Source organism: Dromaius novaehollandiae, chromosome 4 (assembly GCF_036370855.1).
Source record: "Dromaius novaehollandiae isolate bDroNov1 chromosome 4, bDroNov1.hap1, whole genome shotgun sequence".
Lineage (NCBI taxonomy): Eukaryota > Metazoa > Chordata > Aves > Casuariiformes > Dromaiidae > Dromaius > Dromaius novaehollandiae.
Window position 1 is genome coordinate 63,654,712 of NC_088101.1, and position 144,179 is coordinate 63,798,890.

At 39.0% G+C, this 144,179-nt stretch overlaps 1 protein-coding gene and 1 long non-coding RNA gene across 3 annotated transcripts; one reads left to right on the forward strand and one right to left on the reverse strand.

Annotated features, from left to right (window-relative positions):
* Positions 1 to 1,914: 1,914 nt before the first annotated feature.
* On the reverse strand, positions 1,915 to 57,737 carry NWD2 (NACHT and WD repeat domain containing 2). 2 transcript variants are annotated; one of them, XM_064511324.1, is made up of 7 exons: positions 57,587 to 57,737; positions 34,477 to 34,565; positions 29,452 to 29,568; positions 11,923 to 12,126; positions 9,997 to 10,141; positions 9,210 to 9,799; positions 1,915 to 7,569 (listed from the first exon to the last, which is right to left on the reverse strand). In XM_064511324.1, exons 1-7 carry the CDS (start codon positions 57,735 to 57,737, stop codon positions 3,634 to 3,636), a joined length of 5,232 nt encoding a protein of 1,743 aa, XP_064367394.1. In that variant the 3' UTR covers positions 1,915 to 3,633. The 2 variants fall into 2 exon arrangements, with proteins under 2 accessions (XP_064367394.1, XP_064367395.1); XM_064511325.1 differs by lacking the exons at positions 34,477 to 34,565; positions 57,587 to 57,737 and having other exon boundaries at positions 29,466 to 29,529.
* On the forward strand, positions 57,440 to 69,122 carry LOC135328283 (uncharacterized). The gene is made up of 2 exons (XR_010389098.1): positions 57,440 to 57,638; positions 68,716 to 69,122. It is a non-coding gene; the product is annotated as an uncharacterized LOC135328283 (long non-coding RNA).
* Positions 69,123 to 144,179: the final 75,057 nt, after the last annotated feature.

Here is a 144,179-nt window from a genome sequence, read left to right on the forward strand (position 1 = left end):
TAGAGGATCTGCGTACATGCTATGTAGCAATTAATTAGGGCTGGGGCCCTGCACAGACCTTCTGAATGCCTTTTCTAGGCTACATGTTAACTCACATTTTGATGTTATCTGATAATAATGTGAAAAAAGTCAAATGGCCACAGGCTGTATGAAATGAAGTCATGGGCTGTGCATTCCCCAGCTGTGGTGCAAAGGAAATGACTGATAAAAATATTTTTTTCTAGCTGACCTGCGGCTTACCTTTGTCTACCAAGGAATTTCCGGCTAATTCCACTCTGAAGCTTTCTTCCAGCTATAGCCTTTTTCTAGCATCTTCTATGTTATAAAACATGGACTCCATGTGAGCATGTTTATTGATATGCTTTAGATAGGGAATAAATGAATGCTTTGCTCTAAATATGCAAATAATGCTCCTGGAAAGCAAGTAAATTGCTCTATTCCTATGTAGAGATAGCATAGCATTTGGCATTTTGGTGGATCAATGTTAAAGAAACTATTTTGCCTCTGTACAACACAACAGAGGTACTTGGGGACAGATTCATGAGGGGTCCATGCAATGTTCAGTTTTGCAGCAGCAATATTTCGATACTAATGGCATTCAGAGCTGAGGCGCAGTGCATACGAGGAGTTTGACACCTAAGAAATAGATTCAGGAAGCTGGAAAGCTGAAAGAGGTACAACTATGTTAAGACATAGATAAATTATGAAGAGGGATGGGATCTAAACAGCTTTGTTAAGCAAGAATTATGAGCCCAACGCTAGGCTGAAGGGATTAGAGGTCATGGATTATGGGTCATATTCATGTTAGTCATGTTAGTCTTTCTGTCTGATAACAAAGAAGAAAAAGTGGTGCTGCCTCATTCTTGCTGTCCTTGGCTAGAACATGAGACACCAAGGGTCAAAACAGGAGGAAAACATCCATGCCTTCTTATGTACCGCATCACTGCTTTTATGTTTTAGTCTATTGCTTTGACTAACTAGTGAAGGGCCTGGAATCAGTTCCTGCTTCGGCCTGAGATCCAGGGAAGACGGCTCTGGCTGGTAGGCTGATGCTCTGTTCTGCTGGGGACTATTTCCTACCCCAAGAAGCTGTGCCACTGTGCAAAAAGACCACAAAGTTCACTGAGGCAGAAAACTAGAGGAGTAAGCCTGAGTACTCTCTTGAGAAGACCCTCTGCTGGAAGTGGCCACAGGTGGCTTCTGGTACTGCTTCCCAGAAACAAAGAATTTCTCTGCATCTATGTTTTACTTTGCTTCTGTGTCATGCTCGGTTACTGTCCGATGTTAGCCACTTTCCTAGCAGATAAATGTATTTCTTACTCTTCCAGGATAATGAAGGAATTAACTCTCCAGCATTATGCAGTTGTTCGTAAGGAGGTCACGTCACCAAACCGTTTAGGTTGAAATGTGTGAGTCATGCCCAGTTTTGGAAAGAAGCTGAAGTTGCTTACCTTCAGGACAGGATCCTGGAATGAGCAGATCTCAGAGCCACTTCCTTGCAACTCCAAAGCTCTAAATAGGAGTGGGGTTTTCTCTGCTTTCTAGTGGGTAGGTTGCACAAGCCTTTGCCCAGCTGGTTGACTTGCACACTGGCAGTGTTGAATCTAGTCATAAGCAGCATCTAAGCACCTTTTTTGTGAATTTCAGTGGCTTTTGAATGTTTTATTTAGGTATCTGAAGTGGGAAAAATATTGGAATTTTCCTTATGAATATAGTCCTTTAAAAATTATTTAAATACAGGCTAATGGAAGCTGGAAATGCCTTGTGTCCATCTGACAGAGCGAAATTTGCTGTTGTGGAGATAGCCAGTATAAATTTGGCATGTCATTCACTTCTCAAGAAGTAGCATCAGCTGAGATGTTAGTCTCCTACTGGAGCTTTCCCTAAAGTTAAAACTCTACACGCACACGCAAGTCTGTTTCCTTAATTTATTAGTACAAACAATGCATACACAAGACCGTATATTGTTTGAAGACTGCAATAGATTTCTAATTTAACAACTCTGTAACAAAATTTAACTAAATTTAACATTTATGAAAATATAAATCTCTGATTGGGTAGGTTTTCCCAACAATACAAAGTTTACATAAAAACATTCAATATGATCTATTAGTTGCAAACAAGTTAGGAAAAATCATTCAAGTCACTTAATATACTATATTGGCTTGTACAGAGAACATTCACACACTACATTAAATCCTAGCTTAGCATTCATTTCTTGGAAATTTGTGGCATGGAGTTCTGACTTTAAAAATAAAATTGTTTCATTTAAATCCTTTGAAAAATTTTTCACAGATGTGCCGTCTTTAAAGATAAGTAAGGAGGGAAAAATCTTCTCACCCTTTCAGATACTGTCAGCCTGGGTGAAATGGTTTTTTTTTTAAGCATTTGTTAATAGTTCACAATTTCTGCCTTAAAACTGATAAAACTGTACAAAAGGCTCAGAGCAGTTTTAAAGCAGAAAGTGAAACTTGTAAATATGTGGAAGTAAGAAAAACCCATTACAAACTGGAACAGTAAAGAACCTTTGGATAGCCTTTATATTTAGTGGAACAGAACATATACAAGCATATTCTGTTAGTCCCAGAGTGTTTGGTCATCTGATCTGCATTTATCATGGGAAAGAATAGAAATGATAGTAAGGCAAATGTTATCAAGATTAATACATGGCATGTCTGAAAGCTTTCTATTAAGATTACTTTGGAGACATAGGAGTTACTTTAGACTTTCCTACAACAAAAAAAATAGTAACCTTTTAACATAAAGAAGTTAACAGGTGTTTAACTGTGTGTCTGTAATGCCCTTTCTTTTTGAAAAAGTTTCCATTACACCCTGTACTAATACACACTGTGAAGACAAAAAAATTCCCCAAACCAAAAAGAAGAACCCTATATTCCTGTTACGACCTAGGTTTTTATCATTTTGTCACAATACAGAAACCAGAAATTCCTGCATGCAATTAAAAAAAGATCTTTCAGTCCCTTCATTGAGGTAAATGAGTACTTACCACCTCAAATGTTGACATGTTTGCAGCTGACTGGTGCCTACTCTGTTCAACCCAAAGACTAATCCTAATTAAAAAAAAGTAGCTATTTTTTATATGATGATGGAATGTATCAAGTGTTCCAGGTTGGCAGGTGACATCTTGTCATTGCACCATCAAGCAGAAAAACATATTTTTGCAAGTGGGTATAAAGTTGGCTGTTAGCAATAGACCCAGCTCTGACCACATCTAGGCGACTTGGTTTAGAAAACAGTGGTCCGCCTCTTCTCACAGGTCATGTGGAGCTTTAGTTCTAGTTAAAACAGTTTGCCAACCCCAAATAAGATCTCCCAACTTCTGTAATAGTATAACAATTTTGATAGTATTGCTAGAAATTTTCTATCAAGGCCCTGGATGGAATCTTGGACTGAACCTTGTATTCCGAAATTTAAAAAACCCTGCAGCCCATTGGTTAAATACTTGCTTTCTTTGTTTACATAAATGTAAGAATATTTGTCAAGGAAAAAACAGCTGGTCTGCCCTCTGCTGTTTCTGTCTGTCTTCCAAGAAATGCACTGATTTTTACTTGAATTCAGAAGGCAATCTATGCACGTATACTATTACTCAGGTAAACTAGTCCAGACGGACACTCAGTTGTCAGCAGCAAAACTGTGTCCTCTGCAATCTATGGCTGAGCACACTTTCTCATAGCAATAGTTGTGTTTTTTGGTTGGTGTTGCTTCACTTACCTCAGGCTCTGCAACTGTAATGGGGCTATCCCTTGCAAATACTTCAGTTGATTCCCTCCAAATGCAGTCTGCAGTCACTTTGAAGCTATAATTGTGACATTTTGGCCTAATCACTTGTGTTGTGTTGTTGAAAATTTGACGGCTGTTTGAAGTGGCAATTTTGATTTTCAGTGCGGCATCTACTCGATCAACCACTGTGTAAGTACCTATACTTCCGTCATCAAATCCAATAATAATATTCAAATGCCTCTGTGAGAGTGCAAGGAAAGTGGGAGTTTTATAAAGAGAACAGGCACCTATGTTTTTGCCATCTGCTAGCCTCATGACTATTAAACTAGAGACTGCACCATTGTCATCATCATCTTCATTGCGGAAACAGATGTACACAAGGTAGCGGCCATCACGAGACAGCCTTTGCCGCCAGATGACACCTGGAGCATGAACCACACGAAGTTTCCCACTGTGTAAATCAAGTACATTGATGTTCTCATCTCCACGGGATATAATTCCTAGCTTCCCATTTGGGGATATTTCAAAGTCTTCCAAATTTTTTAAGAAATTGTTGGGCAATTGTACACGTCTGCAGATGACTTCCTCTGTCAGGCTCCAGATGTTCACAGTTTCAGTAGATGTTATAAATACAACAATATCTGGGCAATCTGGTATCAGCTTAATATCCACAATGCTTGCACCGTCGTCGCAGGAAAACTTCTTGGTTATACTGCCTGTCCAGAGACTCACTGCCAACACTTTATTCTTTGCCATTCCAACTACAAAGGTATTTGCAGTAGTTATAAATGCATTCTGTAAGGCAACTAGAATATTGCAAACTCTGTGTCCTGTAGCCAGCCGCCAAACTCTGGATGCATTCTGCTCACAGAGGGAGACTACAAATTGGTCATTATGTGTAATCATCAGCTCTGAGATTTTCTGTCCATTAATGCGAAAGATATTTTCACCACTAACAGTGTGCCATACGTACTGGCCGCATTTATCATCTGATGTAACCATTATTTCTCCAGAAGAGGTCAGCACACAGTTTTCAACGATACCTTCATGCTTGAACACAGCTTCAATAAATCCAGTACTGAAGTTCCACTTATGGACAGAATCTGATCCATCCAATGTATAAATTAATTCGCCTCTGGCTGGCAACACCAGTCTTTGGATAGGTTTGCCAGATTTGTCAATATTGGACATAGCTGTTATGATATCTATATCCCAAATAGAAAGGACACCACTGGTGGATAAGGATAGCAGCATGTTGTGATGATTTGATTTAATTAGCCTGACTATAGTTCCTGAGATTTCCTGTAAGCTTGCCATACACTGTCCTGTATCTCTTCTCCAAACAAAAATGGCTGAGGTATTTTCTATTGAAGCAATTATACAGTTGCCATTTTTGGACAGCACGGCAGATATAAAGCGCTCATTGTGTTTGGCTCTGAACTTTTCAGCCACCTTCCACACACGAGTGTCAAGAAGTTCGATGCTGACAGCCTTACAAATTAAAATTGCACTTTGGTCTTCAGAAAGTTCTACGCTGACAACTTCACTGTCTTCTCTCCTGCAGTCAAAGTCATCTGTAAGCTGGGGATTTGCGATTTCCTCAGTATTCCACACCGAGAGGCTCCCCTCGTTGTCCACCATCACCATTTCTTGGGCTGTGTCCAGAATGAGAAGGAATTTCACAAATCCACTAGAAAATTCGGAGGTCACGGTGGCCAGCTTCTCTCCACTGCCTAAGTGAAAAATGGTTGTGGTATTCAAATACTGTCCGCAGAATGCATAAACTCCATCTGGAGAACACTGCACACAGGTCACTTCGTACCAGCAGTGGAAGTGATAGAGAGGCCAACCATAAAGCAGATCTATTACTGTAACATCTTTGCTGGCCTCCAGCCAAGCAAGTGCATGGTTGAGTGATAATGTAAATCCATTTATAAAATTTGAGTCCCCCCCGATTCCACAATGTTTTGACCCCTTAATTTCTACCTCAGACAAAAGACAGGAATTTATGTTATCGTATATCAAGAGCGTGTTCTTTGTTGTAGCCACTACAAGATATTTTTCATCACTAGTAAGTTTCATCCCTAAGATAACAGATGGAGCTGTTGTAATTTGCCTTAATAGCTGGCGAGTCTCTACATCCCAAGTGCTGATGGAGCCATTTTCTAAAGCAGCAATAATTGTGCTGGGATTGAAAGTAGGAAGAATTTCAGTGACGTGCATGCAGCTGGAGGACAGGGGCAGGCGCTCGGGGCTGTAAGTCACATCCATGGAGGAATGCAAAGGAACAATGGAGCAGTATTTGGGTCCATCTTTGTCACACTCTAAAAGGAGATGTCTCAGTTTAGGCAATGAACTTACTACCGGGAGGAGCCTCTGTTGCAGCTCAGCAGAGAGCGAACCTGGATATTTTACTACTTTGAACTTTATGCTACGGAGGGTACTAGCCAGAAATTTCAGCTCCTTTTCTTGTGAGTAGGTGTAAGCCAACTCTATGTCAGAAAGTGCTTTATCAAACTGCCCTATTCTAATCATGGTGTACAGCCAGCTGAAGTTCATAATGACTCCATACAGGAGATCATCTGTTCTCCCACATCGTGTCAAGTGATGTATAAGCTCCGTCATTTTTCTGTGATTGATAAAAAAGATATCAGGCTCCAATGGGTTACACTGAAAGACCCATGGCTGATCAGGTGCCTGCCTGTCAAAAGCAGTCTGATCCATACCGTGCTTTTCTTCCTCATTCATGCCCCTACTGTCATGGTCAGGACAACCATTCAAATATTGGTCACTGCTGTAAAAAGGTTTTCTTCGCCCACCTGACCAAACACCAAGGAAATATTCTGCCATGACTGTGTGCATTTCATGCAAATCTTCTTCATTGTGCAAGTACAATTTCTGGGCAATTAGCTGCAAGTGCCTATTTGCCCAAAGAAGAAGTGTCACGTTTTTCACTTGCCGTTCTATTAAGTATCCCTGTAAGCCCTCCTTAAGCCTTGCAATGTATATATATGGAATTCTCAAAGGGTTACTTTCTTTGACACTCTCACTTAGTTCATATAAAACACTGTTGTCAAGGGCTAAAATATCTTCTAATTCCATTTCACTGAGGCCAGATTTGGACATAGTGATGTAGCCAAGTGCTCTTGACAACAGTCTTGATCCGCACTTGCTTTCCAGTGACCAAAACAACTGCTCTATGCTTTCATGTACGGTGACACAAAGGGAGGACTCATCGACATCTTTATGAGATCTCCAGTTCCTGACCTCTTTGAAGGTTAAGTTCACAAACATAGGCAGCGTGCACTTGGAGAATGCTTCATTGACATAAATTTGTTGCCCTGATGTTACTTTTCTTTTAACTCGCAGCAGCTGATGTTTCAGTACTTGGCTACACATCTTTCTGTCCCTTGCAGTCAGTTCAATGTAGTTGTCTTCTTCATGAATAAGGCACCTCAGTTTTTGCAAGATCCCATGTTTGTTTGGCAGTGTTGACAAAATTATCCGTACTGAACGGGGAAGGTGAATGGGAAGCCACCAGAGCTTCCTAGCATCATCACTATCTGTTAGCTGTTCTAGGGCATCAAATATTATGACCAGTGGCCTGTGGAATGAAGACTCATTCAAGAGATTTATGAACAAGTCCCGAAGATCATGAATCTTTTTTGGGTAACTTTGTACGAGGCAACGATAGTTGACTGCTAATTGTTCACAAGTACTTTGAAGAATATTCTTCAACTCTGTACTTGTTTCGGTCGATCCCAAAAACCTTATAACTACCACAGGGTCGGAGTCTGGTCCCATCTCTTCTTGCAGCCAAGAATATGCCTATAGAATGTAGAGCATAATTTAGTTAATCTCTAAAGGTAGCACAATAACAGTGTTTATAAATAGCGATTATGAAAAGCAACTATACAGAAATTAAGCTTATTTTTTAAGTGTTATCGATTGAATGGAAATGCTCTCACTAGCAGAACTCTAGGATGGTTTACTTTATGTGCACTGAAAAAAATTTATATCGTATGTCATCTTTACTTAGCCCAGGTAATACTCCAAAGCACTAAGACCCAGATCTACAAAGAGCTTTGGACTTGAGTAGAATTTAGTCCATAAATCCAAGGGTACTCTTTGCAAAATGTATGCCTCATTTCCCAAAGTCAGTAGGTAGACGTTTTTAGTAATAAACTTCTTTGGACACAAAGTGTTCTGCTATTGCAGATGTCTGAAGTTTGACATCCTTGCCATGGCAGAGCAGCATGGTACTTAAGCTTGTTCCCAGTTGAATATAAAGTCAGGTGGTGGTTTTGGGGGACAGGGATGGGACTGCAGGATTGCCCTTTCCTAACTGGTTACCTTATTCCTGGACCACAGAAGTATGCTCTTATCTTTGTGTGCCTGAGACTCTTGCACTCCTACGCATTGCTGCAAGGGGTAAAAACTCTTTCTTGTCCATTCTTTTGGATGGAGTACTCTCTAGGCAAGAGAGGAATGTGGCTTTAAATCCTCTTGGTCTGTGGAGGTCTGTCCATTCGCTCACTTGCCAAGTCTTTTCACCTTACTTGAAGTTATTACAGAAATTTTTAAAAGAAAAGCACAACCAGAGCCTCCAGGTTAACTTACGTACTGAGATCTGAAATGAGATCTTGAGCTGCAAATCCCAGTTTCACACAGTCAACTAACATGAGTCTATAGAATGTCACTTACATTTGGTAAAGAGACAGGATTTTAAACATTATTATTCTCTTTCTATTTCCTTCTGGCTGATACGGCTGTTTCCTGGCCTACTGTGCCAAATTCTCTGAGCAGCCTGCAGGGAACTCAAAGTTGTGACTTCCAGCTACAGACTTAGGCTTAGAGATGCCAGCTGGGTCATCGCTGGCATCTGCTCCTGTGTTGCACAAAGTGTTTCTCTCACCTCCCTGTAGTACTCAGCTCAATGACTGAAATGGCCTATCTCAGATAAATAAGTACAGGTATTTTTACAGATAGATAGATTTGTAATAAGTTTAAATCAGACTAATTCTGGAATAATTTCTGAAGAGAACATAAAACAAGATAGCATGACTTGGAAAGACATGTTTTATTTGTGAGTAAGACTAAAACTGGCATACGATGTTTAAATGGTTCCACATTCATAGGATCTCAGTGGAACAGAAAGGAAAGAGATCATTCTAAAATATGGGTTCGTAGTTCAAAAATATATTAATTCCTACTAGTGGAGTAGGACCAGTTTTAAAAGCTCTGCTAAAACTATTTTTGTTTTGATTAAGCATACGATACAGAGATGTTGTTATTAAAAGGTTCTTTCTGGATATGTGTGCAACAATATGCAGAATATTAGTTTTAGTATTTTTATTTTATTGAAGGCTGATATCAGAATCTATTGGCAAAAGGAAGAATGAAAACTAAGTTGGCCTTCACACACCAGTGCTCGTGAGATCACCATATTACGTAAGTTATTTATTTACCTTCTTTGCCACTTCAGCCAACAGAAGAGTTTTCCCCGTGCATGGTCCTCCGTATATGATAAGAGGGTTAATGTGTCCCATTTTGCTGGGTAGAATGTACCTGTGAACTATGTTTAATGCCTCACATCTATATTCATAAAAAGTGGAGTATGTTTTACATAGTGATGAATGTTGAAGAACTTCATCATAGAGCAAGTCTGTCTCAGTGTCAAAATTCTGTTGCACTGTAGCTTGGATTATGTCAATCATGTCTTCGTAGAATTGTTTACCCAGTCCTTCAATGTAATGATTCTCCACTTCCTGCGAGTACCCCAGTTTCATGTCACAGTGAGTGATGGAAGTGTACACTCTCAGGTTGGATGATGCAACTATGGTAGGAATGAACTCATCCCTGAGCTTCATCAGCTTCTCATGGGCCTCGGGATCCCGTAGAAACTTCCCAGCTGTATGTACTACATCCATGTATTTTCCCATCTCTGGAATTTTAACGAAACGCTCAATGTTGGCAATTTTCCGAATATAGCAAACACACTTCTTTAGGAAAGCTGGTGTTTGTTTACCCAAGGCAAAATCAAGTTCATCTTCAATTGCTGGGGATGAAAAGAGAACACTGAGATTCTATTATTTTTTCTCATTAAACAAGAGTCCCCCCGCCCCCAAACATGCAGACTCTGAAATGATTGCATCTATAAGATGCTGACAGAAATATATTCTCATGATTGTGGAAAGGCTGATTGATAGAAAAGATAATGAATGAATATATTGAAATAGTTAGTCTAAACTTTACCTGAGGAAAGATATCTCTTTGCTTGGCTGTGTTTCATTTTTCCTTTCTCATACAGCAATTTCACAGCAGTCTTAAAAATCTTCTTAATCTCTTCTGATATATCTTGCCATTTGTTCTCATTCATAGGATTTGAAGCAGATTCCATCTTTTAAAAATATCCATAGTTAAACAGTAGCTGTAATACACATATCTACAACTTCAGAAAGTACAGGTCTAATATTCAAGGTGATAAGTAAAAAGGAGACAGAGAAATACATACACTATAAATAAATAAATGGGAGTTCAACTTTTTGTGTTGCAGATAATCATGATTCTATTCTAGAATGATAAACTATATTCTAGTATTCTATTCTAGAGTTATGAAAGTTAGCTATTTTGAATATTTGCTGAATTCCTAAAAATTCCTAAAACTGCTAAAGCAATATTCTTCAAGAATAGGACTGCGAAAACTTTATAGAAAGAGGGTTTTGAGACCCAAGTCTGAAATAATGGTAGTAGAGTAACAATAATATTTCTAAAAATTATCATCACTTCTATTACTGAGAATTTGAAAAATATGGGATTTTATCTGTCAGTATCTTAGGTCATTGCTATGGCAGCAGTAATTCTATCAGTGAGGGACTGTAATATAAACACGAATCCTGTGAGAGGGCAACTGACAGATGCCATGATGGAGGTTTCTTTAAGCCAGCTGGTAGTCACTGCTGCATTACTTACTGCAGGCAAAGTGTTCAAGGGGTCTCCTGTTCTCCTGGCAGTTGAAGGGTATAATAGAAAGAACAGCCTCAAGGATAAATTCCTTACTGACTCTTTCTTGACATATGTTCAGAGCTGTGCATCTTAATTACTTTCTGTAAGATTATGAGGTATAACTCTGTTAGTTTTTAGTTACGAACATCTTTTTGCTTACTCCTTTGTGTCAGTAGCTTGAGACAGGTACAAAGACTTAGTAAGAAAAAAAGTCAAGCTTTATTCAAAGGGATACTGTGGGCATTAGCAAAACAATGCATAAAGTTACAAAACTTGCTTTGGTTCTTCTGAAAAATATTTCAGAATCAGCCACATTATACTGTCTTCAACTCATTAAAACTCTCTGCCAATGTTTTTCATGTTTTAATTTTTTTTTCATGCCACAGAGCAAATACTGTATTTTGCTACATGATTAATGAATGTAGTATAATGCTTTAATTCCATTTTCTTTATAATACAGCATGCACTCAAAATGAAATGTTTGTCCCCTATATTAAATACTTTATTTTTTGTACACTAGAATTCTGTCCTTGGATACATAGGATGTATAGGAAGGTAAAACTAAGGTCCAGGTAATACACAGTTTTTATTACAATCCGTTAAAGGCAAATGCATGTTTTAAAAGTGAAAGTTAATGGTATTCAAAAATCTTCCATTACAATACATTTAATAAGTTAAAAGCATAGGATCTGACTCAGGACAGCGCTTAAGCATTTGACTGTTAAGAGCTTTGCTAATATGGTGATAAGAGGGAAAATGCGCATTTCTTCTGCGAATCCTGTTCATTGAATTCTAATGAAAGCACAATATAATGGCCAGGAAAGACTGAGCTCTCCCTATTCCAGCATGAAAGGAGAAAAGAGGTATCTGTGTAATTATGTCCCTGTAGCCCCAACAGTCCACAAAGCACTACTGACTACAGTGCCCTTGCCAGGGCCGATGGCCAGTGCATCAACACAATAGCCATGACCCATCATGTTCTTCGGTGTTTCACAGCTGCTCCTGTCACCATGTATCAGAGGGGAACATCACAGAGCCAGTTGCTCGTGTGTGGACTGGGCTGTAGAAGTTAAATCTGTCGGCGGCAAAGTCAGTAGGTGCCTGGCCCTGGTGACTGCCCTCCGCTGTAACTGATGGAGAGGAATTTTTTAGAGGAGATGAGTATGTATGACTTACCGTATTCTGGTAGTTCTTCAGCATTTCAGATTTTGGTCTGAGGTAATATGCTGGTGGCACTGCATTCTCATCCCTGCAGTACCAGTCTTCCAAAATCCTTGTCTCCAGCTTAGCCTCTACTGCAGCATCTAGGATCATTTCAAATTCTGATGACTCAACTTCTCCTGGTATTCGGATGTTCCCATATTTCTCTCCCAGTAGGCCCTGTGTAATTGCAGGAAAGTAGGGGTTAAATTTCTCTTTCTAGTGATGCTAAAACTCTCCTCAGGATCTGACTTTCATAAGAATCAGGTTGGTAACAATTTCATGACTTCGAAATTGATAGGAAGGGAAACAGATACAGCACAAGATGAATTACTATTGACAGTACTGTACTGAGCTACATCCTGCTGCCACGACTTGGCAGAATTTCAAGTAGATCCACTATCTTTCTCAATATTAACTGCTAACAAAAAGACGAAGGCATTCAAAAAGTATAATTAAAGAATCCCAACTTATTTTACAAGCACAGTATTGTATTGATTCATGTATTATTGATACAGAGCAGTCGCAGGCTGGCATGAATCTCAGGTGCGAAAGTGAATGTGGAACTCTTCTTCTCTGGAATACAGAGTATGGAGATGATCAAGCTTACAAGCCTTCCTAGAACCTCTTTTTTGTTAAACACAAAGTAGTCTGGCCGCTAAAAGTGGTAAAGACCAAGACTTTCTACAGTATTAGTCAAAATCAGTATTTCACAAATGGTTCTATGCCACAAGACCCATACCACCAGCATTAGGTGTGCTATACCAAATTTATGTGTACAGTGTATCACCGTGACTGAGCACCTTACCACTAGGGCTTCCAGTGGCATCCAACCATAAAAAAAAAAAACAAGCTCAGTTTTGGTCCTAAGTGTGCATCTCTGGATTCCTGATTTCTTGACTTTATTCTTACTTTCCATCATAACGGACCTTATGGATTTTATATTCTGTTTGATGAAAATTCTCGTAATGTTATGTACAGCCTCATACTAGTATTATTAAAAATGTGGCTTTATGGCTTACACCAGCAATACCAAGATCAATACTGCAGAACCACAAGCTGCTTGGCTGTCTCATGTTCACTTGTTGGCAAGAAATGTTGAATCGCTTGCCCCAGGAGCTGCCCAATAAATGAACAGTGGGACAAGGGAAAGCATTTCTGAACAAATACCAAAAAGAAATGGATCAAACCCCATTTTAATACTTAAGTGCGTATATTTAGTATAAAGGTAAAGGTTTGTGGAAGTCAGTCCTTAAACTGTGGCACATCAGATTTTTCACCTTCAAAATTAAGGATTAAAGTATTGGTTATGATACTATAAATATAACAGCATATATCAGGGGATAGTTGCCTCCCTTGGCTGCCCCTTCCCCCTTCACTCATTTGGTGTGGCTGCAATTAGATTTATATCTGGCTGTATAAGCATACTCTATCAGGGTACCACAAAAACGCTCAGACTTGTAGAGGTCTATATTTGAATGGCACACCTTCCTCCAGGGGCTTCAGTTCTGAATTGCATCTCTGCCAGAGGCTTGCAGCAGCCTCTGGAAATATCTGCCCCTCTTGCCATATTCCCTGTACATGCAAGCAGGAAAAATAAAGCCACAGAATTTAAACAAGATATTATTTCTCACAGTTTTTGTGCTCCTCCATACCAAGTCTGCAAGTAAGAATATTGCCATTTCAGACCTTTATGAAAAATATCACAGTGCTCTACAGTAATAACCTAAAACTTCAATTTGCAATAGCAACATTGCAGCATTTTGATGATTATTATATGAAATTATTTTTAAAGGGAACAGCAATGTTTACACTATGTTTAGTACCAAGAGACAGCTTTATATGCAGACTTGTGAATCAAAATCTCCCACCTGATGAGTCATTATCCCTTAATAGTAAAACAACAAATTAAAGATTCATTAGATTGAAGGTGATTAACTGTTTAAATCTACTAGGCTGGCAAACGTGTATAAAACCCTCAGCAACCAATTGTATCTAACAAAGTTTTGCAGAATTAACACAGAGCAACCTCAGCAGTAGTCCTGTTAGTGTTGTTGAGCCTGTGGCTGAAGTTACTATTAAAGAAGATTAAAAAATTACTGTTTAGATTCAGATGGGAAATATTTTTCCTTCTTGTCTTCTTGGTGTGGAAAGATATTAAAATCACAAGCACACTCATCATAATGACCAAAAGGAGGAGACTAGACAGATTTGGATTTATCCTGAGACATGACAGATTCATAGTGCATGTCATGTAATTATTTCAGACATCATCACTAAAATGTTCATGAACCTAAATACGACAGCTTTTATTAATACAGCACGAGTTGAAATTTCAGACATATTTTAGTTCCAACTAAGCAGTCCTCTGAGATATTTAGTGGTAGATTTTAATAAAAACAAACTGTCAAATTACAGCAAGTTATAGTCACTAGTAATTTGTTTCATTCATCCATTTTTAAAGAAATTACATGTTAACATCAAAAATTCATTAAAGAAGTTACATTTTCAGTGTTTTGTCAAGTGATTTCAGATACTTTTCACTGTAGGGGCAGCAATTTTTATGCTGCTTTGCCAATGCAGAAAGCTGAGATTCACTGAAATCCTTTTTTGTATCTGGTGAATGATCTGATATGGTGATCTTTTGCTGGGCTTCGTAGCATTAATCTTGCTATTTTTACTTCTTACTCCTTGTGAAGTTCCACGTATAACACTGAAATGGATATACTTTTTAATATGTTCTCTATGTCTCTTTTAAGAGAAGTCCTTGATTACCACATTTTTGAAGAAAAAACATTAATGAAATCATCTTTGAAGGAATTACATCTAAGCAATTAATTTTTTAACCTATGCTCCTTCTAAGTATCTTAGGTTATCTGAGCAACCCTTAAAGTATTTGTTTTCACAACAGGCATGGGAGGTTAGGAGGTATTAGGCAGGGATTCGGGGCTCTGACCAGTATGCAGTGGTTAGTTATAGCTGGGTGATGGAAGCTGCTGTTGCTAGTTGTCAGCCCCATCATTCTTACAGAAACTGCTTGCTGCTGAAGTAGGAAAGCCTTGCCCACTTGTGAGTTAGCTCCCCAGTGACTCAGCTTTCAGCCTGCTAAATTTATGTAAGCTAAAACTGAAATCACTTACACAAAGTGGAACAGCTCCACTAGGGAGAGTGAGAATATCTGACCTTACTGAAGATGTGGTGAATGCTTCATGCTCCAGGCTGAAAACTGCCTGTAGGCACCTAACTCAGGTGACACCAGGAGGGACTAAGTGGTTCTTCAGCTGCTGCCTGACTCATAGGCACCTAAGTTTCAGCTGTTACAATGCCTTAGGATTTTAAATTGTTCACCAGTCACCACAGGTTTGGAAATGGTGCTCCCATGGATGTCACAGAGGTATCCTTCCACTGGTGCCCAAGGCAATTGTAGCTTGCAGTCTGACAGAAACTCTCAGTGTGCCCCACAGGGCAGCCTCAGGGAGAAAACAGGGGGGAGCAGACTGCAGCTAGTGGGGAAAGATCTAGAGAAAGGCTGGTGCTGAGGGAGCCCACCTGTGGAGCAAGAGACCTCTTTCAAAATCTCCTCTGAACTGTCCTTCTGAGGAAGGACAAGGCTGCGGTCACCTGGCATATGCCCTCATCATCAGGCCTCTAGGTGTGAACGATGGGGGTAATGACAGGGTGTCAAGGCTCCTGCTAGAGCTGCTCTCCTCTGTATAACAAACTGAGTAGCTTTGTATCAGTAACTGAATGCTAACCAGAGCAGGGCCATGAACCTTATCCTTCCGCCCACTGCATGAGGGCCCTAACCAAGGGCTTCCAAGTCAACGCTCTGACTCACTCTCTCTCCTGGGGTCACTTGCTCTCTGCTGCCTTCTGCGAGTCCCAGGGCTAGGCTTCTCAGACAAAAGGATTTAGAATAAATTTGTGGTCTTCTAAAAGATCTTTTTAAAAATTCATGTACCTGAATTGAAGATAGAATCACCTCAGCATAAATAGCAAGAAATGTTCTATTGTATTCCAACCTTCCTTTTTATATTTAGACTGTCTAAATTCTGTGTTCTTTGCCCTTCATACTGAATTTGGATGTGCTAGAACAGCGTATTTGCAAACCTGCCTAGATGGCATGTTCAAGTCAGGGAAGAAATGCAAAATTTCTGACATGTCAAATGTAGTTACCCTCCTGGTCTGCAGAAATGTGGGCTTAACTGACATAAGCAGAAACACAGGTAAATCATGTCTTGAAAATCTGCAATGTAGTGGTCAAGATACCAATTTTTAAGGGTGATTTATACAAAATTTCTTTAAATAGGATGTTAGATACCTGTAGAGTTTTTGTTTGTTTGTTTCTGGTATACTGTAACTATCGTAAATGTATGCTACAGAAAGTACTTATGCTATATGACATACTCAGCTGCAGCTAAGAATATTTGGAGGAAAAAAACCCAAATATGCCAGGCTTAGCTGGAACGTTGTTTCTGAGAAATAAATATGACGTGAATTGAACTGAGAATTTAATACCAGAAACAAACAGAACGTCCTATTTCTTTTTATTCCTTGAGGGAACAATAGCCAGTTCCTCTCAATCTCAAAACAAAAATGCTAATGGCTAAAAACAGTGAATCCTTTGAATTGAAACAAAAAATATATTTACTTAAATTGATTTTTCAATGCACTCATGATTTCAAGAAGAAGAAGAAAAACAAATATGTGAATTCATTGAAAATCTCAGTGGAGTATATGTTTCAACTACTTGTTAGGGTAAACTAAGCAATTAAACAAAAATGAGCTGAATTGAAGTGAACAACTGAAACCAAGATGCAGAAAGGTTTACTAAGTCACTTAATCTAAACCATGTTTTAGAAAGCTGGAATTCCAGAGTAGCTGGTGGCTAAGAGATGTCCTGAAAATTGCTTCCTCTACCCATTGTGTCCCTGCTAGCTGTAATTCTTCAATTAAATATATTTAACTGTTTTTTTGCCTGTTCATGGTAGAGAAATAGAGATTTAGAGAAACAGAGAGAGAAGTAGATTTTTTTCATCCCCCGCTTGGATATGCATTTACATTCCCTGGCTTGAGAAGTGTTACTGTATGGTGTTCCACAAAGGCATGTCTTTTTTCCTTGGAGGCAGTGCAGAGGTACACTAGGGGAAGCTATAGGCATTTCAAAAACTTCAGAGCTGGTGACTTATCAAATGGGTATTGGTCTCAGTTCCACAAAAAGCAAGACAGGGCTGCTGAGCTACTTTGTAAGAAAGTTAATTGGAGTAGGGACTGGAAGTATGAGGTGCAAGTACCTAAATTTTTACTGTAAGTAAGTGAGTAATGTTCCTGGCATGAAGTATAAGAAGCAAATGATGGTGGAGTTATTTGACCCTTAACCTGTCTTTCAGAAAATTAAAGAGAGCAACCAAACCCAGCTGCAGGCAAACCAACTTCCTCAACTCCTAACTTAACCCACAGTGCAACATTTTTAAATCTCAAAGCTTGCCCCTAGTGGTAGAGAGACTTGAGATGATGATGGATAACTTCTCAGGACACACTGGGTAGGAAGTAACAGTCCGTCATGCAGAATGAATGTACTTCCTCAGAAGAAATTCATGACACATGTGTGATTACTTCCCTGACATATTTTGCTTTATCAGAACTCTCCTTCCTCCTGGATGTGGAAATATCAGTGGTCTCTTTCCCCACCCCACTTCTCCCATCTTATACGTGATCATGGAGCACCAGTTTAGTTTATTTTGTCGCCTTTCCCCTTACTGCTTGTTACTGCTGGGTCTTTGACCTCCCTGAGCAGGGGCGATAGGTGAGAAGATCAGTCAGAAGAATAAATAAGGAAAGAGGGCTGTGAGTAAAGGTACGGTAGAGGAAGCATTAGAGAAGATTTTATCTGTCTCTGCAGGTAACTGCAGCAACGGATGAGGGATCTTCAGGACTGCAAATCCCATGCAAATCCCACATACACTTTTGGAACTAGACTACATTTTTATACTATGCAGTACCATAATTAAGGCTGTGCTTCTCAGTAACATATATAGATACTATAAAGGTATCAGAAAGTGTTAATTAATGGGCATTATCAGAGGCAGAGATCACTGATGATATAATGGAGAGATATACATTTACAAAAGCCATTGTAACTAAGCAATTTTTAACAAAATGACCTGACTTTGGGAAAACTGAAGCTAGTTGTAACATGATATGTCATTTTGCTGCAAATTTCTTTTTGCTGCTTTTCTTTGCCTTCTTATTACAGCTAAACAGACTGGAATTCATCGAGTCTGTAAATGGAAACCTAATTTTGTAATTAAATGTCAAGAAAACGATGTCACCACTTGCATGGAGTAATACAGTCCCCATGAGCCTGATATGACCCAGGTCTGTGTAGTGTGTACTAAGGCAGCTAAACACCATTAATAAACTTGTTTCTCAGGGTTGTAAAATAAATGAAGGCTCAAAGGCAATTTTTTACTGTAAGGGACATTAGCTCTGGTAGACAATAATGCCACCACCTGACACCGCCCAAAACTCAGTGTTTACCACAGTATGCAGAACAGGATACTATAGTTAAATGGTGAGGGTGATTTTTTAAAAAAATCTTTCTTCTCCAACAATAGAAGGAAATTATGCATTTAAAAATATAGCTCCATTAGTATCTTTTAGCTTTCTTGTCATGGGCAAGGAGGTGTATTGTGCCCTAGGACGAAAGTCAAGCAGGGATTTCTAGTAACTGGAAGTCCCAACTTCTACTCAGTTCATCTTTTGTCAGGTAATTGCAAACAGTCCAGATAATGTGCTGTTGCAAAGCTTTCAATACCATGAATAGTAGCTCAGTAAATAGTTTTAATAAAGTTCATTTCTATTTTATCTCATTTTTTGTCCCTTATGCATGTCAGGCTTATCTCCACAAAAACAAAAGGAGTGAGGGGAAGCAAAGACAAGGAGTGAGACTATTTCTGGACAGGGCTGAGGGGGAGGCCAGGAAAAGGAATCTCTTCTTTTTGATGTGAAACAGGCAACAGTGGTAAAAATCTGGATGTTCATTCATGGGAGAATAGGACCATGAAGAGAATGATCTGCCCTTGACTTGAGGATGCTGAACCACAGTTTAAACAATAAATCATACGGATTTGAGAAAAGGAAGTAAATCAAAGTAGCAAGGCTAAATGGTTACTTTTATGTACTCCATCCTATACATTGCATATTTTATGTGACTTGCAGACACAGGAAATCATCTTCTAATTTGGATTTAGAATAACAAAAAGAAGAAAGACTAAAGAGCTTGCACTATGTTAGGGAGATAATATAACTTCTGAGAAAGCATTTAATGCAAAGAACTCTGGGGAAGCCACAGAGGCCGAAGCCTTTTTTCGAAAGGAGCACTATTCTCCCTCAAACAAGAGCAACTGGAAGTTTTGTCACTGATTTGTTGGAGCCTCAGTAAATGCAGAAGAACAACTGTCAGCCTCCCTTTTAGGTAAAGGTGCAGGTGCAGCCCATTTCACAGCAGTACTCTGTTGTTAATGCAGAGATGTACCCCCACATTAAAGATGAGAGAGAGTGGAGTTTGCAGCACTGCAATGCACTTTTATTATTCTTGAAATGGATATATTTTATGGGCAAGCGGTAAACAGGAAAAAAATATTTCAAATGTAATGTTTTACAGTTATAGTGTCAGCTACGTAAGACTCCAACAGATGCTTTCACCAACAGAAAAAAGCCCTAGAAACGCTGGCTTTAGAAAGTTAAGCTTCTTATGATTTTGCTAAAGGAAGAGCTATGACTGATGGCTGAATAAGAACTTTTCATTGGTGATTACATTATTGATATTTGAAGTAAGAGGATGATGGATATTAGGAATGATGGTAACAACCTTGCTTAGAGCTAATTTGACCTATAAGTTTTTGTTTGGTTGGTTGGGTTTTTTTTTTTTGATGACTTTGGCCATGCTTACAGACAAATTCTGCTCAGTAATGGTTTGAGGTTATGCTTCTCCCTGATACATATTGTCAGCTGAAGAGAAATAGAGCTCAGAGGGATAGACTTCTTTTGGAAGACTGAATATTAGTCCATGCAGGGAAACAGACTGGCTATTTTCTATTCCAAAACATAACAGGAATCCTAGAATAGACAAGGCAGTGCAAACCAGAAGCCCTACTATGGGCAAAACAGTGCAAGCCTTAGCCAAACCTCTGTAGTTGCAAAGGATGGTGCCATATAAGCACTATTTGATCAGGTTTCCTCCAGAATTAGCCTTGCTATCAGTCAGGCCTAAGACACATCCTGGGAGGGGGAGCACTTTCATTTGTATGTGCTTTTCTGATGTAACATCAGATCAACATTAAGTACATGTGGAATATTATTTATTTTGCCTTGTTTCTGGATTTGGATGACTTTTATTTATAATTTTTGTATGCCTATTTGCCAATTGTAACAAAACATTCTTTTCAAGCTGACTAGCATTGGTTTCAGGGCTTATTATTTGGGAAAACTGATGGCTGGTATTCTCCGAAGAGATAATTGATACCTAATCCTTCAAAGGCGAAAAGAAATGATTAGATAACTCCTTGGGCAAGAGGAGACACATGCAGTAAGACTATAATTTTCCTTCCTAAACAACACCAGCAGTGTTTAGGCAAAGGTGCAGGTGCAGCCTCTTCCTTAGCAATCGCTCAGAAAACACTGACTGATGTAAAAGTATCAAGCACTTCTGTATGTTCATAAATGATTTGTATGCATATTTCTTACCTTTCACATGGCAGAAGGGGAGGAACCATTTTCATGGCTTATTAAATTACCATTAATTTGGAGGAAGCTAGAAAGTGCAGCAACACAGTTGCAGGATCTATGAGAGGAACTAATAACCTAAACTGCAATAACGGTTGAGGAGAGAAAGTAAAACATTTGGAAAGGAGCTCCAGAGAAACTGAACTGAAGCAAAAAGAGGTCTAAAGGCTTTGTCAGTTCACGGTTGGAGGAAGAAACCACTGAGCAAATATGATGAGTGGAAAACTACTGAGGAACTGTGGGAACTAGTGTTTCGGATAGGGGCACTGGCTCCTGGTCTGAAACCTGAAGTCAACCACCATTCCCTGAACAGGCTGGTGAAGGGCTGGACTCAGGTCTGGTGTCAAGGCACCAGTTGGGGACCAGGAACAATCAACGCAGGATCCTCTTTGTAGAGGCTTCCCCACAGAAACACACCCCATTCACCTCTGCACAGAGTTAGCACGTTTTCTCCGGCACAATGTGATCTTTAAATACTCGTACTCTGCTCATGCTAACTAATCATATTCACGCTGGACTCTGAACTACACCCCAAAAGAGACTGGTAGCTGATTTTCCAGGTACTTACGAGTTTGGGATGACTTGCAATCCAATCCTGGACTAAAGTCTCATCTTTTTCTTTTTAAAAAAAAAAAAAAAAAAAAAAAAAAAAAGGAGGGCCAGAGAATCTTTTCTAAATAATGTAAAATTGCCATTGGTCATGGACCAAGCATGGAGAATGTTAATTACTTAGAATATTATTTAGTGAAAGAAAATGAGATTACTGTAAATTAAAGCGTTTTATAACTTTGGTTGCCATAATTTGGCAACTTCTGAAGGGCATAATTAGGAATTCCAGCTGATGAAACCATTTCATCCAGTCTGAAGAATCACAAAGAACATCTAAAGAGAACTCAAAATGGCAGTGGAACAGAAAAATGCTATATAAAGAAAAAAACAAGAGGAGCAAAAGTTAAGACCACTTGATACAATAAAACTAGTGGATGAAATTTATAGCAGCATTCTAGGCTGCACAGTGATGACAATGTGCTAAATTAAAATTCAAAATAATGATCTCCTCTTTTCAGCTATATTTGAATTAGGTTATTTATGCAAGAATTGAATGTTTCCTTCCTTGGAACTTTAGGTATTATTTTCAAAACTGACTGAAGTACTGACTTAGATTTTGGCTTTGTAGCCATTCAGTTGGCTTGGAACATTTTGCTCATAAACCAACAAAAAAGGTAAAGTGGTTTTGTATTGTTTCTTTGTCAAAATCTCCACTGCAACACTCTTTGGATTTTTTATTTTTTCAATATATTTTTTTCTCAACATTCCCAATATGTGGAATTATGCTCAGAAAGGCAAGCATTTTATCTGTAGTTAAAAAAACTCCATGACATACATAACGAGTCAGGTACCTTAAAATATTAGTTTTATTATTTCCACTCTTATTCCTTTATTTAGTGATGTCTATCAAGAGGAGACAGACTAAAGCAAGCACTGTGATAACAGAGATTAAAGCTTTCCTTGGCTTCATAAACCACATCCTCTATACGCTTGATAAAGGTTGTGGCTTATGAAAAAATCAACATTATTTCAATTATTCAGAGTACCAACAGCCTTATAGTCAATACATATCACCAAATAATGCATTGAGAATGCTAACCCTAATCAGAATGGATATAAATCCACCCTTTCATAAAGCCACATTCACAACTGCCATATTTCAAAAACTATTGTTCTTCAATACTAACCATTATTAGTTTTCAATTTAAAATACAGATTTAAAAAAATCACCTTTACAAGTCCTTTTACCTTTCATTTGCTATACCTCTTCAAAAGTGAAATGGATCAAAATAAAACCTTAGATGTAGCAGCTTTTTATTAGGCATCTTCATGTCTTTTCTACCACTTATTTTTAACTAAAAGGTAATCTGACTTAAACTTCACGGTCAGTGTACAGGCAAATCTATGAATACTGCCTGTGGATAACAGGTCAAGTCATCAGCCAAATGTCTGAAAATTCTGTAGCAAGTCTCCCGGAAATGAATGAAAGATAGTAAAGAACAGCAGGTCATGACATTAATCTCAATAAAAACACTGTACATGCCACGCGATGGTGCAACTGCCATGACTGAGAGGCAGCGTATACGCTCTGCAATAGGTCTTTGCCAAGTGATGAACCGTTCTTTCAGCTAATGAGTAGCACCAGTATTCTGTATGTTTTTTAAACAGTTTCTACGCTACGGAAAATACTTGAACAAGGAAAGAACACAGAGCTTAATTCATGATAATTGTAGTCCCTATAGCGTTCCAAGCACAGATTCTCTGCTTTATTTTTTCCAGGTTGAACGGAATAAAAAAATTATTGTGTGAGGTTTTCCAGCTATGAAAGGCAGTAGCATACCATACTAAGCTGCTACACGGCATACTAACAGAACAGTAACTCTGAAAAAAGCACCTTGCACTGCAGCAAATGCTTTAAGAGAGGCAATACCTTAGGGATGCAGAGCAGCAGCCCAAGAAAGAACACGCATACTTTCTCCTACTTTACTTTGTAAGTTAGTATCTTTTCTTGAAGAAAAAAATCCTGTAAAACTATACACTAATTATTTTTTTTTTTAAAAAAAAAACCCAGCTACTATCAGCTGGATTTACCAATACTCAGACTGGAAAGTGAACTAGTTACTCTGTGGATAGGTGTTTGCGTCCAGTCTCTTTCTGGAGAACCAAAGGGGTCCAGTAGTCACACTGGCTATGTGGGAAAGGGAAGGTTTATGTGCTAGGGGCAAGCATTAAGAGCTTCCTTCAAACATATCAACGGCCTGCTAAATACATTAAGGTATGGTGTTGCTTTACAGAGTAAAGTTTTAGGATTACTATTTTTTCCTCAGATGAACAGTATAGCTGATGTTGGTTTTCTGATCTACTGTTTCATTTGTAGAGCAGATCATTACATCTAGCTGACTACAATACTATCTCAGAAGACGGTTTGGAAAAGCTATTCTGAGGGTCAAGAGAAAATAAATCTCAAATCTCAGGCAGCCTATTTCTTCTTCCGCATATTAGACATAGAATGATACAAATTTGAGTATCATTCTGTGTATGGTTATTTGTTTTAAATATAATAATTAACCTTTTTAGGTTATTTGTTTTAAGGTTATTTGTTTTAAATATAATACTTAACCTTTTTAGAAGACAGCACCAAGAACTCTGTTTATGCCAAGAAACAGAAATGCAGTGACTTATAAGAAAATCGTCATCTTGCATAGGTTGAAAATGCAAGCTATTTTAAGACTAAATCAAGGAACAATTGAAAAACATGCAGTTTTTATGTTCATGCAGAAACTGCTTAATAAATTTTTTAGATATTTTCAGTGGATATGTTTTAAAAATGGGTAAGTGTTTTTAGACCCAAATATCATCCACGGAAAAATACCTTCCCAGCCTTAAGGCAGATCAAGGGACAAGCTTACAATAGCGTAACCGCATAATAGCATTCTGTGCTTTGATCCCACCCCGTGTGCGGTGTGCGCGTGTTGTCCCAGAGACAAATAACACAGAAAGGGAAAATACACACCCTTTGCCTGTTACTCTGGAGACTGTGCAAGAGAAAAACCCAAGTCTGCTGAGGGGAAAGTCGCATACTATGTCTTTAAGGTTTAATCACATTTTTTCTGGTTTTGAAGGGTTTCAAAAATATGCAAAGCTTTTCTTAAACACTCGCAGAAAAGTCATTCGAAAACAGGATTAGTGTCCTCAGACATCTACTGTACTTCGGATGAATGCCAACAAGTCCTATGGAGCCATTCCTGACATGCTGTATGAACTCAAACCCACTTACGTTAGTGGAAGTTCTTATTTGGGTGGGTTTTGAATCAGACACTAAGTTAGAAGAAAATTTAATTTCAGACTTACGTAGTTTATGATATTTGTTTCTTGGACTATACTTCATTGGGAATGGTGGGTTATTGTGCATTCTGGGTCTGGTTCCATCACTTAAAAACGATAATCTAAATCTGTTTTCTTAAGAAAATTAAATTCTGAAATGTACCTATCTCTCGTACCGTCTCCTTGCTTTTACCATATCTCATCTTTAATTGCAGGGTCATTTAAGGACATGCCAAATATTGTAAATTGCTAATATACTTTTAAATTACTACTAGGATCCTAATTTTATAATGCTTGGGTTTGTCTAATAACTCATTAATGCTCATATTAACAACAAACTGTCAATAATTTCAGAGTGATAATGTGAATTGCAATGTCTGTTTGAGCAGAGTAGAAAAAGCTTCTACTATTCTTTGGATCAGCTGATTTCAATTTTGGTTGGCAAAAATCTCTTAGGTTTATACCTGTCACAGATGGAAACTCAGTTTGGATTCATAGATGTATTTGGGTGCTTAATTTCTAGATAGTTGCCCAATCTACTCAGTGATTTCTGTTATTTGATTCAGTTGCTTTGCTTCAGAATTAGCCGTCAATTCTGCTTTATAAATCAGTCCCTCATCCTTACTGTTGGTCAACTCCAAACTGCATTAAAGTTGTCAATTTTTGGGGGGTATAAATATATCTGAATGGAATGCACTGGTTCCAGACAGATTCTCATTACAATTTTATGCATGTAATCTATCATCTCTCTGGGCGGTATTCCTCCTTATACTATTAAAACTATGTTGACCTTAATAAGAGAAAGTTAAGGAAAGCCGAACATATACAGTATTAATATAGGATAAAACAAAAAAAATAATCTCGGGATAAATAAATTCAACCTGCTATTTTTTTTCACCCAGGATTTTGTTTTACCTGTATGATTTTGCTGAATTGCGAAGAGCTGGCCTCCCATTCTTTACCATGTTTTTTTTTTTTTTTTTGATTTTTTTTTTTTGCCCCCAGAGACAGAGAACTTTTTTGCACAAACACCTGCCAAAGGTTGCACTCTCATAATTATACACACAAAATGTACTTGGGTAACTTCAAAGTTCATGTTAAGGGTGGCTAAAATATGGTAGTCTTTCCTCTGTATTGATGATAATTCCATTACGATAGTCTCCTCTGCTCTGCATCTTGATATGAATAAGAAAATGACTTCAACTTTTTGCCATGTTTTGGGAGACTATCATTAGTAATACAAAACAGAGATTGTAAGCAAAGATTACAGGCTAATTAAGTATTCTCTTCAGACACTGAAAGGGAACACCTGATGAACTTCTTAATCTAACTAATTTTTATAAAAAGAAAATTTGTTACCTATATCTAAGACCATCAAAAAGTGCATCTAAGACCCTCTACATGCATCAAGTGGAGAGAAATATGAACTTCAGTGCTATCTCTAGCTACACTACATTAAAGTTTAAAAGATAGAATTAGCACCTTTATTAGTATTTTATTCTGTCAGTGCTATAATTCAGTGCTGCATTTTCCATTGCATTTTGAAATGCAAGGCTTATAGAATTTGATATGCAATTATAGCAATGAGCTATAATTCAATTTGGAAGTGTTGGCATAGCTAACATTTAAGTACAAGTCTAAACACATTTAATACAGCAAATTGCTACAAGTGACAACCTAGCATTTCATTTTCATTTCTCCCTTTCAGTTTAAAACATACAGGGCCCAGGCATGCAAGGACATGAGCTCAGGCAGAGAGCGCGTGGAGCTGCACAGATGGCAGAGCGCGCCCACGTTATAATTTGCAAGGTAAATTCTAAATGAACATGTAGAGAAGCTGGCCAGTATTTTCAGCTGTCCAGAAGCATGTTCAGTTGTTTAAACCAGAGTATTAGTTAGGCAATACCAATAAAAGGACAGTAAAGTAATTCTACAAATAACCACTATATATTAACGATACTTTAAATAGCTAAAGGCCTCAGTTAATATCAAGCGGCGTACTTAGGTTCCTAAATCAGTAGTCTAATTGGCTAGTTTTTACTTGCTGTCAAAGGAAAAGCAGCTCCAGGAGGTGGCTCAGATACGAGTGGAGGTCCCTGTACCTCTCCACTGGTTGTTAAGGGTGTCTAGTCCAGACTGAGACTCGATTCATAACGAATGAATCCTGGCCATGATCAGTGCTGATCTTGGGATGATAACGTAACCTGCATTGTCACCCTGACATCTGACCAGCCTAGGAGCAAGGACAGTCTGTGCCAGGTGGCTCTGAACCAAAATGACGGGCTCATGTAAGCAGGTGAATGAAACATGGGGAGAGAGAGACGGTTGTATGGGCATGATAAAAATACAACTTTCACAGAACAATGCATGCTACAGCTTGCTCTCTGCCTAGTCCTTGCCGTGGAGAGAAACAATCTGCAGCCTTCGCAGCAGATGGAGCGCTTTATACCCTTTCAGTACCTTCTCTGTACCTGCAGAATTCCAGGTTTTTACTTCAATCTTTAAACCTGTTTGCTTAAAAAAGAAAACAAACAAAAAACCCCTAGGACTTGCAGTTTTTTCTTTTCTTTCCCTCATTATGACAAGCCTAAGAATTATAGTTCAGTTAGTTTTCCCTTTTATTTAAATATAGCTACCTTTTCCAAATTATTTTTTTAGTAAATACAAGAAAGGAAAATTTGGAGTAGCAAAGGTGTGGTCTTAACACTTTTCATTAAAATCAAACATCTAAAGACTCAGGTCAAAAAGTTAGATTCTTACATATGATGAAAGACATTGGTGTCCTTGCAGTCTATGCTAGAGCCCATTTTAGAAACTTATCCTTAAGATGCTTTATGCTATAAATATTATGCTGATGGTATAAGCAATGTGACATTTAAGTTCAAAAAAATAAATCCTAGATCTCCAAATATTCTCACATTTTCTATTTTCAGACTGCGAATCCTAGGATTTACTACTTTTTTGCAACTTGCAATAGCTCTAGTTTGGCTTTATGACTTCAGTAATTTTCTCCCAGTAGTTCTCAGTGACTTGCAGAGCTATCAACTTTAAACTATTCTAAGTACTCTTCTTCTTATAGCTGTCTTTCAGCACTTTGTACTAAACTTAGGAAAGTGGTTCCTTAGTATGGTCTTTCATGCTTAACAGATAGAATATACTTTGCATCTGATTGGGGCATGATGGGAAAGATTAATTTATGGAATTAAGTCTGTCAGAGGAGAGTTACTGATGTCCTTCAAAGTTTTTACTGAAGTTTATTTAGCTGAACACTTTTCCTAACATCTTTGCAGTCCTACAATTACGCATAGAGAAATTATTGTTGTATATCCCCCATTTACTACTTAAAATGATGGATACTCAGGACAGCTGATAAAGAGTTAAATACATCTTAGAATAGTAGTCAGAAATATGCATCTTCAAGAGAAGCATCCTTGATCATAGCAAATCTTACTCATTGTGGCCATTTTTGTACTTTCATTGAAGTCCCTCTTTCACATAATTCCTCTCATGTACAAAATAAATCCAAATTCTTCCCAAATCTCTTGGTCTTTTGTTTTGGTGCTTTAACAGAAGCTATTAAATATGCAGCTTATAACACTAAATAGCCAGTCTCATTAGATTTATATCTAGATCTACTCACAAAGTTAAAAGAAAAAAAAAGCCTTACTCTTTGTAGACTAAAAGGTTATGCTTCTCTAAAAAGTTGGGAAAGGTATTCCATTTATCAAAAATCAGTATATTTCTGTCTATGCATCAAAAATTCATACAGTCAATATGCCATGCACTAAACTGCCCTTAAATTTTTTTTTTAGTTACCTATGTTCACCTTAAAAGATGGCATGAATCTTTCCAAGCACCACAGTGAAATACAATTTTGTACTATTCTGAATCATATGGTTAATGCAAAATCAGTGACAACAAAATCTATTGTATATGATTCATTGGAAAGAGTGAAAGCATACCTGGCAGGATTTAATATATGCAGCCTATTCCCAGTCTCTTTTCAGTTATTGAGCCCTACACAATGTTTGGCATGACTTCATAAATTCATATTACTTCAGCTGAAAAGGCTATGAGGAATGGCTGGACACTGTCTATTGAGCTTGGTGTAAAACATCAGGTTTGTCCATGGAAAAATATCTCCACCATTCAAAGCAATACACTAAGCTTTATAAACCACTTCTCTAAAGGTGTTTAAGTCTCTCTTTTAGACCAAATAGGAAAAGCCAGTGAAGATGAACCCTTTTTGTCAGCTTTACCGACTCTAGAAGAACCCTAAAAGCAACACCTTTTCTGGCAACAGTCAAGAGAAGGTGGAAAGTAGGGGAAAAAAAAAGAAAATCACAGCCTCCCCAGGATGCCACTGACCTCCAGTCTTTTGACCCTCTAATACCTGCCATCCTAATTTCTCCCAGATTTACCATACCCCACAGCAAAGGGTAGTTCACAGCAGATAGCCCTTGCCTGCTGCTGTGCTTTTATAAGCAAGCCCTTCCAGGCCATTGCGAGAAGTGCCGAGAATTAATTAATGATGGTCTCCTTGCACAAGCAGTCTCTCCTTGCCCTGCTGCGATGGCAGTAAGTCACACCTGGTGGTTCCTGAACACCTCTCCCTCCTGGGCACTGGCCTTATAAGGCCCTTCCTTCCTCCCCACTATTGCTGCATAAGCACTGATAATCTGCAGCGCTGTGTGGGAAAACCTTTAGCAGCAGTGTAAGTGTGCAGCAAAGAATATCAAATATTTTAGAAAGAAAAACAGAATACATTTGTTACACATGTCATTCATGTTAGGATGGCTAATAACATATTTTTGTTTTAAAGTAGAACATTATTTTTATACCCACAACAAAACATGGACCTGCAGAAGTTTTCAAGCAATCTTCCAGCAGCTTCATACGAGTCTTTTGCAGCTCAGGACTGTCCCATTCGTCTGCTTCAACTCCCCAGTACAAGTCTATAACCTGAAAATCAATATGCAGTATTGTTAATTTATCCTATGCCTTTTCTACCTATCAAATTATAAATTAACTTCGCCACCACGGTGTGTATTGCTCAGCAGTGGTCTGCCATCCTGTAAAAGGCTGCGAGTCCTATGTCCCGTCCTTATGCAGCCTGGCAGGGGTGTCTTAGGTGAACAGCAGTTCAAGACCCTTTTCCCTCCTAGATTTTTTTCTGTTTAGACTACAGATACTTTTGGATAGGGACAGTATCTCATTTTGTATTCATACTTTTGTACAGAGATTAACATTACAAGATCCTGATCTGAGGTAGTCTTTATGAGCTACTAAAATTGCAAATAATGGATAGACAGCAATAATAGCAAGCACATGGATAAAATCCTGGCTTCACAGAAATTAATAGGAGTTTTGCTGGGGATCAGTCAGGACCGGGACTCAGCACCCCGTGTCTTTTCTATCCACAGGATATAAAATCATCCTGTGCACATGGCCCAAAAGAAAGAGTATGTACTCTCCTGTAATAGCGTATTTCCTCTGTGCATTGCTCTTCGTTATTTTGGAAGCACAGATCGTAGAGATACGCAGTGGCAGAGAGCTTGCTCTTCAGGCCTTTCAATTGTAGCTAAAGACTCAGTTTTGTGATGGTAATAAGTCTGCAAACAAATTCCTAGAAGAAACTGGAATATGGCTGTTAAACTTATTTAAAGAAATTGAGCAATGCAGTTTGGTTCCACTACACATTTAAATTGCAAAGACTAAAAAGTTATTATTGTAGGAAATTGAATTTAAAAGAATAGGGATCATATGTATGCATTTCTTAATTTTGGAATAAAACTTCTGGTACATGCTAATGCTCTCTAATTTAAGCTACTACTGATTGTTAATAACATATGTAACTGGTACAAAAAAGTCCAAATGGATAGTTTTAAAATAAAATCAAGCTGCATTGAGACACAGCTACATTACAATATTATTTATTATAGTATTATTTGTACCGTGGGAGCACTTTGATGTTGCAGTGAGGAACTGAACCACAACACTGGATGTTGTCTAAACTGATCGTAAAATCAATCTGAAGATCTAATGTAAGAACTAATAAGGGGTTCATATAAAAGTTAAATTCACCATTTTACAGCAGGTTAATCTCCTTTGGAAATTTCTCGTAACAATAAATGACAAGGCCTAAGACCTAATTCTACAAGTATTTATGCCCACATTTAATTTTATTACCAACAATCGCATTGGATAATTCTGTCAGAAAAGTTAAGGACCCATGTCAGTGTTTGCTGGATTAGAAACAAAACACGACAGGTAACGTGCCATCTGACTGATGCTGTGTTCAATAGCCCATGGTATGAAATGCATTGTTGATCATACTGCCAAGCAAATACACTTCATATCTTCATTTTTATACAGAAATTTGTTCCAAAATGTTGCTGGAACAGAAGGCTTCTGCCTTATAACAATTTCATCTCAAGTAGCTTTCCCATCTCCCTCAATTTCATGGAATTTTTTTCTCCTTTTACAAAAAAAAAAAAAAAAACCTTGTTCCCTTTTTCCCCCTCTCTCCCTTCTGTTATGTATCTTTATGACTTTATTACTGAACCTTGTATTGTATTCAACTGCCTGATTATCTGAATGACATATACAGCATAAGTATTGTAGTCATAAAGTTAGAACATCTTAGCATAAAGTCAGACGTTTGAATTAGTAGTTGAATGAATTTATTGTGCTGCTCAATTTTTTCCTCAACAAGAATTTCTATTTTGATTACTGCTCAGAAATCAGATAACTGTAAATGTGAAGATGAAATTCTCTGGAATAGCAAATATGGGGGCAGGGGTTCAGCTCCTGCCTTCTATGTGTCACAAGGTTATAGATTATTTTTATTGTAACATGATTTTGGCGCACAGTATCTTAATGTGTTATAATTTTGTCCTGCATGATAAAATATTTTAGCCATCAAACCTCTGAAGGCACCAAGAATTTCAAAGGCTTATCAGTTATTCTTTATGCTGACTAAAATAGATTTTTTTTTTGAAAAATGGAAATGGAACAAGACGATAATTGTGCCTGATGTTAAAGTATACTTTTATTTATAATTGGAAACACTGCTTGACAAACATGCACCCTAACTTTCAATAATGTTGTCAAGGTGAGGTGATGTGTTCTGCTCAAGAGCTAGTTACACAAGGTGGACTGACACTAGTCTAGTTTAATTCCACACTTGCCACTAAAAACAGACATTTCATTCATGATTCAGTGTTTTCTTTTGCTTACTTAAGCTTTTGTCCTACCAAGCTTAGCGTTTAATAGGTTGCTCATTTATTTCTTATTAAAGGGAAGAATTTTATCTTTCTTTATATTATTTCTTTGACCTGCTTAAAAACAAAACACTACCAGTTTCATTGTCATGTGAAAATACCACTTTCTTTCTGGCATATATCATATAGTGGAAAATGCTATTAATTAACTACTGTTAGTTATCCTCCATAATTTTTCCATTACTACTACTTTCTTTAGCCTCTCTGTCTTCCCCTACAAATACAGAATTTCAGGTATGAAATACCAAATATTCTGGAAGAACTTTTCCCACCTTAGTTTGTCTCTGTCTTAACCAACACCTGCTTTTCAGAAATATTTTCTGACTGAATGGAAAATGAAGTCCATTGAGGAAACAAATCCAGAGATGGAATTAATGCACTGCGTTCGGTTTCCACACACATGCTATTTATGTTCCGTAACAGCACCCACCAACGACAGGGTGCCTGACAGATCTCACGCTTTGCAACAACTGAAACACATACCAGTGGAGCTGGATGATTCAGCAAAAACTGGAGCACGGGATGTAATTAGAATGAATTTCATTTAGGTCATGATTTATCAAAAAGAGGCAGTCTTACAGATACCCTATATTATAATGCCTGTGTAGTAGTCAGACAAAAGGTAGTCCACGCTTGGGCAATATGAGATTATTTAGCAGGATGAAAAGTTAAGTGTTCTGCTCTGTATAGCGATATATAAATTCATCCTTGTATCTGAAAAGTACATACTACTTTCTGGACACCATTGCACTAAAATTATAATATCCTTGATTTTGCATGCTAACATAAAAAACATAATACATCAGGAATGGAAGAGGCAAAAAAAAGATGTTTTGATGAAGTCTACCTCAGAGCCTTCTCCAAAATGCTTTGCTACTCTTCCTTGGCAAATTTTTGTACAGTTTTTCCTACTTTGGCTTCCGCGTTACTGTGATAACTTCCCAGTCATTTTTGGAAATGTATCAGTGGAGCTGTCTCTCAGACCTCATCCCACATAAGGATTCTCCTGGTGTTGAAACTATATAATAACATAATTTTGTTCCATGAATATCAACTAGGGTAAACTTAATTATTCCTCCCTTAGAGACTACATTATGGTCCATTTGAAAAAAATATGTTTTCTCCCACAAAGAATGTAGTGGATTATGCGCTATTTAGAGGAGGCATTTCTCTCCTGTCACTGAGATGTCTCCTCAAAGACAGTTGAGAAATAAAGATACTGAGAGAACTTATATCAGCATTTCCCATGAACATTACATGGTAGTAAAAGGAGAAAAGTGTGTTATTATTTAAATCTCTTTGATATTCCTCTCATATAGCACTGCAGCTGAGACTCCTCAATCAGCTGATCAGCCAGGACCTTCTGATGAAGTTCCTGTATAGCCATAATCTAAAATCATGCTGGATTTTACCACCATGCAGATTCAGCAATTCCGCTGTGACTCAGGGAATTAAGACCAAATATCCAAGAACTTGCTCTTTTGATTAAAAAATAGCTGCATGTACATTAAGAATAATCTACTGTGAGGAACAGGATGTTGTCTAATAGGCATTAGCTGTTTTCAAGTAAGAACAATGTTTTTATACTCTGAAGAATTAGGTTTTTGGGAGCAGTGATCCGGCATGTAATATTAGCATGCTAGGAAGGGTTGGAGATTTAGAAGTAGAATTTTGGGGAAAACTGAACAACATTGTTACAACACTTCATAATGCATTCGTTCCTCTTATCAGAGAGCCAGTTCCAGGCCTACTGACATAAATGGGACTATTTTAATTGACTTTATCAGACTATGAATCAGGATACACCTGACAAAGTATTGCTGATTTTAACTGTAATTATTTATTATGTAATTATTTATTACTAACTGGCTCTTACCAAAGATGTGGACGAGTCACTGTTTTCTGTAAAACAAGGGAAAACCTGAATCCACTGAATGCAACAGGGAATTTTAGTGACAGTGAAGGAGGCAAATTCTATATTACACAATCACAGTAGAAATTTTAATGGAATGTTCCACATTCAATTAATTTTGGTAATGAAAGTTTCAATATTCTCCTGATTAAATTAATTTCCACATTACAGTAGAAAACAAACCCGTACATAGAGCAGTGACTATTCTGTGAATACAGAAATGTTGTGACTTAAATGCTGAGTCCATTAAATCAAAAATAGGCTGCAGGGCTGACGTTAACCTGAGCACGGTTTCTAGAAGTGAAGCACAGTAATTCAGATGTAACATTACTTCTTCTTAAATACTTGGAATATTTAAAATAAGGATGGTTTGATTAAGTTTCAAAAATGAAAGTTGTCAGTTCGTTGCTATATTGCTCTTACTACCAGTGAAATATTGTATGGTAGAACTGTATAGAATTTTCTCATCTACTTAGATTTTACCTCAAATCTTCCTGAAAGATAGTTTAAGTACATCAATTCAGTGCAATTCACATATGAAATACTTTTTTGTAATCTTCTATTTTACCAATGATATGACAGTTACAATATTTAAAAATATTATCTGTTCTAAACAGAGTTAATTTCAAGAAATAGTATTTATCACAACAGAAGATTCAATGCAATAAAACCTACCTGAAATTCCAGCCCATAGTTTTCCCTGCAGAATTCTCTCAGCTTAGGATACACATGTTCTCTTAGGGCACTCCTTTCTGCTATTGTATCTGTGTAGGGAAAAAGATATCACTAACAATATTTACACAAACTCTGTTCTTTTAATCAGAGATACAGATTTATCACATAAAAATAGCCTTTAAAACACACACCCCCTAATGAAAATCTAATTCTGGGATTTACATTTCCAAACCATATGTTGTACTTTGTCATACTTCTCATAAATATGTTTATATGTGCAACATTACGTTTAATACACATCTTAGTATTGCAGTGTATTTCAGTAAAACTCAGCCAAATTAATTTTGTAAGTCTGCAGTCATAATTTCTTTATCAGCTTGACTTTTATTTAATTTTCAGGAAGCTGAATTTTACAGATCAGAAACACGACAGAAAAAAGAGATACACCAAAGATGGGATTGATCACTATATTTAGTGTAATAAAAGATTAATTTATTTCTAAGTGTCAAATGCTAGCACATTCTTCACCATCTTTAATCTCACAGTATCTTAAAAGGAAAAAAAAAGCAGCTGATAACAGCATCGTATTTATTGGTCCAGGTGATTCCTGCTATCATACTAAATGCACAGTTCAGACACCTTCATGTTATTCTCACTATGCAAAATGATATGTGTGTTGATAACAGTACATTATGGCAACAAGAGGCCCAAATTATTATTTTAAGTTCTGTATGTTCAAGAAACATACTAACAAATCTGAAGTAAATTTGATTGTTTAGTAACAAGATCTTGTATAGATAATAAATTTTATTGTCTCTCCAAATAAGATTAAGACGTGATGAATTTTGCTAGGTCTACATTGTGGTCCGGGTTGACTGAGTTAAGACATGAAGAGATGATGCCATTGCTAAGTTATTTTCGAAAATAAAATATAACTGTTGTAAAAAACTAGATCCAAGTACCACATCATGAAAAATAAATGGGGTTAACTTATGAATGATGGAGAACATCAACTGCAGTTAGAGCAATATTTGTCAAACCGTGTTGAAATGAAAGAGTAGGTTAGAATTGATTTAACAATCCTCTTGCTGTAAGCCAGCGATGTCCATGCAAATCTAACAATGTTTTGTTTACCAGTGCCACGGTTGATACATTTAACTGAGTCCGTGGTTCGCTTATAGAATCATGGTCACAGATTTATGTATTTTTTTATTCTGATAATTCTAGAAGAGTGTAAAATCTGTAATTTAATTCATTAGACTAAATTCTTAATAGCCTTAATATTCTTAGTATCCTACTTTAAAATAGCTTTGAAACATTACATAAATGTGTGGTGTAATTACCATTTCGTTTTACAAACGGAAAACATTAATTCATTTAATCCATGGCAATACAATTAACAAATAAGAAACAATTCTTTCCTGTGAAAATGCCTCATGAGGCAAAAGGTAAAGTGTACTGATAGAGATACTTAGATCAGAGACACTTGGACAAACAGTTGTGATTTGACTGAAATGAGGGTAGGTATATCTGCTGCAGACTTCCTCCATCTCCCTTTACTCCAACACAATGTTTCCTTTACTCCAACACAATGTTTTCATTAAAAACAAACAACAACCCAAAACACCCCCAGAAAAGTTACTTCATGTGAAATCTGCAGCAAGATAAAAAGGCCGTACCACAAAGGCTCGAAAGTACAGCCACTAGCCTAATCTCACTTACTGAATTACCACAGCTCTTCCTTCACACACCTTTGGTGGGGAAAAAAAATTGAAAGCATAGTAATTTTCATAAAATATTATTTCTGAGGGTAACAATTTTAGGTATTTATGATTTCATATTTTAAAGCATGCTAAATATGTTATGGTGTTCTAAAGACAAAGGACGGCCCAGAAGTTTTGGTCAACTCCTTGCTCTGGTGCAAGCTTCCTATCTGAGTGTGAGCATGCCACTCAAGACACGATCCTCAAACTGTAGTACACAGCCTTATATATCCAAAACATGTATTTATCAGTGCGCTCTCTTCGCAGTTAAGGAAAAATCAGTCCTGGGCTGCAGTAGGAGGAGCATGGCCTCGCTCCCTCGCTCCTCACCTCCTTCTTAGGAAGTTTTGCTCTCCTCTCCTCGGCACTAGGGTCCTGGGCACCCCAAATCAAGAGGCTGTGGGGGAAACCGGAGCAGCCACTGAGATGGCCAGGGCCAAGGGCTCATGGTCTGCAAGGGGAGGTTGAGGGAGCTACGCTTGTTAAATTCAGCAAAGGAGTCTAGTCTAAGGGAGGATCAACTGCAGTCTGCAACTACTTCTAGGGCCGCTACCAAGATGATGGAGCCAAACTCTTTCTGACAGTGATAGGCGGTGTAAGGAAAGCCCTTAAGCATTACAGCTTGGGAGGTCTGGGCTGGACATTGGGAAAAGCTTTTTCACTAGGAGGTGGGTGCAGCTCTGGTGCAGGCTGCCCAGAGAGGCTGTGAACCTCTGTCCTTGAAGATTTTCAAGACCTGACAAGTCCATGGCTGACCAGCTTACTGTTGGCACTGCTTCAAGAGGGCAGTTAGCCCAGACAACCGCTGGAGCCTCCCCCCAGCAGCAGTGATTGATCGTGTCTCTCAGCAGGACGCACAGGTTTGACTTGTGCAGTCCTGGGGAGACTTTCGCTGCTGCACGTGCCTGTAAGAGCAAAACTGCAGGGCAAAACAGCTGGTGCCAAGGACCCAGTGCCCATACCATACGTGTTTCGGGTTATTTTACTCTGGACTTGTTCTATCCCAAACCCCCACAACCACCTGGGGTGCATCAGGTGAGATCCAGGGTTTTTTTCACAGAAGGAAACCTGCTCATGCACACCAAGACCACTCTGTGATGTGACACAGAGTGTATTCAGTGGTGACAATCAAGAGATCCACCTCAGAAAAGTACTCCAGATCCAGACGAAGACAGAAGCATCTTTTAAACATTTCGGCATGGAACACAAAACCCAACGCTCGCAGCCCACAGCTGCCCCAGTTAGTACTTAAGGACCAGAGGGATGGACGAGCTGCTCCCTCCTCAGCATCCACAGCCGTTAATTTTCTCTGATACTGAAGTGCCTTCATCAATCCTTCCTCACAGCACGTCCTACACAGCCAGCAAGGCCAATTAGCTGGAGGGTGGCACCATGCTGGTGCAGCAACGTACTTTGGCTCCAAAGCAAAGCTCTCAGTGCTAGCTTGAGGTCACTGTACTGCACTGTACTGTGCAGTGTTGCCATACCTGATGAAAAGATACCTGCGCACTCTGCTTCATTTGAAATACTTGATATTTGTTCTTTCTACCCTCACAGCCACTGAGTTTTAGGCCCTCAGATCAGTCACTGATGCAGGACTACATCTTCTACATTATCTGCCTTGATACTGGTTAATTTTGGCATGCAAGTCTACCAAAACACAGAGCGTACTATCATCCTCCGCAGTTGTGAAGAACTGTTAAAAACAACTTATTACTCAGTTACTGACCTAAAACAAAATGATTCTTGCCTCTCTGTAAACTGAAATTAAGCATGACTATAGCTTTGTTATTAAGCAAGGAACAATTGACAGGTGCTATGTGCAGTTACTTAAATCATCAACGTGACAGCAGACAAAATAGTCTTACTAGTAAACTAAAACAAGCTATGTTGCAAGAACAACAAAAATAAGTAACTGGAAAAGTGCAGTAGTAAAAGTAAAAAGAGTAAACATGATTAAATAAGTGGTCTGAGGTATATAATGTGTAAAACCACATTCTGGTGCTTTGCATTTATCCCCATAAGACTCACCCTGCAGAACCCCACTGGATCTAATTTTAGAACAAGACACTGTTCCCTGTGGCATAACTTGTAGAGTCTTGTTCAGAAAAGGAAAAAAAAGAAAACACACTCCCAGAACAGTGCTACATTTTAAATTCCTTATAAATCAAATAGAAGTAAAACGTTCCTCCAACTACAATTCTGTTCAGGATAAAGACACACAGCATACCCATCCCATACTTCTATTCCCACCTACAAATCTAATGGAACATGTTTAATTGGAATTTGATGCTGGTGCTTACACTAATGAAGTTTAAGAATTTCTGTATTTGTAATAATTTGTGAAACTCTAAGGAAACAGAATTGCACATAGTTAAGACGAACAACAGTAATTAATATGGATGGCAGATAAGCTGGTTTAATTAAATAAAATCTAACCTGATTTCTACTGACAGCAAATCTGTGAAGCTGGCAGTTCCTAACAACAAGAACGTCACACAGGCACATGCCACCTTGCAGGCTGCCACCGCAGATGAATGGATTAACTCAGTGACATTCTTCTAGCAGCCAAAATGAGCCAGTTTTGTACACGTTCTAATGTTAATTCTGATATTCTGAAATCCAAATGATAGCCCACAATAAACTGTGGGAATGAAACTGTATCTGCAAAACCAGAAGACAAGATAAGACTTAAAAGAAAAAAAACCTCAATATTTAAGTCAAACCAAAAAAATGAGTCTTGAGTAAGGCAGTGCCTTGCTGAACGCACAGCTTTCTTACAAGTGATACCTCTTCCTGACTGCAGTGTCGTAAGCCAGCCCATGACCACGTTACCACCAGAAGCAGGTCCTGCCCCCCAGACCCTCTGCCTCAGCTACTGTCACCTCCAACTTGTGTCAGTACTTGCGATTACAGAGATGGTCTGAAAACCATTTTTTTTTCTTGATTAGTTTCAGCTAGAAGACAGGCTCATCTGACCTGCTGCACAGCCCCGGGGTCCTGGTGTCACCACAAGGAAGGCAACGCAAATGCGTGTTATCCGGGGCTTCGCGGAAGGAAGGAAAGTGCATAACCATCAGCTTTGGTGGTTGTGTGGTTTTAGATCAGCTCCAGCTGTGCACAGCACTGTGCAGCCTTGAAAACTGCCTGGCTTCCATCACAGCCTGATCCAAAGTCCACTACAGGCAACGAGAAACCACAGCTGACAGCAGCAGGCTGTGGATCAGGCTAGGAGACACTAGGTACTTCTCTTTGAAAAGGCATATTGAATTGATTGAAAATGCCATCAGAGCCCTCCCGCCTGCTGTGCAAGTCCAGGATGAAGCTGGGGACGGAATCAAATTAGCCACATGTGCACATGGGGCCAATCTTCCCACCACGGAGTAGGCAAACACTGCTTCAACATCATTGCTGCTGTAAGGGGTGATTTCTTAAGGCTTGCAGCTCAGTCAAATCACTGCCAGGTTTCCTGCAATCGCTCCAGGGTAGGGCTTCTCAGTGTGAGCTACTTCATGCCAAAGGCTGACCTTCAAACACAAGCAGTTTTGTTATTAAAGTTCCCTCTTCTATTTTTAATAGGGAAAGTGATTTTACATTCTTGTGTTAGTAAACAGATGATGTGTATTTACTCACAGTTTCCAAAACATTAATCTCTGGGATAAAAAAAGTCATGGAAAACATCCTAATTGAAGAAAATTTCAAAAGGTATATGCAAATGAACAGCAAGAGTTAATGCGGAAACCTTATGGCGTTACTTGTGTTCAAGCACCAGCTTTTCTGCCCTAGGGTCGCAGACGGCACAGTGTCTCCTCTCGCCAGCAGTCAGACCGGCCCGAGGTCCGCAGCAGTGCTGGGATCGGCTGTTTCCCGCGCAGGGACCGCAGACACGCCACAGCTCGCGGGTGTTCGACCATGGCTGCGGACGGAGAGGCTGCTCAGCCCCCATGGTGCCAACGTGCGGATGGGGAGCCCCGCACGAGCACCTCACCCCAGCGCGACCCAAGCTTGGGCCCCGCGGCAGGGAAGGTCCGAAGCGTGGAGGGTGTCCGCGCTGCCACAGGCTGCCTGGCAGGGGAATTTCGCATTACTCAGCTCGCAGGAGGCAGCAGGAAGACTGATGCTTGACATAACAGGATGAGGCAGGCAGCTCAGCCTGGGAGAACCAAGGCAGAGAAAGAAGAAGGAAAAAGAAAAACAACCCAAAATTGCCCTTGTGGCCACTCAAGCCACCACAGAAACAAACCTTGCCCAGGCTCACAGAGCTGCCTGCAGATCTGAACTCCAACCAACCACCCAGGAAAGAGCTGCTCCTTCTCAACACAGAAGAAACAATTTATATATCACTCTTCTGTGCTTGGTTTTCCACAGCTCTGCAGTGGATGAGCACAGAAGCTTGCTGGGGTCCTGGCCTCACCCCTTTCACAGCCTACCCCTTCTTTGCTGGCTTAGTCTCCTCTTAAATACCCCTAAGCTGTAACTACATTCGTTATAGCACAGCATGGAGCAGCCTCCTGTGCAACTACAGAGGTCTGTGGCCCTGGATGAGCAGAGAACATCTAACCCAGTCCTAAATGCATCTGCACTAAGATGCCTATCTATTTGCTTCCTCTAAACACTCTGAACGCTTAGCTTTGCTGGATGGGCAGGACAGGTTCTTGTCACAGGAAATTTTTAAAGCACTACAATATTTAAAAAAGTGGGTATTCAACCATTGTCTATTAATTGCAGTGAGAGCTTCTATGCTTGAGTTACATAAGAATATGATGCAAATAAGGTTAAAAATTACTTAGCAGCAATACCAAGCAAGAAAATGGCTGCCAAACCTCTTAATGCTAATAGGTTCTTGTCACATAAGACTATTCAGCGACAAAATTATTCCTTTTGAGCTGCATTTTTTAGACTAATACTGCACAACAGCATTGTGTATCACCTCTGCTACCAAGAGCTTTGAATATCAATAGGAAATTAATGTCCTTAAATATTAGGGAAACCTTGTCTTTGCAAATAATACTGTAATAATAAGTCATTTGCATTTCTATAGTGCCTTTCATCTGAGAATCTTGGAGCACTCTGCAAACCTGAAGTTTGAATCAGGTAACTAGTAAGAGAGGGAAAAATGACTTGTGCTGCCTAGTACCCTTGAGTTCCTAGAAAATTAACTCTAAAGAGGGCCACTGTGTTGTCATTTTATTCCCTTGGGACTCCTGTGAGTAGAGAGCATTAGAAAGAGCAGAAGGTCCCCAAGGTTCTTTCTTGGGTTGACTGGGAAGGGAACAGATTGGTCTAGGTTATTTCTTCCATATCCTTTTCCCAACCATACTGCCAACTTTCAAGTCTCTACTGACCCTCCAAGCAGGCACATGAGAAGCTGGACAGCCTAGGGGCCATTCATTAAACTAAAAAAAACCCCACAACTGATTTGTGACTCTCCAAATAAATCTCGACTGGGAAAACACGCCGGCACTACTGTGATGCTGCACACAGCTGCTTGTCCTGCTCCAGCCTACAAGTTGGCCTTGCCTCCCGGGACGTGCACAACACGTGCGTGCCGCTGCACTAAGGAGGGCCGCGATCACCAGGCTTTTGGCTTCCATGCTCTAGCCACTGGGCTTTTATATGGTAACGTTGGTGGCACCTCCCTCTCCTCAACCTCATCAGTTCTTAGAAGAAACCCCTGGGCTGAGCATCTGAGCCCAAAGGAACAGCTGCCTGGCATGAAAGTCAGTAAAAGTAATGGGAAATATCATTAAAATAGCAAGTAACCCTGAAAAGTGTTTCTCAACTGTGGGGAAATGATAGGATGTGACTGCAAATGTCTAAGCTACTTCAGAACATTTAAACAAAACATTTTCAAAACAAAAAAACATAACTACCCGAGGCAGGATTCAAAGCATAGTGCATAATTATAAGCCTAACACTTCTAGTTGCAGTAATTAGCTTCTCTTTTTTGCCCAAGAGCAAACAATACTCTATCTAAAATAAGGCACAATTTTAAAAACATAAATATTTCTTTCTCTGAAATGTTCCCCACTGTCAGTTCTGTAAGATGGCAAATTTAAAACAAAATACATAGAATATGTACCTATAAAAATGTTTAATTATGATTTTTAATAGCTGGGTGCATTTCACAGTGACAGTTTATAAAATACTACTCTGTATCTTGGCTGTTAATATGATTAACGGGTGCCACCTATTGGCTTAACAGTAACACCTGGCTGTCCATTTACATACATAAAAAAATGAGGCAACTAAAAAATACAGAGGGGTCAAGACTGTCATTAAAATACAGAATTTAGCAGAAATCTCAAAATAAAACTGACATGGCGGAAAGGAAAATAAATTCCCATATCCAAATATCAATAGATGTTCAACAAATATATTCATTTTCTTGTACACAGAATCATGTTCCCAATTTAAAACAAATGTTGGCTTCTGAAAGTTCTAAGTTTTATTACGCAAATAATATGTTTACAAGGAACAAATCTGGAGTCTGATCCAAAGCTCAGTGAAGTTAACAGAAAGCTACATTAACTTTGGTGGATCTTAAATGAAGTCTGACATTCGTGGCGTGAATTGAAATCCAGTACCTTGTGATGTCTTACTGACTTCCACAGGGTTTGGATTAAATCCTTCAATCCATAAAGAATGAACACTTGAACACTAAATACTCATTAAATCTAATGGGTATGGCACTGGTGAGTACTCTGAAGCAGAATTTTCTCTTATAAAGTATAGTTATAACTATGACCTGACATTGCCCCTCAGGGACATAGCTGCCCTCATATATAGGTGTTCTTAAAGAAAAAAAGAGCTAGGTTGGCTTGGAACACTTTCCCAATCCTGCAAATGGTCCCTAGATTGCAGCTTGGCAGCCAAAGCGCCCTTGCGTTCCTAGGCCATGATTTGCGGCCAACAGTCATGCAAATGCGCAGTGGGTGCTTTGGCGGCATCATGGGTTGAAGGCAGAAGCCCTACAGGAGGGGGAATTTTGCATTCTGCAAACTGCACAAGTGGAAGAATTCACTAAAATGTAATTCTTTCATTTAAGAAAGCAAACTGGGAAAGGCTCTTGAAAACATGACAATTTATAAACAATTATTGTCATACAATTAAATGATGTGACAGGAGAAACTGAAGACACAGCACATTTAGAGACACCAAAATTAAGTCTGAAAATTACCTCTGCAGAACACCAAAGCTTATTACAACTAAGCGCTGGTGAACAGCAAAGCCTGCAAGGACAAGAATTTGCAACTATAATCAAAATTAATGTGAAAGAAAAAGTTCTTGTGAGATATATAAGAGGAATTATGGGTGAGCTGTGAAACAATGCTTAACATAAGACATAGAAAGTACTAATGTAATAAAAAAGATATGTGCAAAAATCCTACTAATTCATTTAGAAGTGTCAATTCACATTTCAGAAAAGGTATGTAATTACCTAGAAAACAAAAAAACGCTGTACAAAAAAGGAAAAACTTTTTAATAATTAAGCTGTGTGTACTGCAGTAGTTTTACCATTTTTCTGATAATACAAGAAGAAAGAGAACTACCAGGGTACGTTACTAAAGCGCTCAAGGCAATGAGTCAGTGACAATCAATAAAACAACAGGATGTCACAGACATTTTGTCTCCTAACTAAGCTGCAGATTCAAGTGTTGGAGGCAAACAAAACAGTATGCTATAGGCTTTGAGAAGACATAAAACGGAGGAGAGCCATAAAAAATAAGTGAAAAGCAAGTAAGGGTCATAAAATGGCACATGTATTTCATTGCGCATCATAGTTAATGATGAAAGAAAAGTAATTATTGAATCTGTCAACATACGGGTTGCTGAAATAAGTCATATGAAAAAAGTACTATAAATGAACTGTAGCTCAGTATAGGTCCATTAAATACAACTAATTCTGAAGAAACTCCAATAAATAATCCTGTGTGGCTTTAAATCTGGCAGCGCTGCAAAGCTACGCAAGAGTTTTGCAAACATGATTTGCTCTACTGCAAAGGTGCCCTTCTGTTCTCTGAACTGTCTATTTAAGTTCTTTAGTCATAAAATTCTTATTTTTCCCTAATCTTGGAGGAAACTGGTCATGTTTTGGGACACTACAGAATTGCTGAAGTCAGTGGGACCTGCTGGAAAGGTCTGACTGATAAACAGAATTAGTATAGCCTAGTGCATGGGCAGGAGATGAAATGGCCTTAGGCCAGACACATGTGGGTGCACAGAGACACACCAAGAAGCAGCAAGAGGTGCTTATTGGTGAGTACGTCTGCATCAATAAAGGAGGAGTCTTCTTTGTAGTACTCTTTTTCTTAATCCTAAATTGAGAGGACTATTAAATTACATCACTGAACGTTAAGAGTAGTACTTGGCTGCTGTAGAAACAGCTTCCAAAGATGCAGAAACGCAATGACACTCCCTGCACTGGAGAGCAGCTGCAACAGGGCATTAAGCCCAGGACAACAGGATTGTGCGAGGGAGGGATGCCAGAGATCCAGCCATGCCTTCTCTAAATAAGAGACTCACAACTGATTACTTATACAATTATTGCATACACCTACAGTCAAGTTCTAGTTAGCTATAACCACCCACTCTCAGGTACTGCAGTACAACAGGTTTTAAAACACAAAAGAGAATTCTGGATGGGGTCTGAGCTAAAAAGCATTAAGCAAGACCAAATAATTGACAAAATTGGCTTGCTTTGATGGATTATGTAATGTCTGAGAGGAAAACAGCGATTGACACATAAAAGAGTGATCCTACCTCCTTTCTCCCTAACCCTTTCTAATTCTAACCATTCACATAACAGTTATTTTTTGTGAAGATAATACGATCCAGCTGAAAAGGCTATTTTTTAAAATAAATTTTCTAATGTCTTTTTATGAGTAAAATATTTCTGTGATAACTTGATTTTTCTAGATTTGTTTTGTTTTCTTGTTCCTGACTTTTATTAATTTCTTCTGCTTGCTAACCACACTTAGTTGATTATATATAGCATATTACATACCAAGGGAATAGTAAGTTTGCAGTTTATCCCTCTTGAGGACTTAGAAATTGAAAAAAGGCAACGCATACACTAACTACTTGCTCCTTCTGAAAAGCAGGTGGATTTGAAACAACTAAGTATTTTTCACAAATAAATATCTTTCACAAGTGCTATGTAACAAATATTTGCAGATTTTCCAGAATTGGCATACCAATTTGATTAAGCAGTGACTGAATTACAGAATGTCTTCCAAGCTACTACTTTCAAATGACTTTAGCTATTCTACCCAACTCTTTCCTTTTATTTTCATAATAATAATACAAATATTAACTATTATTCTTACAGAGTGGATTTAGAAGTACCCAAAGCGTGGATTTTTCACTACGTTCTTCTTTACAGTAAGTAAATGGGATGTTAAAAAGGCACATTGACAGTCCCGTCTAACTATCATGCTGGCTCTGTGCCTATAGTAAAACATCCTCATAGTAGTGTGGCACAAATGTCATACAGTACATTCTGTATATCATAGAAAGCAAATTCAAGTTCTCTGTTAAGCCCCTTTGTGTCAAAATTATGTGAACATAAATTTTATATTCTCCATGCAGAAAGCAATCCCATAAACTACTGATCCCAATAGAAGCACGTAGAAAGACAAAATAATAGCATACTAATCCAAAGCTCCTTTAAAGCAGACAGGAAAACTATTATAAGTACAATGATTTTTGAATGGAGCCCAGCAGTTAGTCTTCAGAAGCACACCAGCTTATTCAAATGGAATTTCTCTGGCCAGGGAATTCCGATGGATGCTATCCAATGAGCTACAATGACTTTTAGAAAAGGATAAAGATCTTTTATGATGCTATGCCCTCTACAGCAGTGCAAAGATGGTAGAAAGGATGAACTTAATTTCCATTTCTAGCACTGCCAGACACTATCAGTCCTCTAAAAGCCTGTGACTGCCTCTATGCCTTGACCACAGAATAGATAAAGACATGTGCAAGTCATCTTGTACCTTCCATACCTACCTACGTAGGGTTAAACAGATTTGGGCCCACAACTGGGAATCTCACTTGCTTTATTGAAAATAATTTTGAATTTACATAATGACTATGAGGAGCTGACAGTGGTACTAACACTAGAATAATACAGCAGCAATGGGGAAAGGACCTCAATAGAATTATATAATATTATACATGGTTGATTATAGAAAGTATGGAGATAAAATTCATAATTAAAATGAGTGGACTGTAAGGAAAATGTTATGGATACTGACGCATTTTTAGCTGTTTTCTAAAGGATGGAGGAATATATGGTGATCTGTGTGCATGAGTCTACATGTGCTTTGTTGTCTCTTGAAAAATATGTTGTAACTCATTGACTGATGCTAAACAAATCTGGCAGAATTATACTGATGTCACATATAATGAATATCCTACACGAGAATAGATTGATGGCGAAATGAAAGAAATACTGTAAATGAGTGTCCCCCTTCCTTTCCTAAATGAAGGCATCAAAGGAAAAGCTGTAACATGAGCCTATGTTATCAGATGCTAAAGAAACCAGAGATTTCATAAATGTCCCAGTTGCAGGAAAGCTTTACCTGAAACATGCAGTCCACTGCAGGACATAACATCTGTAGTAAAATAATCTTTACAAGAGTTTATTGCTTTATATTATCCATGTTTTGTTTGGCTGCACAGATTGGCTTCCTGACATGGTAAAATGAAGAGCCAAAAACTGAGTTTGAGAAATTTATGAATAATGACATTAACAAGTGAAAGTTACTGAAACTCATTCTCAGCAAGGAAATTCTCACTCACAATTTTTGTTTGTTTTTTATTGACCAGTGAGTTTATTTTGCATCTGTATGGGTTACTGCAAGCTGCAGTAGTGCTGTGGAAGCCAGTTGAGGGCAGTATGTTGTACAAGCTATTTTCCTGTGGTTTTTAAATTTTTTTATTTTTATTTATTTTATTTACTGAGAGAGTTAGATTAAGAGTTAGAGAAGCTTCTGTCAGGAATGGCACAAGAGTATCTGATCCTGCTTCAGGCAGGAGGACAGATTACAAGGCCTCAGGAGGTCCCTTCTGGCCCACTGCTTGCAAAACAGTAAATAACAGCCTAGTGAAATATCCCTTGGACCTCTGCTTTGGCCAGATATGCCTGGTTTAAATTGCATGTTATTTAATTCAATTTGAACTCATTTTGCTCACTACAGATTGCTTAATTCTCTATATTCCCATGGTACCAAATGACATGTATTTCAAAGTAAATCATCATACAAACTTTGCTAGTGTCTTGATAGGCCAAATTAGGGATAACAAACAGGAATGCTTCAGTAACTTGCTTCAACAGCATTGCATAAATCTTCATCACATTTAAATATAATCCAATATGTATGCAAGTAAATCAACACCATTATCAAACAATATTATTTTATCATTGTCCTAATATTTAGCAGTAACTACTCATGGAAAGAAATCTGAGAACTAAAAAGTGAATCAACACTTACTGCTCACTGGTTTTGGTATCTCAGATACTGGATATACTATGGGGTGGAGAATGAAGAAGAGAACAAATAACTTAGTCTTGCCAGAACAGTATAGACTCTTTCTCTGTGTGAGTAAGAACCTAGCCACCTTGATTACTATCAAAAGATGTTTTTACTTTGATCTCCTTTTTTAGAATTCATGGCACCTTGGTTAAGTAACAGTAGGAATGAAAAGAAAAAAAGATGAGGTCCTTCCTTTTAAGGAAAGCACTCGTAATGCAATCACACATCTGATTTAAGTTACATTTGGTTTTTGACAGCAAGGCTTAGTTGTTTGTCAAGACCCTCTAGTTATGCGATGCTGGCACAGGCGGGAGTGGAATAGTCCCCCCCCCGCCCCTTTCCCCAGTTACTGAAGACTGTCTTTGACTGTCTTTTCCTTGGTTATGTCTTAGGATCGCTCCATTTTAACAATCCCCTGGAAATAAGAACATTCAGATAACTAGGCCTTCACGTTAACCTCCCAAATACAGACGGACTAAAATGGATTGCTGCATTGACTTTTTTTGGATATAATTATTCTGTTAGGAGGATTTGCTTTTAGGTACCCCTCCTCTACGGGTATTTCCACTTCTGCGTTTGGAGATCTCTTCTTGGCTGAACCTGCTTGGTCTTGTTCATACAAAATACCCACTGAAGTCAGTAGGATTTAAATTTGAATAAATGAACAGAATTAGACACTTCACTGAGCAACAGTCTATTTCAAAATTTGAAAGGTTGTTACAAATACCAAAACCACTGACTGATCAGTGAAGCAATTAGACCAATTCATGGAAGAAAAGTACCTCACAGATTACTAAATGCAGATACAACCTTTGGCCAAGGAAGGCCCTAACCCACAAACTGCTGGAAGCTGGGAGATAGGCTGTAGGAAGTTATCATTTTGTGCTTGTCCTGATCTCATGTTCTCTTCCTGATGCACCTGAAACTGCCAGTATCAGAGTAAACATTGGGCTGAGTGCTCCTTCAGCCTGGCTCACTATGGCCGATCTTACCACGCTTGCTTCTTATTTACCTTACCTATAACAACTGGTGTGCATAACTCTACAAATAAGAGTAACCTCTCTCATCTAAAAGTATTAAACCCATACTTGAGGGCTCTCAATCATTTAAAAGAACTCTTCAATCTAATCAAATCTAGCCAGTGAGACCATTTGTGAATGAATGTGAAACGAAATGTAAGCTCAGGCAGCATCAGGCCTTCAGTTATAGACACTCTAAACTGCCAACCATTTCCTCCTACCCTGCATGGCCAAGCATCGATCTTGTACCACAATATAAACAAACAGATAATATACATTTAAAACACTGTACTCAAAAGGGTTTTGTAGGGTATGTTTACAGCTCCTGCTAGCCATTTATTTCAGCAATAACATTTAAATTTGCACTTTTGTATGCTTCTGGATGTCTATTTCTGTACTTACAAAAAATAATGCTGTAGCTTGTTAAGTGCAAGTGCTTTTTAATAACATGAACACATCAAGGGGTCCAGGCTTCAGAATTGTTCAGCTAATACAAAACACTACCGGTTGGAGAGTTATGTGGAACTAAGGCTGCCCAAATAGGGCTCTTAGCCATTAATTCTCATTTGATCTTAACATCTTGTAAAATGCAACTAGTTAGAGAGACTCCAAATAATAATTTTACAAGTGGTATTGCTAAGTATCATTCACACACTCTAGTAACTCCATGTCTTAGCAAGGATATCTGATTCAGCAAGGATAACAGAATTGGAAGGCAAAGGTGGAGATTTATAAAAGCACAGCTGAGACTGTGAAAGTGGGCAATTGCTAGTATAGCGAACTGGACTCTATTCACATTTTAGAGTGTTTAATCATAGCACAGACAGGCGTTACCAAGCTGAAGACAGCAGCTGTACGACCTCAAATGCGAAGTTTGTAGAATAATATTCTTAAGCCTCCGACAATTTGAAATCTGATGTGTTTACCTATTTGATCGGTCTCCATGACTGATACTTAGCAACAGCATGGCTCTGGATAAAGTCCAATATGGAAGTCCTGCCATTGCCTATAGTCTTTCCAGCTTCTGGCACCAGGTATATTTTGAACAGCCTGATAAACCTGGCCTGTAGAGATGACTTCATCCTCCATATGCAGCTTCCACACAAGACTGACTATAGGTGGTCAGACCTACAGTCTCTCAGGCACTGTATCTTGTCTCCAGTAATGGGCATCAGCAGACGCTCATAGAGGGGGTTTGAGAACAGGCCAGGTACAGAGGCAGACATATAATGATGAGGGTGATGGGGTGGCTTACAGGAGTGGCACATGGTGTATCTCCTGCTGGCATGCTGCAGTGGCACACACACAGTGCTCTGCACTGGCTCACAGCCACCTCATCTCTACCTTGCTACACTCCCTGGTTTCAGCGACCAGGGATTTAGGCCTGCTCCCCTTCTGACTCAATGTTTTGATGGTAAAGACATCTCTGTGATATAAAACCTAAATTAATGAAAGTAGAATCAGGCCAATGGAGTTATTCTAGAGTTGCACTGGTATAACTATAATTAAACTGGGTCCTCTAATTCTATCTATTATTATCCTCCTTTAATTAAAATTGCAGCAAGGGGATAAAGTAGTTGCCTTGAACAGCACTGCCTGTATTAAAAAATTGTCAGATTTCTCTGTATTCCTTACACATGACTACCTACAACTACATTATATCTACTACCTTCAGTTTATCAAAACCTTCCATTACTGGTGGCTAAATATTGCTAATATATTAAGGCAGCCTGAAAGTATATCACCTCAAAATACTATTTCAGCAGCTGAAAACTCAAAGAAATTGCCATTCTGGTATTACTCACATATCTAGAAACAGAAGTGCAGTAGCCCCTTGATCTAAAGATCTCTTTCCACGATAAACATTTTAAAATTCTTCAAACAAGACTTAAAAGCTAATATAGGATTTTGTCTTGTACGTTTACACACCTGTGAACACACACACACCTCCACATAGACATATGTGTAAAGTTATTAAAAGGAGTTGTTTCACTGCATAAGCTTTAGGCAGGACACCAAGTTACACACCCTTTGCTATTCACTGATTTTATGCAAGTACTATGACAAACGAAATTTGTTTGAGCGATTCAAGCAGTAGGCTCTGCTACTCTACCACAGAATACATGCTGTCTCCTTGAAACGCAGCCTAGACATCTGTGTTAGTCTGCTGCACAGCAACTGTTGCTCAGCTGAGAGGTCACCCCGCCGCCCCGACCACGTGGGGAAAGCAGCTCCTCCACGCTGAACAGGGAAAGGCACCGCAATGCTCCCTGTACACGGCTGCTTCGTATTTCAAGCTAGGTCTCATACCTTGCTGAAGGAATGATTTACAATACAAACTCGATTCAACACTGCTCTTGTACATCATCTAGCATATCACTTGAGGTATTAATATCACATGGAATTTGCATGTTTTTCATACTCCCTCACTGTACTTAGAAATTGTGCCAGGCAAACAGGAGCCTCAAACTCCTCTTCATGTGTCATTAAAAGGGTAAGCTTTTTGCACAAGAACAGGGCAGACTCCAGTGCCCTATGTGCATCCTGACACATATTTCTGCACTGTATTTCTCATGTAATAGAGATGCATGCACATATATGTTACATAAAGACAGCCCAAAATATATGGAATCAGTCAAGTATGCAAATACACCTGAAAAGATAAAGCAATACTTGCAAAATTACAATGGTAACCAAGAGAAGAAAGTACAGATTCTGCTCCATTGTATTACTCTTTCTTCAGAACTGTCAAAATGGGTATGAACTGCTGCAGATCCATACAATCCTGAACAATTACAAGTTACTACTGAATAAAAATCCGAACTCCTCTGTAAGGGCTTACTTTTACAATAGTGCTAAACAGAGCCTAGAACTTGAACATCTCTACATTTAGCAAAAGTTTGAACTTCTACTACAATTTTATGGGCGTAGACTGTTTTTCAGCAATGCTACAAGTACAACTTTGAATAATGCTCTCTGAACATAAACACTCAGTTCTCACAAGAAACCCTAACAGCAGGTTTGAAAATTGTCTACAGAAGTGTGACTTGAGTTTTATACATATGTAAATAATACATAAAATGCAAGTGCGTTTGTGTGTGTGTATATACAGATGTGTGTGTATACACATACGTCTTTTTTAATATATGTGTATACATATATACACATGCACATATATTATATATACAAAAATAAAAAATATGTGTCTTCAGGATTATATCTGAGTACAGGTTTTTAAGTAGACAGGGTAAATACTTGATCCAAACTTTCAGAGCTGATAATTCTGGATGCTGCTTAATAGGAAAATGACTGGCTTTCAGGTAATTTTGCTTATTTCTAAAAATGAAGAAGGGAGAACAAAACCAACAAACTAAACAGTTTGCTGTTTTATCAAAAAACCTCTTGATTTTACTGCTTGTTCACCAAGCGCACATCCTGCCCTGTGAGCACATGAATGAAAAATCTGCTGAGCCATTTTGTGTATGAATTAAACAAAAGCTTCCAAGCTTCTTCATGATTCCCCTCACACAGTCGGTGCGTGCAGTGCAAATCCGGAGCCCTAGCCCCAAGCTGCACAAGCCAAGGACCCAGGAAGAGCACAGCAGGTCATGAAGCAGCTCTTTTCATGCAGTAGATTCACTGCTGTTCTGTAGAACAAACTTCAATCCAACTCAGTGTCCTTCCTGGCCTGAGTGATCAGTTCTTCTAAAGGGAACAAATGCTTGAGGATTTGCTCAGCAAAAAACACTCTGTACTGGTTGTGGTTTACATCTACCTGCCCTGCCTTATAGCAGAGGTAAAGCCTATGTGAGACTTGGTGCTACAGTGGCAAGGAGGTCTGCACAGCATTCAGGTCTTGCTTCACATCATCATTCAGATCTCGCCTCCTTCTTCCCCACACTGACAGGAAAGCTGCATTGGTGCTGCGGCCCAAGAGAAAACTTCACACCAAGGCACTGAAAATGGCAAGCTTCTTTCCAAAGCCGAATAAGCTGCAAGTATCTTTGACATCTGGCCTTTGTGAAACAGCAGTATTTCAAATTAAGGACCACACCAAAGGGGAAAAAAAAAAAAAAAAAAAAAAAAAAAAAAAAAAAAAAGATATTTGAACCATGTTGCTCTCTCAAACTCAGCTGACATACTCAACTTTGTCTCTGAAACTACTGAGTTGTTCTTTTTCAAGTATAGCTTGTTTTGTACCTTTTAAACACTACAGTGATGAGTGTCATGTAAAAACATAAATAGGTACAAAGTTAGGTAACCACAGCTAACACTTAGCATAAAAAAAGTTCTGAAGTTATTTGTCTCCACATCTCCGCAACACCTCCCTTGCAATTTCGTACACTTGAACATCTGTGTTTTCCTTTAGCTAAGGAATAAATTCCACCCAGATTACATAAAATTGTCTTTATAAAGACCTTCAAGCAATGTATCTAAGTAGAGACACCATATGGTATTTTGGGGCAGGACAAAACGGACCATAGTTAACTAAGCCTTATTCCAGCTTTTTATTATTTATTCTTCCAAATTAGCATTGCCTCAATGCTATTTTCCTTAAGAGAAACAACAAGTAAAATACATACACCCCAAATCTGCTACAGAATGTAAAGTTATACCTTTCTCTCACCACATACAGCAATTACACAATTCAAGCAAGTATAATTCTTCATCTGAGTTACCCACCCTTATGTTCAGTAGCAATAAACTACAAATGCATATACAAATGCATATCATTTTACTTTTTCCTTTCACATGTACATGAACAGGCATAAAAATAAATACATGTAACTTCTGCATAGCAGCCTAGAAAAATAACTCCAAACACATACACTAAGACCCACCTCTACTTTTATAGGAATAATCCTTATCTAATCAAGAAAACTAAACGCATGTATGAATTTGGCTTTATGTATCATCAGCATATATGTAAACTGGGCACCAAACATTTGTACTGTATTAGAACTGAATGTTTTACAAATCAATGTAACGTTCTAGATTATGTATGTCAATGAAAGATAAGAAGTTGAAAAGCTGTAGAATAATTAAAGAAAACCCAAGCCCACTCAATAGTTTACACAAGGAAATCTCACTTGAGCAGTCTAAAGTGACATTGATAAAGTTTCAACTGTACAGTTTAGATTCATACTGTGTTTGCAAAACGGAGGCACTGAAGTGGTGGTATAATCAGTAGTATCTTCTATTAGATCTTTGTATTATACTCCCCCATGCACACATAGGGTTTCTTAATTAAGATTATTAATCACGCCAAAACTAGTATTATATAGATTTTAAAATAAGTTGGATTTCAGTATCCTTGTTAGTGATTATAACAATCCTAACAAAAGTATGCAATTTACTGTTATCATCCCATTTTAGCAGAGAACTTATTTTCTAGACAAAGTAACCAAGTTCAGTAGGTATCTATCTAGCAAAGCTTGTCAGCAAACAGGTAAACATTGGAGGACTTTTTTGGATCATGGGCTAGTTTTGGGAGCACAAAACAGCTACGGCAATCTCTGATTATCCTTGCAATTTTACAAATAGTTTTAATATTTGGAACTTTAAGTCACTATTGGAGGAACAAAACTCAAAGAAGATAGCTTTTCTGCTTTAAAAAGGGCTTTTAAAACAAAGGTTGCTCATGATTTCATCATAATTGTTCCTGTTTATACAACAGAAATGTTCTGAATGTCCAAAAACCTGCCTTCTAAGTATTTACTATCAAGATCCAGTAAAAAGGAAATCGTGTTGGAACTCAGGAAGTTTTCAGAGGTGATGCACTGAGAAGAAAGAGCAGTATTTAGCTCATATAATGGACGGAAAAATGAGCATCTTTATCCTGTGAAGAAGCTCAGAGAAGTGCTAAATGGAATCTAAGCCTTGCTTACACTTTCAGGTAACACTGGCTCATGCCACCCATGTCAGAACCCACTCGACTGCTATATAAAGGTATAATAAAGGTATTATCATCCTGTCTTCAGTGGAACCACCTGTGTAGGGCTTCATTTTACAGACATCCCTCTTCAGTGCATTCATTTGGCTCTGCTAAATTACAGCCTTGCCAGACACGAAAGGCACCTGTAAAAATGATCAATGTCTTCAGTGATGGAAACAATAATACCACTGTAACTAGACCTAGCCAAGGGTAACTTCCCTGCTTTCAGAAGAGCCAAGAGAATTTTACATTGTCACAATTTTGAACGTATGTTCCAATTCACAGGGTTTCATTTTCAAAAGACAAATTACCAACTCTTACTAAAGCATCAGTTTCAACTCGGACTTGTAATACCACCTTATAACATCATGTAGTTTCTTGAAATAGCAGACTTTGAAACTCAAATAATTTTCTGCTTAAAGTAGTGCCAAGAATCATCCGAGTCTTCTTAATCTATAAAACACTAATGTCATAGATCAGTATGACAGTTTATACCTGTTATATTTAATATGAAGAGCATGTTAATGGAAGAAATCTAAATAGGTGCTATTGATTGACATATATCGGTAGACATTTAGAGAAACTGTTATTATTTATACTATTATAGTCCACAGATTTCTGCTTGAAGCAGTAAAGGCACTTACTAAAATCAGCAGAATATAACATACTTTACTTATCACTTGCAGCAACAAAAATATCTTGAGAAAACTGATAATTTATCTAAAGCAAAATTTTCCATCTCTCTTAGCTAAAATGCATTAAAGATGCCTCATTACTTACACCTACTGAAACTGGAAAACAGTTATATTCAAATAAAAAAGCAACTTTAATGTTTCCAAAGCTCCAGTCATCTTCAGCTATCTGAATATGTTTGATCTCATGTACTTTATGTTGCAGACATAACTAAAAACCCTGAACTTCTTTGACAGTGTAGTCCTGAAGCACACGCAATACAGCGCCTTGGTACTCAGTTCTGCCAAAGCAAGTTGGAGGACCCACAGCCCCTTTCAGTAACACTCAGCACCAAAAACAGGTATCAGTTGTATTAGTATGCTGAAGATTAGTAACAAAGGCCCAGATCATGCAAATACAAACTGTGGTTGAGGGCTTAAACACACTAAATAGTTTAAGTAGGAAGAATACACATTTTTTTCCAGAATTCTTGCCCCTTTAACTCGTCTAGATGCTTTGCACAGATTGTTTTTTATTTCTAAGTAGCTTTCTAGATGATATCTAAATCCCAGCGTAGGCTAGTTTTCTCATCAGTACATTTTTAATACATATATATGCATATATGTATTTAATGCCACATGCAGTTATTACTACTGTGCCAATGATGTCACTGATAAATACAGTCGTAACTGTTTATCAGGATAATTTAGAGCCTCTAAATGTTCAGTAGCCACCAGTGATTTTTAGGTAGCTCATTCTGATACTCAAAATCTGTAGCCAGTTTGAAGTTTTGGTCTGACACTAAAAGTAGGAGTATGTTGCAAATAAAATCTTGGAAGTAAGAAGCAAGTGTTAATCATTGTGGTCTTCTGATCCTACAAAGAAACTAAAGTAAACAATTCTAAGAGGACCAAATTATTTGCTTCATTGTAGTGTGTTTTTAAGACTGAAATTTTGAAATAACAATGTAAGGTGAAAGCCTGCAAATGGATATATATGGCTTTAAAGCCCAACTTCTAGAATGAGTTCAGTGTTCTTTATTTGAGTAAATATCTATCAACATACCAAATTAACCTGATGGCATTCATGTGGAGGCATAAGTAGCTCCACAGTTCAGGTGATACTGATAGAAATCTATTTCCAAGGAAGAGCTTTATCTCCTAAAAATTCACATTAATTTGCTTCCAGGGCAAAGTAAACATCTTTCAGATTATCACTATTTATGCATTTGCTTAGCTTGGAGCAATAAGCCAGGAACATTTTAAATGCCTGCTTCTAAAGAAAATATATATATATATTTTTTTCAAGTGAAGTGGCAGACCTGAGAGCTGAAAGCCGGCTCGTGCTCAGAACGGCTGGGAAGACCTGGCCATGTGAGAGCTCTCCAGGCTCGTGCTACGCCTGCCTTTTTGCCTGTGAGTGCTATTACTCATAGTCATGTACGTATCTGGGCGAAGACAGTTTTAAGACTCAACCTATTCTGTCATTTTAAGCATGATTTTCAGATCTCTGATGTTTGCACAAAAAGGTGACAGCATTGTTGAGGTGGGAGCGCTGGGGGGAAGGCGGCAGTGCAAGCGAGACCTGTGAATACGGTGGGCTCCTTCTTACAGACTAGAAATGACACAAGTGCGAACGCCTAGTTTATTATTTCCTTGCTCCAAGTGAGAACACGCTTAAACGACTTAAATAAATCTTACGGGTGGGAGTGACACCTCCTGCGTGTATGCCAATTCCTCGGATCGAAAGGCAAATTTAAAAATAGTTTGTAAGCAGCGGGTTGCTTAATTATCTCAAGCACAGAGTCTGCGATCCCGACCTGACCGAACTAAAACTCCCGGCTTTAGCGAACGCTTCCCTCAAAGTGCAGTATGATGGGGGGTGGGGGTCACATTTGTTTTAGCCCGCAGCACCCCAAAACGGCTCCCCGCAAACACACCGCCGGCGAGCGCAGCGCAGCGCCGCTCCCACCGCGCCGCCAGGTCCGCGGGCACCGGCGCCAGGCAGCGCCTCGGGAGGCCGCGCGGCGCCTCTCCTCCGGCGGGCGGCAGCTGCCGGGCCCCGCACCGCCCCGCCCCGCCCGGCGGCGGGCGGCACCCGGCGGGGCCCCGGGCGCGGCGCGGCCGCTGCGGGCGACGCGAGGCCGGGCCGAGGGGCGCGGGGAGGGAAGGGGCCGGTTACCTTCGGGGTTGGCGCTGATGAAGACGCGGACGCTCCTGCCGCTCGGCACCAGGTGAGACGGCAGCGCCGGGAGGTTGCCGGAGAAAGCCGCCCGCCGCAGCGCCGCGTCCCGCGGGCAGGGCGGCCGCCCGCCCGCCCCGGCCGGCCACATGCCGCACGGCGATGCCCGCGGCCGGCCGCCGCGCCGCGCCGCCCCTCAGGGCAGCCGCCGGCCCGCCGCCGCCGCGCCGCTCGCCGCCGCGCCCATGCGGACCCGCCGCCCGGCTGCCGCGCGCGCTGCGCCCTCGGCGGCGCGGCTGGGGCCGGGGCTGCGTCCGCGCCCGGCGGCGGCGGAGGGCGCGGGAAGAAAGTTTGCGGCGGGGCTGCGCCAGGCGCGGAGGCGTCGCGGCGCCCGCGGAGCCCTTCCCGCCGCGGCCGGGGCTGGAGCCGCGAGGCTTCGCTTAGCGCCGCGCTCCCTCCGCGCACGGAGCTGCCGAGGGCCAAGCAGGGACGTCTGCGGCGGCGATGACGGCGCCTTCCTCCGCCAAGGGCTTCACGGCGCCGGGACCGGATTTTTATAGGAAAGCGGCTCCCGGCTCATCCTGCGGGCTCGGAAGAGTTCAGAGACCTTTCGCGTGTTTTGTTCTGCAGTCGCCACCTGCTCAGATACAAAGGAGAGATGCGCCTGCTGCTTCTCTTCCCCTTTCCTTCTTTTTTAATCAGTTATTTATTTATCGGAATAAATGCAAAGCTCCGGGTTGAAGAGTGCGGGAGGACGGAAGCGAGCAGAGCCGCTGTCGGGAAGCAGCCCCTTGCAGCCGGCATTTGCGGGCATCCCGTCGGGCAGCGCCTATGAAATATTCAGGAGGGCGGCGGGGCCGGGCGGCGCCTCCGCCGTGCGCCGGGGCGGGCGGGGGCGGCGGGCGGCCCCCCGCGGGCGGCCCCGGCGCCAGCGGGCCCTGCGCGAGCAGCGGAGGCTGCAAACCTCGCGGGGGGGCACAGGGACAGGCGGGGACCCGGCGGCGCAGCGGGGGAGGGACCGGGGGGGCGCGGGGCGTCAGGGCCGCTCGGCCCGGGAATGCCTTCGGGGAGGGCGCCGCCGACTTCGCCGGAGGGGTTTGAAGGTGTTCCTGCGTTTTGGAAAGGCTGGCGATGCCGGCAGTGCTTGCAGAGGCCGTTTCGTACACGAAATGTCATACAAACCTAGTCTGTGTGTTATAGTCACATATCGAATATCTAATACACTATATGCAATGTATATAAAACAAGCCGATTGTGCACACGAGTAAATGCTGGACAGTATTTAAGAGCTTTCCTTTCCCCGGTCCTTCGAGCAGCCTGTCCTGGTGTGGTCCCTGCTGGAAGCTCCCCACCGTAGCGGGCAGGTCAGCAAGAGGGGCGGCTGAGCTGGCTGTCAGGGTGCTTAAGCTACTGGAGTAGGCAAAAGCAGACTGCTCAGCTCTGTTTCAGGAACAAAGGTGACAGCCAGATGGGTTGCTGAAGCGTTGCTGAGCAGGATTTTTTTTTGGTGTCCTGAAGAAATAAGGCATATGCAAAATTGCATCCCATGTGTATTTGCATGTGGGTATAAGAGAGGAATTTTGTTGTTGTTTGCCTCCTATCACTTTGTCAGTCCTGTACCCTGTAAATTTTGAGCCAATTTCAACCAAACGTAACAGCGGGGCAGATTTTAAAATAGCAGTTCTCAAAGATGTTACATTCCTATAAGCTCTGTGAAAATAGCTGGGCGGGGGAGAGGGAGCTTATCTGCAAGGAGGAAAAGTATGCAGCGTACATTCAACCATTAATATTGAAATGTCAACACTGGACAGAGAAGTTGTGCCACTGTCATGGGAAAAATTTCAGGGCCTAGAATGCCTAGAAATTGGAAAATACCCATTTCAATCAAAATTTCTCTTCCTGTAGTATTCTCTAGTGTCCAATAAGGGGCAGATCTCACCGGAAACCTTTCATGATAGGCATGCATATTTCTCTTCTCCATGGGTTCTCCACTGTGTTATATAAGGCAAGCTTGTATGGAAGCTTTGATATAATTCAGTTTGAAAGTCCAGCAGTGGTGATATGCGATTCCCTAGGAAATGAGGCTGCATGTATATCACTGTTTACAAAACTATTGGTCTCCTGTGGACTTTACTTACCTGCGGGAGATAAACGGACAGCACGCCAATCAATATGATTAAATGCTGACACTTTATTAAGCCCGAATAGCGTCTTTTATATGCCTTAACAGTGCTCCCGTGAATCAAACTATACAGTGATTGGTACATGTTCATTTAGCACGTGCATCTAAACAGTATATGATTGGATAGCATGTACTGTCCACAAGGAGGCAAAGAAACTCCCCTAAGCCGGTAAGTTTCTCACTGAACATCTGGGAGTTGTTTTTCTCGTTCCAAGGACAGTTTCTCACCACATTGCATGCCCTCTAGTAACCTTACCGGTAGGCCACAAAACCTACTTTAACACTCTTGCTATTAGCATTAGGGCTGGATTGCTCACATGTCCGTTTTCCTCCAGATAATCCTCCACACTTACCCTTTGTATACTCAGTGTTTAGCAGTGGCTCAGATGCACCTTTTTCTGCCTTGTGTCACTAGCAGGTCATTTCTCTAATACAGAGCTGCAAAGCAGCTCCTTGAGGTTGCAGACAGCTAATGAATGCATGAAGGAAATGATTTATAGTGTAGGCTGGACTGCATGTTATATACTTTCCTGGGACTAACTCTCAGCTGGACTGTCTCATTTTCTCCTCCAGCATAAAGTACTAGGCAGTGCTTACATATGAATTCAGCTGTGGAAGCAGCTCCTGATGAGGATGCAGAGATTCTCGCTTTATATTACTGCTGCCTAAGAACTCTGATCAACAAATTTCTCAGACAGCTTCTTCGGAAAATTAGGCTCATTGATCTACCCCTTTGCCACTCCAGCCATAATAGAGGGTGCTTTATGACTCTTTTTGGCAGTCATTTTTACTAGATTCAAAACCTGCATTTGAATTCTTTTGGAATTTTGTCTTTGACAGCGTTGACAATAACATCAGCTTTTAACTGAATATATTGTCTCAAGAACCCAGGCTGAATAAAATGGGGCCAGGCTTATCATTTCCAACTGTACACCCTGTCTGTTGCCTGGATGTTAGTGCTCTTGTGACAGGGATAGTTGCATTGCATATGAAGCAGCTAGTTCTTGCAGTTTGCAGACTACCGTTATGCAATGCAGAATCTGTGCTGATCTATATTACCATTTTGGTCTGTAAACTGGCTTGCCTTTATGCATGACTCAGCCTTTCCTGTCATGGTAGCTGCCACCTCTGTGAAAACTGAGGTGGAGTGATGCCATGGAGTGGTAGGCTTCAATCTGCCTGCATTTGGGAGTCAACATCTTTAGATTAAGCTCCTGTGAATATATTACATGGGGAATGAAGTGAAAGGAGGCTGAAGTGAAGAGGATAAAGAAATGATTACAGAGAAACTAATTTATGGCTTTACCTGAGACTTTATCAGTATGAAAGCACTCTGGGTTAACTCAGTTTGGAGATTATTTGGTAGCTTTCCTTAAATAATACAATTTTTCATTTGTTAATTCAACAAAAGGAAAAACAATATCAAAGAATGTCGTGTAAATTCAAATACGAATTATAAAGAGGATACTGCTGTGTTCATTATGGAGCATAAATTTCACATTGAATGAATAACAGATTTTGTAAATTTTGTCACGTAGCAAAGCATACCTGGTTACAAAGCAGGTTTGAGAGTCAGTCTCTATATTTGAGTCCCAAACTACTTGTGTGGAAGCTGCCTGTCTGAGCACGGCTTCCCACTCAATAGAAACGATTGCAAAGTATTGCCTAAAGGCCTGACCCCAAACTTTCCCACTGACTCTGCTGGATTTTGGAGCACATTTTTAGTGTCTGTCATTAAAGTTAATGAAAAATACACTATTGTGCTGGACAGAAATAAAAACAGATCTGTAGTTCTGCAAGAGATTTCATGTAAAGATCTATGACTAGTAGCTTGATCCTGAAAAAACACAATCAGCAAGTTAGCAGAGTTGTTAGACGTGCATTCGGTATGCCTTTTTTCCCCACCTACCCAAATGTTTCTTGGTTATCATTCTGGCCTTAATTGCTTCAAGTACAAATACATTTAAATAAAGATACAGACTGCATCCCTTGGTAAAACACTTGAGTATACTCAAGTTATTCTGTTTCCTGATGGCTTGATCCTGCTGTAATTCATACTTAATAGTGCTTTACTTCTTGAGCAGACCCAAAGGAGATGGTAAGACTACTGTAGGTGTAAAGTATAGCTCAGTAGTCCTGATCCAAATCCATGGAGATCAATAAAAAATGCACAAAATTGTTTGGCTTAAAACCAGCATGAATAAGGGTTTGGAGTTTACAAACAGCTTACTGAGATACTCATTCTGAGTTCAGTTTTGTATAAAAATGAAGACTGTAGATCAGCTATAATAGTCTGAAGATCTTGGGAAATAACCTGAGTGATACATTACAGGCAGTGTTATGAGACAAATTTACCTAGGCAAAACATTTATTCCAACTGCAAGCTAAACTCATGTTCCTGTGCATATGTGCTTCAATACAGAGATATGTTATGTGGTTTTCAAAAGTGTTCAGCAATGGTCTAATTCAATCTCACTGAAATCAGTGGAGGTGTTTTCGTTGATTTTGCTGAAGTGAGGGCTGAAGTGAGACACTTTTTAGTTAAGTTAACATTTTTGGAAATCCTATCCCATATATATGTAATAGGCTAATAATGTCTGAGTTTTTTATGATATCTTTCAAGTAAAGTGTTTTGTCCTACATGAAAATACAGACACCGAGGTAAAACCAAGCTACTTAAAAAACCAGTCAGTTCTCCTAAGGTATTTAGGGCCTGATTCTGTAAGGGGCTGCATGTTTAGCCTTCCTGTTATCTTTTTTTCCAAAATGCTAGCTATTTGCAGCAGTTGGGAAGGCAAAATTGAAGATCCAGTCAAAGATCAAACTGGCTGGCGCTTCCCTTTCACGGAGAAGCCAAAAGTCTCTTATGTGGAGTTAGATTTCTTTATTGAATACTACCTTAAAGTACTGTGATTTTTGCAGCTGCATAGCAGGCTGGCCCAGTTTTAGGAGCAGGTGAAGCAGGCAGTTGCCTAGAGTGACAGACTAAAATCATGTTTCAAGCAAGAGAGAGACCCTATGACTCTGTGCCTGTTTCTGCCAGTTTAATGAAGGCTAGGTGTGTGCCCCAGGCATCATTCTCCCCGAGCTGCTGAGATGGAGCAAGTTCCTTACCACAGGAACCATGAAAGGGTCCTGTTGTTTGAATATCCCATCCATTTGTTCTTGTCTCTGCCCCAATTTCTGCAGCTGAAACTGAGGGGAAAAACTTTCTGTATTTCTTCTCAGCTCCTTTTCCTTGAGAGCACTGTATTATTTTTGCAAGGGTGGTTGCACTGGCAGGAGAGCAGGGGCAGATGTGCTGGGACTGGAGAGCTCATAGAATTCGTGCTTCACTAAAAAAAACCCTTCTATTATTATCCTTGCAAATGAGGAATGACAAGCTGCCTAGTCTTACTGGGCTTATATTTATATCAAGAAACCAAATGCAAGAAATAAGACATGTTGCTGCAAATCTTATACAGGTACTGGCCCTGGGTCCTATAAGAATCTGTATCTTTTATAGCCATTTCAGGGCTCTGAGTTACTCCTACCTGATTTAGACTTCCATTCTCCACCCAGTCTTGAATGCTAAAAATTTTTTTTCCTTCCCTTTCTTCTCTCAGTTCTTGTGCTCTGAGACCTCTAGGCTTTTGGGGTGTATCTCTTCCATGCTGGTGAATAGGTTGCTGATTAAAGGAATTGACACCAGCCTTGTCAGCCTCACTGACAACAGGGTTATGAATAGGAACAGTGAAGATGTCCAGGGTAATGTAACTTTGCTCTGCTGCTCTTCAGGAGAGAGATTGGGAGTAGCAAAATTTTGTGAGCAGACTGCAAGGTTTGTTAAATGACACTGTCTTTGTTCACATTAGGTTCACAGTTAGAAGATTTATCATATCATCCATGAGCATACACTGAAAGCATCGGTGGGTCAGTCACCACCGATCACGATCCTTAGTAACAAGATGGGAAACGTATATGGATTTTTAAAAAAAGAATCCAGAATAATCATAAGTAGTAATATGAATTTGCAAGGCATACTCGATTTTATTAGACTTTGCAACTTCATTCAATCACAGATCGAGAGGAGATGTATGGGAGGGAGATTATCCTGCATCGGCCTAGTGGAATTACACTTGTTACACTTTCTCTGAAACACCTGGTTTAATACATCCAAAAGAGGGTGCTAAACTAGATAGGCTTTGGGTTTTGTAAAATAAGGACAAGTCTGAGTTTATGCGTTTCTTAATCTAGCAATAATTTTTTCCTGTATTGTGAGTCTGTAATGAATTCCTGGTAACATCTCCATTTAAAAAAAGGTCTATTTTTTTCTATTTTGATATTTTACTTTCAAATATACAGTATGAACTGCATGTTATAAATGATTTTCTGCTCAAAAGCAGATGGATTTTATAGATGATGTAGCTCCAATGATATTTCCTCTGGGCTTATTTTTCTGTGAATAAATTTGGATTTTGGGAGTGTTTGTGGAAGGTCATCTACTTGTAGCTCTAAGGATACAAAACTTCATGTCAGTGGTGACTACTCAAATAAGCATATGGCATATGTAATACAAGAAGCTTTTGATTTCGTTGTGAAAGTCTCTATATACCTACCTATCTAGGTACAAAAGTAGCTATCCTGAACTTCAGTAGAAACTAGGAGCTCCTGATTTTTTGAATGCAGTGGGAGTTTTGTCATTGACTGGACTGAAGGAGTATAGAGAGTCTCAGAACCTGCAGGCTTCAGGGTGGATATTTTCTTCCTATCTTTCTTAAAACAGACTTACTTTTATTGGAGTAGAAGAAGCCATTTTGGAAAACATTATAGATGGTGGATTTAAGTTTCCTGCAAGAAAGTGAGTGTTAAAAAAGGAATTAGGAGCAGGTCAGAGACTGGCAGCTCTGGGAATAGAAAATGTGTGGAGTCAAGTCCAATAGGAAGTCACTTACAGAAGTGAGATTTGCACCAGAAGTGGGGTTTGCCAGTGGAAATCCTTGGGAATTCCAGCAACAGATTAAATTCTGCCTGTGGGACAGAGGAGGCTGTGTATCCCATAGTTATCCCATAGTTGAAGAGACGGAGAGCCCTCTTATTTTTTCTAAAGCACAGTTTCCTGTATATTTCCTTGGATGCCATCGTTATGCTGTTAGTAAAGCTCTCTGTGTTCTTACCATAGTTAAGCCTCCAAACCACATTGCTTTCAAGGGAGCTAAGGAAGGCACTCTTACTTGAAATGAGATTCCGAAATATAGAGGCAGAAGAGCACTCATTGTTTTCAGGAGCTGTCAAGCAATACAATTATACATATAATATACAGGTTAATTTATATTTCAAGTAAAACAGGGTGGATAATACCTCCAAGCTGGCTAGTTTGGTGGCTATGTAGGCATGGAGTACCTTGTTGTCACCTCCAAGTCCCAGTCTTGTTTGCCAGCTGGCATTGGCACAAGGTATGCTACTGTGTCTTCAGAAAACTACACCACCAAGGATCTGCCTTAACTCCCGTAAAGACAGTGGTCTGGAAAGACTTGAAATGAAAGGGGTTTGGGTTTTTTTTTTTTGGGGGGGGGGGGAGATTCTTTAGAAGTTCTCTGTTTCCTTTGCATTCTAGAAAAGCAAATACAGCCTTTTCTCTTAAAATATTATGGGAAGTAGCTACATCACATCTTTATTTTTTATCTGTCATACTTCATTGAAAGGTTCTTTGCAGCTAAAATAACATGATGAAGGCATGGAAATTATTCTTGTCTTTCTGCTGGAAGCCTGAAGTGAAACTTGTTCCCTCATACAGAATTAGCATTCTCTTTCTGTCTGTCTCTTGCACATACATAGAGTTACCCTCCCCATGCACACGTACACATACACACGTGCACACACACGCAAGGATATATGGATTGCTAATTTCATGCAGGGAATACCTAACATTAAGATTGCAAAGTCAGTCATTTGACTTTGCCCATATAGCTTTAAAATTTACCCTGTTGCACATATACATTATAGTAATCTTTAATTAACTGACCCAATACTCTATTTCATCATCCTTTGATATAACTCAATGCATCAAAGAGAGGTGCTCACTTAATGCACAGTATTCAATGTCATTCAGTGTGTGTTCAATGACACAGTTGCTAGTTCAGACCCTGTTTGAAGACAGAAGCAGTCTTTTTCTCCTCAGTGCTTCTTTATCATTTCCGGAGACAGTATCTAAGCACTTCCAAAATCTGTGTTTATTTTCATAACACCCAGGCCAGAGAAAGTTTCATTCCTGAAGCACGCATTCTGCTGAAGCACAGGAAAATTAAAACCAAAGTATCTGTTAATTTTGGATGCCCTCTCTGAGATACCAAGGACTACTTTTTCTGAAGTAACTGGTACTATATAGCAAGTACAAGAAGCAATGTTTATCAGCTTCACTTGTAGCTGAGTGTTCAGTATATGTGCATTTTACACTCTAGACTTTCAAGGCATCGGGCCAGAAAACAAAGAACCCACAATTAATAACCATCCATGAAACATTCAGATGACTTGATTAGCATCTTAGGAAATCTATAGTGGAAGCAAGGATAGAAACCAGTTCCCTTCCCTCCTCCCCTAGCAGCACGCCCTTTTCTAGCCATGAGATGATCTGTTTTTCTCCTGTAATTCCTTGCCTCATTCTTACACCTCCTAACCTCAGCTAAGAATAAATCAGGGTCCTCTGACAGTAGTCTGCTTTGTTTTACATTCCTGCATCATCTATAAAGGTTATCTGTAGTTACAACAATATAGATAGGAGCTTGTTGAGGAGGTAAGGAGAGAAAGCATATTATCATGTTACTAAATTCTTATCACTATGCTTTTGCACATGTGGATCAAATTAAGCCTGCAGTGGTAACCTTAATCCTGGCATATCCTAACTTCTGCATATGTCACTTAGCAACGTAGATAATAGTCAATAAATGCAGTTAGGAAGTGTGAGTTCCTTGGTTCTGGGAAGTCAGAAATGCCCTTTTATGAAGTCACCTGAATCGCACAGCATTTATCAGCAGAGTCACAGCACCAATCTCTGCCACTTGAGCTGGTGCATTAATTGTTGTAAGCTGCAGCTAGTCATTAGCTGGTTGAGAGCTTGAAAGTTTGTGAGATGGTGCTGGGTAGTTTCACAGATTTTCTGATTTCACAGAAATGGAGAGTAAGGAAACTTGGCATTGTGCTCTGCTGAGCACTTTCTTTTTCTGTACATTCTTCCCAAGTTTGATCTCTTTAGTCTCCTGCCTTTAAATCTGCTCTTGCGCTCACTCTTGCTTCCCCATGGCTCTCCATCATGTATGCTCCCATGTATTTTTAACACCCTATTCAATAAGCTATAGTTTCCCTTCCCAGCACCCATCACAGTCTTTCCACTTATTTTCCTTCCCTAGGGACTTTCCTACTCCACTCTCTATTTCTTTATTCCATACAGCTTGTCTTATCCAGTCCTTTTATCCCTTTCCCAGGTTCTTATCCAATATGTTTGTCTTTTCACCTCTGTTTTCCAGCTGACCACCACCTTTTTTGTTCTGGTCTCTTTTATCTGCCAGGCCTAGTGTCCCCTTATGTGCTTTTTGTCCTATCTCAATGTCTCTCAGGTTTTTCTGCCTTGTCCTCATCTCTTTGGCCACCCCGTCCCTTGTAGCTCTTCTGTCCTGCAGCTTCCTAGCAGTCGTCACTGCTTAGCTCATCCTCTCCCCTGTTCTCCCTCTGCCTTCAGCCCTTCCCCTCCTGATGGCACTCCTTCCTCTGCCCTCTTTGCTTTTCTGTCTTTCACTCTGAGCCTTTTTGGTGCAATATCCCCTGTTCCTCCCCGTTCCAGTTTCTGTACCTGTCCTCAAATTTCAGTTTTGTCTTTGCCTCTTCTTCCTGCCCCCTTATGTGTGCCCGCTCTCCACTTGGCTCTTGCCTCTTCTCGTTCAAACCGTGCAGTTTCTGTGTCCAGCCAACATGGAGCCCTTTGAGGTGGATATTCCTAATTCAGGAAAAAGTGAGAACAGTGTAGTGAGGACACTCCAGAGCCATCATCAGCTCAGCTAGCTCTGGTAGTGGAAGCACCGTGTTTTCATGTTGATGCACCTCATTTCCTCAGCACAGGAGCCTGTGCGCCCCGAGTCAGCCGGGCTGTTGGAGTGCAGAGGCTCCCGGGCGCCCCGCGGGGGGAGGCCGCGACCGGGGCCCAGCCCTGCCCGGGAGCTGCTGCCTGCCGAGGCGCCGGCGCTTGGCCCTGCCACGCTGCAGCCCAGCCTGGCCCGGCCTGGCCAAGAGCACACACGTTACACCCTCCGAGGAGATTAAACCCCAAGAAAAACCAGCACGTAGGAGAGGAGGAGGGCCAGAAGGCTGAGATGCTCCTCCGTGAGCCCCTTCTGCAGAGATTGCTATGGCGAGTAACCGCGGGGCTGTGCTGGCAGCAGCGGTGAGGGAGAGGCTGAAGCGGGGTGCACCACCGCCCGCAGCGGGCCTGGGAGGGCCCTCCGCCTGCACGGTCCGGCACGTTTCCCTCCTCCCCGTGAACCACCCCCGCTGCACATGGGGTAGTTAAACTTTAAACAGAAAAGTCAAAATATCCTCGCTGCAAGTTTGCTGGTGAATAAAGCCTAGCAATCTAATTATGTACAACTATATATATTTATTTGTGCACGTTACATGGAAATTAAAATTACCACTCTCTGATTTGTCTGTGCTAATAGAAAGTGGATGCATTTACACCCCACTGTTAATGCGATTTTGTAGGATTTATTGGCATGGCAAGTTTATTTTAGACATAAGAAGACCCAGGGGAGTGGGATTATAATAGCAACACTGATTTGTCTATTCACTGCTAGGGAAGGAAAAAAAAAAAAAGACTTGCAAAGCTTTGTTTTACCTGCAGGTGCTCTACAAAAGCAGCTGTCATTTTTTTTTGTCTTATTTGGTATGTGTCATTATTTTTCATTCTGATCTTGAACAGATACTGCAGGAGGAAAAGTTCTCCATCTGTTCCGAATCCAGAAAAAGTCCTTAATCTGGGAGACAAGCACGGAGAGAAAAAGGGAGTTTCTCTGCATGAGTCCAGTTGTTCTACTGCAGAAATGATGGCCGTGGATTTCTGTCTCTAGTCTACTGTATCTAATGCCGATTTCTGTAAGCTGATGGAGCATGCAGTACGCTATCACCAAATGCTGTCGTGGACATGTTTTGCAACCATCGCTGTGCCACAGTTGTACAGTGCTGTGCTCTGAAGTGTTATGAAGGCCCTGAGGCAGCCTGAATGTAAGAGCATTCGCTGAAGAATCGTGAAGACAACTATCATCATCTGAGGGTTAACTTTACTTTGAAGTAATCACTATTCCCAAATAAAATCTGTCATGTGGGTCATTGCTTTTGTTGAGTGAATGTTTTTTCTACAGAAGCAAGAATAATTTAGACTCATTCTTGGCAGTCAACCATATTTGGTAAGCCATTTAAATAATTCAGTAAGTCTCTTTGCTGAGTTAGGTATTACTTGTTGTGAAGAATGGCATTAGAATCTGGCCTTTCATCAACGTGGGTGCGTTTAAACCAGCAGATCCAAAAATGCTTTTTCGCTCCCATGTATATATGCTCATGGTTGTATCAAAAGCCCTATCACGGTGAGATGATGTACCAGCCTCTCTTGCACATTGTTTTTCTTGTGAAGAAAATCCACACGTTTGGGCTGCATGGGAGCAGTAGCAGATACTGGCCAGGGAGACAAGTGCTCTGACATTCACTGTCTGCTTACTCTAGGCACAACCTCTAACTCTCTTTCTCAAGTATTCTGCTAGCAGATAAGAGTGCAAAATCTGAGATGTGTGATTTATTAATAGCATTTTATATTGGCTGAGCTGTCTGATGGGTGCAGTCACTCCTTTTTTAGTTTCCCTGCACGAGACATTTGGCTGGTGGTCTTCAAAGAAATGCTGTTTCTTTCTGTTTGTCCGGCTGCCAGCTTGAACCAGTTGGACAGCTTTAAATCTTTTATAAAGGTGATTCTGTGAATAAAAGCCTTGCTTTAAAGTGTCAAACAACTTGCAAAAAACCAAAAATAGTAAATTCCCTTCTTTTCAGAAATACAGCTGTTCTGCCACTAGGAGTGCAAGAACTGGTTATTTATTGGCTTTTTTGCAGCACTCTTCTCTTGACAGAAGTGAAGCCTGGAAATGCCAAGTGATCGTTCAGGCATGTTTGGGGGACACCTGGGAACTTCACCCCAAACTCCTGAATCTTAATAGAAGTGATTGAAACTCAAGTTCAGTTCTTACTTTTTCTCTGATTAAAAAAAAAAGAAAGAAATGACAGCATTTTATCACTCCCCCCAAAGTTCCTTTATTCATGAAAAGACATAAAAATCATGCAGGGTTAGGAAAAGTGCCTTCTGCTGATGACATGAGAAATCCTGTTGATTTCAGCAGGAGACTGAGCACTGCTAAAGCTGGGTTGAAGCCCTCAGCTTCCTTCTTGACTGTATCTTGCTCATGGACAAGGAGTTAAACAAATTGCTCGGGTTGGCTAGGATTGTTGGCTATTTTTGCTACTTAGCGTAAAGTGTGGCATGGTCTGCTCTGAGCAGTCGTTGAGTATAGTCACGTTACAGATTCTCACACCTGCAGTAATTTTTGTGGCTTCGTACTTTTGTACTATTCAGGTTTCAGTTTGTTACTGCATGTTGAAAAGTGTTATGGTGTGTAAGAATGTGTAACTAATTAAAATAGATTTCTTTTTAAAAATTTACTTTGGCCCAAATATATATTACATATTTTCTTCAGCTCACTGAGAGAATAGTTTCCTGAATGAAGGGTGGTCAGGGTGAAAGGAGACTTCCATTAAATTTCCAGGCCCATCAAAATTTTCCTGTGCGATGACTAAGCAAGTCATTTAGTGCCAGACTGACAGAGATATTTAGGGACATAATGCCAGGTGATCATGATCCTTCTTTGGCTATTGCTTAATCCTTAATTTCATATTTGCTAATTTAGGTCACATACTACTCAGCCTTATGGCTTCTGTGAGTCCCCTACCTAAGAAAATAGTTCTCCCCCTGGATGTTCAGGAGCCAGGGAGTCAAGGCTGTGGCTGAGGATTTAACAGTAGCTTTAGCAGTAAGTCCCTACACCTCATTTCTTTATTTGTAAGCTATGAGACAAGCTGTAGTACCTCTTTACCTTGCAGGGATAATGAAAACATTAGAGACCACGAGGAAAATGTGAGCATGAGTCCCTGGATAGGCAGAACTGGGTTACCTCCAGGTACTGCTATATCTCCTTACAGATTTCAATGGCTCTGATTCTCAAGAAAGAATTTAATTAAAGAAACTGAAACAATCTAATCTACCACGTTAGAGTTTGACCAGGACAGCGGACTTAAATCTGCTCTTGAGGTGATTGCTTTTGGTACTCTCGTAACACAAGTGCCTAAAACATCATTTAGCTTTTCACCTGGAAAATAGCATTTCGATCCACATACAGTGCTAAGTTCATCCTGTGGTATTGAATCAGTGAGAGCAGACAGGCATTACAAGTTACCATGGCACCTCCTAGGCGATTTCCACTTTATGGTTCCCTTGAGGAGCAGAGTCTCTTATACAAGTACTGATTTTTTCACAGACCTGCTTCCCGGGACGGTGTGTTTCCATTAAGAGTGTTCTTTTTTCTACTTTTTGTTTTCTGGTATGAAATCGAAACTGAACTTTTCAGATTGAACATTTTTCTTTGAAGACACAAACTTCAGGTGTTAAAACATTATGTGCCTAAATGTGCTGAGCTTATTTGCATTGCTAATTTTATCAGCCTCTATGGACCTATTTGGCAAGTGATCACAGGTTGGCAGCATTTTGAGAAGCCAATAGCAAAGAGGCTTCTTGACGTGTGGGTGGCCTGTATTTAGGAATGAATTAAAGTTTTGCTCTTTGTATTAAGGATGTCACAGAGGTTGCTTGTTGATGTCCAGAGGAGGTGGCCAGCTGAACCGTTCAGAAATTAAAAGCTCACTGCCAAATGATCCATTGAGCAAATAACTGGCTGTGCTCAGCCTGCAAGGTAATGATACTATGACTGTTAAGAGAAAATATTGCTGGAAATGTCTGGCAATGGTAAAATCCAAATATTACTCAGAAACCTAATTAGGTATCACAGTCAAATGCGTGAAGCTATCTACTTCTGAACGTTTTACTTAAGAGCTCCGGTAACATTTTGCAGTAATACAGAAATAAGTGGCACATTACAGCTATTAAATTTCAGGGTCTTGCTGTGTTTTCAGGAAGCACTGGGCTGATTAATGGAGATATTTTTTTTCTTAGTCATAGAAATTTAATTGTGTATATATTCAGATAAATAGGTTTAGGTTTAATTAACTGTAATTTTCTTAGATGTGAATTAATTTGCCATCATGCCTATGCTATAATTTAGTTAGTGTCTTAATGGATATTTACATGCCTATTTTTTGGTCCCGTCTCCCCTGCTTTCCCATGCAAATAAGCAGTCATGTTATAGTTAACGAATTAGTGGATACTGAGGAACAGACTTGCCTTTTCCTCTGTGGTGCAGATTGATTTTGTAACCCAGAAGTGTCAGCAACAAAAGGGCGGCCACCAGTATGTGACAATGGGTGCATCCACATTAGTGTTTTTCTTTGGATTGAAGTGAACTTTTGAGGCAACTGTCCCAGTTGTCCCAACGTACTGCATTTTGGCTTGCATCATACAGTAGTCTTGGAGTGCAGTAACTGGATTCCTTTCAGGTGATACTAAACAGACAAACAAGCTTTGGGAGTACACCTGAGTGCTCCAGCTGTGGCAATCAGTCCATGGGGCCAGACCGGAGATAGTCTGAGGTGAAATACCAAATCCTAATATGTGTGTACTGTTGATATCAAGTCCTCCATATCAATAGTTTTTACTGTATAGACCCACTTCTTTTGGTTCTCACTACTTGCCAGTGTAGACCTAACTAAAAGCGCAGAACAGAGTCTGCTACTAGAACCTTTTTCAGTTTTAATTTCCAGAAAACAGGGGACAAGAAAATATCCTGAATCAGCAGAAAGGCACAAAGACCATGAGATTCATATATTTTCAGTAGTCAGAAAAGAAATAATATTAGTTTGAGTTATTGCTGATTATTTAAATTGCAACATTTGAATTCCTGTGCAATTGAAAGATCAGAAATAAAGTTACCAGGAAATAGTTTAATCTGCTGCTCCAATTTCTCTGTACTGCTAGATAATCAATTTTTGATGGAATGTATTTTCTTCCGTATGCTCAGCACCTTTTACTTGTTTAATGTTAGTTTCCCCCGTTACACTCTTCATGATAATGAAGTCACTTGTAATGAAGACTTATGTAAAGATACTTCCATTCAACCCAGGTATGTGCATTCTCATCTTATTCTTTTTCTCTGCTTACAGTTGTGATGATAAACCTACTAAGTGATGAGCACTATGTAAATGTCCACAGTTAAACAGACATGCCTACGTATAGTGCCTACATATAATATCTCTATTTAGTAATATTTATCCGTAGCTATACAGTCTACATATCACAGAAACACACATACACCAGCAATCGTATACACACACACATTTATGACATACACATAGGCACACAGATATACACACAGGGCCAGTCCAAACTGATTGACAACATCCATTCCAGTGCTGAAAGTATATTTAAAGCCATGAGTGCCAAGACTTTTCTCAGGTCATTTATTCATACTGCAATGAATAAAGTCAATATTTGGCCTTATTAATAGCAAGTGTTTTTCCCTGCAAAGTTTTTCACAAAACTATTTGTTCTTACACTCTGTGTGTGACACAGTGTCCATAGTAGAAATGTAGAGCATGCATAGCCTGTCTTCATGAAACAAGGGAAACAAAGTTCCTCAGGTGAGCTTGGTGCAAAACCAGTCAACTTTTCATTGACTTCAAAGAGCTTTGCCCATATAAATACTGCTCCTGTAAGTCCTTGCGTCTGCTTCATTTCCATCAACAGGGGCTGGCTTTTGTGTCTGACAGGATGCACTGAAACTCAAGGAAAATTTTCATTATGCACACTCAAATGCCCATTTCTTCATACAACATGTTCTTTTCTCTGAAATCCTCTTTTCTTGGAGCATTCAGGAAAACATCAGGGTGAGAAATACTGTGAATTATTTATTGCAATGGCTGGATCAGGCATATGGCAGCAGTTTATTTCAAGTGCAAAATAGTGTGTAGTGAATAGAAGCAGTTTGATAAGATTTTCTCCTTATGGCTTTTTGGTCTCTAAGCACCAAAATTCAGAGTATCTATTGAAGTGTTTTCCTGTTTTTTGAGTTGGTATGAGGCATGCCTGTCTTTAAAGCTTAGCAAACACTCTTATTATGAGGTGTTTGTCTCAGTATGGCCAAGCACTTACCTGTGCCTGTGGTTTGAGAAAGAGTACATGACTGAGAAAGAGGAAGACCTGCTAGGAAAACAAACTGTGGGAAGCCCAAGTGTTCAGGGAAAGAGGCTCTGGATCTGGAACCCCCTTGGGGACTCCTCAGAGAGAAGGCCTCCCCATGGGAAGACTTGCAGAGGAAATTAGATGCTCAGGACGATCCTGGCTGTGCTCGAAAAGAGGTCTGTCTGGGAAAGAGTAAAAGAGAAGGCCTAGGAATAGTGCTGCTGGGAGGATCCCTGGGAAATGGTAAAGCAGACCAGGCTTACCACTAGGAGAGATGGCTTCCCATTGATGTAGGAGCCTGTCTCCACCATCTGCAGTGAACATGGTGAACATAATCCTGTTCCCCGACACTCCCCTGGAGGTGGTGGTAGAGACCAACTGCTAAGCTTTAGCAAAGACTACCAAACCTTGATATAATAGTAAAAAGGGTCCCCAGAATATGAACTTATTGAGAACAGCCAATTTACTCGGCTTGTCAGGAATTTTTATTTTGCCTTGGAAAAGGGGAACTCATATTTGAAGACACTGTGAAGCCATGTAGCACATAGCTGTCACTTATTTGTCAGGAAAAAAAAAGGTCTATTTTTGTTCTTGAGCAATCTTTTCACTTTCCTTCTTTTTAAGCACAATGACAGTAATGATTAATAGACACAGTCCACAGTGCTGCCAGCAGGAAGCCAGCCTAAGTGTGGGGGAAGTCTAAATAATTGAAGGGAAAAGGTGACAGAGGCAGCCATTAGTTCTACTGGATAAGGGAGGCTTCATTGCCTGACTATTTGCCCAAATAAAAGAGAAAATTGACCATTTGAGGATTGCAGTCTGTAGACTTCATGATGCACTTCCCTTGGGGGCAAAAGTAAAGAAAGGGCTCAGCATTTCTAAATTGGTAGAAATTGATGCAAAACCCCCTCATCTTTAATTGCATTAAAGCACATTAGCAGCCTTGCAACATAACCAGCTTGTCAGAAACAACTGGGCAGGATTCCAGAGACAGAAATGAACACCCTATAGCAGCATGAATCATGTGGCACTGGGCAGTGCCTTCAGGAGGTGACTCTCCTCAGTGGAACAGAGGCATGGACATCCTGTTGGTCACAGCTTGCAAGAAAGGTCAGTAAATTTTACGGCTGAGCTTGAGTCACTGGGATTTGGTTTCTAAGACAATGAAACAATCAAACTTCATATCAGAGCAACAAATGTTGAGCAGAAAACTAGCTCCAGTCTTCTCAAACTGGTCAACAAACCCCAATACTTTCCAAAATGTGGACTCTGTTTGCTGAACTGTCCATTTTGGAGCTCTATGTCATAATGATATTTGGAGCATATTGTTTCAAATTCTTTTCAAGAGAGGAGGATCCTTTCCTCCATTTTTGAACAAACTATGGACTACTGTTTCATCCAATACTCTGCATCATGTAGTTTCTTTTAATTTCTAGGCAGAGTTTGACGAAGTTCACATCACAGGCTGGCCTGTCTTCTGCAGAAAAGTTTTCTAGAGGCTAATGGGTCCTTCCTTTTGCATGAACAATAACAATAAGGCAATCGTTAAATGTTTTAATTTAACTGGTGATGTAAAATGAGACTGTAGTGAAAGAAGAAGACCAAAAACCAAAGTGTTAGGTAGATGTGGTTGTTCAAACTTACAGAAGAGACACAGGGCCCATTCTGTTCTCCCAAGACGTACAGACACAGGAAGACTCACACTGCTCACCCCAGCCTCAGCACTGGAAGCACTGGGGGGCACAGTGAAGCACATGAACCTTTGCTGGGCCATTTGGACATCCAAATCAGTCTCTGCTAATTCTAGGGCTCTCCACATGGCACCCCACTGCCCTAGGTAGATCTGCTCAGCCAGGCAAGTCCAGAAAAGCACCCTTACTAGAATATAAAATTGTGAGTAGGAGCATAATTGGAATTTGAGCTGAGTTGACTAGGAAGAATTGAAAAAAAAAACCAGCTTAGAAGTGGTATTGAAAATTTGCATCCTTCCATTGTTTTTGGCTGTTTTTGACTCTTGGCAGGCAAAATAGTCAGTATCAATGAGTACAGACTGAGAAGCAGGAAAAGATGGAAGCAGAAGCTACACCCAGTCCTTGATAGCATCTCATCCTGGATAAAGTTTTTCAAAGCTGTGAAGTGATTAGAGTGGTAGCCACATCCTGTGCAATGAAAGAGTTATATTGACACCTCTCCCCATGATGAGGAAGCTGAGCTTTCTGTCAGCTGTGGTGTTCTGGGAGAAAGCCATGGTAGCATACATAAGGAGAATCATTCAGCAAAGCAAATCTGGGATCCTTGAGAATGTTGCAGGATCTCTTGTGGAGTCTGGCTGCTGCTATCCTGCCCTCTTGATAAGGTCTTGATGCTGGTTTTAGGATGCTGCTTGTGTTAGCTGATTGTCTGCCTTCTGTATAACTTTCCTAAGAGGCAGCTGGCAGTTCAGAGTCTTTCTAAGGCTTTCTGATTTTGAAGGAATGTATAGACTAGATCTGAAATGCTGCAATATTCAGCTTAACTCCGTATAGGCTGAAATTCTTATACAACACCTTTATCTAAGCCAGATCGATTAAATTAGATCCAGTTATGCTGGCCAGGTAGGTGACTATGTAACATACTGGTCATTGAGATGAGCTGTTAAACACTGGAAAGATTTCAGAACAGGTTTGTTGCACACATACACTTTATGATAATTCAAGGGAGCCCCCGAAAAAAACTTCTTCCTTTAACATTTGTGATTGTGTCTGTCACTTGGAGGTGGCAATGAGACAACACCTTTCATTTTAAGAGTATAATTCTTGAATCATTTCATTAGGATACTGATGCATGTGCTTGGCAGAGAATAAGAATTGGAATTTGTTTTTAATACTTTTGCATGCAGTAATTCTTGAGAGTTAAAAAAAATCTATGAAAATGCAAGGAGAAATGCCAAAAGGAAGCCTTGTACTTATTATCCTGGTGAAGAGATGTAATTGTTATTGCACAACTTCCTTCTACACTGACATTCAACTGTTTACACACATTCGCTGTTTCATCAAACGGGGCATTTGTGACTTTGTGTAACATGAAGTGGCTGTTCAGATCCAGTCATCTGCATTCTTGAAATATTTCAGAATGGTACTGAAGCAACATAAAGACGGTAGTAGTGGTTAATGCCCTTTTCAAGGAGTTTTGAAATGAAGGAGAAAGACAAATGGCTTTTGGGTGTGTTTCCTAGAGGACGGAGTCATGTTCAGTCCAAATGATAATAATACTAGAAATGAAGGCTGAAGAGAGAAACTGGAGTTAGGGGACTTTATTTTAGCAGAGAATACTAATGATTCCTTGGCTGTTGATGAAAAGGAAAGATGTCAAAAGAGAGAAAAGAAATAAAATAACAAGAAAAGTCAAGCAAAGGAAGCTTATGGAGGAGGAAATAGGAAATGGCTGTGGCAGGATGATGATGGCTGAATGCACAGGAACAGGTGCTCCCTGATCCAGACTCAGAAGCATTTGGCTGAATTCAGGGCAACTCTTACATATGTTTGAAAGTCAAGTATATATTCTGTTGCTTATGTAAGTGGGAAACATCTATAATAGTATTTTCTGGAGACATTTTGCCTTCAGAGTCTTGGGATATAGCACCTACCTTCCCACAGTGACAACTGGAGTGGAAGAAGGCAGAGAAGTTGACCTGATTCCTCCATTATTTCACATCTGGTAAAGCTAAGATGATTTTCCCTTCCCTGCTTAACAATCCCTGCAACAAAAAGGGGTGCAGTGAGACAACAGAGCAGTGCCTAACGGAAGGGCCACAGATGGCTTTGTAGGAGAATGTGAAGGAGGAAGAGGGCTCAGGCAAAAAGAGTAGCCTGGAGGATGAGTGAGAGACCACTCTCAACCTGAGACCATCAGGGTATTAAAAAGGGGGTACATCTAGTCCTGCTGAAGGGTGAGCTAGAGGCTTTTGTTGCTTTGGGTTTTCTGGAGCAAAATTCACGTGTTTACTTTGATCTTTTAGAGAAAGTGTAATATAATTATTTCTTTTGACCAATAGTATTTATTTCAAAAGTCTGTATATTTAAGCTTTGAGAACAGTTCTAATGCTACTGTTAATAGAGCTAGATTATGGAATAGAGGCTTTATTTTTATTTATCATATAAGACATTGTAAGCCTGCAGTGGTTCTGAATGAGCCTGGGGAAAAAAGTCAACATTTTGTTATGTGTGACCTGTTTTGATTGCTTCATCTGTCATGTTTCATCTTTACTCTTGGTTCTTCTTTTCACTATTTTAGTATCATTGAATTTGTTAGATAATCTATTTCTAAACACAGAAATGAGCAAAACTACAAGAACTGACTCTGAGACTGCTTAGTTATTACACTGTATGAGGATAGTTTTCATTAATACCCTACCATAATTACAAAATACTCTGAAGTTGATATATTACCTTTTATAAGATATAATTTTGCCATCCATGAAGATATTCTAGACTCATTATAGGATATAAATACCTGATACAGCTAACTTTTAGAGAGAGGGATATAATCATACACATACTAGACCTTAAAGAAAGGCCCCTTATGACTTATGTGTTCATCTAGATACTTGCGTCCCTTCAGAGCACATCTCCTGAGCATTCTGCAGTTCTCAATGGATATTGTCCCGAGCTCCTGTGACTTCTGGCAGTCTGCTCTCATTTTGGCACATGAGAAACTGAGGTACCAACCAGCTTGCTTAAGCTGATGAGAAGGGCCATGTTAGGGATAGCTACTGAATCCAGATTACAAATCCCAGACTAGCATTTTAAACCCATTTTTTTTAAACAGGTCATTAATAGGCTGGATCATCATAGTAATTTGGCTTCCTCAGATGAAGTTTTCTAAAGTAATATTTTCAATACACTGATATCCTTAACTTCTTCTATTCCCTTGTGCTTCATGCGTGTTCTACTTTCATTTTCCAATTTGGCTTGCAAAGAAGTTTATCTAGCCTTTATTTACTGAAGAGTGTCTCCATGTAAAGAGTTTACGTATTGACAGAAAGGTCAATGAAATCCCAAGGGCAATATATTCCATTAGTGTTTCCGTTCTGCATCCATGCTGTAAAGCTTAAAGGCACTCTTATTCTATCTGCTAGGAAGAACATGAGCAAATGTGCTTCTAAAGCATTTTTCTCAAAAGCAAAGGACAATCTTTTCCTCTGTTCAGTGGAAGCATCTCTCTTTCAAGCTCTCATCCCTAGACTCAGAGAAGTAGGCTTAACTGTAGTCTTTTATAAGGATCAGGTGCTCAAAAGTAGGTGTGCTGATGTGGATCTGTTGTTAATAAACAAGGTCACTGGTGAAGGCTGGCTCTATCACAGTTTTGAAATTTTCCAAGTAAATTGATTTTTTTAAATTGAATAAACCTTGAAGGTGTTCTGTGAACCTGAAACCCTTGTCTAATTCATGTTGGTCAATAAAAAGAATGCTTAATGCACTGAGCTGCTGTCTAAAATCTCCTTGCTTTTGGCTAGAGGTAGGGATTTTAGATTCCTAGCTCCACTATAGAGCCAGAATCCTGTTTTTTTTTTTTTTTTTTTTTTTTTTTTTTTTTTCATCAAAAGATCCACCCTGGAAGTGTGGTCCTTGAGAGCTGTGTTGCTAACTTTGGGAAAGTCCTAGGGATAGGCATACCTGGACCAGTAGTTTAGATTCCACTAGATCTCAAGCCCTAGAACACTTAATCAGAATTTATCAAAAGCCTGAGATATTTTTGATAAAACAATTTGTGTTCCACAAATTGACATTTTTCAACAAGCATTCATCAGAACATTTCCAGCCAGATTAATTCCTATATAACAGAAGCTATCAGATTTCCCCAAGCATTCCTACAACAGTAGGATATATTTGAATCAAATTACAGCATCTTTGGTGCTAAATTAATATTCTCTTTGCTATTGTTAATTTGGGCAGTTCATAGCTAGCCAAAGCACAAAAAGCTAATATTAAAAATTACTGGTCAGTGGCTAAAATGGCCAGTGAATTGGTAGTAGGTCATGTAATTATCTTGATTATTTGAAGAGGCACTGTTACCATCTCTTCAAGTTATATATATTCTGTATATATAATGAAAACCACTGCACTATGACTGTGGGATGATTTAGATGCCTTTGTCTAGTCAGGTTTAAATACAACTTTTATGAGAAAAGTAACCTTGAAATGTCCAATAAAAATTATTACAATGTTCCGATATTCAGAATAGAGCTTATGAACAAGGATGATTCTCTATTGAATTAATTGTTAATGATGTAGCCAATAACTCAAACATACGTCCCCTCTGAGGCACCTAACATCAGACTTTTTTAATACTTTTATTGTAGATAGCTGTAAGTTTTCTAAGGAATTAAGCTGAAGTCCATCTTGTGTTATCACACAATACGGATTAACTTTGCTTCACCCACGTAGACACCACAAATTTTGGGGGGCAACATCCATAGCTCCTGCTCTGATTCTGTGCTAGATTATTTTAAAACAGAGATAACGATGTTTCAGAATTACCATCTGTAGATGTGAGTCGGCTGTGGAAGCACAGCCTGACATAATAGCGTAGTTACTTTACTACTTTGCTTGGTTATAGAAGGATAAGATTTTAAACACCTGTTCAGATATGAATGATACATTTGCTTTTGGTATCTCTACAGTGAAAATTCATTTTGCTCCAATGATAAAAGTAGTTCCTCCTGCAAAATCCCCAGACACCCTTATTTCCATCTAGGACCCTGCTGACCTCTCAGAGGCAATCCATTTCTCCTACACTCAGATCAGCTGGTTCCAGATGGAATGAGTCCACGCACAGGAACAACTTTCTGAGGAAGGTGTCTGGACTAAAACTGCATATATTGCCTTGGTTGCTACTCTTTAAAATTGCCCCTAATATATCAGTCTGTTCAGAAGAGATACGTGTTGGGTAGGTATAGTCCACCTGTGTGAGAAAAATTTATTTAGATCATTTATGAGAAGTACATTAGGCCTGTCAAGATATTCCAAGGCTGTGGAACAAGATGGGAAGGATTTATTTAGTATCATGGCAGTAAGTCATAAATTTGATGGAGCCCGAATGTTAGATGAAAAACAGGTTGTTTTGATCTCAGCTTCCTTTTTATACTATTTGTCACATTTACCCAGTGTGTTCTGGGGTGCCTCCAAGTCTAGTATGTGGTAACACTACTTCTGTGACTACATGTGATTTTGAAGTTGTGATGTAGTTAATGCTCAATGGCCAGTTGTAGGGAAGAGCATGTAAAGCTGAGATGTGTGAAAGTGTGTTTCTTGAACTTACACTGGTGTCAGCTCTGCATTTATTAGGCCAGACCAAGTCATCTATAAATAATATGAAAATGCCTGCTGAGGGAGATATTCAGTCTGTAGAAGTAAGTCATACTAAACAGTCCAGAAAGCAGAATTTAAGAGATTACAAGAATGTTTCATGCTGCTAGGAATGTCTTTGCCATTACAAAATCCAACCCCTAATGTTGATAGTCAAGTTTCTATTGTGATTTTATAATAGCAATTTTCAGTGAGAATTCTCTTTAGAAGTAAGAAAGCTCTTTACAAGATAGAAAAAAAAATGTTGGCTAGTTAGATATTGTTAAGCTAAATCATACTGCACAGGCCTGCTGTGAAAAATTAGCTCCAGAACTTACTCTTCTGTTTAAAGGCCTGTAGTAAAAAGCAAAATTGTTTGCACTATGAACAGATGAATTCATTTCTATTCTGCAGGGCATGCCTATAGTGGGAATCAGTTCTTCAATGTCAGTTTACTAACAGTCTGTGTTTGTACACCTCTTCAGATACAGAGCTGATAATTCATTCCATTAAAGACTTAAGTACTTCTTTGACACTAAAACATTTTTCTTTATTCCATAAATATCTGGTGGCATTTATTCTAAATTGCAGAGAAGCAGGATGTATGGCCTAATGTGGCACAGTGAGTCATGAACTGAGGACCAATGAGCAATGCCAGTGTTCCTTTTTCAAAACAATTATTTTGACAAAACTTGCTTTAATATGTTCTGTAGGCCTATTAAAAGACCTGCCAACATTGCAGAGGCCCAACATAAGTATTTCTTTTCTATACTGGATTTAACAAATGTAAGGGTAAATTTTAAAAATTTTTTGCAGAAACTTTTTGCAGTGCTAATGCCACCAGGACCCTGCATATAGTGCTATGTAGTACAAGCACTTTATCTGAGCATTTATCCACCATTTCTGTTTCAACCCAAATCCTCAACAGCGCTGATCTCTACAGGGACTGCTCTTTAAGATTACCTGAAAAGCGAAGTAAAAACAAACTGAGAGCTGGGCTTCTACTTAGCCATGGTTCGTCTGAAGGGGACATGTAGGACTGAGCTGACCTTTTCAGAGGCTCTTATTAGTTTCAGTGGATATTGGTTCAGAGTTTTAAAGTACCTCATCTCTTTCTCCTCTCAAAACTAGACAAACCCTCGCCACTCATCCCCATCAGGGGAAATAGTGAAGCTGGGCAAGACTGGCCTCTTTCATGTTTCTTGAGATGGTTTTTGTCCCATTAGGAGAAGACGCTCAGGATGATCATGAGAAAGTCTCAGTCTTCTTAAGATAAAATATGGAGTGTCAGCAGAGGTAGTATCATTGTGGTAATTGAACGAACATGCTGATAAATGCGTTGTGCTCTTGCTTCACTGCAAAATAGAAGTTGCAAAGGGATTTCTCTTTTCAATTCGGTCTTATTATTGGTCAGAGGAACAAATGTGCTTGTCCTACATCAAGCAGAAATGTAACAGAAATGAAATTAACCGGTATTTGAATTGCACTGGCTTTGTATTACTGCATTTATCGCTTATGATTTTACCTAAAGGAAAAATACATGGATTTTATCACTGTTAGATTGCTGTCCTGTGTGAGGACAAACTGGATTAATGTAACATATGCAAAGTACAAAACAAATGTTATTTCACATGCATGCTGATATTTACTGAGACCTTGCAGAGTCATCATTAGGTTTAATTCTACATAAAGATCTTGGAGAGAAGCAACAGCAGCAGCGATTTTTACAGTGCTGTTCTTGCAGAGCTGCACTTCCTGCTCTGGGGATTTTATCAATGTTACAGAAATTTTATAAAAGCTGCAGAACTTTTGCCAAGGAAGAGAAGAAGCTGGATAACTGTGGAGCAGAGCACTCCAATCAACAGCACTGAAACAGATGAAAATAAATAGATGTTGGCAACTTTTTACAAAGCAATCTTATATTTTAGATGGGGAAAGAGAAAAGTGTTAACACGTATCAGGATGTTCTAAACATGCTAGATAAGAGTAATTTTAATTTATCATATATTAGAGGTTAGTATTATAAAGAGCAAATCAGAGGAGAGTTTACCAGTGTCTTCACATTAGAGACTGGGTATGTCTGAAATACTCCCTTTGTCTATTTGACATATTATGCTTTATGGGGGTACTCTTTTTAATCTTATTCAGTGTGTATCATCTTCCTAGAATACAAGACATCACATCAAAAACTTTACCTTTTGACAGTTCTAGATATACTCCTGAATGCAAGCTCGTAAAGCTGCTTTGCTTTTAGAGGTAAAGATCTTTCTTTTGGAAATTCTGTAATCTTGGCCTTTGCAGAAAATTCTAAATAATTTTAGATGGTTTTTTTTCTGCCTAAAATAAAACATGCACTGGCATGACGTAAGGGATCTGCTTCTGACTGGATGCTTTCAAATGAATGAATGTTATCTGAATACATATGGAGTGTCATGTTCCAGCAATAAGCCAATGTTTGTGGTATTTAGTTCACCAAGAGGTGGCAGCCTTCACTCAACTCCCTCCAGATTTGTCCTCTCCAGAGGCCAGCTGACCAGAGGTGTATCTGACATTGCAACGCATGTACACTGGCTGCTGGATGTAGAGGTGTATCTGCAGGCTGTGCCAACACTGCTGGTATTCTGTATTCTTGATTTGATAATAAAATACCTGGAAAAATACCAAATGCACATGAAATTAAGTTATGATCTTTGTTATATATTAAAGGAATTGCTCAGGTTGCCCAAAGAGGCCTGGTTTTGTAGAAGACTCAGCACAACTTCCCCTTTGCTGCCATTCCCAGCCCCTGCTGAAATCCGAATGAGAAGGTTTGTTCTCTTCTCTCTCAGTTTTAGGCAGAAATATAATTCTGCTTCTAATTGGTGCGGAAGTTCTAGGTAATAATAAGTTCTGGGTTCATTCGTGAGAAAATGCATACAGAACATTAACAAAAGTTGATTTAAATGCTCTTGTGCTATTACATGTACATTCTGTTTATGTTTAATGCAGTTAAAGTTTTCTGAAAACACATCATGTGATGATTTCCTGTCAGAATTTTTTTCTGCATGTGTCAGCATGACATCTGAATGTCACCCAGTAATCAAAACTGTCCAAATATTGTGCTCCTCTTTGATGATACACTGACAATGTATTGCTCCTAAGGATTGTGTTTTGTTTGGTGATTATTTCTTCTTGCAGGGAAATTAGTATGAAAAATCTAACATGATGAGTTTAAGTAGGATGTTTTCCACCTAGATTAATTTTCTAAGAGTTGGAGATCTAATTTAAACCAATCATTTGGGCTGTCTTCATTCATGACAATGAGAGGAAACACCTCCACAGACCGTTTATCCCAGCCTGTGAGAGCCCAGGACATGTGAATGGGATTGCTTGTTAAATGGGCCTCTCTTTCCACAGACTGTGGAGGAAACCTAGGTAGCTAGCTGAGATTGAATCAGAATTGTAGAGTTAAAGTGAGATGACCTGAACTGCTCTGTCTTGAATTTCTATTTTCATAATTCTAAGATTTTGTGCAAATGTTTACTAATGAAATACACAGAGTCTTCCTGCTGATATTTGTGGCCTCTTCACATCAGAAAGCAGTGGTAGGAAAAAGCCCATCCCCTTTTTTGGACATTATTGTACCTCTCAATTTTCTGTGCTTTGAGATGACGATGATTAGCTATTTCATGAATATTCTGTAAACTTTATAGCTAACCAGCATTTCTAAAACATTACCAGGGCCAAAGAGCACCTAAGTCAGGATTATATCTTGTGAGATCTTAGTTCCTTATCTTTTGCTTAGTAAAGCATGCCATACTTTGATTTTAGATTTTCCCACCTATTAGGAGGAATACTGACAGAAACCAGACTGAGATACAGTGTTCTGTTTGTGATTTAATCTCCCATATGCATTTTGAAATACATGTCCAACCAATCAGTAATTTCCCTGATCACTTGCATTATTAAAATTGTAGAAAAACATGTTAGTGAATGATTTCTCTCTTGTTCATAACAATCCTTGATGTTTGGATTATTCCTTTGGTAACTGTAATAGGAAAACCACAGATGAAACTACAGAAGGGCAGAGAAGTCAGCACAGGTAAACCATGCAGTAGCTGTAAGAATAATGCAGATACATGAGCATGCTGCAAGTGGCCCATTAGATCACAACACTCATTCTCTGTTCCTGTGTCCTCTACTGGCATTGTTTATAGCACATTACAAGCTTTTATTTTATTGTTGAGGTCCCTGGAAAGGTGATCTAAAACTAAGGATTCACCTTCTGTTTTTTAAACTATTCCCCTGTTTTAACACTAGCAGTGTTAAGGAAAGTAAATATGTTTTAATGCTCCTCATTACAATTTTCTTACTTCTAAGAATAAGATCTGCAGGAGTATGCGTACATACTAAGAAACTTCCAAAGGATGTTTACAATGTTTTAGTCTTATTTATGTCTTGTTCTAACTGGAATCAACATACACGTGTCTTAGGCCATTTAAATGAATGTTGGAGCAAGAATGATCTGCACAGGGATGAAAAAGAGAGGAAGGTTAAAAGCTAAATCAGACCATTCAGAAGATTTACAATCAGCTGTGAAACATGTTTCCCTGCACTAAAACTAATCAAGACAATGAATTTTCACATTTGCCGTGTACTACAGAGGAAATTGAATCAGGCGTCTCCTGGGGATTCCTTTATTACTTGGCATTCACACACTGGCACCCACACTTTTTCAGCTGCTGGCAATAAGATAACTTCAATGCACATATGGTTACTAGGCTTCTCGCAAGAAAGTGAAAAAGCAAGATTTCTCAGCAATCCCAAATATATGTTATCTAATGAAAAGAGAGCCCACACTTCTATAGGGGATGTGTGCTTTTCCCCTCTGTAGGGTAGTCCTGCTCTGACAGCTGCAAGGCGCAGATGTGGGGTGTAGGAGCCCCTGTGGGCTGTGTTTTGTTCTCACTCCGGGAGTGGGAGAGCGGCTGTTGCCTGACCCAGAGCGCTGGTTTGTGCTGCTGGGTCTTAGCCGTGGCAGCGCCTGGGCCTAGCGGCGAGAGGCGAGGGCTTCCCTGGCTGGTGGCAGCTGCTTGCTTCCAGCTGCAGCTGGCGGAAAAACAAGAGGAAGAGCTGTTTGGGCTGAGTTCACTGAACAGACTGTTTCCTTCTCCTTTGGGGAAGAAGGAGCAAGCCAGGGCTGACAGTTGGACCATGCTGTATAAGGACTGTGTATTTATAAGTTGAGCAGTACTAAAAAAGGTACGCAGCAACATTAAGTCTATTCTGAAACATGAGATATTATTCCATTGCTTTCTATAACTTTTTTGTGTGTGAGGGTCACAAAATAAAATGTGCTCCTTTAATACCTTACACTAGCTGAATAAAGAGAACATAAAAATCATAATTTCTGCAAAATCATAATTCAGCTGAAAAAATAATGCACTGGTCCAGCTAGAGTTAACTCTCCTGGCTCAGGTGATCTGCTTTAGGAGATTAGTTGTGGCTAGAATTAACATGCCCCATGGGGGGCTAGCACATCAGGTTTTGCTAGTTAAGACTTATTCTGTCAATTCTTTTCTGGTGTCTCAGGATTCACAGACTCTAAGCAAAACTTTGAAATTTCAGGATCTGTGAAAGGTCTAAATCAGTAAAAGACGACTATTCGGCAATTCCTGGCACATGGAAATGTCATAGACTAACTGTCCCATTTTTCAGGTGCAGAAGATATGATTAGGACAAAAATTATTCTGTAAAAAGCATGTGAGATACTATTTTATTAAAGAGAATTTATGCTAGCTTGCAGTAGCATAGAACTGCAGGTTTCATAGGTCTTTTAAGAATAGGAAAAAAAAGGTTCTAGTAGTTTAAGATAGTCACTCAATACTGTATAAGCATTTTTTAAAAAGCAATGCTATTAACTTTCTCTGTTGTAAGTGAAATAACTATGGAAACCTGGCAGGGTTTCATTAGAGTTGGTGAAGTGTCACAGCTCTTTCTAAGCTACAAAACACATGAAGCTGCTAGAGACTCACTGCCTATGAAGAAAACTAGAGTGAGTCCTCCCTGCTGCCCCATAGAGCAGGTGTTCCCCATCTGGCCTTGATGAGGTGGGCGGGTGGGGTGGCACCTGAGACTAGAAAAGAGGAGAAGAAAGACATGCTAGTGTTTGTAGGGCTTCCTGAGTGTTATCTGAGGCTCATTAACTGTTTTGGAGGAACAGTGAGAACTAGAGGATTCGTTTGCTGGCTCTTCCTTGGTGGGATGATGAGAAAGGTGGTGAGGCAGAAGATTCAGTCTGAATGTTGCCTATGTGTTGACATAGAAAAGGGTAAGTGGTAGCTTACTTACTAATCTTTCTAGGAGGCAGAGAAAATAAAGAAACCATTACACAGAAGTTCCTAGGTAAGGCCTCTCAATATATTATTGAGAAAAGCTCTAAAAGAAAGGGTTAGAAAGTATGATTAAAAGGGCAGGATTGCATCCTGAAGATACTGGTATGAGTGTGTTTGTGTTCCTGTGGTATACTTAAGAATAGTCTCATACTTGACCCTGGAAATGGGGTAGGTACCCTGTGAATGTTCCTGCCTCTTTAGAGGCTGAGAGGAATATGGGGGATGGGCAAAGAGTACCTGAATAACAAAATACTATGTCACTCTCCTTTAGACAAATTGAGAGGGAAAACCTGACTCTGTAAAGAGAAGTCAGGGAGGTGTTACTGAGTGTGCAGCTACCTGAAAAAGAAGCTGTAGTTTATCTGTAATAAAGCAGGTGTGACCTACTGGGTCCTGCTGAGGAGTCCTTTATGGAAATAAAGGAGCAAGGAGGCCAGAGTGGATGTTTATAAAGGGGTTGCTGGATAAAGTTTTAATGGTTTCCTGCTTGAGATGAGCTCACTGCTTAATGCCAGTCTGCTCTAGTGGAGTTGTAAGGCTGTGCTGAAAAAAGGGAATATGTAAAGGCTGAAGAAACGCCTTTTTTGTGTTGTAGGCGTTGTGAAGTAGTTACTCTTGGTAAAAAGTCACCCAACTGCATATGTGATACTTTTGTCTTGTGTCAGTGCTTGAGGTATTACTTTGACTTGCACATTTCTGCATAGACTCATGTCTAATTCAGTCTGAGAAACGTCTGGTCTTTTTTCTTATGACAACTGAAGCCTTAATACTGTAGTTGCATTTAAATGGTCTATCCTGTGGTGATGCTTTCTGCTAATGTACATAATACTCTCCCCTAATGACTGCAGTCTCTGTAAGCTGTGGAGTTTTGAGCACTCTTCTTCTATACTCCGTCCTGCTTCATGCTTTTGTTTGCTGATAGTTTGGTGAGGAGTCCTTGGATGTCACGAATCCTCCCTGTGGTTAAGTGAATCTGGCTCTGTGGTATGCATCACCTTTTTGCACTCTTTACATACAGCAGAAGAGAAACTGAATCCTTCAGGAGAAGTCTAGTGTGAAGGCAGGGGAGAGGGAGGGTCTTGGTTTTTAAAGCAGTCAGTGAACATTGAATTGTGCTGACCAGTTAACTGTCCCCACCTGACTGCAGGAATGAACTATGAACACTGTGTGCTTCTATCTGGTATGGGTGGGTGTACTTTTTTGGTTTTTTTTATGCTAATTCAGCAAGCTTTATTTTACCCTGTCTTCAAGTTGTTTTCCTCTTAGGAGCCCCTCTCTAGTGTTGGTGTCATCCTTGTGTTCTGTGGCTTTGTGCCCACCTTACACCTGACTGTTGCCCAAGTGAATGCTTGGGTGTTGGGCGAGTGAAGGGAACTAATGACTTAAATTTTACAACAGGGAATTGCAGCAGCTTCTCGATGAGCAGCCTCTTTCTTTTGTGGAAAATTCTGTGAGGTAACTGTGAGCTTGGATGAGACAGTTTAATGTGATCAAAATCTGTGCAGATAAATCTGTTTAAACTCCTTCCTGGAGGAAGGGGAAGTTGGAGACTGGCAAAGCATAAAAGTTATCTGTGCAAATGTAAAGGAGACACTAGCCTATGTGGTAGGAATTGTGAACTTCAGGAGTTGCAAGCAAAACCACAGCAACTGAACCCATAGTTACTTATTCTGGCTGTGAATACCTATCCCTTTTCCACATCTCTTCTATATCTGCATGATGGCTGTGTGTGACCTGCAGGTGACTGGATTGAGAAATACTTGGCTTTCCCTTGCTGTTAATACCTTTCATGTGTTTATTGTGTTACACCAATGACTTACAAAACATCTCCCCACAATAATGTGAGAAGTGCACTAAAATTGTTCAGGTACCACCTGAATGTTCACTTCCACCAAATGTTCTGGAAGTACTTGGGTGGAAGACAAAATAATCCATTTCCCAATGAGAGACAGAGATCTTACTGTGTAGATGTTACCATCTCTGTGAGAGTTAGATTATGCTAAAGCAAACTTGCATTAAATTGTGTTTTGTGAAGTCTACCAATAATGCAAGCATTAATGTAAACCTCTGTGCAACTTCTGCAAAACTAGAAATCACTGAAATGCTACTTAAGGAAATTTATTGTGGTGTAAATAATGAGCATCCCTTATAGAATAAGGGATGAACCATATTCAGTACATCAGGGGATGTGGTGGTCATGGACTAATTTGATACCAAGGGATCTAATTGGGATGCAGATTGATATCAATGCTAAAGAACTCTATCTGCATTTCTGGAGAAATGGTATGCTTTTGGAAGGTAGTCAATACAAAAAAATAATACTACATTCTGATGTCTCTTCTCCAAATATTTTTTTTCCCCCATGAAACCTTATTTGTATGATTTTAAAACTCAAAACAAAGCAGTAAATTTTATGCCTGTCTAAAGACACCTGCCTTAAAAGTTTACCTCTTTGGTCAAGATGTACAACTGTGTGTAGCTATCTCATATAGTTTTACTTACTAAAGTAGGTAAAGTGAAAGCACTCTGCATTGTATCTTGCTGTAGCCTGTCCTGCAAGTTATTGCACTTCTGAGATGTATAACTGTATAGGAACACTATGTGGTCTAGACTTCTTCCTAAATAGTGTCTGTGCAAGGGGAAGAATGTTGGACTTGATTTTTGTTTAATTGCTTTTTCAGGAAGGATTTAGTCATTCCATGCATGTGTGCTGTGCATTTCCACTTCTGCTCTTCTTTTACTGCAAGGTATTCCAAGGGAATCAATGGCTTTGGAGTGCTCTTAATGAAATGAGGATTAATTGGAAAAAAAAAATAGTTTGAAGAATCAACTTTAATTAGGAAGGCTCCTGAGATCTAAAATGGCCTCTGCAGTTATTTACAACATGGAAGAGAAATGAGCTTGATATAAAAAAATCTACTGCTGTAATTGCTTCGTAAATATTTGATATATTTGTCTTGTTCCATGTCCCAATGGAGGGGAAACAGACTGAACTGGCTCTGGTTGGAGAAGTAGCCTTTCTGTGCAAGTGTGTGCTTGTCTCTTCCTACCCATGAAGTGAGCTCTGACTGCTCAAGGGAGTAAGGCTGAATTACCAGATTCTTCTGGTGTGTCTGGAGCTGGGCCTGCCTGGGTCAGGTAGGACCATAATGTCTGAGGATGTGCCTTTTTCTAAGACACTCAAGACACTCTTGCTTTATTTTATCATCCTTTTTATCATCTCAATTTAGTTTTTAATTTTTTTCTTAGGAAAAGCTGTTCAAGCTCTGAAGGGAAAAGATTTGCAGATATCATAGGTCAAAGGCAGTGTGTATACGGGATGCTGTAATTTAAAGCCTGATACAGAAATAGCTGGTGTTTTGTACCTTTCCTAGGTAAAAGTACAGACTTGGCTACCTAGGTGGGTGCCCTCAGACTGAGGAGAGAAAAAGGGGTGGTAGCATGTGACCTGTGCTAATGAGTGGAAAAAAATTTTTTTCTTATACTTTTATGTGTAGAGATTTACTAACTTATGTAGAAACCTTACTTTGACCAACCCCATACTTCCTTCTGACCTTCTTACTTTATGCCACTTACATGGCTGAAATAGTTGCATCCTTTCTGATCCCTTACAGAATCCTTAAAGGTTTCTACTGGATTTGTCAACAGAAGTGGCTAAGCCTGAAGAAGATATACTCTGGACCAAATGTAGCAAACTGACCCTGCTGTCGTTGATGGAGGTGCTCCTCTTTGTTCTCCTGAGAACTGGTGTGCTGTGCCCTGTAGCTGCAGCAGTAGAAAGTAGTTGGCACCGCAGACTAGTGTCAGCTTCCGATATATGCACTTTGTCCTGTCCAGCCATGCTCTGACACTCTTCTTGTTAGTGCCACATACAAGGTATCTTTTTGTCAGCAGTGGATAGGAGAAAAAGGTGAGTTGCTCATATTTCCTCATTTGGTACCCTCTGTCTCCTCTCTTCAGCTGAAGTAGAGATGCTGTGTGCAAAGTCAGGTTTTGAGAGAGGAGTTGTGCTTTGTTCTGACACACCTTTTCCCCCTGCTGCTTCACAGTCTAGGATTCCTGAACACTGCTGAAAGGTGAAGCCTGCCAAGGACAGGTCCTGCCCTGCCTTCCTGGTTTCTGAAAGACCAGCCTGGCGGTGGTGCGGGGCAGTCGCTGCTTCCTCTTTCTCCTGCCTCATGAGAAACCCCCCTCAAGACCAATTTGCCAATAGCAATATTGCAGCTTATCAGTATGCTCCCACATGAGAAGCAATGGTATTGCCTGGTGCTGTTGTGTAAGAGTGTTCTGGGAATGCCTGGCCTGTTACGGGGGTGTCTTCAAACTTCTGATAGTGCCAGAGGGAGACCAGTTTATGCATCTGGTCATGTGCTCTTGGACACATGCTTAACTTGGCAAAAACCTCGTACCGATGGCTGGCTGAAAGGAACCCTTGTAAAGTCTTTCTGTTGGTAGTTGTTTACTGTCTGGCTTTGGTGTTGTGTAGTTGAAATAGGCATCTAAGAGCACAGAAATGAATTATCAGCAAGTACTATTTTTTGTAGTGACTCTTGTGTCAAGCTGTAGTTGTAAGGTACCAGTCTGACTTGTAGTTAATTTCTGTAATCCAGTCTTCTGAGTAATCTGATATGGAATCAGTTTGTGTGGTTCTTCCTAAATTGACAAGGCTGAATACTACTGAAGCCTCCCATACCTACATACCATGTTATTCTTAAAACACCTCACTTAGTACTGTTAGCTGATAATTATAGGTTATATCTGTGATGCTGCTGATGCAGTCAACATGCTAGACTTGAACAGACAGGATACGTCATCTTTGTGGGATGTTTGAGGAAGTTGGAAAACAGCAGTTGCAAACAGTAGTGTCCCCCCCTACCCCAGTATAAGTACTCTAATGACCATTGACTGGTATGCAGTAGGAGTAGGAGTGGCTCATCCTAAAACTACAGAAAAAAACAGTTTATCTAGAATACTATGTGAAAAATGTATTTACATTTTGGGGGACTACTCTTGAGACTGCAGGTATGTGATAGAATGCTTTTTTTGGAACATCTGCAGAGACTGAAACTTTTGCTAACTTTTTTCCAAAGATATCTGATATAGGAAAAGCTCTATAATCTCAGAAACTGATGTGTTATGGAGGCTGCATTGTGCTGGTGGTGAAATGATAAAGTTTTATCAGCTTTAAGGATTTTGCCAAATGCCTAAAGCAAAGTTATTTCAAAGTATTCCTGGGGTTTTTTATGAAGAAAATTGAAATAGGTCACAGTGACCTTGACCTTTGAAGAAAACTCAAACTTGATTTTTCAGAAGAGCCTTAAGGCTTTTTTTCCAGCACATCAAACTTGACCTTTTATCATTGTCTATCTTGTTTTAAACACAAAGCTTCACATACCTACATATTCATGTCAAACAAATGCTTCCTATGTCAGTGAGTGAGTCAGGTATTCAGAACGGAATAGCAAACACTTTGATAGCTGGAATGCATTTCGCACAAGATGCAATCACTTAATACAGACTAAAATCTCATTTTAGCATAATGCCTGTTGGGGATCATATAAATGATGACTAATGTGCATGTTGGAATAAGTTTTAAAAATAGCATCAGGAGTAAAATAAGCAGTTTTAACTTTAAATCTTGCTATTGCCTAAGCCATGAAAGATCGCTTTATTTCTCTATAAGGCTGCTACTACAGGGCCAGATGGTAGCCTATGGAATATAAGACTTCTGAGGGAAAAAATGGGTTCTCATCACAAGCAGTTAGTCATGAACATTTAAGACCCATATCAGTCTTGATTATATGTGTGCAAATAAAACCAGAGTAACCATAGTGTTGATAGGTATACTTGTGCTGGCTCTTTACTAGTTTGTTAAACAGTGAATAACTAAGGGTGAAGCTACTTGATTTTTCCAAGAGAAGATTGCCTGCTAGCTGGAGTAAAGCTGGGCAGGTGTGCTTGTGCTTTTTGCAGTTAAAATCTTGGCTTAGTGCAGCTGGTGTTGTCTCAAGTTCAGAGGTGGAAATTTACCAACTTCTGAATAATTTTGCACTTTTTCTTATTAGAATTGTAACTAGACTAAAGACGGCACTTCTGGGTGGTTGAGTGCATTCTTGTTGCATATTTAAGCACTTTCTTCTTCAAACCAGAGGTTAACATGTTACATACAATGAGCTCAAATGACAAGAAACTTCAGTTTATATTCAAGACCTACTTTGATTTTTTGCACTGAACCATTAAACAAGTTTGCAAGCAAGTAACCTGTGCTTTAGGTGGTCTTTACCCTTAGGTGTTTTGTGCTTCCATGGAAGTCATGTGCACCATTTTTTAACTTTCACTAACATTCAAATGTAAATGCTGTGGTGTGCATTGCTTTGAGAGAGCCATACAGAGTTTGTTTTGCTTATCTAAACTGGAGCTGAGGTAGAATCTCAGCGAATCCACTTTGACCTTGCGTGGGTCATGTTGTAAAGCACCTCAACTGAACTAGCTAACTAACACAGCAATGTGGATATATCTAGTCAGCACACAAGGTGAAGAGACCCATAGCTGCCCAGTTCTGTCACCCGTGTAATTTAGTCAAGCCAGCTTGTGTATGTGGTGTATAAACAGCATAGTAAGTTTTAACACAACTGCACACAAGAGATGTTAATCCTCTTTTATTGGTAGTAAAGCTTATATGAAACACTTACTTAAAGCTTTAGAATTTCAGTTCCTCTTCTTGGAAAGCAATCAAAATTTTCTTCAGGTATGTTATAATTAAAATGGTGAGGAGTACTTAGTTTTATATACAATGAAATGTGTGTTTTGACTTGCACAGCAAACACCAGTTGGACAAATGTAAGCATAGTCAAAAGTTACTTTTAAATTAATAGTACATCCCAATAGAATTGGTGAAATGAGATGTAGCTTGGGATTGAATCAAAAACCTGTTTGAAAGCTAGCAACTAAATTTTTAATATGATTATGAGCAGAAGAGGCATCTGTTGGCAGACTAGCCTTTTGTCCTTGCCAATGTACCTCTGAAGCTACAGTAGAACTTTCATAATATTTTTGTCTTACAATAAAAAATCTTGTGTAAATTTAACAGAAAACATGCTTTTTTCCATTGGGGCTTTTTTGTTACAGTAACATTTGAATAACCTGTAAGTTTAATCCTCAAGTTGGATGAGGCAACACTGGAATTTTGTATTCAAAATGGCTTCCAATTCACTTAATCTTTTTCTGATCCTTTCTGCAGTTATTAAATGGATATAGGAAATAACTTTCAAAACATTGATACTCTTGTTCTAGCCAATAGAGATTTTTGAGGCTAAACTTCTGTACCTACAGTACCTACTTAAATGCCTGTTTTGAAGGCTGATTGAAAAGTGCTGAGGTTGTTTATCTGCTTTTCTGTGTAATAAACCCTTATGTTGAAATCTCTAAATACCATTAGACTCCTTGGAAAAATGCTGCTTTGCTTGTGTCTGCTGCTTTTTATTTGAAATAGTAAGGCTGAAAACTGGAGTGAAGGAAAAAGGGTAGAGATATGTGTCAGACTTTTAAGAAAAAATTGTCTTTAATACTGACTGCCCTGCTTACCTTGACATAGTGTTGTCAATGATAGTGGGAAAGATTCACTAAACATGTTGGAAGGGTATGGGAATGAGTTTATACTCCCGATCTTTCTTCACTTGCAAGGAGTATAGCCCTTATGCCTATTTCTATCTCCTTAAAAGTGTAGTACTCCTTGAATGTGTATTCTTCCTTCCTTTTTTGGCTATAACTTAGATGTAAATTCTACAAATTCACTGCATGTGTACAAAGCTGTGGTGGAAGAATGTCTTCTCTTAAGCATTTCAAATAAAACTAAAGATAATTCTTACTACTAGCCTGTGAAGGATGAGGATGTTATACATATTTATGCTGGTTTCATCTATTAAACTGGATCAAGACAATCATTTCTCACAGAATTTGTTGACAAAACTGTAATGTAAGATGGTATCTTTCACAGACCAGATTATCTGTGGTTGTGACTTCTCAAACCGAAATGCGAAGAGAGCTGGATTTAAACCCTGCATTTCTACCTTTTCTTGCCATACAAAAGAAAAGAATCAATTCTATAGTACTAACATATAAGGAATGTACAACTAGGTGTTATGATCCTGGTTCTTTGCTTGCACCTGGTAGTCATTTATTTATAAGTTAAGTGAGCTTTTGTCACTGTCACCTTGATTTGACAGTGCTGGCTTGCAGTCCATCCGCATAGATACAAGCAGCATGTGTATTGGCATAAAATGATTTGAGCAAGGGGTAAGGAGCTTATCAGAATTTTTATCGTGACAGTTCAGGAGTTCTCTAAGCAAAACTGTCAGCCTACTCCCCACAACTATTGCCAAATTCCCCCTTTTTAATGGCTCAGATCTCCCTTCACTGTAAGTTTCCTGCTGTTGTGTATTTATTTAACTCTGCTTCTATAGTATCTAACATGGTGGGATCCTGATCCATGGCTATGTTTTTTTAATAATAATAATGTGGCAACCTATAGCTGCTTTTGAGTGAAGCATTGGCTCTCTTGCTCATGCTGTATCTGTAGTATTGTGCAATATTATTCTGTGAAAATAGCTTATTCCTAATTTGGCTGTGATTAGCTCATTCTAGGAGCAGTTAGCTCTTGTTGCTTTATTAGTTAGTATAACTGCAACTTCTATTCTTACTTATGTACATGGCTAGTTCTTGAAGTCTTGTAGCCATTGGACACACTGCATTCCTGGAAGATTGTGGCAAGCTAGAAGTCCGTACAAGTGTGAGAGTCTTGTATGGAAAAGCAACAGAATTTTCAAAGGTGCTTCAAGATGATCCAGCTTTCTAGCACTTGCTTTGTGTAAATTTTTTTTTCTTTTTTAAATCAAGTTAATTCAAAGACAGCAGACTTGGAAGTCTTTTTTTTTTTTTTTTTTTTTTTTTTTTTTTTTTTTTTTTTTTTTTTTTTTTTTTAAAAAAAAAGATTGGAGTATTCAGTAGGCCAATGGGAGTGTGCTGTAAAAGCCCTGGAGGAAATGACAATAAAAGACCAATAATAAAAATGATTGAGCAAATATTGGTCACTATGTCCTGGACCACTGTGGCATTCCTGAGGTCTTAAAATTGAGTTTTTACAGCAATGTGATTGGTGCCTATGAGCAGTTTGAGTTTAGGAGGCCCACAGGTAGTGCAGAAAATATAAATAGCAACATTTGCATTTGAGGGACTGTTTTTGTGTGTCTGATCAATATCAAAAGTGATGTTGTGATGGAAACTTCTCATTTGTATCAAGCCAACAAAACAAGGTCTTGTTTTTCAGTGTGTAAGCAAAGTCTCTGAGTGGGGGGGAGTGGTGTGTGTGTGTGTATGTGGGAGTGTGTAGTTTTTTTCCTCTCTCCTTCCTTCCCCCTAATGATACAACGTCTAGGTTGTCCCAGGGGTTAGTTGCAAACATTGCTCGACAGGGATGGGAGTGAAGGTATGAACCTTAGCAGTGTGAAAGTCAAGTCAGAGGTAAATGGATTAACAGATTTTTTTTTTTTAGAGGCAATAAAAATTGAATTACCCAAAAGGAGTAGGGTTGCCAGTTCCTATAAGTCTTCTTACTGTAGAAAATGTCACTGCTGTGCTTGAGTCAGGAATGTGAATTGCTGATATGATTCGGCTCTACCTAGGAAGGGGTATTATTGTCGAAGGAGGCTCAAGCAGGAGGAATTTTGTCTGTTTTCAGTCGTCTTTCAGATATGCTGTGTTAAGTTTTGCTCATAAATGCCTGAGGGGGGAGTGTGATGCAATTGCTCCTTTTCTGGACTTTGACAAACCCAAGTTTTGAGCCCATCACTCTTATGTTGGTTTAGAAACAAAAAACATTATGCAGAAGCTTTCCTTTCTGCTATGTGCTTATGTTCTGCTGTCAGTGATTCCCACCATGACATGACTGGATCTGGGGTGGGGAGAGATGGAAGGGCTGTGCTGTAGCAAAAGACTGTATTGAAATTCTTGTCTAGTAACTTTCTCACTCCTTTAGAGCAGCGCTCTCTTTCAGAGGTCTAAAGAACCCCTGGAAGCCTCTGAAAGCTATAACTTCACTTTGCCTGCTCTCGAACCAAGAGCTGCTGGCCAGCTGTAGCTCCCAGCTGGTGTGTGTACAGCTGTGACTCCTCAGTGCTGAGGCAGAGAAGGTGCTAACCACAGTCCCTGCTGCCTCTTCTCCTTTTACCTGCCTCTTGCCTGTAGGCTTGTTAAAACTGTACCCGCAAGTGAAAGGAGCCAGGGTTATTGCTATAAGCCTGGGAGGAAAGGTAACAATAAACCTGTTTTCTCATGTTGAACTGCAATATAAGGTTCACTTTTTGGACCCTGGAGCTATCTTCTCTTGCTTATGAGCCTCTTTATATATGTCTGTAAGCTTTTTTTATCTGTTGAATGAATTTTTTTAATGTAACTTCATGTTTTGATGTTGTCTTTTCTTGATTTAATGTGTTTAAAGTGGACAGATATATCCACAAAGGTTGCAAAAATCTATTTGGGACTTTAGGAATAAAACATGTTTTGATAGACTATTGGAAACCAAGCAGGCTAGTGGCTGCCTTAAATTCCTTACCACAGCTCTGCTCTATCCTGAGGGTAAAGAAATTTTGAAATAAGTTAGAGATGCCTTTGACTTAACTGAAATATCAAACAAGGCATCAGTGGAATATTCTAAAATATTTGAATGGAAACTGCATGTTGACTGCATTGCAGTAGACTTGCTGTGAGGTGACAAATGCTGACTGTAGTGAAGTTAATATCAGAACAAATATCGCAGGCTACTCAAACTGCAGATAAAAGAACATGAGTACAGATGTTAACTGGAGACACCCACATCTGAGGATCTAGTTGGGATCTGAGCCTTCAAAGTGTGACTAGATTACTACTCTAGACAGCATGATATATTTCAAAAGCTGCATCTTAGATGCTAAAGAGAAAACTGTTCTTAGTCTGTTTTGTCTTGGTATGCATTACATGGGACCACATTTTTAAAGCAATCACATCATGTATTGTAAATATAATATATTGCCACCTCTGGCTTTTTCTCATCACAGATCTTCAAGTTGTTCTACGTCATGTGTATAGCGATATATATGTACATATCTAGAGGCAATTTTAAAACCTGAATTCACTTTGTTTTTCTCTGACTGCTCATTGGGCCTTTTCTAATAGTTAACTCTAATGCCTTTAAAGATATTATTCATTCTTAATACCTTTTTTTCTAGTGAGATCAGAATTAGGCTCCAAGATTTCTGTATTTTCTGCACTGATAACTTTTCAAAGAGATTAATGCAAACATGAACTTGCTAAAACTTGGCAATTTTGAAATTTAACTGTTGGTTACTTCTCTCCTGATACTGAGAAAGTAACATGCATTTCCTCTTACAAATCCTTTTTCAAACACAGAAGGAACTGTGGAAAAGATCACAAACTTATTGGAGAGGCTGCGTATGGCTGTGGGATGAATTTTAGTGTTTTTATCTCCAGAGATGCTCTATAGTCTTGAAACACCTGCTGTAGGTGCTCAGGTTCTCTTAGCACTAATTGAACTAGAAAACTGTCTCTTAGAAGAAATATAGTGAGCAACTTGTACTAATGAACTGATATTTAATCCTAGAAATAACTTAATCCACAGTTTCAAGTTCACTTGAACTAACAGCACGTGATTCACACATTTCCTGTTCTTTGTAGAATTTTATCCTTTCAGTAGATTAAAAAAAGTACATACACTGGATTTTCAACCTTTCTCTTGTTAATCACTCTTCTTAATTTGCCACTGTCCCCAAAGAGTAGATTTACTCAAACTGATTTATTTGAAAGCAAAAAATACAGAATAAATTGTTTGCAATGTCTGTACTGCAAAACAAGGAGACATCTCCAGCAAAATAGATGCTGTAGTAATGCAGGAAAGAAACAAAGCCTTTACTACTAGGAAAGGTGGTGTTTTGCTGCATGAATGCACTCATGGTTACTGATGACATTTGCTACTTTCCTGCCTGTCACAGTAATTCAAAATCAGCCAGTGAGTAATGGTCCTGTATTTATTGTCAGCCCTACTTAGATTGCTAAACAACAAATTGCCTGAAACTTAGGGAAATGGCTAAAACTGATACCACCTATGATTTCAGTTCAAATATAAATATATAATAAGTCTTAACTGAGGATATCCAAGTTAACTGTAACTTCAACAGTCAAGCTTCAAATTTGTTTCCAGTTACAATGATGGTGGGAACTTTTTTTGAGTTTACTCAAAAAAAGAGTTTACTTTTTTAAGTAAATACCTGTTATTTTAGATTTGTCCTGTATTTCATTGCCTTTTACTATTTGTGCTAGCTAATTTTGGGAGTGGGGTTGTTTGGTTTTAATCTGAAAATTTGTAAATGCTCTGGGACTTGTTTATTTGCTAAGTACTCTTGCAACTGTTATTAAAGGTGAAGGCCCTCTGTTAGAAAGAGACCAAGGTAATAGTTAAGATATTTGCATAACTAACCTTGAATGCTGGAATTGATACCAGCCTGGTCTGCAGTGGCATTTTCTGAATGCTGAAATGCTTCTTTCCAGGATTGCATGCTGAGGCTGGAAGTCTCCTGGTATTCTTTATATAATCTGAGATATCTAAACTCATGCAAATGGAAAGACCTCAAGGAAAAACTAAAACTATAAATGCCACTCTGACCTCTTTAAGCAGTTCTTGGACTTACATACTCTTGATTCCAGGACAGCAGGCTTCCTTGTAAGAGAAAATGGGTACACAAGTGATCCTGCAGTATCATGCTCATTCCTTAAGTGTCTCATGTCACTCTTTGTTCTGTTAATAAGGTTTGAGTCCCTGAAAACCCTTCCTGTTGCTGCTGGCTGCAAGGACAACCTAGCTTTGGAAAAAATGCTTGTGGGGAAAAAAGGCTTTGAAGTTTCTGGAAGTTATAGTTACATCCTCTCCCACTGATCCCTTCTAGGACTTTTTGGAATGCTTCATATATATTGGCACAGATGGTGCTCTCCACATTGTGAAGCTACTGTTTAGCAACACAAACTGATCTGACAAAGAAAAGGGGGACTAGATTCTGAGGTGACTGACTTCTTTCACATATGATGCCCTTCATGAATCATAGGATTGACCTAAAGACTTTGGAACTGAATAAGTCCTGATTTAGTAGGGTTGAACTTTAAATGTAGGCCAATTAAAGCTTAATTTACAGAGATCCTAGAGCCTTACATGATTTGAGATCCAGCTGGTACTTCACTGCAATTTTTGAGGGTCACAATTTCATCACATTGAGAAACTGAGTGCCTGTATGTTTCAAAATTGTGTTTTGGAAATGAATGAGTCCCACAGCATGCTGCACTAATTATGGAGGCTAGTGCTCAGAGCTGAGGTCTGAGAGGAATTCATGACCTCTGGATAAAGAATTCTTGTAGGTGGGGGGTTGGAAAGCTCTTTTCAAGCTCTCTGCCACTCTTGGTGGCATCTGAAAGCCAGCTGCACATAAGAATGTTAGGCAGGCTTCCCCCAGCCAGAGAGCAAACATTTGACTGATTCCCCTAAGAGATGTACATTATCTCCAGTGCTCTTGAAACTACTGAAAGTTGCACCATAAATAATGTGGTGAACAAAGCTTCAGAGCTTGATGATTACTGCCAGGAGAAAACACTCAGTTGCAATAGTCAAAGACAATCTTGGGGGGCTGTGCACACCCAGGATGTTCAGAAACCAAGGTGTTTGTTTTTTTTGGGGGGGTGGGGTGGGGAACACTTGTGCTATTGACTTTGCCTGGACAGGAATTAAAAGCCACAGTAAGTCCTTTTGATACAGTAACCTTTCACTTAAAATAAATGGAACAAGCATTGCAATTTTTTTCTTGTGAATTTATAGAGTCATGGAAGTGTTAGCTAGACCTCTGGAGATCATCTAGTCCAATCTCTTACTCAAAGCAGGACTATTGCCAATGCTAGGTCAGGTCAGCTGCTGCTTTGTTTAGTCAAATCTTGACCATGTTCTGGGCTGGAAGATCTATGATTTTCCTGGACAACATGTTCCAGTGCTGCTCTACTGTCACCCAAAAGCTTTATCTAATGTCTGGCTTGAACCTCCCAAACTGGGAATTGATCCAGGTTACAAAAGTGACTTACAGTAGTTAGCCCTGTTTAGGGATTGCTTGGTGTGTGGTATAACATTTGCCCTTCCTTGAAATTACAATAATTAAAAGATAAAAGAAGTGAGTGGTGTCACAGATGGACTGAGCAATCCCTCCCTCAAATACTATAGTTTAATATACTCCTCAAGTTTCCTTTGTATTCATGGAATGCTGCCTATGTACTTTAAGGCTCCTGGAATTTAGCCACTGTTCTGCTTTTGAATGGTTCATCTCTTAGGACCTTATAGTATTTCTACTATTTAATGACTGCAAAAGATTACTAGTGGCCATCCTATAACCTTCATACTTACTATATAATGTGTAAAAAATAGACCTTGCTAATTAGCCTGGAAATTGCTAAGAATGGAGATGATAGCCATGCTAAGCATTTGGGATATTCCTAAAAAGAGCTGGGTTATAGTCTAAACACAGTTTAAGAAACTCATGTAGGTTTAAGTGAAGTTATACAGTGGATGAAGCTGCTGTTCTGCATCTTACATGCCTTTATAGTGTGTTATCTTCTCTCCAGATGCTAATAGACTGTATCTGAGAGTAGATCTACTGAACATGATGCAATGCTTCACTAGAGCTTTGAATGAGGATACTTGGAAAATCAAACAGTATAGATGCATCAGAGCAACATAACATTTGGGATAAACAACTCTGAGAAGCAGAAGGTACTCAGGTAGGTTTCTGTGTTAATTTTGGTTCCTTGTACTGTAGATATGGCCTAAACTTTTTTCTCCTGAGTAATGTTTAAAAGATATTTCTCTTCCTTATCAACACTCTTCTAGCAGCTTCCCTGACTCTTTCATTGGAAATCTGATTCAACAAAAGAGTGCTCACATGTGAGGCTGGTGTTGAGGCCAGAGGATTACTAACTCTCTTAGGAGCTTCTTGGGTGCTACTTCCTTGCGGGGAGGGAGGGATAGGGACAAAGCAAATATGACCACAGTGTGATGTTGTATCCCCCTCAGCTGTGAATCAACAGGGCACAAAAGCCTGAATTTTTCAGAGCAATGTGCTGTTCTGGCCCTTTTTCAAAAATGGCAGTGTTGAAAATATGTGCCAGGGATGCTGCTCTCACTTGATGAGCAAATCCTCATTTTCTTTTATCTATAAGTGATATACGTGGGAGGAAAGAACTTACGAGATGCAATGATGAATATCTGTTTTTTGCTAGCAGTGAATATAGTAAATAAATGGATCAATTCTGCGTAGAAGTGTGGCTTAAGATCATCTTTCTACCCCACCCCCCAGACACTGGGTATGCATTTAAAATACTCTTTCACAATTTGACAAGGATTAGTTTGCTGGAGATAAGCTTATTACCTTCAAGATGATATCACTTTTTTCATTAAGAATGTTCTAGAAATGGTGTTGGTAGCAATGTGAGAATAAAAAATGGACATTTCTGATGTGGCTGCGAATACATTCTTGTAATGAGATTTAATTTTTAACATGTAAATGGATTCCTTAGAACATCTATATTAATAGATAGCTCAAGTTAAGTCAGCAGAGCTTTAGTTATATTTCATGTAAAGCTCCCTGCTACTACAGTGCAGACTGAGAAGTCAAATATTAGGTATGCTAGAGTTAAGGTGAAATACAAATCTTCTGCTCTACATGTTGTCTCTCCATGATCTTAGAAATTTGAAAACAGTAATATGCTTTTACAGTGATACAGCAGTTCAATACATTCTTCAGATCTGAGTTGATTTCACCTTTAACAGAGATAACAAAATATTTTCCTTGAGAAAGTTGCAAGCCTTCAGCTTGTCTTGTGTAGGAAAGCATCAACTCTTGGGGAAAAAAAAACCCAATCTTGGCTGTTTTTAGTAATGAAGTAGAGACTCTGTGTTTAAGGCTCTTCCTGCAACAAGTGAGCTTAGATGTTCTGGCTTATTTGGACTTACTGCTAGCGACAGAGCAAAACCAGTAGAGCTTCTGCTTTACTTGCAAGATCTGGAAGTGTTTGTTCAGGTCTTATCTTTATTCTGTGAACCTCAGACTTTGCTTTCTGATACATTTATTAACACCCTGAATGTTCCAATCCAGAGTTTGACAGTTGTTTGAAGCACTGTGAATCTGACAGTACTGGGACCACCTTTGTGCAGTGCAAAGCTGGAAGAGCGCAGTATACTGTGGGCGTAGAGCGTGCTTGCTTTGGCCACTTGTGGCTAAAGAAGCCTGAGGAGTAGAAAGCTGTGTCTTTAACACAGATACCTGGTCATGGGTGGACAAAGGCAGCCTAAAAACAAGCACTGTTGATTAGTAGGTTGTGCTTTAATCAAGTGCAATTTATTATAATATCAAATCTGTTACATTTGATTATTGAATGAAATTGCTGTCAAACAGCAGAACTGAGCTGTTTCTTAGCAATCCAGCAGCAGTCATGCTGTGAGTAGTGTCTTGTCTGGCTAGAAGTATAAAACCTTACTGAGGAAAAATCCAGAGGTGAAAATTTAATATAGAAGAGAAGCAAAATGAGAGACTTGGAAGAGGAGAGTTTGAGCCAAATAAAACTTTAATAGCCAAGGAGTCCACATCAAGTAGCTGGGTTTTTTTCCATCTTTGTATCTAACACTGATTAAAAACTTACAATATTTGAAATAATATGAATGATTTGAAGAGCATATGGCTCTGAAAGATGATGAAAATGGGAGAGGGAAGTCTTACTTGACAGAGCATTAAATAAGATATTAAAGAAAATGCTTTTCTGCAGTCTGAGATGCCAGAGTTTTTCTAGACTTAAAGCCAAAATGCACTTATTTTTCATTAGCTGCATAGATTGCTTTTTGTTTTACAGTCTGAATATAAATGTCTAGCTCTAGAGAGCTTAACATTTAGACCACACTGTTTTTCAGTATGCCAGCAAGTATTTTGGATGGGTTAAAATGCAATGTGTAGCTCTAATGCAAGACCGCTATATCTTGGCAATTTCCCTGACGAGCTCCAAATACATAGCTGTACTTGGTTGTGGCAATGTCCAAACATTGGTATGAAAGTGTCTCTGTGGTAAGTACTGAAGTGCAGATTTTACTATAATTTCAACGGGAGTAGTACTAGGTGGAATTAATTCATTCAGGTGCTCACCTGTTAAACTGGTAACCTAATGAAGCTGTTAAATTGACTTAGAGCATTTGAGCCTGGCCATGTCTGTAAAATGCTTTATGAAACCAGATCAGTGTCTGTAGTATTATGTGCTGTGAAGAGACAGATATGTTTTTCCCCTAGGATATGTTGTTAGACTTGCCTGCTTAGATAACTTTAAAAACTTCTCATCAAAACTGGACAAAAAATGTCGTCAGATGCAGGCAACTTTGAGCTCCAGCAAGTGAGGGAGCAAAGCTTCTGAATCTGAACCTGAGTACAGAATGAATTTATTAGTTCCTTCAATGGACTAAAGATGATTTGAAAATACTGAGACTTAGAATTGTTCAAAATAATGCCCTCAAGATTAGAGTTGGCAAAATAATTAAGATTATACTTTTGCTTACAGAGTAATTATTTCATAAGTTTAAAAAAAAAAAAACTCACTCACTCGAACATGAGAACTGTATTACTAAAACTTCCTGAAGAGCATGCATGAGTCAGTTGCAGTAAATTCATTTTCTATTTGGATATTTAATCCATGTAAATATTTTTGTTAGGGTTCCCAAAATTGTTTGACTGGTCCCACATATGCAAAGTGGAGCTGCTTGTCGTGATCATAAAGGGAAATTCAGAATTTTTTTGTTTTGAAATGATTTACTATCAGTGATATTAAAAACAATGGCAAAAAGCATCATGTGTAGATTTGGCTGATTACTACCATTCCTGCAGTGGCTTTGGTCACTGATTAAGTTGTCTGCTCTGGGTATTGTAATAAAATGTACCTCGCACTTCAGTCCTGTGAAATAAAGAAAACTTCCCAAGAGACAGGTTGCCTTCTGGTGGTCTTAATGGTGGCTGAAGATCGTCAAACCCTGTGTGCCTGGAGCTGCAAAATATAAATGCCTAAGTAGTGAGTCTGCTGTTTAGGCTAGATGCAACCAGAATGTAAAAGGAGAGCATGGGAGGTTGTCTGCCTTATGGTGCTTCTTGAAGCTTGCTGGAGCTGACAGGAGCCCACTTAATCTTCCCCAGTGATATGCTTTCTCCTTGTTTGGTTGCTTTGGAGAGAATATACAATGGCTAGGTCCCACCTTACTATGTTTCTGTCCTGATGATGTGGATTTACGCTACCTATTTATCCCTTCAAGCCAGAGGAAGGAGTAATTTATCTTGGATTTCTCCTAGGAGTGTCAAAAAGGACAATTATTCATATTACTTCCCCTCATCATCTGTGGGGACTTTTGGCTTATACCAGCAGCCTCTCTTAGGTGGAAGGAGTTGGGCAAGTTGAATCCTATCTACATAGGCATTATAGTATGTTGGGTTATAAGATGTTGCTGTTATATTAGCTTAGGTTTTGCTTGATAGGAGGGCCACTGGGAGGGAGAGGGAAGTTAGCAATACAGAACTTAAATAAAAACCAGATCTCCCAACTAATGTAGCTGGGAGCAGAGTTTAGGCATATACTCTCGGTCTGTGTGCATTCCGGCCCAAAGTGGCAGCATGGCTTTCTGAAAAAAGAAACTCTGAATAAAATGTAACCTACAGTGGTTCAGGAGGAAAGATGGAAAGAGGACCTGAAAGGAGTCTAAAGAAGTTGCTCTTTGAGTGTAAGACTTCAGGAGAAGTAGTTGTGTGCATGACTCTATTGTCTAAGAAGACTTTAATCCACCTTCTCTATAACAATTTTTTTGTCCAAAGAAATACTCTTTTGCTTTAGGAATTTTGCTTGCATGCTGGATATCACTTTATTTTAGGAAGCTTGTTTAGTGACTGGATGCTGTTAGCCCTTCTGGAGGGGTTAGAGATGCAAATCAAATGGAAGCAGTCTGTTTGTCAGGCTGTGGCTAGACTCAGTCAGCTGTGCCAGAGAGAAGGACAACCATGCTCAGAAAAATGAGCTGAAGTCCAAGATGTAAGGTGAACAGATTCAGACGCTGCACTTGCTTTATCCTGTTAACTTGAGCTGGCTGTTAACCCAAGTTATGCTGAGTGTGGTATTATCTGTGTGTTGGCTCTTGGTCTGGCTTTAGCTTAGAGCCATCTGGCTGCCTTAGCAATATTGTTCAGCCAAAGAAAGGGGAGAACTGGCCTTTTCTCAAGCTCTATTCCTATGGAAATCTGTAAGAAACTGGCTCAAACTGTTGGCTCTGAGCAGCTATTGTCGCAGCTTAGAAAGGTTAGAAGGGATTTAGAGGCAAAAGCGCGTGTGGAGTAACTCAGTAATGTGTTCTAGTTCTGTGTTCTAGTCTTAAATTTAATAAACTTCTGAAATAATTCTTCACAAAACTTCCAGTAAATGTTTCTGTAATCTTGCTTTTATTCCTTTTAACATTTAAGGCTTTTTCTTCATTCAAGGTTGGACAGAAGTGAAACTTACTGGGGGGGAACCAACTGCTAAATAGTACTGAGCAACTTCTCAGTGTGAGTGGATTGAGGTGATAGCATTTCAGACTTTAGCTGAATCAAACCCGGAGAACTTTGAGTCACCTGCTACTAATAGCAATTGTATTTCTTTGTGTGCTCTGTCAGTTGAATTTTTGTTCTAAGCAGGAATGAAAAGTAATGATAAAATGTTCTTCATCTTTTCCATTTTCAAAGCTTAGAAAATGATTAAATCTCTTCATGCTCTGGAACTCCTCGTGGCATTGTAATTGCATTGCTGTCCTAGTAAAGCAAACAGTTGCACAGCATTGAGGAAAAAGCAATAACAAATGTTTCTGAAAAAGGCACAGAAAAGCCATAGGGTGCTGAATCTGAGTTGTCTGACCAATGCCAGTTTAAAGATGCATCTAGAAACAGTTAAATGGTAAGACTGTGCCTGGTGACAGTACGGTTGAAAGGCAGTCTTATGTGCCTTTTAATCAAGTCATTAAACTTATGTATCTAGAAGATGACTAAAATTTGTAACCCAGAATAACAGTCTTATGAACTGGGGCTCTTCAAAGATGCAGCATTCTGTTTTATTGTCATGAGGATCTTTCCATGCTCTAGAGAACACAGTGATTCCAAACATAGCCATGATTATTCTTGTTTCTTTTGCCTTTCTAGAATAAGAATAAGAAGGGAGAGGAGTGAGGGAGGGAAAAACCCCTAGAAGCAGAGTACCTGTAAACATTGCTACTTGTTTTTTCACTTTTATCTACCTCTCTGGAGAACATCTAAGAGGTATGCTTTAGGAAGACATCTGCTTAGAGGACTGAACTGGTTAGATTTCTTGGTACCTTTTATGTGAACAGAACAATATCAGTTTAAGGACCAGTATAGCACAGATGGTTTGATTCCTTGTATAAGGGAGCAAAGTGAGCATTCGTAGAATATTTGTGTGTTTTCACAGGCTTTTTTCACAGGCTTTAGTTATGACAGCTGCTCAGAAGGCTTTTTTGAGAAAGGCAGGTCAATGAATTACCCTGAAATTCCAAATTTAAATTCACTATTTCTTTTTGTTATGTTTGGCTCATGCTGCTTTTTTGGGAGTACATAGGCTATTCTCTTCAGCAAGAGAAGTGATTAGTATTTTAAACTATAGCAGCAACATCTCATTAAAATCATTACATATCTTTGAATTTATTGGCAGTGCTTTAGCAAGTTTTGTCTTGCCAATTGTGACTCAAGCTTCATTACAGAAAGTTTTGAGCTGGGCAGCTCTTCTCTGTTCAGTTCAAGGGAACTGAGTGTTATAACTAGATTGCAGTAACAGTGCTGTAAAATTCTGAGACTAAGCCACTGATATTTTTTTAGCATCTGCATTTCTCTTAGTTGTTCTGTCTCACTGGCACCCATAAGTCAGGGTGCATGGAGTACCAGTTACTGCAATTTTGGAGTGCAGAGACTTACCTGCTTTTCCCAGTTGTGTGCTTGAGAACTTGTTTCCACTCCCACCTCTTCTGGGGATCATACTTATTCAGCTTTGCTCAACTTAGGAGAAGATTCTAGTAGAACATATTACAACTTTTCTCTACCACACCTTTTTAAAACTTGACTATGCTCTATTACATAAACTACCTCACCATTTGCATAACAAATGGTATCTGAAGTGAGTATGTAGGTGGTATATATTTAGGACCTTATCTTTGAAGGTGATCATCACTAAACTTCTGAGTAATTTCAAGCTCATGGAGAAGAAATGAATTAAAATAACCAGCATTATCTACAAGGCACTTTCAACGCTTGCAATCTGAAAGTTGTGCAGTGCTTAAATACTCTTGTTGATGGTGATCTATCTAAAAGCTTAAATGAAAGTGAACTTCTAAAGAAGAAAACCCTGTGGCTTGATTTCACAATGTGATAACGTCTTATGTGCAACAACATATAGTAGCACATAAGATGTTATAGTAGCTATATAATAGCTACTACTTAATTCTTCTAAAGAATCATGAATAAGATGCTATATGCTTTCAGAAATGCCCAGCTTAAAAAGAGGAATAAGAACTTTAAGCAAAGAACAGTTTACAGCTTAGACCGTAATCATTTGATTTCTTTATTGACCAAAATGAATCTCTGACTTATCTGGTAGTTATAGAATCATAGAATAATTTAGGTAGGAAATAAGCTGCAGAGGTCAGTTTGAACCTCATCCAAGAAGCAGGTTGGACTATACCATCTGGGGCTTGTCCAGGTGAACTTAGAGCTTCTCCACGAAAGGAGATTCCACAGCCTCTCTGGGCAACTTGTTCTAATATTTGACCACTGTCATGATGAAGTTTTTTATATCTAATCAGAATTTCCCTTGTTGCAACTTGTCTGCTGCCTTTAATCCTGTTGCTGTGCACTTCCAGAGGAATTGTAATGTCTTCTCTATACCCTCCCCATTAGGTAGTTACCATTTAACTGCATCTTAAAACCAAAGAATGCTAATCTTTAGAAAGCAGTATAACAGAGGAAAGCATATAAAGTAGAGCATGCACATTTAACACCAGATAGAACTCTAAGGCAAATAGCATTTTAGGTTCTGAATAGACACACTAAACTGATTTTACAACCAAAGATGTGTTAGTCCTGCTGCAAAGTTTGTTTATAGAAAAAAAAAAATCAAAAAAACCCACCTTTGTTTGTTAGTTTAACCTGGACTTGGTTAAATATGTGTGTGTTTGCATAAGGTAGAACAGTCTCCAAGTCTTATACATGGAAGAATGCAAAAGTATTTCTCAACCTCATTTGAATTTCATCCAAGAAGCAGGTTGGACTATACAATCTGGGGCTTGTCCAGGTGAACTTAGAGCATCTCCACAAAAGGAGATTCCACAGCCTTTCTGGGCAGCTTGTTCCAATATTTGACCACTGTCATGATGAATTTTTTTTATATCTGATCAGGATTTCCTGTAAGGGTCTGTTATGTATTTAATAATTTTTCAGCAACAGAGATTTGCACAACAGCATGTAGCAGATAAGACTGTTGCATCGTGGTAGAGTTCTAAGTAGGGATTCTGCCTTTTATAAGCTTTAAATGCTTGAAAAACATTGGCTGGAATTTTCAAGGCAGGGAAATGTAGGTTTGCTTTTTCAAAGAAAGCTGAAATGTTTTGTTGCTTCTCAGACTAAGAAATATAAAGAAGAATAGTTTGAACCATTATGAAGTGTAATGAATGTGCACTGAATTTCAGTGCTATGAACTCTATTCTGTTACTGTTCTGGTTTGCACTTTGAATAACCTCATCTCGCAGAGCAGATACCGTATGTCAAGCCAAATTTTATCGTAACTTAGACCCCTCAGGACTACTTTGGCTTCAGCTCCCTTAATCTTTCTGCTGTTTTTTATTTACTAGAATTCAGTTTCATATTACAATCATTCCTTCTATGCTCATTTCAGGTTGAATTGCTTAAATTAAATTTCTTTTATGTACAGTATTCCTCTTACAGAATTTTCTCAAGCCAAACTCACTTTAAGATTTATTTTGTTTACAAGTAGATACTTTTTTCATGTGTTGACTTCTTTGTCCCTACTATTAAAATGCATCCATTGATTTGTAACACATGTAAAGAACACCAGTTTGTTCTGTGCTATAAAACATTTTATATTGATTTTTCTGGCCGATTCCTTTAGCTACAGTCTGAAGTGAGACTCTTTTCATGGTTTTTCTGTGTGCTGTGAACAAAAAAGTCACCACAAGCAGAGATGTCCATAGGAGTTAATCTAGATCATCAGGTTTGCCTTGTGTGTATTCCTCTTTAGTTCTGGACAGTGACATCTAAAAATTTTTGTACAATATAGTGCCTTTGTGAACAGTTTTAGATTTAAAATAGGAATAAATAGTCATTTGAAATATGACTGTCCTAAGTAAAACTCTTTGAACGAGTTTGCTGTTAGCACCTGTGGTAGAACTGCAAAGCTTCTGGCTGGCACCTGGACCTCACTGTGCATTATCCCTGTCTAGGTTCTCCCTACCCTTCTCCCCATGTGCTTGAAAGGTCATGCTGATGTTAATATGAAACTTGAACTGAGACAAGATGTGATGAGTCTGGAAAGTTTGTTCTGTGCTTGGAAAACCCACAGCCCTTTATCTTGTGGGGATGGGGAACCCCACAGACAGACTTTTAGGCCTTGCAGGTCAGGGCATTTTGGGGCATGGGGAGACAAGATGAATTGGAGGAGAAGGACTGCAAATGAAAGGAAAAAAATAGCTTCTGAACCTAAAACTTTCAGGTGGAGCTATCACAGCTTGAAAAGGAAAAAGGAAGAGCAGCTCACAGGATTGGAACAGTGTTTTGTTTTTTGGTTTTTTTGGGTTTTTTTGGTCAGCTGTGACCATGAATGAATGACAATTAAGGAGTTGGTGAAACATCTGACATAAAGGTCAAACTGACATATACTATAATCAGTATATCAGTAACTGTATTGCCTTTGCCAGTTTCTGCGGTAAGATGCCTGGATTCTGAAAATAAAGATGAGAAGGGGATTAAGATCTTTGGAATATAATGTTATTGAACTGGGAAATGCTATGGAAAGAATAAGAAAGCAAATGCTGAATGCAAAATGGGTGGGGAGGAGTGGAGGACACATTCACTGAGATTGCAAGCTGTTTAGATAAAGACATTTGTGGAAATCTGTTGGTTTAGAAGATCACTACAATCTACTATACCAATATACTAGCAGGCAAGAGACTTCTGTTCCCTGTGAAGTCAGAGCACAGTCTGCCCTGTGCATGTTTGTCCAGCTCTTAATTTTTGCCTGCATAGGATGTGGTCCTCATGAATTCATATCAGCCAGAGAGTAAATCTTGCATATGCTCTTTTGACAGACTTATGCAGTATATAAGCAAATTGGCAGTGTGGAGGTAAGTATGAAATACAAGCAGGAGCTGAGAACAAAACTTTTGCAGTAGAACAATGCTTTGCACACATTTTCAAAGTGAGGTACCAGGCAATACAGAAGCTGTATTGGTGATGTTAGTGCCAGGTGCTCCTGCTACAACTGGTCAAAGGCCAATGAAAAGGCTTATGAAGGTCTGGTTTGAACTCATTTACACATCATGGGCCTGATCTGAATTGCTGAAGCTAAAGGAAGGATGCTTTTTCCCAGTAGCTTTTGAGTTGAGCCCAATACATTGCTCTAACAGATCAAAGCTGTTTGAGCTTACACTGTAGGGGTGATCCTCATATGAGAGATCCACTGTGACATCAGGCAACATTTATGTTTGTGTGATGTGAACTGTGGCAGTAGTTGTCTGCCAACTTATTATTTTCTGCTGCTTTTCCTCCTATGTCAGCAGTTAAACGATGTGACTTGTAGGCATGTGATATAGATTTCACTGTCCTTGTTGCCAAGAGCAATGTTATACAATGTCTTGGTAGAAATGTGTAATCTAACATCAGTAATGTTACCATGGTGCATTACTGTTGTTGAGTGCTGTCCTGCAGCATGTACATAGCTAATGCTACTGTATAATGCTTTAGACCATAAAGTATAATTGATTTTTATTAATTTAAATATCTCAAGCACCTATTGCTGTGGAAGCTTAGGACACTTTTATTAATGACCTCACCTCAGGATTAAATTGCCTTGACTTTAGAGGTGTTCAGTCACCTCTGACCATGGGCATGCTCTTAGGTCTGCAAGCAACAGAAGAGGATAATCAAATTATGTCTCATGTGGCTCAGGCAATGTACATAATCTTGTAGCCCATCATAAATCATCACAAATTCTAGCTCTGAAAAAAGGACACTGATAACCAGTGTTTTCACTAGTTAATGTTACTGTCTCCATTGGTTGTATGCCTGGTAGCAATATATATAAGATCTGAAAAAGGCAGAGTTAATGGTCAACTTCCCTTCAGTCTAAGGCACTGTAGCTCCATCTTCTCAACTGCCCTCCCCATTATTGCTGATGTCAAAGCACCTGGGGGGCTGCAGAACCTCCCCTGTTTGGGTAGAAGTTGTCTGGCCTTGGCCTCAGTGACTGACCTGTTTGAATGCTGTGGGCTTGAAAGAACAATGGTTTTTCTATTCAACTTTCTTGTGTAATGTGTGAGGGAGGGAGGGAGGCTGTACCATTTTGAGGCTACTGCTTTCAGTGTTATGACATGTTTACACTGAAGTACTATCCATTCCACATCAGTTAAGAGGTGGAAATAAGACCTGTGAATTGCATGCACAATGAAGATGTTAGGAGATAAATGATTTGCAACATTTCACTGTAATCTATTTTAAAAATTCAAAATGAATGTGATGTGCTGCTTAGGAAAAGTCCTTATAAATAAAGCTAAACATGCTTGATACAGGAAATCATTTTCAAATTATATGAATAATTAATATGTTAGAACTTTGACTTCAGTGGAGCTCAAGCTTGCACTTTGTTCATATTTGACACCATCTCTTTCTAAATTATCTCCATAGTATTTGTTAATTATTAGCATGAACACCTGTGAAAAAAACACCTCTAGGTTAGCTCATGCTACAGATTGCCACAGGAGTACTTGTAGTTATAAGTTAGTCTGAAGTGCTAGTTGGCATAATGTCTGTGTTTTAACTTATCTGCAAATTTTGGATCCCTATCTCAGATAATTATACAGAGAGCAGCTTCACAGCTTGCTTGTGTGGATTACCAGACAACTAAAATACATCAATAATACATTAATAATTGACCCTGGCATTATTGGCATAATAATGTACAACAGTTGCCAGTTGTTTTGTAGTCAGATCAAATGTCAAGCCACTGTATAACGCTGGAAAAATTTATGATGATAGCCTTCTGTGGAAAGGTGATTCTTAATCTAATATTTGCAACCTGAAAATATACTTGCCTGGAAAAACATGCCCTGCAAATTTGATAATTTTTGAAACATTCAAATTATTTAATGTTCTAAAGTAACTAAAAGGTTTTGACTAAAAAAATTGCAGTGCGATGAGAAAATGTGAAAGTTTGCTCTCAATTCCTCAATTTTAAGACCAAAAGGAAAGCTAAACCAACCACATGAACAACTCACCTTTGAAAATGAGGCATTTGGATGCTAAGTGTTGTTAGAAAGCCACAGCAAACAATCAGATCCCCAAGGAGTGTATCTGTGGCACTGAAGAGGAAGAATAAGTATGTCAGTAACTCTCAATTTGGATGAGAGGCAAAGACAGGTTTTGAGAAGTGTTAATAGTCAAATAATTGGGGGGGTTTTGTGTTTGTGTGTGTGGGTGTGTGGTTTTTTTTTTTTTTTTAAGCCCTTGGCAATTGAAGAGTTCACTAAATTGCAATATCTGCACTACCTAAAATATCTAAGCACTTTCAGAGGCTTTTTAAAGAAACCCTTTTTGTGAATGTTGCAATGGCTATGTAAAGGCATAACACAGGGACACCCTGGTTGCTGCTGCTTCATGTGTTTATAGATGACAAAGGCTAAATTAAACATAGTGCTTCCATACGTCTGTTGAAAATATTTCATTATGGCTTCCAGAGTGTGTGTAGTATTTAACTGCTCCACAGGGATATGGAATAACCTTCCCTAGGTGAGCCCTCCTACCTGCTCTGACAGCTGGGCTTGCCAAAATGAAGTATGAGTTAATACCAGAAGGAAAATCCCACAGGTATGCCTGAAGAGGATGGTAAATCTGACTAACAGTTTTAGAAGGGCCTGAAGAATATCTGAAGCACTACAGATGAAAAATAGGAGTAATCACCTTTCAGCTTCAGGGGTGCTGTGTTCTAGCTAGTTGAAGAGCCAGAGCAAATTGGAGTTCTTCTGAGAAGTTTAGGTCCTCACATCCAAAACTGATCCTGACTCCTTCCCTTCCCTGTCTTCCCCCTGCCCCCCCATACCAAAACCTGGAGATGTCTAGATTCAATGAATGGAAATGGAATGAAATGGAAACTTTGCTTTTAAATCTCCTGTTCTTCAAATGTATAGAATGGCATCTTTGTATTTGTCCAGAGCTGCTTGCATTTTGATGGGGCTGCACAGGTCAATGTTTATAGTCAAGCCAGTTAGGCTGTGGCAGGCAGGCAAGTGCTGGAGCAGGTTTTGTTCTGCTGTTGAATGATGTGTTACTTGAAAATGGTGAAGCAGTGCTTGCAGCAGAGACTGAGACCCCCAATCCTACTGTGTCCTAACTCATGATCACCAGAGGGAATCTCACTCCCTCTTATCTCTGGCTGGATTTAGAAATCCTTGCACTCTTTCCTGTACAGTTCAATGCTGTCATCAGAAAACAGCAGTACCCCAGAGCAATCTAAATGGTAACAAGCTTGGATTTCTTACAAAATGTCAATCTTTTCCGAAACGCAAGTATTTTAAATATCAAATGATGCCAGCAACAAACACTGAGAAGAGCCCCCTTTAGTGAAGAATTAGGCTTGGTCATGCCTTGCTTATAAACTGGCCCTGCTCTGTTTTCTTTCATTTATTTTTTTGTTCATTCTTACAGAAAAATAGCCATGCTCTGAAGCTTCCAAGGTTTCCCCTCTCCCTCATTCCTCCATAGGATAAAGCCTATCTCTTATTACCTGATTCTTAAAACTTCAGTCCTAGGAAGGATTCAGCTGATCATAGGAGAAGTTGGGGTCTGGCATTGTTAAGAGTTAGTCAACTCACAACAAGTTGCATGTGAGGCTTTAAGCATCAGTCAGCTACTTGTATTGCTTTAATTAAAAATGAATAATAACTATTCCCTCTAACTTGATGTGAGCAGGAATATATGTATTTTTTTCACTGAACTGTTGGGTTTTGTGCTCTCTTCTACCTATACCAGTGCGGTGATCCCATTCATGGTATTGCACTGTCTCCCTCTGCAACCTAATGACCTTCAACTTGCCTGTGAGCTAGATTCTCCTAGAAAACCCAGTTGGGATTATGGGCTTTTTTCCTTGACTTTGAGAGCATACTGGATTTGGTCAGGAAAGAGGATCAATAGCTAAATGAATCATTCTGACAGTTTCTTGCTTGTCCTCTCTTTTTGCAAGCTCCTTGTAGCTGCCTCATGCTGCTGAGAGAGTCATTAGATGGGCAGCTTACACATGACAGATACCTGCATTTTGATGGTGGAACCTTAGTCCAAAAAAAGCCTTGCATATCTCCATGAAAATGGTATATCTTACTCAGCTAAATGCTTGAGCGTACCTAAATGCCTATATAGCTTTGAAACGAAGCCTGATTCCCATTTCATATCTGTTTCGATTTAGAATAACTATATAAAATTGAGTTCTATTTGTGAAATTGAGATTAGAAGAGGGTGTTGAATCTGTTTGTTTTTCATGGAGGCCTCTGAAAAGTGGCCCAACATTCACAGAAAATGCAATGTGTTCCTTTGTATTGGCTCTGCCCACAGGTAGTACCAAATTAGTAGCTGCTATGAGATGCTGATGACTCCCGAGTATGAACAAGTTCTTTGTATGCATTGTGACACTCTGTTCAAATACCAGTTTTAAGAGTGAAGGAAAACATTCAGAAGCTGTTTCTGTGAAGAAAGGTGGTGTGCAGTGCTGTTGATTTTTCAGTCATGTTGTGTTATGCTTTTTTTTAATCCCCAAATTTTTGTGATACATGAGAACAGCTCCTGCTGAGACTTTGAAGAAGGTCTCAGCAGCTCTACTGAGCTAATAGCATTTACTTTTATTCAGGATCAAGCTTAAAATTTGGACAAAACCATCTTTATGAAGTTGGCCTGTGATTTAAAAAAAAAAAGTCGTCATTTTGTGTTTAGAGCTTGCTGTTTGCTCTGTGTATTCTTATTCCTCCTAATGTGCTGTCCATCTGGGAAGGAGAAGTAGTGTGTGTTCGTGGGGCAGCCCCTTCTGTACCTCTGCAGTGAACCAGTAGGAGGACTGAATTAATTGACACTGTAATTATTCTTGCTAGGATTAAACAGGAAAGTACTTTCTAATTAGTTTTAATTAAAAAATTCATAGAGAAGTGATTGCGAAATCTTCCAGAAACAATGGACTTGTTACTGCAATTAAAATCCAGTAGTTAAGAAGTACAAGAACACTTTCTATTTTAAAATGGATTCTAAGTTGTCACTTGAGTAACACTTCTGACTTGCTTCTCTGAAGCACTGCAGTGACAGCAGGCTCTGAATTCACTGCTGCAAAGAAATCTGTTCTGTATTGCTGAACCAGGTTTGCTGGTTGTGGGAGGCAGGCTATGTGCATTTACAATGCAAATGAGAAAGGACTTCTTCCACATTGCTATTAGTAGATATATGTCACTTTCAGACTGGAAGACTGAAAAAACTTAACTTACTATTTAATTGTAGTTGACCTATCTTATCTCACTGAGCAGCTCATGACTTATTAAAATATTTTATTCCTGTTTAAAATTAAACAGTTAAATATTCTAACTTTTCTTGAAAGGTCACTTATTTGTTTGTTCCAACTCTTTCAGAATGTTCATTGGTCTGCTTTTTTTACAAAAGCATCTATGTAGTCAACTGGAGACTTTCATTTGACTGTCTCTTGTTGTATTTGTAATGGCTCTCTGGCTATTTAAAAAACATGTTTTTTTAATAACAGTGCAAAAATAGAATTCTTTTTACAGACCTGACTGACTTGAAATGCACGTTGTGTATCTCTCTGATCCCGACAGATGTGGGGAATTCTCTGCTTTGAAACCTTTCCGTTTCAATACCCAGATGGGAGTAAGGGCTATAACAATTTGTAACTAATTAATGGATCAGTTTTGAGATGGAGCAAACGTCACAACAGAAGTATGTCTTTTAGAGGAATTTATATATTGGCAGAGTAGTGGCCACACAGAAGAGGTGAGAAATGTTGTATCATTCACATAGGGCATGAAGATGGAGAAGGGATTTTGTGAGAAGCTGAGAGGGGAACTCTGGCAAAATGAAAATGAGGGGCACGCTCGTGGCTAAATGTTCTTCTTTAGATCTTCAGCATCCTCTCAGCTAAATATTGGGGTTGAAGAAGAAATGTGACTTATTTAAGATTCACCAGAAATAGTTCTTGGAAAGAATTTGAATGAGAGTATGTGGGAGGGGGATGGCATATTGGAGTGAGAAGGTTTTTCTTTGCAGAGTGGGCAGTGTGGAGGAAGTGCGAAAACAGAGGGAGGAGATAAACAGGCATTTCTGACTAAGTTGTTGTGACAAGAGGCAAGGTCCAAGGGATAATTTAAGATGGTAAGCCTTTAAGACCAGATCTGATCTAACATGGTAACATGGAGGAAAGTGCTGTAGATCCTTGAAGAAAGAAGGAAAACGGTTTGAACAAAGCCCAATTGGACAGCTGCTTTTCTAGAGTTCAGAAAGCAATATTATGAGTACTGAGATATGATGCTTAGAGTATGAGCCACTGGGCAAGGAGAAAGACTTAGATATCCATTATGTTGGTGAAAGGGCTTAGTGAGTGAGATATGAGGGAAAGAGCAAGGATCTCCTAGTAGTGCCAGGATGAATAATGGGGAAAAATAGCGGGTTTTCCCAGAGGAATGGAAAATACAGAAGAAGAGATTTGAGGTCAATTTTGATGAGCAATGAATCACAAGATCCATTTTGGCCATGCTAAGCTTTAGTTGGCTGTCATTTCTTTAAGGTATGCTAGCTGACAGAGGAGAGACTGAGCTAGCAGGGATGAGAGCATCAGAAATATAAGGACTAAAGCTGATGGAAGCATATGCCAAGCAAGAACATGATAGGTGAGAAACAGCAGACTTGAGAGTTCTTAGTATAGAGCTGTAGCAGAAGTTACATTTCAAATATTTTGTTTCCCAGTGGTCATTGTGACATTTAACATTTCAGTTCAGACTGTTCTTTCCTTGCCTTTTCTTATGTAGTATTGTGAATCCCTCATAGGTATCAGAGAGGTGAACATATGTTGCATTGTATTAGGATTAATACTGTATTTCTACATAGTTTAATTCAAAGCTAAATTCCTACAGTGGTTAAAATGCTAAAGACTGATGACTATATTTCCGTATACAATAAAATATGGAGGTTATGTCAAGACTGGAGACCTCGTGGGATCAGATTGCTGTAAGGTGATGGCAAATACTCCTCTGACTTCTCAAGCTTTTGTAAGGCTAGGACTTTTTTTTATGTAGAGAAATGTATATAGTCACCTTTGGTCCAGCAGAGTTGCACACAGGTCCTATTTAGAGGCCTAATTCTTACTAAGTCACGGTGCTGTCCTGGCTTCTCATGAGGTGGATGTATACAGGCTGTTGGTGGCCCCCAATTCATGCTTGCTGGTACTTAACCATGGATTCCTCTGTCTCAGGGGAGCAGCTCAAGCTAGGGACAAGAAAATGTGCCATTGATATCTGGACCTCTCCTTTCAGCACCTGAAGGATGCCATTTATGTGGAGAGAGCTTTGTGTCAGAAATGTTAGCTGAGTGATTTCCCTTGTGATCTTAAATTTTCAGAAGTACATCTAAAGCCCTGTGCAGAGGATGATATAAAGCTGTTAAATAACAAAGCTCTTTATGATATCAATGGTTATGTGGTGTCTGCTTAAAGCAGATCTTGTCTCTGACTAGCTTCAATATCAATAAAAATTGGTGTTTTCCTGGAGGAGAAATGCTGTGCTATAGGTTAAGATGGAACATCCTGAACACATTGCAGCTGAGGCAATTTGTAATTTAGATACTTTTGTTATTGTTTCCTTTTTAGTCACATCTAATTGTGTTTTATAATTCAGGTCTTATGTGCTCCCCCACTTACCATTCCCTTCTGTTTTTAAAGATCTTCAATTAAGAACAGCCTACTGTTCTTAAAGCCATTCCCTTCTTTCAATTGAACACAAATAGCTGTCTATCTGTTTCCATTTCTTGACAAATTTAAAATTGCATCAGGTTTATTTATGGTTTAAATGGAAAGTGTCTGAAAGCAGTCAAACCTGGCAAACACTTATCTCCCTTTTCTGGGAACACAACAATATCCTATCAAAACCTTTTAGCAGACCTTAAGAGGTACCTCTTATAAGATTGTTCTTTATTTCAAAATGTTTCCTTAAGAGAACATTGTTGTTGGGAAACCATTTAATGTTATTAGACTATTTAATTTGGACTTTTGTGTGTCTAAGTTTTCAGAGCGAACTTAAACTGCCAAAAGGGTTGTGTGGCCGTGCAAAGAGCTGGGGCTACTGTTTGTGTGCTACCCCAACTGATATCCCTGTACCGTGATGGGCCTGGGAGTCAGCTGAGGTGCAGGAAAGGGCTGCTGCCACCACGTGCCCTGTGGACCTGTGAATGCTGGCCAAAACACCACCTGCAGCCCCTAAATTCCTGGACAGCACACTGGTACTCTGAATCTGCCATGTGCTTTTATAATCCTCTGAAACCTGTGCAAATGGAACATCCATGTTACCAGCTTTGTGCACATACTTCACTCACATAGACCCTTTCTTATTTGTAACAGTTTCTGTGATGGAAAAGAAACCTGAAATATCTATTCCGAGTCTTGCAAGAAGATGCTTTGTCAAATGGCACTTGAATGGTGTCTGACAGGGATACATCAGCTTTAAATTCAACAGAGATCACTGGCTTGCTTCAAAAAAGCCACTCAACAGATGGCAAATTAAAACAACTTCTGTCCCCTAACAAGCTGGGATGGCTTTGAATCACTGACCTGGAGGCTTAAAAAAAAAAAAAAAAAAAAAAAAAAGTCAATTATTCAGTCTGAATTTGCATTTCATAATAGCACAGCTTGCATTTCTGGGCAGAACCTGTATTAGCTCCGAGGTGACGAACACACAAAACAACTTCTGAAGTTTGCCTAGGCTGTGATCAGAATAAGCTAATTAGCTGCAGTGTTTCTTGTGCATCTTAATTCTTTTGCACTTTGTGTGTTCCTACTTTCTAAACATTCAGCTTAAGTCATAATGTGTGTGTTTCTTTTTTTCCTTCTCTTCAGGCAATAGAGGCAGATAAGACTTTTGTGGAGATTCAAAATACTAAATTTCTAGAATCACTCTAGAGTCTAAACTTCTAAAATCCCTCTATATGTTTGTTGGAGATCTTATGCCTCACTTGAACTTGTTTTCTGCATGCTTGCTGGTTACTACAACCAATGGACTGTTTAATCCTCTAACGCTACTGAATTGAATGTTTTTCATTAAGTGCTTGTCTAAAGCAAAGGATTGGGAAGGTGTATGTTTTCCGCTCTTGATCATCTGCTGTCATTGCTTTGTGGAAACACACTGAGAAATCTGAGAAATAAGGTCTGAGAGAAGCATTTAATAAACTGCGGGATACAACATCTGGGAGCTGCAGGATAGCTAGGAAGAGGTGACAAATGCCTTTTTCATCATGCATACTGTGTGCTTCACTCTTTTCTCTTTGAAACTTGATCCTATACAGCACTGGTGCAGAAACGTGTGATTAAAAGCCAGAAACTGTCAATCAGTTCTAATTGATATTGATAGATAGCTACTGACTTGCACCAAAAAAGTGTATGTGTATATGTGTGTATATACAAGTAGACACATACAGAGGTTGAATTATGGACCAAATGTTAAAGTCTTTGTTTGCAGGCTGAATGCTACTTGCAGGATGATACCTATGATAAGTGGCCCTAGGGTTAACTTTTTCCCTCAATATCTTGCATAAATTTCTTACTCACTAGAGTATGGGTTCACAGCTCTTTCACTTGTGCAGAAGGATGCATATAGTATTCCTGATTTCCTTAGATCTATAGATTTCTTTTAGAAATGCTGAATCATGAATGTCCAGGCAGAAAATCCAAGCACCTTGCAATGGTAGATGGTTAATTTGGTTACATTTCTTAAAAGTGATATCCTGGAATGAAGGATATACTTGGAAAAGCAGATCTTTTCATCTGTGATACCAGACCTCTTGGCATTACAGAACAGCTGTTGTGAGATACTGCTGGAGACTTTGGACGGGCTGTGATGCCATGCAGTGACCTCTAAGAAGGATGGTGATGATGTGAATAAAAATGAGCATAAATATCAATGTCCATGAAAAGAACTAACACCTTTCGCAGACTATGTGGAAATATTTACATATACTTGAAAATGTGGAAAGTCATATTCAATACAGATTGGAATGTGAAGAATCAGAGTTTGACTGACTTAATAAAAAGAAGCCATAATTAGTAGTATAAAAGGTTTCGATTATTCAGTTAAATAAGGAAAAAAGGTATTAATGGAGAATTCATCAGCTGTAAATAACAGATAAGCTGGGGTACTTGTCTCACAGGACAGTGTGCATTAATATTGTGTGAGAAAACACAGAAATTGATCTAAATGTTAGCAGGTTGTCTTTGATATAATTAAAGTAAAGAGAAATAGGTGTGTAACTCTGTAAACTGGAAATTGTGCAGCTACAATGATTTATAGTGGTTGGGATTATGGTCGGTCTACTTTTTTCTTTAGAAACTAGCAAAAGCTATTAGTCTGAAGGTTTGCTGCTTTGTAAGTATAGATGCTAACAGAGCAATTTTAAAGCCCAGATACCTTAATCATATTTTTAACTGGTGAAAATGGGTATGGCTCTATCTTCAATGAAGTGATGCTAATTTAAAACAGCAAAGAATTTTAACCCTTAGACTGTTGTACCCTTTAGTGCATTTGTTTCCTTGTGGCTTTGGGACAAAGGTCTCCATTTACAGGTACAGGCTGTAACCAAGAGATGGGATGGAATAACACAGTGCTTTCCTAATAGTTTAGTTATTTTCTCTGGTCCTTTTCTATGAAATAGCTCATCTGTAGATGCAAAGAAACCAATGGAAAGTACTGAAAACTCTATCATTGAATAAAATAAGTGAAATGTAATGCTTTGGCAGTAGATTAAATCAATTTTCAAAGGTGGGAAGGAATGATCAAGTATGTTGTTCTGTATATGACAGTGTTGCAAATTTTAGTGAATAATAAAGACAAACATAATACACTTAATGGAGAGCTTCCAGTTCATTGGATTTTTTTTCCCCAAAATCCTTTTTGGAGATAGGTAGAAAAAATTGGTTGTGCAAACTGGTTTAAAAAAGAAAAAAAAAAACTTGAAATCATAATCATGTCTGTCTGGAATTGGACTGCTATGCCTTAATATTTTCAAAGCTTTACTCTCATCATGTATTTTTATTTGAGTTATTGAAAAAGATGACTTCTGGAATATAAACTTCTACCTGAAAATTAGTTCTTTCTAAAATGCTATCTCATTTCATGTCTTTGTATTAGAAAAGTATGTTGTCTGAAGGGAAAAAAGGTGCTCTTAAAATGTGGCTATATTTCATCCTAACTCTTCTATAACACTTGCTTTATCTACAGCTGGAATGAGGAATACTGGAAATAAAATTAAGTAATTTTGGTGGCAAATATATATTGATTATTCTGCTACACTTAAATAAAAATGCTGATCTCCCTTGAAGAGGCCATACTAAAAAGAAAGCTGATGAAAAAGGATGCCATACAAAAAGGAGATGCTATTCCAAAAATGAAATGGATAATCTGTGGATCATTATATCAGGTGTTTTCTGGAATGTCCCACTGACACTCATCTGAGTAATTGGAATATTATAAAAATCTGTTCTGTAGCCTGATTGTGCAGATAACTTAATCTTAGCAATCTGGTATATTAGTCATTCATTACATACCCTTGATCTGGATAAAAACAAAGTGCAAGTCTACTACAGAAGAAAAATTGTTTGTGGAATATGTACTAGCTATCCTGGTGGTGTACATTTCAGTAACAGAAGCTGCACAAGCTTTTTAATAGTTATGATTCAAATTTTTAATAGTTCAATTTTTAGGACAAAGAAAAAGAATGTTTGTATTGTGTTCACCTCAGTTTAGTGATTCTCACCTCCCATGTGCTGATGCAAATTTGGCTTCAGATGTGTGATCATAGAAACTCTTGTAGCTTGCATTTACAAAACCTATCGATTTATTGAACTATTTTTGTATTACCTTAAAGGTAAAAATACATTTTTATGAATACCTGTTAAATTGCAAGTCTAATGAACTTTTTAATTCTTAGGCAGTAAGTTGGTTGCTGTGAAGAATCAGCTGTACTGTAGGGGAATGAAAGTCTGGATGGAGTTAGTGAGTTGAAGCAGAGCCAGTGAGGTTTTTGCTCTGAAACAAGTTTTATGGGTAGAAAGTACTGTAAGGTTTTTTCTTAAAAGTCAGCTTTTGCTCTTAAATGTCTTAATATGCTATTCAATAGCTCTAATTTTCCAGGTAATTAGCATAACTCTCAGTGGGAAGGTTGTCCATTGTGACAAAGATGATGTTGTTGGTGATATTTTCTTCTTTGACTCACATCCGCTACAACTGCTGTGTTTCTATTCTGACAGGTCAAACAGGTGGGTATCAAACAAAAGCTCCGTCTCCCCAGGTGCTATCAGATGTGATTCTATGAGCAGCTGAAACTGCCAGCATCTCCTTGCTTGTTTAATCTCTTTCTAGACAAAATGTGTAGAGCCTGGATTGTCTTGTTCTCCAGGCATAGTGTCTTCCTAAAAACTATTGTCCTTCTTGTTTCTGAAGTATGTTTTCAGGGTACATACAATTTGTTCAATGCCTAAGAAAGATGTTAAGGAAATGACTGTTCCTTTTATTTGGAAATGAACTGAAAAAGATTTGAAACTTCAACCACTCATACACAAAGCAAAATGCCTCCCACTGCTCAAGGCCTATTGTGAGTCCAGACTGACAGACCTAAAGGCTAAAAATTATTTGCATCCTGAGCAGGCACAGCATAGGTGACAGTGACATTGGTTCCAATGCCGACCCCTTCCAGTGTGATTCAGTCTGGGAAGAGTATGGTCAAATCTCTGTGGTAGTCTTGTGGAGATCTCAATCTAGAGTCAACTAATGTGAGGGTAGCTTCAAGGATTAGCACTTAAAGAATTGCACTAGGCTCAACAAACTGTTAGAAGATGGTGACTTTAGTTCAAAACAGTTGACGAGAGACCTAAATGTGAAAAATCCTACATCCACCAAAAGTTATTTCTGCCTCCTGGTCTTTGGAAAATGCAGCATGCTTTGAATTATTTTATTCAGTCACTGTATTCTGATCACATTCTGGAGTTCTAATTGGAGACTAGTGCTCTATCATGACATAGTCTAAAGTCAGGATGTGAATAGGTGTGTCTTACTGTCCAGGAGCAGGAGGAAGATGGAAACAAGAGTTTCTAAAGGCCCAAAAGCTTAGGAGGTAAAAATAGAATGCTAAAATGGCTAAAGCTATCAGTACTCTATATAGAGAAGTATAAAAATCCCATATTGCTGAAATGATTTCCATTTTACTTCTGTTGCAATTGGAAAAATCCATTTCAATAATGGCTTTTTGATTTGTTGTTTTTCTGATGTATTTTAAAAATAACCTAAATTTCTATGTAAGGTTTTCAATTGCAATTGTGGCCACTGGGGTAGATAGATAATTGGAAAGAGCTTTGTAATTCTTTCAAGAGACTCAAAGTGCTTCTTGAAAATGGACTAGTTTCTCAGGTATATACATAATTAGGGAGGATTTTTAAAATGCTTAATTAAGAAAAAAATCCATTCAAATGATGACAGTTGCTATTTTGACCATTTTAGTTAGCTACTTATCTAACAAGGATGTAAGCTACCTAATTTAATACCCCTTGCTCCCAAAAGCCTCCAAATTCAGAGCCTAGTATGTATTGTATACTCTGAAGACTGTATTTAAACTAATTTTTGATGTTTTGCTCTTAAAAGTCTATTTCCTAGAACATATGACAGCTGAAAGTGTAGCTATTCAGCATGCTCCATTCTTTCTAATGCCAGTATCTGACTGCCTAACTCAACTATTAAAATGGGGAGTGGATGTTGAATTCAACTTTATTTGCAAAGTGCCAGGTAATTAGTCCCCCTGGGTCCTGCTGTATAAACTATACCCTGAATTGCTTTCACCCTTGAATGAATTTCTTTGGAAACAGGCCTGGATGCCCCCCCTTTCTCTTTGGACAGTATGTTGTAATTCCTTGCAGATGGAGATGTGCATGGCAGGTCCTCCCTCTCCCAGCTGTACTGTCTGTTGGCTGATTAGGTCTTCTGCTGATAAGAATTTCCTGGTATGGATCTAACCAAAATCAGTGGTTTTTAAACCAAAGCATTAGGTATGTGTTAGCCTTACACTTCCACTTCAAGTTAGCCTTTGCGTATATGCATGTTACATTCTGCATAGCCTGGCTATTGTTGTCTCTTGTTTGGGGAAGTAGACTGTTAACAGAAGTTGCTTCAACCTTGGTAGTGTGTCACCTCTCACTGGCGGGTCTCAGGCAGCTGTGTCCTTGCTTTCCATCTGGAGGCTAGTACTTGAAGTGCAAAACCCCTTTTGTTCTAGTGCTTCTAGCCTTGAGAGGACTACCTATTAATTTAGCTTACCCTGGAAAGGATAGTTTCTTGTTAATAAGCAAGACTTGTATAACGCAAACCAGTATTGATTGCCTTTAGTCTCTTGGCTTCTCTAACCACCCTTTTGCTCTTGCACGTGCAGTCGTGTGCTCTCTCTCTTGAGGCTCAGGCTGGAGGAGATCACAGGTAACTTGACAGCTATTGATATCAGGCATAGGATATAAGTAAAGCTATTTTATGTCATTGACCTCTTGTCTCATCTATATTTTGCTAGTCAAGAAAATGAAACCCAGAGGAAGATCCAGATCCTGGTTCCTTTTCTGAGCAGGTTTATATTAACCAGCTTAGATTACTGGGGAAAATACCATTCAAGTCTGTATTTATTGTTCTGCAGAGAGAACTGGTAAAGACCCTCTGACTATTTCCAAGTTGTCACTATAGGGGCAGAGGTTATGTGTTGTAATTAATGTTCACTAGAGATATGTGAACTGCATGATGTCTGCAGTTCTACAAACCTCTTTAGGAGGTTTACAGAAATATTGAAAATAATATAGCTTTCTTTTTACTGTAATTTAAAAATCTGCTGTCTTTTTTTCCTCAGAATAATTCGTCTTTGTTTTCCAGCTCAAAGAAAGCCTTTGTGTAGTGGAGATGTCTAAGTGGGTACTTTAACTACCTCATCCACTGTATTTTTATTGGAGGCACAATATGAACTCTTGTGTGTGCTTCGAAGTTGCTAAGAGTTTAACTTCTCCAGGGTAGAGAAGTTCTTAGAGTCTAAATTTTAACAGTAACTGAGTCTACCTCTAGCACAGGGAGAATGAATGAAACCTGTCAGGCAAAAGGAAACAGCGCAGCTGTTGGTGGAATATCCAGCAAGGCATAAACTGGAGCATCTGAGACCTTGAACCCATCGCTATGGCTTGTGTAAACAATATAGTGAAAGTTGTCAAAATTCATTCAGTTGACTGTTTTGCCTAAGTCTGTGTTTTTGGATTATGGGATCACATTATTCATCTATGTCCTTAGGGGAAGAGCTGAATGGGAGGGACTGGGGATTCCAGGTTTCTGAAGTTTCAGTACTTGTTCTGTTTTGCTTTTGATTAAACTTTCCAAATGTTTGCAGATGCCTGGGCAAATATTACCTGCTGATGCCTAAATTTGCTAGTAAGCATAAGTGAGAAGTCTAAAAGAATACTTAAATAATATAACTGTGCTCTTCCCATTAAGATGACAAAATTCAGCGTTGCACTTTAAGAAAAAATTATTTTCTGGAACTTTTTGCTGTATGACTTAAGCCTAAGATAAGAAGTTTGGAATCAATTTAACTATAAGCAGTTTTTTGGTCTGCATCTGCATTTTACAGAATTGGAATGAGTGAAATTCTGACCCTCTTAAATGAGGGAGTAGTTTGTCCTGCTTATATCACTTGCCAGAAAACATCTCTAATGAAACTGCATATTATTTCCATGTATCAACATGAAAGCTAACACTTGCTTTTGTGCTCACTGTAGACACAAGAGCTGTGATTATGAAGAAAAATGTATGACAGGGCTTTTAGTCTAATGCTCCTCTTTGGCAGATATCAATTTAACATACTGCATACATGAATTTCATATGTTATTAAGAGGATTTCTTCCTCTTCATAGAAAGAGGATGGGAGGGGAACCCAAACAAACACAGGCCCAGAGCTATGGAATGTTCTTTATGAAGCAGAGAAAATAAGTATTTAATGCTGCTGACCAGCGAATCACTATGCAAGTCAACAAATAAAGAACTTAGTGCCAGCAATTTCTGCTACTGTTCTTTTCATAATCTGATTTCCTAAACTTGGAATGGAATGGTCCTTTTCATTGATTTAGGGAAGGCATGTACTACTGTTCCCTAAAAATGGGTGGGTATCTGTTTATCACATCAGCTGTAAACCATATGAGGAACTGCTTTCTACAGTGTTGAAAAATATGCATTTGTATTCATTATATTCCCACTCAAAAAGCTTGTTCTTGTACATCTCTCCGGGAAAAACATGTGAAGACATCTTCAGGCAGAAGGTCAGAAGTCACCCATCTGCTTCTCCAAGTGAATCAAGAAAGGAAATGAAAAAAATGCTGTAACTTAATATAATGCTAGACTCAACTGATGCATGCACAAGAGAAGCAAAACCCAAGACCTATAAAATGCCACTTACAATGCATCCCAACCTCTGCTTGTCACATAGAAAAGCATACTGTTATGTTTGAGAAACTGTTGTCTCTAAAATGAGTGTACCCTCTCTGCCTGCTGAGACTGAACTTCTGGGAGATTGCTGATCTGATGCTGAGAGTGATAAGGGAGGAAAAGTAACTGTTCTATTTGCCACATGACATTCATAGCATTTTTCTCTTTTGGCTTTGAATCATGTTGGCTATGAGGATGAAGTTCAGAATGTGTATTTAGGTTTGTGACTTGTGAATTTTATCCTATAAGCAAAAGAACATATGGAAAACAATGGTATTCTAGAAAAATCCACAACATAAGGAGCCCTGGTGAATAAGTCTTTAGTTAAATAAAACACTTCATAGTATTGTCTGCAGCAGTGATGCCTCCAGTCATATTTGCAAACTACTTTGTCTAACATTTGGAACTTTTCCATATTCATTTCTTTAATTGTGCTTTATAAAAAGGATGGGAAATGTACTGTTCTGCTCTAGCAAGTAATTACTTGCACAAACTGCAATGTCAATGCTGTCTCCCTGAGAAGTTATTTCTCAGATTTTTAATCCTAGCACCTCAGCTAGTGTAAATCAATATACACTTGCTCATGGATCATCTCTGTGACAGTGTGTAAAATGGGTGTGACTTTTGTATCCTTTTTTGAAATGGGTAAATAAAAACATAAATAATCTTAATTCTAGAAGAATTAGGAGAAGAATAGAGTTCTAGCTTCCTCTTCTGTGTTGTTAACTTATGGTAATATCCTAATTATACTTTGGGTTGGTATCAAGAATTTCATGCCACTGAATACTTGAAAATGTCCACTTTAACTTGGTCACACAGGTGATTTTCCAAGTCTGAGCAAAGATGTGCAGAAGTTAAACAGATACTTGCTGTAGTAGTGCTAGCATACCCAGAGGTGCTGCTTTTCCTCTCCGTTCCCTGAACTGTCTAGATAAAAATCCTTTTTAGTCTGGAAGTCCAAGGGAAATGTGATATAGCAGTGAGCCTTAGTTAATAAGCCTTTTCTTCCTCCCCCCTTCCCTTCCCCCCCCCCCCCCCCGTGATCAGCACATTGGTAGCAGGGGCTCAGCCTGCAGATGCTCTCATCCTGCCTGTATCTTATCCCTCCGCTGGAAGGCGGGGAGGGTGGGCACAGGGTGGCCTGCACTGGTGTGCCTTCCTCTTCTCTTATCAGTATTGCCCTCCCGTGGTGAACAGTCAAACACTGCCTATGTGTCATGACTGCTGCAGGCTTTAAACCTTTTTCTCTAGGTTGAGAACTTGCAAATGATGATGGTTGGGTCCTTGTGCAAATGAGAGATTCTGCAGGTGAACAATTTCAAGCCACAGAGATGCCCTAATGAGAAAAATGGAATCATCCTTTTGGGACTAAGAGGAACTGCAGATGTTTATGTTCACTTGCAATGTCTTTTATGTGTGTGCAAATTTCTGTAATAAGTGTGTGTGTGTATAAATAAGCTAAAAACCATTTTATTTTAGGTTGATTCAAAAGTAGATTTCTCAAAGAATCAGAATACAGATCTATCTATTGAGGTTGAAAAAACCCTAATTAGCTTATTTTAGAGATTTAATTTTTCAAGAATATAATAACAAATACTAAGTTTCACTAGTTATATGCAACTTTTTACATTGTGTTAGAATGTGCTGTTTTGCATGTGGTTTATGTGGTGCAATGCTTTCATTTGTAATCTCTCTCCTACTGCCATTTCCCCTATCTTTCCCTCCCAAAATAAACATATGTTGGATATCCAGGATTTTAATCTGTCTTGTGTTCAAAGATTTTGTGAATGAATTAAAGCTAAAGGAGAAATGTACTCAGAAGCTTCTAAAGTAATGGTCATACTACCACTTGCATTGAATTGGCTCTGAAGAATTGACTAGCTACTAGTTAGAAATTAGAGTGAATAAGCAGGTCATTTTCCTAGTCTCTTCTACATCTATTAAAATTAAGCCCAATATTTTGTGTGAAAGCACTGTGATATTGGCCCTGAGACCAAGGCAAACCTTGGCCTATGGTTCTAGTTGTGTTTTTTTTTTTTTTTTTTTTTTTTTCAAGTTAGTATTCAACTACCTTATATTTATTACTTAAATTTACATGTGTTTTGTACCTGTGTGCCCTATAACTACTTGCTCTGATAGTTTTGAAAATAGAGGCACCGAGATAGGTAGAATAAGAAGCAGTAAGACTTTAAAGATGTGAGCATGAGAATTTAATGTCAGGATTACTTGCACATTATGATTGCTATTATCTTGAGTTTTAGTAGATTGCTACAACAAATTATCCTTTTCTGTCAATCTCCTTGGTATATCAGTATTTTTTTATTGAACAGTATGGCACTTAGTGCCTAGTGCAGCTGCAAGCAAGTCTAATGCAGTATATAATTACTTGATGGGCAGCTCAGCCTTTAACTTTTTGTTGAATTAGTAATATTATGAAATTACTTGTGCGAAAGATAAATGCCTGGTGTCCTGCATGACCATCAGTGGGGGTATGTTAAGCTGACAGGCAATTCCTAGGCAGCAGGTGCTGGAGCATTTTGGAACTTGATGGTGCCCTGGGTTGAATGACCAGTCTGAGGCTTTTAAGATCCTAGATAATCTTGAAATTCTCTGTATTGGTAATGTATTGCACCTTCAGGCTGCAACACTAATCTTCCAAATAGAAAGTTTTAATCCCTTTTCTAGTTTCTTTTCCTATATTCCTATTTAGCTTCCAACAATTTTATTACAAGCAATCACATATTTAATTCTTCAGAACTTCTGTGAGGAAACCAAACTTGATTTTCTTAAAACCATAAGTAATCAGCCACTGATAAATATCACCTTTACAATAATGTTTAACTGCAGGTAATTTGGGGCTCTGAAAAGTGGGAAACTTTTTTTTTTTTTCTTCCCCTCTCAATGATCCTCCATGTATTTCACTGATGGTCTTTATATCGTTGTAACCTCATCTAAGTTGCTGTAAAGACATGGACAAAAATCAGGAAGGTTATGGACCTTCCTGTGCTCACTTGCACTCCTTAACCTCTGGAGAATTTCTTTTTTCCCCTTTGTAAAGTTCTCTGCAGCTGACCTGAGTAGTGGAGATATGCTATAAAGACTTCTTGTTTCCAGATAAATGTACAAATATTTTTAATTGAGGTTGCCTATCTTCCTTGAGCCTGACTAACTGGAAACTTTTTCTGGAGTTTGGCTAACTACCACTTCTACACAGGATGAACAGGATGTCCAAGGTGAAAGAATATATATATTCATTTAAGAATATAAGATGGTAGAGCCACTACGCTATGGAATTCATAAAGCACTAGAAAACTTCATTAAGAAATTAAATGAAGAACTAATGGGGAAATATACTTTCCTTGAAAATGATATGAATGAAAGTCCCTAAGCTCTGAGATCTTTTACTATGTATATGTGTGTGTATGTGTTTATGGCATAAAGGTGAATTAGAAGGGTTTTATAGCAAAAATTTTTTGCTTTAGAGCAAAATTTTTTTGAAAACCTACCTCTAGAGTTTGAAAAGGAGTTAGTAATAGATGCTCTTTGAAGTATTATGTCCAGATTTTCTTGGAAAACTGTTATAGCACCCTAATGATTAAACACTTTTGAAGATGTTTGTTTCAAAGTGGCTTAGAATCTCCCTTGAGGGCAGGGGGATGGAAAATGAGTGAGTGCTGCATCTCCAGCATGGCGCAGAAGGCTTAGCATATTTAATATATATTTTTCTCCCAGGTTTTTTTTTTTTTAGGCTGTGAGCAGCTGGGACTTGGATCATAAACATCAGCCCTATAACAAAAGACTGGAAATCACACCATTAAAAAATTATAAGCAGTAGGCTATAAATTTTTATCACTTACTATTGTTAATTAACCTTTGACAGCTGATCATGTAGAGAAAGCCTGGGGTTTGGTTTCTGTGGGAACACTCTTTAGTAGTAATGAGCACCTGAGGATTCTTTTCTCACCCAGAGTGAGCGTGACATTTCAGTTCTCAGAGATGTGTGCACGATGCCAGCACTTTTCAGAGTTTTAAGTATGGCCAGGAAATTTGGTATTTTCCACACAGGTGCAGAAAGGGCAGTGATTTTCCTTTCTAGTCCCTACTTCCTGCTTAGCCTGGATCTGATCCTGAATTTTCAATATTACATGTGAGCATTACTCTTATGAATAACACTCATTTTGAAAAGTGTTGGGAACCTTTTGGCCATGTTTTGCCACGAGCAGGAGCCAAAAGGAAGGCTTTTAATGACTACTTCACCGTGGTTTATATTTATCTGCCTGGATATGGTTTTCATTTTTGAAGCTAGAAATGTTTTGTTTAAAATATTTTTTCCTCTATCAAACAAATTGAATTGCATCAGAATACAGACATTAAAAATAATGGTAAAAAGCAATCTTTCTTGTAGGATCTTGAATCCTGTTGCCTCAGATGATGCAGAAAGGTCACTGGACAATAGTCCCGTGCTATATAAGTAGCGTGATCTAGTTTCTACAGCTGTACCTGAGCTTGACTTTTCAGAAAAGCACCTTCAGGCAGAAAGGGGCCAGAAGGGGGAAGTCTGCAACTTAATGCCGTAGTCTGCTCTGTGTGTGAGAAGACTCTGCTAGTCTCCCCCACCACGAAATCTCAGCTTGAGGGTGGTATGAGCTGTTCAAAAGAATATAAATGCTCATGTACTTGGCAAGCTTCTCATTTTGACTGTAGGTATTGAACAAATGCAATGAGGAGTGCTCTAATGTGTATATGTATTTGTATGTGTGTATACACATATATAAACATATATATTGGCTTCTGTTTTCTCCTTTGTCTCTCACTAGGTTCCTAGGCTTATTTGTCTTTCATCTAGAATCCCTAAGCGTGGACAACACGGCTGATAAAATGACTGAAAATGCTTTTGAAATACAAATTACTGTAAAGTGCTTAAAGAGTTCAAGGCTGTGTATTATAGCTAGATGTTAAATGTTACACTGCTGATAGAGGGTGTTTTTGTGAACATAGTGCTTCAAAGAAAAGTGTAAGGAATAAGTTGCAAATACAGAAATTTGTTCTTTGGGCCAATGCAAGTATCAGGCAGATACTGGTGTTTGGTGTTTTTTCATTACAATTAAAGCGTGCACATTTCTTTTTCGTGGAAAAACAGTCCAATATAGCTATTGGGATAAGAATTAAGAGTCTTATCTGGAGACAAGCTTACTTTCTGAACCTATGTGACAACTTTTTTGAGCTTTAAGAGAAAAAACCCTACGGAATTAAGTGTAATTTCCATAAATATACTAATTAAATTTTGAAAAACCTGCTATATATAATGTCTTTTTTTCCAAATCTTTATTAGCTGTAGCAAATACCGTACTCTCGCTATTTGGTTTTAAAGAGTTAATATTTCTGCTAGAATGGGATTAACTGAAAATAATTGCCTAGCACTTGTTTGCAGTACTCTCTTTCCCCCCCCCCCGCCCTCCTCCCCCATCAAAAATTTTTCATTAGCTCTGGTTACCTGTAGCTATACTTGGTAGATGAAAAAGAAATAAAGCATAAGAGCAGACTGCACACAGTGCACACATAAGATTGAGTCTGCCTGTTTGGAGCACTTGACCTTCTTTGTAGGAATTAGCAGTGTGAGGAAAAGGTTTTTCCCAAGTGGGCGATAATCCACTAGTGTGTGGCCAGCAGTGTGTCCCATGTAGGACCATGTAGATAAATGAAATCTGTAATGTCTAACTTGTGGGAAATTCTGATCTTGCAATGCTTGGTTCTCAAACCAACTCACACCAAGAGGCTGAAACTTCTGAATTTTTAGAGAGTGGAGATTCTGACAGTTTGAGTGGGAAAACTCAAGACATCTTGAAACTTTTCTCAGGATGTAAGCAGAAACTGAAGTGGCCTCAGAGAGCCTCAAGAGATGTGGTGTCACTGGAATGACAGGCCAGCAAAGTTTGGCAGTAATGTGTAGTGAAACCAGACTGGATATGAAATATGCTTTTATGAGGAAAAATGAAAGGTATTTCTAGTCCAGCTAGGCAAGTTTTTGTCTTGGCATGAATGAGAGATTTCAGAGCAAGTGACAGGAGGAAGGATAGAAGAATGCTATGTAACAAGGGAACCTTGCCCTTACATGCCATTATTAAAGATTGACCAAAAGGTTTATCTTGTAAACAAAACCTTAAGTAGCTAAATCTAGTAACTTATTAGAAGGAAGATATCAGTAGGAGAAACCTCTTCTTCACATTTTTCCTGCCTATATTTTGGTCTATAAAACAGCATATGGTCAGAGCTGCCTTTAACTGCAATTTGCATGAAGTAGTTTACAGGTAATACCTTTGACCCTGTCTACAGGCAAAACCACTTCCAGTAGACTCTCTAACAAAAATTTATTAGTTTCTGTGTCTCTCTTTGAGAGAAAAGAGACACCTGAGAAATAGGAAACAATGATTTTTTTTTTTTACTAGTGTCTAATGCTATTGATTTTCTTTTTTCTTATTGGAAATATAAATCCTCCTCTCTGACAAGTCTAATTTCCTTTCACTTTTCTGGGTACCTGGAACTATGCACTTTCAAATAAGACAGTGACTTTATTTTTTAGTTATAGAAGCTAGATACAGCATTAAAATGTGATTCAGAAGAAGTTTGAAATACAAAGGGGAAATTCTAATTTAGAACTTCAACATTTGGATATACTTTTCTTAATTGGATCCTAATGGTTTATTTATTGGGAAAATCTGAAAAAAATTCCAAGTAGGGCAAGAAAAGTCATGATTTAGTAATAAATATCCTGCTTTATTGAAATCAGTGCTGAATCTCCTTTTCATTTCTTTGAAGCCATACTCTCCTTCTGTAGTTTGGATCTGAGATCTGGGCCTTTTCTTCCAGCAGTTCTTCATGTTCCTCCCACAGTGTCAGGCTCTTTTAAAATGCTGAAGTGTAGCTGGAGCTAAAACAACATTATGATAGCTATGTCTGAACAGCAGCCAAAATTTTTCATGAGGTCAAAGGAGGTTTTTGTACTTTGCTGCTTTATTTGAGAATACCTGCTCTTTCCAAGGTTTTAAATCAATAGGAGCAAAAGATAAACTTGAAAGTCTCAGAAGTTAAGCTTCTGGTGTCTGAAGAAGCATCTCTAACATGGTCAATGACAGCATTTTTCTCATAACTTTCTATAACTTTCTATAAGACTTACTGCTGAGGAAAACCTCTAGTAAATCATTTTGAGGGATGTCCCTCAAACAGAAGATGGATTTATTCTGAAGTTTTTTTTATACACACACACACACACACACACACACATATATATATATATAGATGGTTGGATTCTCAATTTACCTCTGTAAAAGCTATCCCATGGAAGAATAGGAGGTGGCTACTAGATGGGCCTCAGGTGGTAGTGGCCACACACAGAGCTGGCAGGGCATTTTAACAGACTTGCCATGCTCTGAAAATGCTGTTGCTAGTGTCACAAGGCCTGAGCTAATGACAGGGCTATCAATATTGGCAGCAGCCCAGATGAAATTAGTATCAAATCAAATTAAGTTCTTCCATCTCAAGAATTGCTTCCTTCTGCTCTAGTGATCCTATAATGGCACTGGCACTTATTTTTAGATTGAAAATCCTTAGGATTTTCACAATCTGAAAAAACGTTCCTAAAAGTGAGTAGAAAAAATGGGAAGTATGAATAGATGAATCTTCTAGCTTTTCTTAGATAATAGACAAATCAAGGAAAATCCATCTACTGTACTCTGAAAACTATGCTTTTGACTGGATATGTACAACTAGTTTAGTCTGAAGAGACCTGTAGATGTCACTTTGGTGATGAAGGCAGCTTTTTGTGCAAAATCCCTATCGGTGATGTTTGCCTCTGTGCTGCAGCTTTAGTATTGTGGCAGGGATTGCTTTTGCATTTGGGGAAATGAGTCACTTGATGTAGATGACTTCTCTTAAGTCTCATACGGCAAAGTGTGTGTCTTCTCAGGTCAGGGCTTGCAGTCTTTGCATACTTGAAACCCTTTTCAGATGACCAAGGGGATTCCTACTTCTAAGTATAAGGCTATTTTCTTAAGCTAATGCATACGGCAGAAAAACTTCCTTGGCAAACTCTTTGGATGGCTTCTGAGTGGAAAATGCCAGAAAGCAAATACACAAAATAAGGAACAAAGATTTTTTTCTTCAGAAGCAGCTGAAGACTTGTACAGCACCAGAGAATATCACTGTATGAAGTAGCTCTGTATGAAGTTTTAACCTTTCCAATGTTGATTTTCAGTGACTAGTTGACAAATAATAGGCAGCCAATAAAAACTCATTAGTGTCCCATTTGCATGTCTATGCATCCATCCACGATTGCAGTGTGTGCTTTTTCTCCACTTAGTGTATTTCAATGTCAGAAACTATTTTATGCTGTGTTTCGGATCCTGCTTAAGTAACATGCTATTATGTAAAGCTGCCTTGTATATGTTATGGAAAAGGCAATGGCGGTGCACTTTTTTGTCATGCTGTGTTATGCTAATACATCTCCTGTAATTGGGTGTAACTGCTCATGATACCACAGGATGCTTGCAAAATAACTGTGTAGTGAGAATTTTGTGGTCCCCCTGTGTAGCTGCAGGCTAGAATATCACAGGGGAAAAAGGTCCCTTACTGACTAAAACTCTGGCAGGCAATATTTCCCTGTGTCTTCCTTACAACAGCATGGTGTTATACAATATTTCCTATTACTAAATTGCCACTTTTAGTTGTGGCTGGGAAATGGGTAGAATAACAGAAATACCACAGGTCTCATTATTGCTTCAAAATTTAGTTGGGAGTTCCTACTTGCTTCCTTAGAAATGATTAGCTATCTAGGATTTTCCTTTCATGGGCATTTACCTGTGGGTCTATGTTTGGGATTTTCAGCTAATCTTTCCATATATAGAACAAGACAGACTGTTCTCACAAATTGAAGAAGTTCAGTGGTATTTGGGTCAGTGTGGTCTTTTCTCCTGCATGCAATATATATAACATGTATAAGAGTATGTTTATACTGTTATGTCTAAGCTGGTATATACTTCTAGGAGCAGCAACTATAAATGGGCTGCTAAAGTTTTGCTGCAGGATATCCAGGAACTGCCTGTTTTTTTGGTGTATATAAAGTGAAAGCAAAGATGGAAGAAGGTGATCTGCTATCACCATCGTTTCTTTTCACTTTTTCGTTGCAGCAAGTGAAATACAAGGGAATGATTTTTTTTTTCCCATGGCTTACCAATATTCCCCCCCCCACACACAGACACACACTGTAAAGGTAGCAGGGGATCTGTTTTGTTCTTTTCCCTCACTCTGGTGGAAACAAGGAAAAAGGAAAGTGTCTCAGCCCATTCCTCACTGAATGAGAGAACTGTATTACTTCTGTCTTCTCACTGTGAGAACAAATGTTTTCTTCCAAGTTGCATCTTTCCTGTCCACCACCTAGTATTATGATGTGATAGTACATGGGTGGTTAGCTTAGAGTTTCTTTTGAATGGCCCTGTGTGATTTTAATTATGGTGATTTCTTTATTCTAAGTTCTTCAATCTTATGTGCAGCACAGTGTTCATGAAAACTTTTTTTTTGAGAAAAACATGGACTTTAATTTCTAAAAAACCCCTTTTTCTAGAGCTCAAGACTTCTTTAATAGATATGGTAAAAGCTTTAAAATAGTCAGGTAAGATCAACCATCCTCATTTCTTAGCGCTTGATTCCAGTGCATGGTAAGAGGTAAGCTAGAAAACAGAACAATGTTTAAAAACAGTATTATCTAAATTACATTTCCCTCCTTTTAATTTGAGGCTGCAGATGACTGAATTTGTTTTTTATTATACTGCAGCTGCTGTAGTAACTAAGCAGGTTCAGGTTCCACAATGACTGTTCTGCTGTAGCCCACACGGGGGGGATGACCTGTGTGCTCCTGAGCTGGGTAGCTATACCTTGACAAATATCACCAGTGCTACCTAAAGCTCAGTAAAATTAAGCTTGCTTGCGTTCATTGAGTATCTGATTCTTCGCTGTTCCTTGAACAGCTTCAGTGTGAGCAGATAGTGTTTGTATTCCTACTCCAGAACAGGCAATGCATGCATGTGCAAAGTCCAAGTGCAAACAAGCTCTAGGTACATAAACAATGTTCTCTGGGGTTTGGCATTATTTAACCAGTTGATGGAAACTGTTTTAGTGAAACCTAAATTTTCATCCTCATTATAGTTGTAACTAAGGCTGCTCAGGTTCTGTCTTAGGAATACAGAAATGTCTTTTATCAAAGTTTTCAAGCAAATCGTCCATACTACAGTACTCAGTAACACCTTCCTGAAGAGATCTGACAGCTGCTAAAAGAACTGGCTTTCAGTTGCTCTGATACTTCAAGCTCATTTTTAGAACAAATTTCTACAGAATTGCAACAGTGCTGTAAAATGAATGGGGGAGGAACCAAGCTTTTTGCTCATAAATCCATACTCTTTGAACGTTTTTAGGATTATGCTTAAATTGTGCTGAGCTAGTCACTTCTACTGTAAATGCTCCACTTGGAAGAAGATGACATTGATTTAATCGACTTAATAGCAGAAGTATTCTGACATTTAATCTGAAAGAAATTGAAAATGTTCAACCTTTTACTAGACTGATTATCATAATAGTTATAAAATGAGTTTAGATGTTGAATAGTCTTGATTGGCTTGCAATAGTTTCAAACAGTGACGTTAATCTGACATAACTACCTGTTTTCATTCTTTACAGCTTGTTAGCCTCATCAGGGTAGTGTAGCAAGGAAAAGGTAGAAAAGAATGTTTTATTTCTTGCATGTTTGTATAGTTTTAATGATTTTGAGTCCCTGAAGAGTGTCAGGGAATTCAGTGTCTGAATGAGGTAGGAGTCTCCCCTGAAAGTACCCTAGGACATACTTGGATAAATTTTGTTTTATAACCCTTCATAAGATAATGGATAGAAAGACTACTGAAGGCCAAAAGACAAAAACAATAGAACTTAAATGACCTAAAAATAAAGATGAGACAAACTTCACTCCTTTCTCTCCTAAATAAACATAGCTGGGCTCAGGTTTTCTCTCTCTGAAGAGTTACCTAGCAATCCTGTTTGTTTTTATGCAAGCTCTCTTGTAAGACTTTTAAATAGTGACATTTCATCCCTATTTCAGTCGAAGGGAAAAAGATGGGCTCTGCATGATGTTATGAAAGGGAGAGAACAATCACAAATGAACAGAGGGAGGCTTGGGGACTCTGGAGATCCAGTTAGTCCTCACGTGATCTTCCGGTTTTAGGAGTAGCCCCCTGCCTTGGTCAGGTAGAGTCCTAGCCATTTGCACCACAGTGAAGGAATGTGAAGTGCCAAAACAGCCAGATGGAGTTATATTTTTCTTAAGATGGGTAAACGTGAGATTAGTGATGGTAGCTGTATATATGCAGGGACATTGAAGACAAAAACTGTTACTTGTGAGAAAAGCTAATGCAAAAACAACATCTACACAAACTGACACTTATCAAATGAGCCCTGAACAGAGGCACCTGCTTTCTTAACTATTTCAGTTTTGGGTGTTAAACCACCACTGTAAATACAGATATACTCTATCCTATAGTAGTAAAACTGCAAAACCTTCCTGCTTGAGAAGGACACTAAAGAGTGAAGTATCTTAAGTTGCCTGCTGTGTTTTTTAATGTAAATTATTATAAATATAAGACAATGTCTGAGACTTCTGATTTGAGTTTTAGTTGCTTATTATTTTTGACTGGTCACCCTGGAAGTATTATTGTGGGGGTGGTGGAAACCTCATTGGGGAAGCTGTGAGATCTGAGAATTTTTATCCTTTCTAATGAAACTGAAGATTGAGATATACTGAAGCGGGTCATATGAATATACATAAAACAGTATTACAGCCTCTTTATTAGGCAAGTTCATTAAGTATCCTTTTCCCAGTGGCAATAAGCAGATTTTTCAATAAACCTTTGTAACCTAGTTTACTTCATAGCTCAGAATGTGATACTCAGATCCCATGAGGAGAGATGTGCCACTTTCTTGCTATTTTGGGAAGCACTAACTAGAGCACTTACCAGTTTGTAACATAAATGTGCTAACATTTATGCCCCTAAAATTGTTTGCTTATCTACATTAACAGTGTGGGTGGCCTACTTAGATGGGCTTTTGCCTTAGATTCTGTCCTCCTCTAATTATTTATTCTCCTATTCTACTTAATTCTTTGTTCTCTTCATCTGTAGTGTTTGTTTTTTGTTTCCTTTCCTCTAGGATATGTATTTAGTTTGCATCATCTCTTATATGTCTCTGAGCCACACAGGAAGTGGAAGGAATATGAGAGAAAGTCTATGCGGGTGAAAAGTCTATATTAATAGGCCCTAAGGGATTATTAGGACTTAACGACTATTTCTATTCATACTAAAGTAAATATTAAACGCTGAGCAGGCAAGTAAACTAGAATTCTGTGACTGTTATCTTGAATGACTCATTGTTTGACTATAGACTACATCTAATTTTTCCTGAAGTACATGTTTTCTCAGCTTTACATATGTGCCAAGGCACTGTGTGAAACAGTTTTCAGACGTATGGCACTGAGCATATAAGAGAAGCACTGATTTTCAGTGCTTTTGTAAAAATGTGCTTATATGCTTAGGTCAGAGTGTATGGACCATTATAAATAGTACACTACAAGAGGGGCTTACTTGTACAACTTGCTGGAGCTCCAGAATTATTTCAATTCATTGATAGAAAATGCTGCAAGTACAAGTGTTATAAATCCACTAAATGTGCTGGTAAGACTATGCAAATGAGTATAAGAGGGACTATTGAAAAAGTGCAAAAGGCTTCTGTTAGTCTGATGCTGTGTGACTTGTTGGTGACTTTCTTCTGGAGTGTTCAGAATGGGGCATATTGTGATGTTGGCCTAGTCAGGATACAGCCCTGGGCTGTTGTACTATAACAAAACTGTTTGCCATTTAAACATGATGTACAGATCAGAGCCAAGAATGGAGAGTCGGAACAAAAACACAACAGTCACTCTAACCATGAAAAGGTACTTCTCTGGCTTGATCATAGCGTTTTCATATGTATTCTGAACTTCATTGTTTAAACCATAATATCTGCAAAAAACAACACTGTCAAGAAAGCTAGGCAAGGGATACAGGGTCAGCTTTCCTGTCCAACACTGCTAAAACTTGATGAAGCTTTGGGATTCCCTCCACCCAAATTTAGCTGCCTGCAAATTGCGTGTCTAGTGTAGCTAACTTAGAGACAAATCTTTTCCCCTGGAGGAAGATGAATCACTGAGGTATCAATAGCTTTTCATTGACTGCTTAAGCTAGGTGCTAGACTCTAGGCACCTAACTTATGCAGGACTAAATTTGGGTGGAGACGGCTCTGCCACTGTTAGTTATTTATTCCTTAAGAACAGCAGTTTAGTAATTCTGGGAGGCAGTTTGCAGTGAGTGAATTGCTGCTGACAATTCTATGCTGTTACTTAAGCACTGAAGTTGCTTATTTTGTGTCCTTTGTCCTGTTAGTTTTTCCTGCTGTAATATGGAGCTTGTCTATCACCCTGTCAGAGATGCTGACAGGGAGGATGAACAAGTTACCTTAAGCAAAATACGATGGAAGTCTAATATGCATCATCCACTCTAGGGCATATGCCTTTGTACTTCCAGGGCTTTTACATCAGACAATACTCGCTCTGCCTTTACTGTTGCTTTGCTCCCACTTCAAACCTTGAGTCTCTGTCTTGCCCTTCCCATTGCACTGAGTGTGCCTGTTTTCTGCAGTCTTTGCCACTTTTTTCTTTCAGGAGGAGAATGGAGTTGTTGGGCTGCATTTTTCTGAGGCATAGGGAAGAAGCTTTGTTAAACTATGGTTACTGAGTAGGTAGTTTTGAGATGGTCCTTTTCTGCTTCACTCAGAAGCTACATCCTTTTAGCAGGGAGGCATCATGGGGTAATGCACACAGACAGGGTTATGCTTCTTTTAGCACTGAACTGTGAGGCAAACAGGAAATTAGTAGGTCATCAAGCTAAGACGCATGTAGCTTTTAGAATATGCAGTGTAAAGAGACAGATAATGAGCTGCTATGAACTACAACAAACAAAACTGCTGTGTGTTTTCTGTTTTCGTCTAGGACTATCATTTTTGCATCACATAGCAGTCAGCAGATCATCTCTTTACTGACAGTCTTGTCTAAAAGATTCCTATTGTACTGCTGAGTTGTGATAACAACCTTCCAGATAATGGATTTTTTTGTGGTTTCTTTCAAACGCATGCCCAGGAACTATTGAATGCTCCTGAAAGAAACTTATCTTCATAAATCTGAGGCACAGTTTGAAAAAGCTCCGATAAGAAGCAGTTAGGGCCATTAGTCTTCCAAGAAGAAGCCTCTTCAGGGGAATATACATTGAATGGGTTTAAGAGAGGTAAAACAGTGAGTCATGGTGAGGAATTGATAGGTAGGTGGAATACTATGTGAGTGTGCTTTGGGAGGAAAAGAAATGAAGGGATGATCTAGTTATGCTCAATTGCAGCAGGACTGAGACAAAAATGCAACATGTTACTCCCTGTGGCCAGATTTTTAAATAGGTTGGATGCCCTCCAATATTTTAAATGAATCTTTAGCATGACTCATGACCAGGCTGAGCTCTGCCAGTTTCACTGCAGGGAATTCCTCCTATGTGAAGGTGACACTTTGTGGCCTGTATATTATTTGTTGTTGTTGTCTTGCCAACTAATCATTTTAACAGAAAAATGTTAGTACCTTAATATAATTTCTTGTGCTTTACCTAAGATTACAGCAGGACTTAGTCTGCAAAATGATTATGGGATAAGATGGAAAAGCACTGAATTTGTGAAGTTTTTCTATTATTAAATCAGTCTAGAATTGGGGAGGGGAAGGTGTGAAATCTGAGTTTCTACCTCAAAGAAAGAAAATTCCCTAACTGCCATTATTCTGGATTGCTGCTATTTATTCCCTTTATGATATTTTTGCCCTAAAAAGAATTAGATGTGAGAATTTTGAGACAAGGATTATGTCCCATTCCATGTTTTTTCTGTTTCATAAGTGCATAAAAATAGATGGCTGTTTTAAAACCAACTCTAAGAAAAACTTTT

Bases quoted from the DNA above. Each gene is read 5' to 3' on its own strand.
- NWD2 (XM_064511324.1), bottom strand. From the start codon at position 57,737: ATGTGGCCGGCCGGGGCGGGCGGGCGGCCGCCCTGCCCGCGGGACGCG. The intron at 12,127-29,451 runs GTGGGTATAAAA...GCAATTACACAG, and splicing joins CTGCAGGTCCATGTTTTGTT to GGCCTACTGGGAGAGAAATA. The intron at 9,800-9,996 runs GTAAAGTTTAGA...TTTCATCCCCAG, and splicing joins AAAGAGATATCTTTCCTCAG to CAATTGAAGATGAACTTGAT.